At 51.0% G+C, this 143,645-nt stretch overlaps 1 protein-coding gene across 3 annotated transcripts; it reads left to right on the top strand.

Moving 5' to 3' along the window:
* The first annotated feature begins 37,480 nt into the window (after positions 1-37,480).
* Wscd2 (WSC domain containing 2) lies at positions 37,481-131,868 on the top strand. Of its 3 annotated transcripts, XM_063271546.1 has the most exons (10): positions 37,481-37,914; positions 85,933-86,008; positions 89,428-90,349; positions 97,747-97,861; positions 101,162-101,346; positions 110,167-110,288; positions 111,697-111,871; positions 115,803-115,967; positions 118,965-119,165; positions 129,996-131,868. In XM_063271546.1, exons 3-10 carry the CDS (start codon positions 89,947-89,949, stop codon positions 130,346-130,348), a joined length of 1,719 nt encoding a protein of 572 aa, XP_063127616.1. In that variant the 5' UTR covers positions 37,481-37,914; positions 85,933-86,008; positions 89,428-89,946; the 3' UTR covers positions 130,349-131,868. The 3 variants fall into 3 exon arrangements, with proteins under 3 accessions (XP_063127616.1, NP_001258107.2, XP_038945541.1); NM_001271178.2 differs by lacking the exon at positions 85,933-86,008 and having other exon boundaries at positions 37,605-37,914; XM_039089613.2 differs by lacking the exons at positions 37,481-37,914; positions 85,933-86,008; positions 89,428-90,349; positions 97,747-97,861 and having other exon boundaries at positions 101,213-101,350.
* The last annotated feature ends 11,777 nt before the right edge of the window (positions 131,869-143,645 follow it).

The raw sequence follows: 143,645 nt of genomic DNA, 5'->3' as shown, positions 1-143,645 counted from the left end.
GTAACCCCAGGTCGCAGTTCAGTTGAAAGACACTGACTCAAAACAAAACAAAACAAAAACAAGATACAATGTCACTCTCTGGCCCTCACATGCAGTCTCTGCTATGTGCACACAGGCACACCTGTAAGCACACCACATAGGAAGAACAAAGAAGCATTATTTGATATTTAAAGTGGGCTGTTTTCTCTCTCCAGCTGCAGCAACCACAGGGGGTTCTTTAGAGTGCTGCCTTTGACCCCGGCAGCCATCCAGATCCTACTCTGGCTGGTGTGGGAAACGCTAATGGAAGCTCTTAGAAAATGCCTTCAAATCAGGTTTCTTGCCCACCACTCTGCTCTCTGGGGACCAATGACAGCAGAGTGGCTGGCCAGGAGGGGTGTGTGTGTGTGTGTGTGTGTGTGTGTGTGTGTGTCTGGAACCAAGTCGCTAATGGCCACATCTAAGGTGAGCATAACACACCTTCCCTGGAGGGGTGTGGTGATTACAGACCTCACTTCCAGGCAAATGTTAGTGGAGGTGATTCTGGATTCTGAAAACCCCTCCCAGAGGGCCTGTGTGAAGAAGATGTCAGAACTGGATGGACCTGCAAAGGCTGAACTTTCCTACAGGGTGATGTTAGCCGGGTCTTTGGTGATAGGCTTAGCCCGCCACACTGCAAGCCTCAGGGAGACTTAGATGCAGGCTCTACTCACACAGATACTTTGTAGGTTAGTATCTGCCACCCACACAGACGCTGAGTCCTGCTGTCCGTCCACAGCTACTTGGGGTCCTCTCTGCCTCCTTAGCCACCCTGCTGTGCAAGCACACATTCTAGAGCCAGCTGACCTGGTTCAAATCTTGTGTCATCCACTTACCTGCTGGGTGATTTCAGGTGGGTGTCTTCCCCTCTCTGAGCTCTAGTTTGATTGTCTGTAAGGTGAAGACAAAGTGTTGCACATGATCCTTGTCAAATTTAGTGAGTTTGTATGGATGGTGTGTGTGTGTGTGTGTGTGTGTGCATGTGTGTACATATGGGATGTGTGTGTATGTAGCACACCTGTGCATGTACCTGTGGTCCACCAGTGTGCGTGTGTTCATGTACACATGTGTGGTAGTCACTTTATTATTTTTATTAATATGTCATTAATAAATTAACTATGTCAGTTAGTACTTCCTCCTTCCCCCAGCTCTATTAAGTCTGACAAACGCCATACCCTTGAGAGAACCACAGATCAGCTGTCCTTGTCCTCCCTACAGTGCTTCTTCCTCCAGAGGGGAGCACAGGTCTTCTCTGCCACATTGAACCTCTTTGACTTTTTGGGAGCCTCAGATCCATGGAATCTGGCTCGGTATAACAATGGCTTGCTTTCTCCTTTTCATTGCTAAATAGTATTCCATTGTATGTCCAACTCTATCCACCCACCAAATGTGGACATTTGGATTGTTTCCCCTACAAGACTTTTTGTCTGCTTATGTTTTCATTCATCTGGGGCAAATATTCCATAGATTCGCTGGGCAGACAGAAGCTGGTGAACAATTTTCTAAAGCGCCTGTGGCGTGCTTGTTTCTTCAATCTCTTTATAAAGATCATTCACAGAGGCCTCTGAGCACTGTGTGGAGATGCTGCATGTGAGAAGTGGCTCGGCTGTCTGTTGTCATCCTTCTCGGCCCTTGGTCTCTGGCAGGGGATTGGCTCCAGGTGACTATGCTCACAAACCCATGTCTCTGTGAAGCAGCATGGTGACCACACATGGCAGTGTGTCCTGCCTTCCTCGTGGAGCTCCTGGATGGTCTTTAAAGCCTAGCTCACTGTAGCAGCTGCATATGAATTTCTGGTGGGTTGGATCTGAGATTGCAGAACCTGGATAAGGAAGCCAATCTTGCTTCCGCTCCCAGGAAATTCAGGCCAGAGGTTGATGGGGCCGGAAAGGTGGAGGGTTTGGTCTCAAGGACACTGACATGGTACCATCACAGTGTCATGAGCCCAACATATAGACACTGAGCTGGGGTCATCCACATGGAGCTGACACTCCCCACAGACCCCAGGGCCTGTCCCTCCCTGCTCTGAGAGTCCATTCAAGTAACCATCACCCTTGCTCACCCTAAGACCAGAGAGGGCTGAAGAACAAGGTTCCCATAAAACACCCCACTTAGCCATCCCTGGCTGGCTCATCCCCCTCCCTGCCCAGCCGGACTTGGCAGGGACGGGCATTCTAAATGGATTCTGCGCCTGCTCCTGCTGATGCTGCAGTCTTCAGGATGCTGTAATTAAGACTCGGTCCACAGCCCAGATGGAAGCAACCGATTCCTAGGGAGTGGACTACGGCTGTGGCAAGACTCGGCTTTGAAGCCTGCGTGTGAGTTCTCGGTCCTGAAGCCCCTGAGCTTGGAGGCTTTGCCGGCTGGGACTTCTGGGCTAGCAGAATTCCTCCTTCTCCTCAATTCACAGAAGACCTGGCTTCACACACAGACCCTCGTTGGACTTCCAGCTCCATCAGAGTGACCTTTGACATGCTGCCATCCTTCTGAACCTCAGTATTCTCGTCTGAAAAGAGGAGAAATTATGCACATTTGGGGCATGGTCACACTGAATCCACAGTTGAACCCCTCACGATTCTTAGACACCCCCCCCCATTTCCCATCCTAAACTTGAGCTGGACCATGGCTATGTGTCCCTGTCAAATGCCTGGGAGGACGGCTTGGCTCTGTGCTTCTGCCACCTAGTTGCCTAGGTTTCCAAAGTAGCAATCCAGGTGCAGCGCTCCTTTAAGAGGTGGGGTCTCAGAGGAGGTTCTTAGGTCAGGGCTTGGACAAAGAAGGGATGCCTCGAGTCTCTCTTGGCTTCCTGTGTGGTTACTCTTGTCTTCTCTCATAGGCTCCAACTGCCATTTAGCACCAAGCACAATTTACCTTCACCACACCCCTCACAAGAACAAACCCATGTGTTTGCCTTTATCTGACCTCAGACTTTGAACTTCTATGAGCTAAATAAACCTCTTTATAGTATAAATTAAGCGGTCCCGAGTATTTTGTTAGTGTGGTGAAAACCCTACAGCCCTAGAAGAAAAGTCCAAGTCTCTCTGTCCCTTCTTCGCTCCCACTGCCTAGAATGTAGCTGTGGTCCGGGAACTCTAGTGGCTCAATGGGGCTCTGGGGAGAAAGTCATGTGCTCTGGATGGCTATGCCTGAGGACCACCTGTCCCTGAGCTCAGCTCCCCCGTTTCTGAAGCTCTTGATACATTCTTGATACATTGTCTTTGCTCCAGTGTTCCCTGCTCCCTGCTGTTACCAGGATTGAGTTCATTCCAGTAATGACTAGAGTGGGCTGCCCGGCATGTCTCTCTCCCTAGGTATTGACATTATGTTACAGGTAAGAGCAGAGGAGTTGCTGAGCTGGGGCTGTGCGATCTTCAGCTCCTCATGATCTCTAAAATGGTAGAACAGAAGGGGATTCTGAAAGGGCTGACATAGCTATGTGGTGTCTCCCAGGGACTCTGGGTTTGGGGATCTGTTCCCCCAAGAAGCTGGCCCCACATCTCCTCTGTTGAGATTCTGAGAACCACCCCAGCCTTAATCTCTATCCCCCAGTTTGGAGCCACAGCCTGGACACCTTGAGTTTTGCTTTGTCACCTGCACAGATAGCGGTGCCGATGAACTGGCCAGATGGCCCTTTCTGCCTTCTTTTATCCAGGAATTAAGGGGCAGCTGGCCCAGTGCCAGCCAGGGGCAGCTGGAGGACAAGGAGCCTGCTGGCCAACTCTGGCTCCTTCGGAGAAGAGAATTGCTTTCTGTGCCCAAGGTGCCACCAGCACAGGCGATGACAATGGTGTCATTATGGACTGCTCTGCCTGCTCTTTCCAGGCAGTCCTCCTTGGATCCTGCTGTGACTGGTCCATTTCAAGGTGTGCAAACAAGTCTACACAAAGGTCATACCTCGCTCAGGGTCACAGTCTCTGCTCCCCGCCCCCATGCGTGTGTGTCCTCTCCTGTCCCTATGGAGCTCTCTGCTGTAAACAGCACTTGGAGTGGGCGCTAATGGCCGCACCATCATTGCCCCAGGAGGCGAGCTCCTGAGCTGCTGTCCTCAGAAACCCTGACTTGTTCTTCCACAAATGTTTTCCTCCTGAAGAGAAAAGGCCCTCTGTAAGCATAAATTTTTTGCAACCTACTTTTAATAAGGGTTCGATCTCTCTAGTAGTGGAAGAGAAAAGTTATTAGGATATTGGGGAAGTGGGCCTGTTAGGTGATATTTGCATGGGAGGAGGCAAGCTCGATCTTCTTTCTCAGCAATTCAGTCCCATAGCAAACACCAAATACAACTCAGCAGCTCCAGACTAGTCCTCCAGTTCCTGCGGGCACGAACCCGCAGCTGTAGGTCAATCCCGAAGAAACCTAAAGGCTCACCAACCAGCCTGAGGCAAGGCTACAGAGGCAGCAAACTGCCCCCAGGAACCTCAGGAACAGTTCTTGGGTAAGCTTCTCTCTATGGTAGCGTTTCCGCAAGTTGAGCTCAACAACGCTGTGTAAGGCAAACCAATACATGTGTGTCATTAGCAAAGAACAGTGAGGCAGAGGCAAACCAAACAGTGGGAGTTCTCATCTCCCACTATCTGTGGAGTCGCATTTATACTCCTTCAAGTGTCCTTCCAAGTGTCTGCTATATGCAAACATCCTTTCACCTGTGTCTGATTTAGCAAGGCATCCTTTTTCACCTAGCAAAACATCGTTTTACATAACTAACTTTCCAAAGAAACTAGAAGTTTCCACTTCAGCCTGCTAGTCCCTTTGAGCGTCTCCTCTAGCAGAGGAGGTCCACACTCCTCTAGCAGAGCCGTGGCATGGAAGGCAAGCCCCCACCTGACCACACAAGGCTCATTGCTGACTGTGCAAAGAGCCATCCCATGGACCGGCCGGGCTGAGGATCCACAGATAGAGCATGGCGGATGGGGTGAACTGACAGTCCAGTCTCAGCAGCACCGAGTGAGCTCCCTGCTCATGCCTTCCCCGGGTCCTTCCATTCTTCCTTCTGTGTGCAAAATCACACATTGCCACCCTACCCCAGGAGCAGACTGAAGGCTCTGATGCATCCAGAAGCAAACAGTTTTAGGGTTGGGACAACTCAAGTTTAGGTGACCATTCCAGGCAAGCTACGTCACTTCTCCAGGACAGACACTGTCTTTCCTGCCCACATCAACCTGGCGCGGAGAGAGGAGAGACCCAGAGAGGAGTGATGCAGAAGCCCTGGACGGTGCCTGTCAGCAGGAGTGACTACACTTCCCAATCCTTCCTCTAAGGCCTTTTCATTCTCATGCTTTCATTTTTTCACTTCCCAAGATGGGCTGTGGACCTTACCTGCTCCCTCTATCCCACACTGTGACTTAGCCAGGACAGTCTCCCTGACATGTTTCTCCTGAAATGTAAGCATCTTTGTGTTTGGGGACGTAGAGGGCCTCAGCCTGTGTGGTGCATGACACTGTGCATCCCCACACGTGTCCTGGGGCTGGGGCAGGGAGATTGCTCCCAGACTGAATGATTACAGAATATGTCAACTTGGGCCAGGTTCCTCCCCAGCATACCCCGAAGTCATGCAAAAGTTAACCAGTGTCTCCTGCTCTACTTTGTCCTAGTGACCCCTGTGTCAAACCTTCTGCTGAAGCCCTTTCTGAAAAGCTAGAGGTTCGACGGTTAAGTGAACTGGTGCCCCCAGCACAGAAGCACTCTGCCTGCTCAGAGCCTCACTGTTCCTAAGATACGATGTGGGAGTACGTGGGGTTGGGGGGTTTAGCTCAGCCAAAAGACAACATCGGGAAGAGCCTCGGAGCCTGGGTTCGAATCCCAGATCTGCCCTCCAGTTCTCTGTCATCAGAAACAGGTCCCTGCTTTCTCATCTCTACGAGGACCCTGCACGTGGTGTGTCCAGGAAATTAAGAAGACCACGACTGGAAACTCAGCAGCGGCTCGCTGCCAATACACACCGATTCTTACTAGTGTGACTATGAATGTTGATGGCAGCAGCCATCAACACCACGGCAACAGCCATTCCTAAGTATCCCCATGCCTGATAGTCACAGAGCCCCACTGTCCTGGTGACATGGTTGATTGATTGGCCACCTGTTTGATTGATTGCTGTTATTTTTGCCCCTCCATTTTGACATCCCACCATTAGCAGAGCTGATGTATCAGGGTTTATAGAAAGGGAACAGGATCCCTGTATTCCCTTTAAGGACATGGGCCCGATGACCTCACTGCCCTCTGCTGGTGCCTACCTCCCAGTGAGCAAGCCCCTCCCAGCAGCAACATCATCTGGCTACCCAGCAGCCTTCAGAGGCCTTTAAATTCTAAGCCACCGCAAGAAGACAAAGGCTAGTGTGTGCTCATTCTAACCTGAGCAGCCACATGTGGGAGGGCACCTAGGGCAAACAGTTGAGTTCTTCCAACTGCAAGCCAGATATTCAAGCTCAGGTAAAGAAGGGACCTTATGGTCCTGAGTGTTATGTTAAAGCAAATGAAATTGTCATTTTAACAATACTATTGGTTACATTTGCTCTGCTTTGTGACCGACAAGTCTGAGAATGGCTTCAGGTATGGATGGATCCAGTTGTTCAGATAGTGTCGGAAATCTGTTTCTCCAGTGTTCGGATACTGTTTCTCCACACACTCCAGCCCTCCTTCAGTCTATGGGTGTGTCTGCCTCAGATAGTGTCTTCCCACAGGCTGGGGCAAGGATGACCTCTGTCTGTTCCTACCATCTGCAGCTTAGGACAGAAAGCAAGATGCTTGCCCAACCATCCCAGTGGGAGAGCTGAGCAGGGTTATCCATTCATCCATCCGTCCATCTGTCCGTCCATCCATCCATCCATCCATCCATCCATCCATTCATTCATCCATCCATTCACTCACTCATTTTGAGACAGGGTCTTACCATGTGACCAGACTAACCTGAAGCTTTCTATGTAGCCCAGGGGGGCCCTCCAACCTGTCTGACCCTGCACTAAGAATGGGTGTGTCCGGCTTTTACTGCCTAAAAGCTCACTTCCCTATGGAACAATCATGGCTACAACGCTCTGACTGGCAATTTTCCCATTGCATGCCGCAGCCCTCAATCTCAGCCAAGGGGACAAAGCAAATTCTTCCCTGGGGAGTTGGGTAGAGTCTGAGGGATCCTCAGATAACCAAAGCAAAACTACCAAGACTGCCTTCCCTTGCTGCAAGGAACAGGAAGGAAGAATACCTTGTGGAATTTCAGGGGGCTGTCACAGTTTCCTCCCTTTATTCACACACACACACACACATATAGTCATATATGTATATATATCCTTTCCATATATATACACATACTTTCCATATATATATATATATATATATATACACTTTCCACATTTATATATATCCTTTCCATATATATGTGTGTGTGTGTATAGTATATATGTCCTTTCCATATATATATATCCTTTCCACATATATGTGTTCGTATGTATATATAATTATATGTGTATATATATAATATTCTTTCCACATTTTATATATCCTTCCCACATTTTATAAATTTCTAGAATAAGCATGAGTTTTTTTAATTATTAAAAGGAAACCCAAGGGTACTGGGGATGAAACTTGGACACAGATGTGCCCTGGCTTTAACCCAGGCTGCTAATGGCTTTCTGTGTTGTCCCTTCCGCATACAGTGTGCACTTTAGCCACAGTCAAAATGCTGTGAACCTGAGGAGTGCGTGATGATGCGATTCCGGGCTCCGAGCGGCCCCTCAAGGTCCCAGCTTGTTGTTTGCCTTCTCGGGGCATTTGCTGTGACATCAGACTCCCATGAGCTTCTCTCTGGAAGCAGCGGTGCTCATCTGTCTCTGTTCGAACTGCGGTGAGGTTCATGAGACATTGCAGACGCCAAGTCCCCTCCTTAACAGACACACCACACCTTTCCCACGAGGTCCCTGTCTCTGTCTCTGTCATTTTTCCAGTGTTGTGAGGAGACTCCACAACCATCCTGCAGCACGGTCCACAGAGGATCAGCCTTCTCAGAGCAACAGCAGGAGGTTAACTAGGCAGCCTCAGTGCGTGCCCAACGAGGGGGGCTTCACAGCCCACGTTAAACCTTTGCAGTGCACTGCGCACGCTCTGGTCAATTCCCCTTCCAGGATTTATTCTAAGATAAAAGTTAATCAGATATCACACACGCACATAATACTCATCCCAAGGTCACTTATAAAGGTGAAAACTTGAAAATAACCCAAATGCGTAACCAAGGAGACGGTGTCGCAAACCACACAGCAGCCGGCAGATAGTTGTGCGGCTATTTAAATGAACAGAAAATGCCTTTGTCGTCAGAAAGATGGGGAGGGCGCTGGGAGTGGAGGTGGGCGCTGATTTGAAAACTGAAGCACAGGCCTGTAGGGATGATTCTTGGTTTATTCGCACCCCACGCTTTTGCCCTCAGGGTATTTCTGCCAGCTCGGGTTCCCAGGATTCCTTGTGGGCTCCGAGCTCTGCTGCAAACCAATGCTCTGTGCTCCAAACTGCTCTTTCCTGTTGCCTGTGGCTGGCAGCTCTCCTGGGCTTCTGGCTTGCTGAGGACTTGATCTGTCTAACCGGCCTGAGGGAGTAGGTGGATGATGGGAGCCCACCAGCTCCTCTGAGAGATGGATTTCTTCTGTGTACCACAGACCATTTCGAGACCAATTCGGACGTTCTTTATCCCACTTCTTTGGCTGGAGGATGTTGTCACACTGGCGTGGCATCCAGTCCTGGAAGCTGGGACAGAGGTGTCCAGGTGCTCGGCTGCTCTGACCCCCACCACTGCGGTGAAATTCCTACATCCAGGTTGAGGAGTCTCCTCCCAGGCTACCCAACGTGCCACCATGCTCCAGGAGGTCTGGGGGACCCAAATGTGACGTCTTGGTGTTGCTGGTGGTCCTGTCTAGACTGTGTGCCCCGGGTTCTTCGTGTTTCAAATGAAAGAATTAGAGAAGAAACAGCAAAGAACCTCTGTGGTTTTACTTAAGGAGATAGTAAAAGGGCTGGAGAGATTGCTCAGCCATTTGGAGCACAGACACCGTTCCGGATGCGTCCCAGGATGTGTTTGGCCACAAAGGGGGCGTTCCCAGGGGTTGCTAAGGGAGGAGTGACTTGCTGCATTGTTTAAAGTAGGCTGTGTGCTACTGGGCTGGAGGCAGGTGGGTTTCCTGATGGGTAACTCACCCTATCCTTGCCTGCCTCTTTGGAACAGGAGTCTGTCTATGGGCCAACATCCTATGCGTCCTCTGCCAGCCTCAGCGATCTCTGTGGTTCACAACCACCGTGATCTTATTGCCTCCATCTTGTGTGTGGCGAAGCAGGTCCAGAGAGACACCCTTGTTTGTCTGAGCTTTTTCCGGCATGCAAAGAAGTCTGAATTTAGAGCTGGTCAGTCATGAACCACATTCCAAAAATGCAAGAAGGAAGGAGTGTGAAGGAGCCTGGAGGGGAAACTAGGCAGGCAGCTGGCTCCCCGCTGGGCTGCCTGTGGTTGAGGCAGGTCATGCTGTCTGAGGGAGACGCAGGAATCAGACCTTTGAGAAATGAAGCGTGTGTCTGAAGAGTTGGAAAACCATCTGACGGTGGCACATCCAGACCACAGACCCAGGGAATCTAGTCCTCTGGAGAGACAGGCCCTGGTCCACAGTATTAATAATATTTATAGGTTGTAGTGCACCATTTTTTTAAAAGCCTTTTCTGGTTTTTGGTTGGTTGGGGATTTGAGTTTCAGCCTGTGACTAAGGTCCAGGAATGACACGTTTACAGAGGCAGTAGCGACAAGGGTTTTGAAAGTAAAGCAGCACAAATCACTCCTAGATACAAGGGCAGTAAGAAAATTCAACTCATTCTAAGCCTCTGTATCAAGGGGCCTTGGAGAGAAGCCATGAATGAGAGCTGGAGGGAGAGTGATCCAGGACTGGGGAAGGCTGGCAGAGTGGGAACACAGGCAGCAACCAAGGAACTGTCAGAACCATGAGGACACCAGAAAACCACCGAGGAAGCCTGGCAACCATTAAACACTCAGTAAAACCACACAGTTTTGCCTTATGATAAGAACATGTAAAGTGCTGTCTTTTGGTATGAGGATGTGGCTTGGGGATGCACCAGGCTATGGTTCCATCAACAACACTGCAAAATGGGGGAGGGGCTGGCTCCCTCTTGCTATACCAAAATAGAGAACACATTTTATGTTAGAGTCGCCTGGCTGAACAGTAGGCAATGGCCACTCAAATTACTGACTTCACTCTTGCTGTGCTGAGTGTGTATGTGTGCATATGTATATGGGTGCTTATGTCTACATGTATGTGTATGTGTATATATGTAGCTGTGCATAAGCATCTGTATACACATTTATGTGTGTATATATGTATGTGTGCATATGTTTATAAGCATCTGTGTATATGTGTGCATATATGAATATGCATGTTTATGTGTATATGTGTATGTGTGCATATATGTATATAAACATCTGTGTGTATGTTTGTGTATATGTGTATTGAGCATATATGTGTATAATATATACATGCATGTGCATGTGTATATGTATGTATAAACGTATATGTATGTAAGTGCATGTATATGTATGTGTATATGTTCATGTAGCATATATGTATGTGTATAAGTGTATATCTATATGTATACATGTATATATGTGTATTGAATAAGCAGCTGTGTGTATATGTGTATGTGAGCATATACGTATGTATATAAGTGTATATGTATTATGTGTGCATATATGTGTATATGTGCGTAACCATCTGTGTGGATATCTATGTGCATGCATCTATGTGTATATATATGTATATGTGTGTATGTGTACATATACTTACATATATCATATGTACACACATATGTATACATAGATGTAGCTTTTTGCAATCACAAGCAAACCTCCTGTGTTCTGACTTCCCTTTTATCCTGAGTGGAAATCTAAAGGAGATCCAGGTTCTCTCTAGGAGACAACAACCTTACGCAACCTTGCAGACTAGTGGTAAGGCCAGCACCAACCAGCTCCAGACTCCTCTCGTCCCTAGTCTGCTGCCCTAAGGCCAAGGCTGTGCCAGGCGATCCTAAGGCTGTGGCGGCTTCTGGAGGCTCTCACATCAGAACCACTGAAGACAATTTTTTACAGGAATATGGGGTAAAGTCTTGGATTCTAACTGGAGGCCAGCGTGGATACAGGCCTGGGATCTGCCAAAGCAGAGGCAGAGTTTCCCTCCTCCCCATGCCCTCTACCCTTTTCTCTGCCTCCCTCATCATCCATCCCCTCTCAGTCTAGCAGTACTATTCTCTCACCCTCTGTGTGTGTTGTGCTTGCCTGGGTCACTGGTTCTTCCCTGAATGTCTCATGTTCCCTCCACCGAACAACATAGCTAGGAGCTGAAAGTCAGGCAGAGCTCACATCCCCTGACTTCCCTGTGCCTGGCTACTCAGCTCTCCCAGACCCACAGTTAGCCTATAGTGTTTCCTCCTTTGTGTTTGGTGACCTGGAGCTTCCCACCTTCTACAAATGGCCACTGCTCAGCCTGCATCCTGTTCCTCTCAAGGCTGCAGAATGGGGCACCAAGCCCATCACTTGCAAAGCCCACCCCTCTTCCTGGACATTAAGTCATTTTGTTAGAATCGTGGCCTTTTTATGTAAAGATATCAGTTAGCTTCCAAATCCATCCTTTCTAAGTCAGATGGGAGGCTTGCAGCAGAGGCATGGCGGTGGTGTAAGTGTTTCTTCAAAGCGTCATCCTGTCCCCTTTCCTCCACGGCACAGCTGTTGATAATTGGAACTTACCCCGCAAAGGCAGCCTGGGCATGCCTGCCCTGAGTGTGACTGCCCAATATACTGGCTAATTTTCTATCAACTTAACACAGGCTAGAGTCGTCAGAGAGGAGGAAGCCTCAATGGAGGAAATTACTCCATAAAATCCAACCATACATAAGCCCGTAGAGTATTTTCTTTTCTTTTTCTTAAAAAAAAAGATTTATTTATTTAATGTATACAAGTACATATAGATAAAACATGAAAACCCTGTGTCTGTCTTCAGACACACTAGAAGAGGGCATCAGATCCCATTACAGATGGTTGTGAGCCCCCATGTGGTTGCTGGGATTTGAACTCAGGACCTCTGGAAGAGCAGTCAGTGCTCTTAACCACTAAGCCATCTCTCCAGCTCTAGAGTATTTTCTTAATTAGTGATCGATGGGGGGCAGTACATTGTAGGTGGAACCAGCCCTGGGCTGGAGGTCCTGGATTCTATAAGAAAGCAGGCTGAGCAAGCCATAGGGAAGCAAGGCAGTAAGCAGCATCCCTCCACGGCCTCTGCAGCAGCTCCTGCCTCCAGGTTCCTGCCCTGCTTGAGTTCCTGTCCTGACCTCCTTTGGTGATGAACAGGGATGTAGAAGTGTGAGCCGAATTAACCCTTTCTTCCCCACGTTGCTCTGGTCATAGTATTTCATTGCAGCAGTAGTGACCTCAACCAAGACTCACGGCTTTCTTCTAACCCTTCCACGGACTTGTCGTTCTCACTGAAGCATCATCTTGCTCACGTGACTACGGCCTTCTTTTTCTTTTTTTTTCTTTTTTCTTTTTTTCGGAGCTGGGGACCGAACCCAGGGCCTTCCGCTTGCTAGGCAAGCGCTCTACCACTGAGCTAAATCCCCAACCCCGACTACAGCCTTCTTTTGGGTTCATTGACCTCTGGGTCCTCAGTGCCTGGCACAGCAGAGTCCTAGAGATGTTCAGAAGGAGGAATGGAGAGGGGCTAAGGCTGAGAGGGTTTGCCTCTTATGCTGGCCACCCACATTAACAGAACCTGGAGTGGCTTCGGGTCATTGGTGACTGAACACCAATTAATTAGCCTTAACTCTACAAATTAAAACACACACACATGCACATACGCACACACATACACATACACACATGCACACACATACACATACACACATGCACACATATACACATACACACATGTACACACATACACATACACACATACACATACACACATGTACACACACACATACACACATGCACACGCACACACACATGCACATACATGTGCATACATACACATGCGCGCGCACGCACACACACACACACACACACACACACACACACACAGATCATTTGACCACAAGAAGCAACTCTCCCTGAAACTATCCTAGACCCAAATAAATAAATACAAAGAAGAAGAAAAAGCCTCATTAATCTTTTAAAGAGATCATCCGAGTCTGGGAAAATCCGGATTTTCAGAGAGGCTTCAGGCAGATCAGTGGCCGCCAGCCTTTAATGTCTTGAATCTCTGTTAATCCACTTGCTGTCCAGGGTGAAAACACCTCCCCACCCCACCCCCAGCCCCTGATTAAGCCTCTCCCTGCCTAGGATTATCATAACCATACCCACCATGGAGGTTCCCCCAGCAGCTTCCTCTACAACGGAGGGAGAGAAACACCCAGCCCTGGCCACAGCTGAAGCCTGAAGCTCTGGTTCTCTCCTCTGCCCACACATATTCATGGTGATATGGGAGATGTTCAGGCCACAACTCAGAGATTCATTTGTTCCCTTGAGAAGAAAAATCTCCACTGTGGTCAACTCCTGAGCTTATTCCAGCCTTGCTGGCAAGTTAGATGCCGTACAAAGAAACTCCTCATGCTACAGGCTGATAGATGGCCGAGGATTTTCATTTTGAGTTTTCCTTCCCTTCGCCAGGCACTCTGCAGAGCCACAAGCCTGCCAAAGCTGGCTTAGCACTGGATGTTGCTTTATTTTCCCCGTGAACCTGTAAAATGCAGGTGCTGTTTCAGCCATGACACCAGAAGCTGAAGCTTCCATGGGGGACCCTGCCCAAAGTCACACACACGGCCATGTTGAATATGGGTTCTGTGTCTTCTCTCTCTCTCTCTCTCTCTCTCTCTCTCTCTCTCTCTCTCACACACACACACACACACACACACACACACACTTCGGTGTGCATGTGTCCAGCCCCTCCCACACCTGATCCACACCCTTCTGTGCAAAGATGCCTAGAATTCACATAACTCCGTTAAAGTAGTACTACCTTGGACTGGTCCTTCCATCTCTGATCTCCTCCACGACAGAGGTCAGCAAGCCTGATCCAGACCCACCAGGCTGTGAATAAGGCTTTGTTTAAACAGGGTTAGCCACAGGCAAGGACACCCACTTCATAATAAGAGCCCTCTGGAGCCTCAGAGACCCAAAAGAGAGGTGATGTATCCTAAGACCGTTCAAAGCCAGGGGTTAACCTAGAATGACGGGCGTGCTGACTCAGCAGCTGAGACATCTTAAGGTGGGCCCCTCCTCCGTGCCCCTGGCTGATCCAGCGCTGTCACCCAAAGAGCAGAGCTCTCAAACAGATTGTCTGCCCCGTGTCTAGCATGCTGCCTGCTGTTCTGGAAGTAATGTGAAATGAACGAACAAGGCCTAGTCTCCAGGACTGGGAATGCAAGGGCTTATGGGAAAGTCAGGAAGTAAGACAGTCTGTTAGGTGAAACAAAGAACTCAGCCCACAGGGGTAATCCCAGCTTGGGAGGCTCAGCGGGAGGATTACCTTGAGTTTGAAGCTAACCAGGGCTGCACAGCAAGGACTCATCTCAGTAAGCCAAGGAAGGGAATGAGAGGGAAAGGAATGGGGATAGAAAGGGAAACAGAAAATCCAGACAGAAAGGGCAGGAAAGGAAGAGGGTGGGGGACATGGGATGAGAGGATATGGGGGGGGGGTTGTTAATAAGTTCAGAGGATGACTCCAGCTCCAGGATGCTGCTGAAGAGTTTTAAGAGTCAAGTATCGGACTGGAGAGATGGCTCGGCCATTAAGAGCAGCTCTTCCAGAGGTTCTGAATTCAAATCCCAGCACCTACTTGGTGGCTCACAACCATCTGTAATGGGATCTGATGCCCTCTTCTGGTGTGTCTGAAGACAGCTACAGTGTACTTATATAGAATAAATAAATCTTAAAAAAAAAAAAAAAAGAGCCAAGTGGCCCCAGGAAGTCTTTGATGAGGGCCATTCTGGAGAAGCACTGGACTTCCAGCCTGGCTCTGCTTAGCACAGCACCAATCTCAAGAGAAGAACACTGGCCCCTTGCTCCTTCCCACTGGGTGGGACTGGGTATGTTGGGGGGCAGGCTTTGGAGGCCACTCACACCCCAGCTCTGCAGGAGCTATGGAGGACCCACCCTAACTGAGGCGTCTTTGCCATGGCATGTCTCCAGCCACAGAGGGTCTCAGTGGAGGGGGGGGGTGTTGTGTTTTATTAAAAGATAAAGAGGGAAGATGTTTGGTGGAGGTGTGGTCAGGTATTGGGGGGAAGAGGGTGCCTCTGCCCGCCCATGCTGAGGCATCCCTTCCCCCTGAAGGACCAGTCACATGATGGTATTGTATAGAATAGAGTTTATTCAGGGCGTGGGGAGGGGAGTTGAGAGGGTAGGAGAGGCAGAGAGAGAGAGGGAAGGAGAGAGGGGGGAGGGGGCGGGGGAGGGAGAGAGGAGTAGAGGCTGGCCATGAGCCTGTGGAGAGAGAGGGGGAAGAGGAATGGGAGAGAGGTAGAAGGGGTGAGAAGACAGCATAGAGCAAGAAGGCAAGAGAGCGAGAGCGAAAGCGGGAGCGGGAAGAGGGAGCAAGCAGCCTCTTTTATATTGAGTCAGGCACACCTGGCTGTTGCCAGGTAACTGTGGGGGCGGAGCATAGACAAAATGCTTACAGTGGGGAAATGGCCATGGCGATGCCATCTCTTACTCCAGTGGAGTCTGGACTCACATCGCCTAGCATGAGGTCCACGGGAGCTGAGGCAGCCACACCCTGTTCCTCACCACAGCTCCAAGGAGAAAGAAATGGACCAAACTTCCATGCTGGAAGTAATCAGAAGTCATAGTGAACTGTAGCCAGTGATGGTTGCTCCTCTGACCAAACAGTTTATTCTGAGCATCTGTGATTGGTATTAATAAACAATAGTTCTAGAGCTCACCTCTAAGCCGAGAACCCTTCCTTTATCACACTATGCTCAGGAACTGCGAACAAAAATCATGGCATGTGGACACCCACCCTAACCGGAAGGAGCCGGCCACTTGAATCCAGCCCAAAACTTTCCAAAGACTTTGAATTGTTTGTTAATTTCTCGCAGCTCCACCATGGTTTGTGGCCGCATTTGATACTCAAGCTGGTGGGGGTGAGCCCTGGAGAAGGAATGGAGGGAGAGCCACCCCCCTCACCAGCTGCTGAGTGTCTTCAGTGAGTAGCCAGGGGGGGCCCAGTGTCCTAGATTTAAAATCGAGAATGGCAGGGCATTCCGTGTAAACTCCTTTAATGCACCCTTCCCAAACCCACATGGCTTCCCATCAGCCATTGCCCTGCACATCACAGGCTCAGAAATGCTGTTTCCCTCGCAATGATTGGCTGAGAACGAGCATGTGACCCAGTATAGTAGGGAAGTCACCTAGGCTCTTTTGAAAGACTAGGTCCATCATCAAGGCCACCCAAAAGCTCACACACTGGGCTGGAGACCTTGCAGAGGACCAAGTTCACTTCCCAGCACCCACATGTGGGGAGGGGAGCAAATTACCTGTGACTCCAGCTTCAGTACGTACAGGCACGCACGCACGCACGCACACGCATGCGCACAATTTTAAAAGCCTCTTAATAAGGAAGGACAGCCCCCACCACCGCCACCAAACTGCATTCCTGTAGCTTGAAGCAGATAGAACCCAGTTGAGAGGGGTCATGTTGCCAGAAGATTGGGGTGGCTAGGCAGGCAGAGTGCAGCCAGGCAGGAATGGAGTTCTTTTGTACCACCCAGTCTCCACCCAAAGGCTGCTACAGACTTCCTGCCTGGGTCACTCGGCTTCTTCCACTTGACCCCATGGCATTACAATCAAGTCAGCTCTGTTACTGTAAGACAGTAGAGGGCACAGGCACCCTGCCAGGGTGACACAATGGGATCTTCTACCATTGCCCCAGAATCCTCTGCCTCCACTTCCCTCCCCCAAACTGACACATAGTTGAGTCCTACAATGGACACCCCGACAGTCATAGTCATTGAGTAGCCATGGTGGACTGTGCTGAATACCGAGGGATGGAGACCAATCCCTGAAGAAGGAAGAGAGGGCGGTGATGAGGGGGTATGAGTGACAGGTAGGAGGGATCACAGGGACTGGCCAAGGCTTTGCCTGCTACTGTGCCTGGGATAATGGTACCATAAAAATGCATGCCCGTTTTAAATTGAGTCAGCTGCTGGTCCCTTTTACTTCCTGCTGTGGGTGGGGCATATCCTGTCATCTGTCAATCCCTTTGCTAGGGCACATAAGTAGTTGACAAGCATGCAGTGTGTCCTTGGAAGGTGCTCCATGGGGGGTGCTCCGGATGGTCGTAACAATGATAACAAAACGGCATGGAGTCACACCGCACAGTATTGTCCCCAGTCACCACCAGCTGTGTGGCCTTCCCTGTCCTCTGAAGACTGTTCACATCTCCTTTCCAAGGAATCACGGGAAATTCCTCGACTCTGATGAAAATGTCAGAAAAAAAGAGGGAGACCTCTGCCCCTAGCTACAACGTGACTGAGCTTTCTCGTTCCGCGGCTCTGGGGGTGAGGTGGGAGAAGAGAGACAACTGGGCGGGGGGAGAAGGAAGAGAGGGGAGGGAAAAGTTAGAAGAGGCGGGATAGACAGTAGCAGCTCAGAAGGCCCCAGTACAAAACTTTCTGTTACTCGGTGGCTAAAGGCACCATTTTGGAAGCCTCCCGCCGCCCAGATCTCTGAGGCAGGCAGGCAACTTCCTCTGCTGCCAGACAAGAGTGTAGCCTTTGCTCTGACCCTGGCCAGCAGGGGGCGCTCGAACCCCTTTCATTCTGACAGTCCGGGAGGGTATTTAATTTCCTGATTTCTCTTTCCTTCTTTTCCTTTTTTTTTTTTTGTTCTTTTTGCCATTTGTTACTTTCGTGTGTGTGTGTGTGTGTGTGTGTGTGTGTGTTTGTGTGTGTGTGTGTGTGTGTGTGAGAGAGAGAGAGAGAGAGAGAGAGACTGTGGATACAGTCATAAGGCTAATATGGTCATGCAATGTGGATTTCTTTTATCATACTAGTAATCCAGGCTGGCCTTGAACTTACAAAAATCCTCCTGCCTCAATATCTGAGAGTGCTGGGACTTCAGGTATGAGCTGCCATGCCCTATATAGTTCGTGGGGTGGTTTGTTTTTTGTTTTGTTTTTGTTTTAATCTCTCACTGGCTTTTGCTCTGTTTTTAATCTCATGATGAGGGCACAGACTGTACTGTCCCGGTAGATTAAACAGCTTAATTCGGGATTCCTGGTGTGTCATCAAATAGTTTATTCTGTTTTTGACAAGCTTTGAGCAGGGAGGGATGTGGTTCTGTGGTCATCTGAATGTGTGTGCATCTTTGGAGTTAGTTACAACGCTATAGCGGGGCAAAGCGATCTGTAGGAATGCCCTGTGAAGAGACACTCAGAGCCTAGAGCCTGGCCGTTCTGTGTCTCCTTGGTTGAGAAGTGGGCAGAGTGAGGGATGAACACTGAGCACTGGGCTCTGCCATAGTGAAGGCGTGTTCATCCCTGGGAGGTCCAGGCCAGTGGGAATCCTCAATGAATAAGAGCAATTAGTAAGGTAGTACTTGTGAATCATCTCAGCTGGCCAGTCCTGCCAAGAACCGGCTTGTGGCAGAACCCAGCCGCACCAAACATGAGTCTCTGGTTGCTGAGATACATCAGCATGCGGTGCTGCATTACACCAGCTTGACTTTGTACTGATTTGTAACTGTTTCTCCTTCCTAGGAGGCTGCTGTGTAACAAATAGGCCGAGAAAGGTTAGAGATAAACAGTTAGCAACAATGTGGCTGTGTAGCCAGCCACTTCACTCTGCTGGTCCTAGATGAGCTTTCTTAACCCTCTGGGCTCAGCCAACCAACAGTGGCCTCTTCTCCACCCATCATCTGGGGTCCTTGAACAAACAAACAGACTGGGCAAAGTCTCCTGGTGTGGACAAGGCCAGCAGCAGGATGGAGCCTCTCCTTGCTAAACCCTCCTCGGCCAGGGCCAGCTACATGTGGCAAAGTAGGGCAGTTCATCTTCATTGTGAGTCAGCTGGGTTTGCCTCACCTGGGAGACCTGAATGTGTCTGTGAGGATGTTTCCAGAGTGGAGGGAAAACCTGCCCTAAGTGTGGGTGGCTCCACTGACAGCTCTTGGGCCTTGGGCTAAATAAAACCACAATGAGCTGAGCGCTGGCCTTCATTACTCCTGCTTCCTGCCTGCAGATGCTAAGTGACTCATGCTCCTGCCACCAGGACCTCCTACCATCACGCCATAATGGACTGTGCACCCTCAGACTGTGAGCTAGAATCAACCCTCCCTTCCTGAAGCTGCTTTTGTCGGGTGTTCATAACAGTAACAGGGAAAGTGACTGATTCATAGGGGGAATGGTGGTACATGGGGGGGGGGTGTGCAGTTTAATCCCAAAGCCAAGGGACAACGGCCATAGACAGAGAAGGTACTGGAGGTCTTTGCTGCTGTGATCCAGTACACAGCAGTGCAGCAGATGGGCTACACAAATTCAGGCCCCACCTTTTGCTGTTTTCCCAGAACTTTCCCCCAACTCCAGGTCACACCACAGTCTTTCCTGCTTTCTCTCTCAGCTCTTTGCCAAGGGCCAAAAATCTCTGCAGTGTGGCCCTCCAGCTGCTCTGTCTGTCTCAAGAATTCATGCACCAGGACAGCCCACTAACTTCTTCCAATGATGTCCTCAGTGCCTCCAGACCTAGCCAGGCAGATGATGGTGACACGGCTCTGCGGCCCCTTTTAAGGGGACTCCACAACCACTCTGCACTGCCAGGCCCTGCCATGTGTTTTCCTGATCATTGTCAAGCACCTGGTAAGCTTTACACAGTTCGCCTTCCTCACTGTGAGCACCGTCAAGGTGTGGGTTGTTTGCGTGTCAAGACAGACGGTAGCTGGTTCATCAGGGTTCATCAGAAAAGACAGAAACTTCTGTCCCTGGATTCTTTCTAAAGGTCTGGGGGCTCAGGATCCTGCACGTGACCCACCCTGTCTATACTTGGATGGAGTCTCCTTGGCTGCTGCTGATTCAAGTGGCAATGGCAGGATGGAGTCCAAGGGAGGGAGCGGTTGACTGGAAGGTCTCAGGGCCTGTGGATGCAGTAGGGGACTCTGTGGAGTCTTGTCACCTGTGCAGGACACCCTTGCTCAAAGACAACAGAACACATGAGCGTTGCTCATCAGCTGCTTTCAAATCTGCCCTTAAGAAATGAAGGGGCCGGGGTTGGGGATTTAGCTCAGAGGTAGAGCGCTTGCCTAGCAACCGCAAGGCCCTGGGTTTGGTCCCCAGCTCCGGAAAAAAAAAAAAAGAAAAGAAAAAAAAAAAAGAGGTTTAAAAATAAAGAAAGAGGGGTTGGGGATTTAGCTCAGTGGTAGAGAGCGCTTGCCTAGGAAGCGCAAGGCCCTGGGTTCGGTCCCCAACCCCGGAAAAAATAAAGAAAGAAAGAAAGAAAGAAAGAAAGAAAGAAAGAAAGAAAAGAAAAGAAATGAAGGGGCCACTAACCTTGAATGGAAGCTCCCCAGCTCCGTGTCATCGGCAAGTGTCTGAGCCTCTCTGAGCCTTGGTCAACTTATCTATAATGTAGATTCAGTAGTCAACGTTGTCCATCAACTTGACTGGGTTAGAAATGCCCAGGGGGTTGGTAAACCCACTTCTGGGTGCCTCTGTGAGCTATTTCTGGAGACCTTAGATTGACGGTCTGACCCGACTGATGGACTTCATAGAACCATAGGCTGCCATGCCAGGAAGTCAACTGGAGGTGAGTTCTTGGGATCTCTGTCCTCTTCTTACACAGCTCCCTCCTACCCACCAAGAATTAGGGCACCAGCCTCTCCCAGGTTCCCCCAGCCCCTGCTGCCATGTTCTTCCCAAGTGCACAAGCCAAGCAAGTAGGGACTGAACCATCTGAAACCAGAAGGTGCTCACTAAACCCAGTCCTTTCCCCTTTAAGTTCTTTGGGCACCTCGTCTGTCACAGCCACAGTGAGAAATTAACTAATGCAGCAGCCCAGAGGCCCAGCTGTGAGCTCACGCACAGGAAGTTGGGCTCAGAATCCAGCCTTCCTCAAACAGTAGCACCCACCCCTTTAGATACACAGAATAGGGCTCTCTGGACAGTCTAGAGGGGGATGCTGTAGCCTCACTGGGTGTCTCCTGAAGTTATCTAAGGATAGTCAGAGCAAGGCAGATTTCTGCATCCAGGACTCTCAGACTAAGGACCACAGTTCTGAAATCTGCATTGTCATCCTAAGAGTGACAAGAAAGGCTTTCTCTGCTGAAGCAAGAGGAACAATCCCTCTCACCCTCAGTCTCTTGAAGCCCCAGAGCCATATGTGGCAAATGCAAAAATGGCTGTAGTCTTCTGCCCCTCTCAGCACATACCCTCTCCCATCATGGCTCCATCTCTTCCCACTAATACACAGAGTCCAGTCTCTAAAGTCTTTGACCCTAGGCTAGCATTGTCACTTGCGTTTGGCCAATTGAAGACGGCTGAAGCAACTCTGACAGTCCCCAGCTCTGAAGGCAATGGGATGGTGTTCTATCTTGTGTAACACTGGCCAGCCACAGGGGATAAGCCCAGGCTAGCCAGTTAAAGGAGACCAGCCAAGACTGTCCTAGATCAGCTGGTAGATGCTCTGTCCCAAAGCCGAGAGGAAAAAGCCACCTCATGCAACACCCCGACACAGAAACAGGTCCACATGGTCCTGAAGAGCGACCAGCCAACCTACAGTCAGCAACTGAAAGGATTGAGACTGTAAGTTGGGGGATGGTTGTCATGCAGCAGTAGCTAGCTGATACACTGTGTGTAACTAAGAGTGCACCCATGTACCTCCTTCCAGAGACAGTGCGTAGGACTTCACACCCCATTATGCCCCTTCTCAGTCCTCACCAAGACTTGCAGAGGGCACAGAGGCTCAGCCAAGCTTATGCCAACTGTGCCTCATGAGTGGCACTCAGTGAAGAGGCCAGGATGAGAACTCAAGCGTACCTGATACCAGAGTCACTTCTTAAATCTGAGAACCATTCTCAGAGTGGAGCCACCTCCCCAGCCTGTGACCCCTGCTTCCCAGAGGTCCTTCTGTAAACATCTGTGGACTTTTGTCCCAAGCCACTCTTCCTAGTTGGCTTGAATCTCCTTCATCTAAAGCCCCACTCAGGGAAACAACTCAGTGGAGCCCCCATAAGATTTAGAGAGGGGGGTTTGTTACACAGTTCTACCAAAGCCATTGAAGACCGAGACATACACCTCCTGGACTGCACAGTGTTTTCCTGAACGTCCGTCTCTGCAGTAATCTACAGTGAGGTCCTACTAAGTGCTTTGCTTAGATGAGTTCTTTGGTCCACTCTTATGTCAGCCAAACCTGGCACATAGTGAAGGTAGAAACCAGGAGCGACTTTCCCACTGGGGGACCAGCGCCCGAATGGTGTTAACAGTAATGAGTTTCTAGGTGCTGCAAAGTAGGAGCTTTCTTTTCCTCATTCATTTTTCAGTGTATAAAGCAATAGCCTCGTTGTGATGGTTGCACGCACATGTGTCATTTTGCTTGGTTCATAGTCACCTTCCTGCATTACTGTATGTTAGTGATCCCAACATGAAGACATCGTTTAAGGTTATTTTATTATTATTTATGTGTATGTGAGCACAGCTCTACCATGTGGAGGTCAGAGGACAGCTTCATAGAGTTGGCTTTCTCCTTCCGTTTGTCCTTTGTATGATGCCCAATCCCAGGACCTCAGTTGGCCACCAGCCTTGGGAGCCCCTTTACCCACTGAGTCATCTTGCTATCCTGAGACATTGCTTGAACAGTTACTTCCTTCCAAGCATTGTCTCGTGAACTGAGAATAAAGCTCAAACAGAAGCAGGGGCCTTGAGGTTGGGGATTTAGCTCAGTGGTAGAGCGCTTGCCTAGCAAGCGCAAGGCCCTGGGTTCGGTCCCCAGCTCCGAAAAAAAGAAAAGAAAAAAAAAAAAGCAGGGGCCTTGGGGGCTGATGTCTATGGGGTGGGGTTGCCTATGGGTAAAACATGTGAGCATGTAGCAAAGTAATGTAAGCTCAGCAAAGAATTGTAAGCTCGTAGCAAAGTAATGTAAGCTCATAGCATTGTAAGCATGTAGCAAAGAATTGTAAGCATGTAGCAAAATAATGTAACCATGTAGCAAGATATAACAGCCAATATTTTAAAAACTAGGGAATGAATCCGGGAACTTGGAGGGGTGGTGTCTGCTAGTAGGCGGTGAGGGAGGCCCTGTGGAGGGGCAACTTTGGAACCCAGCAAGGAGCCCAGAGCACAAGGCTCCCTGTCTAGTCTCTCCTACTGGGGGAGGGGGCGGTTTACAGGGAGAGTTCAGAGCAACCTTGGTGGGTGTGGAGGCAGCTCAGTTATTCTTAGCAGTGTGTTAGAGGAAGAAAAGGTCCTTTGGGCGGCCAGGGCTCCTGACAGCTCCTACAGACAGGGTCCAGACCACAGGGTCCCCTGCTGCCAAGTCTGGTTGGAAATTCTTTCCGCCTGAGGTGGTAGAGAATGTGGGGAATGTGGGGTGCGTCCTAGGGACCCTTTCGCTGGAATTCCTGGGCACTCTTGCCAGAGTGGTGGTCAGGAGTCCTGGGGGGTCTCAACCCACCAGGCCTATGGCAGGACCCCCCAGGACCACCAGGATAGTGTCTGTGGTTTGCTCACATCTCTTGATACTGCAGGAATACTTGACTCCCTCAGGCTTTGACTCCAGGGTGGATAAGAGTTGCTGAAAATGTCCTCCAGAACCAACCTTGCTGAAGTGTTAGAAGATTCTAGAATTGCTGGACACAATTAAGATTCGGCCTTTAGATCCCAGACCCAATAGCTCTTGGGGAGGCAGCATGAATGGTTAACAGTTCAGGGTCTGGAATTGGAGTCCTAGTTTCAAATCCTAGGTCTGCCTCTAATAAGCTGGGTGGGTTAACTCAATTTCCCCAACTGATCATAATCCCTACACAATGAGATCTCTGTAAGGTTGATTGAATAAATCTGTTTGGCAGATGGATCATATTCAATAAACTGTAACCATGAGCCTTGTGCATTGTGATCCAAGGGACCAGGGGACATCTTTCTGCGGTTCAGACTATTTAGAGCATTTCGGTGAAGTCAGGTGGATCCTGCCCCAGATCTTCAATCTACTCCTTATTACCCATGTGGCCAAGGACTTTGACTTTTCATCTGTGGGATGGGGGCCACAGGGCTGTCACTCTCCAAGGCTATATTTTTAAATAAGTGTGATGGCTGGGCCTGGTGTCTAGCATGAGACACACAGCACTAGTGCTGTCATGCTCCACCATCGACCTCCTGCTGTACCCCAGGCCCGAGCTCTCAGAGAGAAGCCAAACATGCTGTCTACCCTCAGAGGATCGATTCTAAGTACTTGTTTGTCCCTTTTGCAGAGGGACTTTTGTTCTCAGAAGGGAAGAAGAAAGCTGAAATAACCAGGTTCACTGTAACTCAGGCACCTAGGGTACCCATGCAGATTAGGGGACCTAGTACCTAAGATGTGTCCACCGTTCTTCCTGTTGGGAGGCTGGAATGGAGTGGTGGGTACAGACATTGCCCACTGTGCACCAGGCTGTGGGAGGTAGTGGTTCCAGCTCCACAATGCAGATAGGGCATAAGTCTCCATAAGCAATGGAGACTGGCAGTAGGCAGATGTGGGGTGCACTTGGGAGCCTGAGGTAGGAAGATCACTGCTAATTAGAGGCCAGCCTAGGCTATGTAGTGATTTTCAAGCCTGAGCAATAGGGCCAAAAACAAAACAAAAAGCAAACAAAAAGTGAAGAACACAAACCCTTTAAAATTGGGCTGCAGAGATGGCTCCATGGTTAAGAGAACTTGCTGCTCTTTTAGAGGCCCTGGGTTTGGTTCTCGTTTGACTCATGTCACCTTTAACCCTCTTTATGTCTGTCCTGGTCACTCACATCTTAAGGCTTTGGGATGTGACATGCCCATACACTGGAAAGACATAGGCCTGAGCAGCTTTCCAGTCTTGAGCAAAGGCCCCTCCCTTTCTGTGTGCCATGCGACATACACATACACACACTCACACAGACACACACATGCATACACACTCACACATACACACACGCACAAACACATACACATACAGAACACACATACACATATGAACACACATGCATGCACATACACACATACACACAAACACATGGATGGACACACACACATGCACACTCACACAGACATGCATACACACATACACATACACGTATATACACTCATAAACACATGGGCAGACACAATCATATGCACACACACTCACACAGACACACACACATATACACACATGTACACACTCACACAGACTCACACATGCACACACATATATACACACACATACACACATGCATACACATTGATACAGACACACATGCACACATAAATATACACATACTCACATGCACACACTCACACAGACACACACACATATACACACATGTACACACTCACACAGACTCACACATGCACACACATATATACACACACATACACACATGCATACACATTGATACAGACACACATGCACACATAAATATACACACACTCACATGCACACACTCACACAGACACACACATATAAACACATGGATGGACACATACATGTACACACAAATGCACATACACACTCACAAACACATGGATGGACACACTCACACACACACACACACTCACACACTCACGCACATACACACGCTGTGCTGAGAGGGCCAGACTCCCAGCCTCCGTACCTGCTTCAGCTGAGTGGAGAAGCACACACACTTTTGTATGCAACTTCCATGTGCCTTTGGGGATTGTGGAACAAGACACTTAGCAGTCATGGGAGAGAACAAAAAATAAGGAAAATAATTTGAAGGATTATTGAGTGCCAGAACCCAGAGCGATTGAACAGGATGTCTGAGAGGATTTCAAGCAGAAAGGTCAAAATCTGCAATTTAAATGTGGGGACGGGTACCTTTTCCTGGTTATGGTTGAGGCTCCAATTAGTTGACACATGGTGTGAGACAGTGTGTGTGTGTGTGTGTGTTGTATGTGTGTTGTGTCTGTCTGTGTGTGCCTCTATGTGTCTGTGTATGTATCTGTATGTCTGTGTGTCTGTGTGTCTGTCTATCTCTCTGTCTCTCTTTATATGTCTGTGTGTCTGTGTATATCTGCCTGTCTCTCTGTCTCCGTGTATGTCTGTGTGTGTGTGGAGGTCAGAAGTCAAGCTCAATGCTGGCCCTTTGGGCTCTATCACCATTTTTGTTTCTGAGAAGGATCTTTCACTGGGACCTGGGACTACAAGTTTGGCCAACTTGGCTGCCATTGAGCCCCAGGGATCCTGAGTTTCCCCCTCCCCAGCCCATGTAGGAAGACAATCTTTTTGCAGAAAATCTCAAATGTGTCATATCTTGATGATGATGCTTTATTTCGTGGAGGCTCAAGCTAAGAAGTTGCCACCGGGCATCCTGCCAAGCCTTTGGAATAAACAAGGCACAGGAAGGGGTGCACAAATTGTGCTGTGACTATTTTTATTTTTACATATACACGCATACAGTACATACATGTATAGGGTCCGGGTTCGACGTGGGCTTTAACTGGCTTTAAAGTGATTTCCAGCTAAGTTTCCCCTGGAAAAAGCAAGAACAAGTAAGGAACAGATATCCTGATGTTTTAAAGCAATGTGCCTGTCTTCCCGCCAGTGTTTTTGTGGTATTGTTGCCTATTAAAATTGTGTAAATTTAAAGTCTGCACCCTGTGACTAGAGAGTGCAGCAGCTGCAAGTGCTCACTACTCCTCAGAAGACTGGAGCTCAAATCCCAGCAACCACACGGGTGGCCCCCAAATCCTGGAACGGCAGCTCTGTATCAGTGTCCTCAGTTTCTGTGGTGTGGGCTGAGGTGAGGTGAGGCTTGCTCAGTGCTCACAAGGTCTGGGATTCCATGTCTAGCTAAGAAGGTGGTGTGACACAGTCACAACACCAAGGCCAGCTGGAACAGTGAGCAGGTGGCTCAGGGGGTAAAGGGTCACAAAACACAATGGGGGCCAGAATTTATATCCCCAAAAAGTATGAAGAAAGAAAGAAAGAAAGAAAGAAAGAAAGAAAGAAAGAAAGACAGACAGACAGAAAACAAGCAAGCAAGCAAGCCAGTCATAGTGGCACACACTTATAATCACAGCCATTAAAAGGCAGAAACAAGAGACTCCTTGGCGCTGTCCCTCTGGCCAATCAGCCTAGCAGAATCCTGAGCCCAGGTTCAGTGAGAGGCTCTGTCTCAAAAAAGATAACATGGACAGGGAATAAAGAAGCCTGGTGTCAACCTCTAGCACCTCCCTCCCTCCCTCCCTCCCTCCCTCCCTCCCTCCCTCCCTCCCTCCCTCCCTCCCTCCCTTCCTCCCTCCCTCCCTCCCTCCCTCCCTCCTCCCCTCCCTCCCTCCCTCCCTCCCTCCTTCCTTCCCTCCCTCCCTCCTCTCTCTCTCTCTCTCTCTCTCTCTCTCACACACACACACACACACACACACACATACATGTGCACATGTTCACATGTTCACACATAAGCATCGAAGGGCAGACATTTGCCTAACACAGAAGAAGGGAGGGGGAGGAGGAGGGGCAGGGGAGAGGGAGGGGGAAAGCAAGGGAGAAGAGGGAAGGAAGGAAGGAGGCCCTCTCAGCAAGCCTTAAGCTCTGAGTGCACAGTGGTGTGTTATCATTAACCACAGGCACCACATGGAAATCAACTTAGGCACTCCCCATAAAGACATAAAGACGAGTCTGTCTTCCCCTCGACCACTCCCATGTCCCACTCCCCAGCCCTGCCTGTCAGCTGGCTCTCTGCACCCACAAGCCATCGTTGTAGTGATTCCGTTCCTTCGTGAGTGTATGTGACTTGGACCTCCTGTGCCGGGCTCCCCTCATGCAATGTCCTCCAGGATCATCCACCTCAGGGCAGACCACAGGATTCCCCTCTTTTTCACAGCTGAATAATATTTCACTGCATGTGCCTCTCCTGTTTTCTGTACACACTCCCCCGCTGATGGTCACTTTGGTTGAGTCCACACCTTGGCTCTCCTCACCAATGCTGTGACAGCTGTGGAAGCCCAAATGTCCCTACAAGAGGCTGATTTAATTTTCTGGATTCTATCCACAGAGCTCTGGTTGCTGGATGCAGCTTCATAATGGCTGTATCATTTCACGTTAGCTCTGAGGTTCCCTCCTTCCAACACTCCACTTTTGCTTTCAATGACACCATTTTGGTGTGTGCGTGTGCGTGTGTGTGTGTGTGTGTGTATGTACACCTTTGTGTGCATATGTATGTGAGCATGTGTGTATGTGTGTATACACCCTTGTGTGTGTATGTGTGTGAGCATGTGTGTATGTACATGCTTGTGTGTGTATAAGTGTGTGAGCATGTGTGTGTGCACACATATGCTTGTGTCTGTGTGTACCTGTGTATGTGAGCATGTGTGTGTATGTGTCTATACATTCTTGTGTGTTATGTGTGTGAGCATGTGTGCATGTGTATGTATACACCCTTGTGTGTGTATGTGTGTGAGCATGTGTGTGTGTGCTTGCTTTTATGTGTATATGTGTGTGCACACCTGAGGCTGTGTCTGTGTGTCTATGTGTACCTGTGTGTGAGCATGTGTGTATGTGTGTATACACCCTTGTGTGTGTGTGAGCATGTGTGTGTTCACACGCTTGTATGTGTATATGTGTGTGCACACTGGTGTCTGTGTGTCTATGTGTACCTGTGTGTGTGAGCATGTGTGTGTGCCTGTATGTGCATGGGGGTGGAGGGAGGCTGTACTCTGGTGTTTACTTTCACCCTGTGCTGACTAATTCTGCCTGAACAAATTGTGTGAAGAAATTGCTTGTGTGCACATCTTTTTCAAGAATCTTAATTTCTAATTGAATGATTTGTTCTCTTGCTCCGGGTTTTAAATGCCACTTGATTTTATTTTAAATAGCCATGTGTGCCTAGTGGCTACTGTACCTGGCAGCCCAGCCCCAGTCCAAGGACTCCATACTGGCAAAGGGCCATAAGGACAGCTCCCAACAATGACCTTGTCACTCAGCAGAGAACCTGGTCCATGCTGGGGGCTCAGTAAACATTTGTAGATGACACTGTGATGTGCTGTGATTAGAGAAGGGCTTCAGCCACCAGAGAACTGTATGGCTGTAAGTCACTGAAATCTACCCTGAACTTAAGCCTACCAGACACCCACCAATCAGCTCTTTTGATCCAACTACAGACAGTGGAGGACCATCACAGGCCTCTTGGGACCTTCTAAGTCCAGCATCCCTGGGAATATACCTGCTTCCCATCAAGGGAGTCCCCCAACTGGCTAAACATGTCCTGGACTCACAGTGTGACAAGGGCTGAGGGTTCTAAAGCTGGCACAACAGGGCTCACAGGAATGGCTGTGCACTCAGGGCTGGGGCCCTGGTGTTCACCCAATGGTAACTTTGTGTTGAGCTGATGGGATGACTGTTGAGCTCCATAGCAGGGAAAGCTGCACTGGACACACTGGTTTTCTCAGATCCCCCATGTTAGTGGGAAGATGGGATTGCAAACCCCAAAGCAACATCTGAAAAGGAAGGCAAGCAGTTACATGCTGGGTAAGAAGGTCGAAGAAGGCGAGAACACGAGCGTTCCTGGCATAGGCACAGGTCAAGGTGGTAACTGCTGTGGTGCAAATGGAGACTTCAAGAGAGGGACCTGGTAGATGCAGAGTGGGAAGGAGACTTGAAGCCGGGCACGGAAGTCTCTGGATACCAGGGAAGCTTCTGGGCTCTCAGGTGTGGGTACCAAATGGTCTCTGGGAGAGCTTCTGCAGGGACAAGATGTGGCCCCATTTTTCTTCAAGGATGAGAGCCATCTCTATCTCTGGTAGACCGTGTACTCCCTCTCTGGCTCCCGCCTGCAGCTGGGCCCTGGCTGGCTTCAAGTTCCAGCCCTGTGACTGATGTGAGCAAACCGGTTTTCCTGAGCCTCGGTTTCCCCATCTGGAAAGTGAGGTGGGGACATGTGCCTTGGCCAGCAGTGGTAATGTTGCAAGGCCAAGCAGACATGATGGCTCCTGGTGAGTGAGACCTAAGACTTCCATGGGACCAGAGCCAAGAAAATATTGCCTCTACTTACCAGCAGTGGTTTGAAGCGGAAACTTCTGGTTCCTTTGGAAGTCAGTTATGTCAAATGATGGGTTGCTGGGTCACACAGGTAAAAGGATGCCTTGCTAAAGAGGGCACATGAAAGACGGTTTTCCTGAAGCAGACGCAGGTGAAAGGATGTTTGGCTATAACAAACACGTGAAAGGATCCCTGATGAAGGGGTATAAATGTGACCCCCAGACAGTGGGAGACGAGCGCTGAGCCTTGGTTTAGTTTGCTCTGCCTCGATATTCTTCGCTAACGATGCACATGTACTGGTTCACCTTACATAATGTTGCTGAGCTCAACTTGTGGTAATGCTGCCATTGAGAGGGGCTTGCCCAAGAACTTGCTGCCTCTGCGGCCTCACCTTAGGCTGGTTGGCGAGCCTGCTGGTTTCTTCAAGATTGAACTACAGCTGCCTGGTGTCTGCCTGCAGAAAGGACCGGACCGTAGCTGCCAGTTCGTGCCTGGTGCCTGACTAGAGGACCGGTCAGCAGCTGCTGAGTCATATTTGGTGTTTGCTATGGGACTGAACTGCTGCCAAGAAGATCAAGCTCACCCCCAAAGAACCGTTGCTGAACAGGTCCACTTCTGCCTTATCCTAATAACTTTTCTCTTCCACTATCTCTGCTGGGTGATGGGCTAGAGGAGAGGTTGGACCCTTATTAAAAGTAGGTTGCGGGGCTGGGGATTTAGCTCAGTGGTAGAGCGCTTACCTAGGAAGTGCAAGGCCCTGGGTTCGGTCCCCAGCTCCGAAAAAAAGAACCAAAAAAAAAAAAAAAAAAAAGTAGGTTGCAAAAAAAAAAAAAAAAATCTATGCCTACGATGGTTCCCAAGTGTATTCACACAGAGAAGGGCTGACCAGTGAGGACAGGAGGGACAGCAGTCATCCTGTAACTAGCCATTTGGACTGCTGTCGAGTCCAAGGTGAAAACCCTGCAACCTAGGGCCCACAGTTCTCTTTCCTCCTGAGAGATGGGTGCATCCAAATTAGAAGATGCCGAAGGTCGGCCCAGTGTCTCTCTGGAGAGAAAGGTGTCTCTGGGGTTGACCCATTAGCCTGGCCCACCAGCCACAAGCTCCTGTGGGAAATCCCCATGAATAATCAGGAAGTCCCAGGCCTGACACCTTCACGCTCTGCTCTACGGCTTTGGAGAAGTCACTTTACCCTCGGAGCCTCCGGCATCTCTATTTACAAGGTGCAATTAAATCAACAGATCTGAAGGCCGAGTGGCCACACAGATATTCCTGCAGCTAGGGTCCCTAACAGTCTGGAAATCCCCTAGAGGACATTGTCTGTGAAGAACAGTGAAGGTAGCTACGTCCTAGGGCAGGCCATAGCAAGGTATAGTCTCCAAGGCTGCCATTTTCTTAAACGGTGTGTGGGTGCTTCTCACTGGTCATTACTGCTGACCTCATTTAAAGCAGTTGTGTTCCCTTTTCTTCATGGGTAAACTGAGCCCAGAGTACAAGATGACTTTCCTAGGGCTGTACGGTGACTGAATCTAAAACTTGAACCTGGGTCCGACATCTGAGGCCCCGTTTGCATCATTAAACACTCCATCCAGGATGGACAGACACCGGCAGGAGATGGATGTCAGTCAACAGAGGCAGGTGGGCCAGCAGCATCTGCTACAAGCCAGACTTGCTTTGGGGGCCAGACACCCCTCCCTGATGCGGTTTAGGGACCAGTGAATAAAACAACCACACAGAATAAGTACAGCGAGTGTTCAGGAGATGCTCTGAATACCCTCTCCTACCCTCTGGATACTGGTGATGCAGGAGAATGCTATTGTGGACCTGTCCCCCTGACCCAAGGCTCTACCCACTGGGTGGTCTGCCCTGTGGCTCCTTTGGTTCAGGGATCCTCCTCAAAGCCCTCCACTATCTCCCTCTTTCATTTTCCTGCCATCCCTTTTCCCTTCCCCCTCCCTCCCCCTCCTTCCCTTCTTTCCCCTTCCCCTCCCTCATTCCTTCTTTCCTTTCTGCACCCTTCCTATCCCCTCCCAGATGCCTGACCTGACTGACAGTCTGAAGCTCCTATCTGCTCCCTCTGGGTTCTTCCCCCTTCAGCCTCCACAAACAGCGCAGGCTACTCGAGTCAGTCTCACGGTGGGGCCTGATGACAGAGGTGCCTGGGTAGAAACTGGGGAAAGTCCCTTCTTGGGGACAGAGGGTGCAGGTGTGTGAAAACCAGTTCAAAACCAACAACCTGCTGAGGACAACTCCTTTGAGCATTCCGGGCCTCAGTTTCCTCCCTTGCCTTTCCTGGGGCTGTGGAATTAGATTGGATTAAATGAGATGGTTCTGAGTGGTGCCCCGGCAGTGCCCCTTGCCAGGGCATAAAGTTCCAGTGAGAGGCAGGCAGGTTAGGGATGGCAGAGCTCTAGGCCAAGCCCACCCAGCTATTCTGTGCTCTCGAAGACTCCCATGATCCTCCTGCAGAAATCAGACCCTAGGGCCTTCTACCCACAGGGTGGCCCCAGCCAAAAGGCCTTCCTTACAGATATTCTGGCTACAGTATGTGGTGTCACGGTGGCCAGTGCCATTATCTGGGTCATTTGATCCCGGGAATCTGCCAAATCAGATAATTTGGGCGGCCAGCCTGTCTCTCAGGATCACATGTCCCAGTCCTGGCCCTCCCTCGTCCCCACCTGCCCCGGCTCCCTGAACACTATCCCCCTCTCTGGTAGCTTTAAACAAGCCTGCCTGAGGTGGGTGATTCACAGCCAGAGCCGGGAGAGGGAGGTCATTTAGCCCTTGGGCCCCTCTCTATCAGTCAGCCCATCCGGGGTGGTGACGAGGCTTGTGCAACCAAAAAAGGTTACACTGGAACCTGCAAATGCTTTACATGTTTAAAAAAAAAAAGGTTTTAGTGACATCACTAGGAATGCGGGTCTGGGTCAAGGAACACAGCCTCAAAGTCAGTCCTCAGGCCAAAGCCACAGAATTCCTTGCTTTACCTCCCAGCATCTCACAGCCTCGCACTCAAAGTACGACCCCTGCCTCAGTTCGAGAGCTTCTGAACTCTATACAGAAGTAGCAGTAGCTGTAGGAGTGGCAGTGGGTCAGCCTCCTTTTTTAAAAGATTGTATCTGTGACGTTCATCATCTGTATGCTCCTGAGAGCCACCGCTCATTAGTCTCTGCTGTATACTATTCCACCAGAGGAAGGCAGTGCTGTGTAGCTACAGTATATCCCACAGCATCCATGCATTAAAACATAACCCTGTGTGCTAAGTTTATTATTTTTCTCATCGCTGTGTCTGAATATTCAAGGAGCAGCTTGGGGGAGGAAGGCTTTATTTGAACTCACAGGTTAGAGACATATAATAGTTCATTCCTGTGGAAAAGGCTTGCCCGCGGGAAGAGGTTACATTGTATCGAGAGTCAGGAAGCAGGAAGACCAGACAGGAGGTAGAGCCCAAGACCCTCCCATTTCCTCTAGCTGTGCTTTACCTGCAGGCCAGCTGGGGACCAGGTATGCAAACATGGGAGGCACATCTAATTCACACCATTGTGTCAGAGGTGACGATGCTTTTCAGAAAAACTACAACAGAAAGGATGGCTTTGGGAGTAGGATGTGGCTCAACGGATGCTGTACTTGCCTAGCAGGGACGAGGTCCCGGATTGATCTGAATTGATCACCACTACCACATAAACTGGTGCATTCTTGTAATTTAGAACTCGAGGTGGAGGCAGGGGGATCAGAACTTCAGGGTCACCCTCAACTAACAAATTCAATGGCAGCCTGGGATAGCTACTGTATATATATATGTATGTACATATATATACTATATACATATATACACACACTATATACATATATACATAACACACACATATATGTGTATATATGTATATGTGTGTGTGCGCGCGTGCGCTTCAGAGACTCTTTCATGATAAATGAATCTTAGGCACATTAAAATGCCTAAAGGCAAGGCCAGGTGTAGTGAATTCTAGAACTGGGGAAACTGAGGCAGGAGGATGGCAAGTTCAGGGTTAGCCTGCGCTACAAGTAAGACCTTGGAACAAAAAAAAAATTTAAAAGGGTATAGGAGATGGGCCAGTGGATAAGACATGGAACCCCAGGAACCCAAGTTCTAATCCTTAGAACAGGAATAAATGCCAGCTCTGTAAACACCCCTAACAGGTGTGTCCCCTTGCCTCTAGGATGAACTCCCTGTTTGAACTTAGTATGCTGCCCAGGCTAGCCTTCAACTCTGGCTCCTCCCATCCCAGCCTCAGGAATGGCAGTTCTCTCACTCCCCTGGGCCATCAGCAGCCAACGACATCGTTCCAATCGCGGGTCACAGCTCCTGTGCCTAATGCATGCACAGTCAGCAGTGTGGCAAGCTGCTCACAGATGCCACTCAGTCTGCCCGAAACCCTTCTGCACTGGGAACCATTACCACTATTTTTAGAACACTGAAGCCCAGAGAGGTTAATTAATTTCCCCAAGGCTACCCAGCTGTCAGGTGGTAGGGCCAGGGCTCAAGCTTCATCCTGAGTGTAGCTGACCCCACAGTCCTGGGTCACCAGGATAGTCTGAAGGCCAATGCCCTCCCTCCATGAGAACAAAGCCATCAAAGGGAGTTGCTCACTTCTGGACATGGCCTTCTCCAGTCTTGCACATTCTTTCCTTTTGCCTTAGTTACTCCCAAAATTAGAGCAAATTCTATTTTTAGAGGCTGTGCCTCGAATGACAGAGACGCATGGGCTACGTCTCCTTCTGTGAACGTAGCCCAGAGGTGTGGTCTGATCTTCCACTGAGAAACTCTCTGACATCACCATTTGATCATTCTGATCCCTTTCAAAGGCGAGGCGTTGCTTGGGTCTCTTTACTGACTTTGGCCAGAAGCCCCATGCCCAGGTCACAGCAGGGACAGTCCCAGAGCACAGCCAGCTCTCAGCAGAAGGGTTCAGAGAACTGGGCTCTGTTCCTTCCTTCCCACACTGATGAGTCTGTGGTCTGCAAATCCCACAGCCCCTGCTCACTCTGCACAGCCAGTCTTGTGGGAGTCCTGGCTGCACACACACACACACACACACACACACACACACACACACACACACACACACGGAAAACAAGAATGGATTAAGGAGACCCAATAGCCTATTAGCCTTAAGCAGTCCCTTGCCTTGTCCCTGCTGTTTGCTGATGGAGCAATTGGGGCCAGACAGGGTAAGCGACTCAGCCCAAGGTGCTCAGCTGGCTCTGGGGTTGGGACTCGGTGATGGTTCATCTTCATTGTCTGTGTAGCAGGATCAGGAGTCACCTCGGATGCACGCCTGGGTATGAGGGAACTGCAGAGACTTTTAACTGAGTGTCTTTTGCTGTGATCAAACACTAGGACCAAAAGCAAGTTGGGGAGGAAAGAGCTCACACTTCCACATCCCACGCATTGGAGGAAGCCAGGACAGGAGCTCAAGCAAGGCAAGAACCTAGAGGTAGGAACTGAAGCAGACGCCATAGAGGGGTGCTGCTTACTGGCTTGCTCCCCGTGGCTTGCTCAGCCTGCTTTCTTATAGAACCCAGGACCACCAGTCAAGGTGGCCCCGCCCACAACGATCTGCCCCCACCCACAATGGACTGGCTCCACCCACAATGGGTGGGGCTCTCCCAAATGAATCACTAATTAAGAAAATGCTCTACAGACTTGCTCACAGCTGGGTCTTATGGAGGTGTTTTCTCAACTGAGGCTCCTTCTTCTCTGACGACTCTAGCGCATGTCAAGTTGACAAGAAAACTAGCCAGCACACCGAGAGAAGGGGAACGTACCCTGAATGTGGTTGGTCCCACGGGCTAGAGTCCCAGACAGAAGAAATGAGAAAGCAAGTGAGGGAGCACCTCATTTGCCTCTGCTTCCTGACTGTGGCTCTCACAGTGCTCACCCTCCCCGAAGGACTCAGGGTCAACCCAGCAGCCAAAGGAGCCTCAACCTCAGCTGCTTTTTGCCAGCTGTTTGGTCAAAGCAGCTACAAGGTAAGAATTAGCAAACGACAAATGCAGAAAGGGCAGGAGATTTGTATTTCAAGCAACACTGATGAAGAAACAGTTGGGGGAGGCTGTGAGGTTTCACACTCGTGGTACGAATGTAAGTCTGTATCTTTACACACATCTCCCTACCAGGCTCAAACTCACTCGCCGGACCAGGTGGGGAAACCGAGGCAACTTGGTCAGAGTCATACATACAGCCAGAACACAGCTAAGCAGGTGGGCACTTGAACCCAGTTCTGTTTAGTTCAACTGTTGGCATTCAAAAACACAAAAGCGGGGCTGGGGATTTAGCTCAGTGGTAGAGCGCTTACCTAGGAAGCGCAAGGCCCTGGGTTCGGTCCCCAGCTCCGGGGGGGGGGGGGGGGGGAAGAACCAAAAACACAAAAGCGAGATCTGGGGCTGGGTTAGTGGCTCAGCAGATACTTGCTGTGCAAGCTCGAGGGCCTGAGTTCAAATCCCCAGTAGCCACATAAACAATAGCTCAGCCTGTAACCCCAGTGGGTCTGCTAAGAGATGGGAGGGGGAGGGTGGGAGAATCCAGGACCATCTGCAAACACAGAAGTGGACAAGAGACCATCTCAAGAAAGGCAGAAGCTAAGGACTGACACCTGGGGTTGTTCTCTGACCTCACATAGGTACAGTGTCACACAAGTTCATACATGTGGGCTTACCCCAACAGGTAGGCGCAGGTACACGTGCACGAGCGCGCGCGCGCGCGCGCACACACACACACACACACACACACACACACACACACACACTTCATTTAAAAAAAAAAAAACATTTACACCTAAGCCAGATGTAGTGGCTCATACCTTTAATCCCAGCACTTGAGGGGCAGAGGCAGAGGCAGAGGCAGGCGGACCTTTAGGAGTTCAAAACCAGCCTATTCTACATCATGAGTTCCAGGACAGCCAGACCTACATAGAGAAGCCCTGTTTTGGTGAGAGGGGATGGGGGGTTGTAAATACATAAAATAAAATAAAAATATTTACGCCTAGATTTTTTCCAGTTGCCCTTGGACCTAACCTGGAGCCAAGCTAGATCTGCAAACCAGGAGCCCCTGTGTTCCACTCTTGTCTGATGCTTCTGAGACCCCTCAGAGAACCTCAACGGGAGTCATCCAGGGGTCACACAGCCAGAAATCCAACAAGCTCAGAGAGGGAGTGTGACAGCCAGAAGCCACACAGGCAAAACTCAGGGCCTGTTAAAACAACACGCTGAACACCCATCAACAAAACTGTCCTTTGTTGGATTTCTTTGAGCTGCCTGTCGGGCGGGCTCAGGGCCAAGACTTGCGGCGGCGGCCAGCGCGCACCACGCTCACGCCAGGCGCCGGCCCTTCGCCGGGTCTCAGCGCATTTAGCCGCAGCCCAGGAGTGGAGCTCAGCGCACTGCACAGCCAGGATCCCAGGCCTGCGGCGGGCGCGGCGGGAGGCCGGAACGCAAGGAGTTAAGCGCGGGCGGCCGGGCCGGGCTGCGGGGAGGCGGCGGGCGCGGGAGCTCGGGCTGCAGACTGCTCCAGCAGGGCCGGGAGTGCGGGCGCCCGCGCAGCCCCAGCTCATTCCCCGGCCTCAGTCTCGCTCAGCCCCAGCCCTGGCTCCGCGCTCCGGGCTTCCTGCTCCGCGCTGCGCCCTACCGGGCACGGAGAGCTCGGCGCATCCTCAGGTAAGCAGCGGCCACGGGTCCCTAGCCAGCCCCGAGCTGCAGAGAGGCGACAGGAGGCTCCGGGGAGATGACAAACTTTCCTCTAGCCGCGGACGAGTGTGGGGACACCCCTGGGGCTGCCGGAGCAGCGGGGGGCCTTGGATCACACTCCGCTGCCCGGCCAGCTTCCAGTCTAGGGAGAAGGGGCGAGTAGTGCCTGTGAGCCAGCCGGCCTTGGGGTGGTGCCCGCACTGGGGAACCAAGCAGCAGCCAGAGCCACGCAGTGTGGGCTCTGCGAAGCCCACTTTGCAGACGGGCCTCTGTGGGTCCCGAGGGACTTGTGGTGGGAGAGAGCCACTTGCCTCCGTCCAAATGCCAGCAGGCCCAAGTGCCCTTCCAGGAGACCCTCGGCTCCTTTCCAAGCCCCCTCAAGGGGCACACCCCACTCCTTGAGAGGCAGAGGGTCTGTCCCTTTAGAGAGAAAAAGAAAGCTTTAAAAAAATCAGAGAGAGCTGCCTGCATTCTTCAATGAGAGGAGCAAGCGGCAGGGAAGGGGACTGAGGGGGCCCGGGCTGCTGGTGACCCACTGACCCGTGGCTGCCCACGCGAATCCCTGAGGCTATCCCAACCTACAGTACCACCGAGTGTGGCCATAACACCTTTCTCCCTAGTGAATGCACACTTCCAAGAGGCCACCCTTGTGTCCACATGGAGGACATCACTGTCTTCCATTCCTGACTGGGGCTGGGGTCAGGAGCATGCTGGTTGGTCTTTGGTATTCTTGATGTCCCCTAGAGACACAGTGAACGCTCTCTTTTCTGGCCCGGCCTAGAGCGGTGTTTGGAAGTGATCCCTTGGCCGTGGATCAGCCTCCTACTGGAGCTGGGTATCTGTCTTTGGGGAGCAGCCTTGCTGGGGGTTCTTGAGCTCTTGAGCTGTTGGGTGAGATTTGAAAGATTTCCTGCCTAGGCTTAGGAGTCTGATCTGAGGCCCGAAGCCACTTTCCCAGGCTGCCCAAACATGCACACTCCTCCAGGGTGTCAAAGGTCTGTGGTGGATATCCTGGGGGAAAAGCAGCTCTGGTTCAGGAAGTGGCTTCAAACTGGCCTTTGACTTGCTTCTGTAACCCATATCAAACCTCTAACCCTCTCTGGGCTACAGTGGCCACTTCTCTAAGAATGAAGAGATAGCATGTATCCTCAGAGATCCCCACGGTGGCCACTTCTCTAAGAATGAAGAGATAGCATGTATCCTCAGAGATCCCCATTCAGGCCACTGTGTGGCCCTGAGCAATGTGGCAGATGGGATTTTCAAAGTCTTGGAGTGTGTGTGTGTGTGTGTGTGTGTGTGTGTGTGTGTTACACCTTAGTGTTTAGGAACTCGGGTCTTAAAGTAGATCTGAGTGGCCCCTGGCTACTCCCCCACGGTAAAGTAAGAGTTCATAGTTCCTACTTTGGAACAGTGCTGTGAGCACTCACTGAGATGATGTGGGAGTACTCCTCACAGTCTGGTAGAGCACGGGAGCAATGGGGATGCCCATGTGAAGGTGTTGTGCATGGACCTTCGGAACCTTTTCCCAAGGGAGGCTTTCCCTGAACCTGAGGATCCTCAGCTGGGGCCGGGATCTTAGGTCTCTCCAATAGTAGGATACCTGCAGTCCCGCCTCCTCTCTGCTTCCTTTTAAAACCGTTGCTGGACCAGCTGCTCCCAGTGGGGAGCCCAGGGCAGTCTGGGAGGGCTGGATGCACCCAGCTGCCGCGTTGTCATGACAACAGGAGATGGAGGTAAGCTGTCTCCATGGCTTCAACTTTGCAGCTGTCTAGGGACCCAGAGCAGGGACATTCTGTCTGTTCCGGGTCAGGCATCCAGTCTGCCTCAGGGCTGGGCATGCGAGGCTGCTGTTCCCTGGTAGAGGAAGAACAACCAATGCTGGGGAGAAGAGTGTTTTCTGGGTCTGTGGTAGGGTAGGGGCGGGGCATAGTCAGAGACTGCAGGGAGCGGGCAGTGGACACTCTTTCTGACTGGTTGTGAAGCTTGCTCTGGGTTCTTGCCGAGAGCATGGGTGGGGAGCAGCCACTGTGCACTGAGGTGGTAGATGCAGCTTAGGGATAGAGACACCACGCGCTGGTAGAATCTGAAGGGTTGACTTTCAGAACACTAATAAATGAACAGTTTGACTAGGGTGCAGGGGGCATTGCGTGTGCGATCTCTGCAGCCAAGTGCATGTGCAGTCATGACTGTACCAACCATGTATGTATACATGTATCAGAACAGCCAAGGTGGACTTGACATTTAATGAGTGTGTGCCCATGGGTTTATGAATGTGCAATGCAAACTGTATGTGTGCCTCTGAGAGAAGAGCTACCCGTGAACGTGCGTGTGTGTGTGTGTGTGTGTGTGTGTGTGTGTGTGTGTGTGTGAGTGCCTGTGCACGAAGGGATGTGAGGTGGGCTTGTGCTGTGCCATCAGGGACACTCGTATCTGTGTGCTTTCAGCACATTTCAGGTCTGTCTACGCATATTGAGAGGCACAGCCTGACACACTGGCTCATCCCTCTCTAGACGTGTGCATGCCGGCATTCAGGTGTCTGCAAGTCTCTACACGTGATTTCCGACGCTTGTGAGTGTCAAGTCTCTGTACATATGTATGTTTCTATGGGTGTATGCCTCTGTCTTGCCATGCACACTGTGTGTACACAGACACATGTGAGTGTGTGCACGCTCAGCACATTGCACACTTAGTTGTAGTGTGTGTGTGTGTGTGTGTGTGTATCCCCTAGTATGGGTGATTTTGGTGTCCATTTGAGTGTGCCTGTGTGCTCTAGAGTGTCTAACTTTCACATCTCCTGTGGGTTAGTGAGTGTGGATTAGTGAGATGCTGGATGTATGTACTGGGGCTATCAGCTTACGACAGCTTGCTTGTTATTGTAGCGTGTGCCTGTGTGTGACCATGAGACTTCTGCATGACCAGGTGTCTGTCTGTCTGTCTGTCTGTCTGTCTGTCTTCCTCTGTGTGTGTGTGTGTCTGTGTGTGTGTGTGTGTGTCTGTGTGTGTGTGTGTGTGTGTCTGAGTGACTGTGGAGGTGCAAACTTGGACAGAACAGGATGAATATGACCAGCCTGAGCTATGGTACCTCTATGGTGTGCTTCATGCTGGGCACCCTGTGAGGGCCAGTTCACCTGTACCAGCTCTAAGCTTGCCGGGATGGTGCGTGTGTCCCAGGCACTCCAGAGCACATTCCCAGCCTCCTTCATCACCCACATGCCCAAGTCTGTCTTACCAGAAGCCTCCATTTAAGACTGTCGCTGCACGCACCCACAGATGCTGGGAACACAGGTATGCATCCAGGCAGAAGGTCTGAAAGCAGGCAGCTCGGATGAGCTGAGCATCTCCACGGCGCTTCTAATTAGGAGAGACTTGTTTTCCTTAAATAAACAAATCAAGTGAGGGAAGAAATTGCCATAGATTAATGGCTCCCCGGAGCAGGTCCAGATGTTTGGAAGGTGGGGATCGGGGTGATGCAGGAGTTGGGTCTTTGGCCCCAGGGATGAAAAGGATGCCTGCTCTGGGTCTTCCCGACAAGGGGGCAGGGTGAAGGTGAGAAGCTGATGAGCAGGGAACAGGCTCTTCCCCAGCCTGGCTGCTGCAGGCTTGTGGGATACATGTGTTTCTGGCCCCTCCTCCCATGTTGGTAGCCTTGGCCCTGAGAACTCATTTTGCTTTCACTGGAGGGGGGCAGACGGTCTTCACAGTCTTGGCCCCCGTGACTGTCAAGGCCTATTAGAGGAAGTAGGAATAACAATACACATGTCCTGGCTTAGGCCTCATAGAGCCCTTGTGTGTGAGAACCTGGGCGACAGGGCTCCTCTGAGGCCACTGCTGCCTCCCAAGCCTGTGCTAGCCTCAGGGAGGATCAGAGTTCAGCCTCGTCAGACACAGGTGAGCTGGAGAAGCCACAAGGGTTTGTTTGCTGTGCACCATCATTGTGGTCCTGGACAGGTGACATGGTGGCTACTAAGTCGCTTTGATTCCTGACCCTGCCTGATCCTGGTGTTCTATGCAGAGCCACACAGTGTGCCGCTCACTGCAGCCACCCCACAGCCCCACCTGCCCTCTGCTCAGCCTAGTGTGATGACAGTTAAGAGGGCATTTGCTCAGCACACACCGAGTGCCCCGTGAGACAACTGTCATGGTCTCCTGCGGGGTCCGGAAATGTGTGTGGATTATCTGTCTCATACAGCCCAGGGAAAGGCTTTCCTAGGGACTCATGGGAGCCACCTGATGTCAGAGAGTACATTTTAAATGTGATGTCATATTGCCTTCCCAGCACCGGAAGGCAAGTTTGACATAATGGATGTCAGAGCCATAAAACCGTTTCCCATTAGCTCACCTGAAGGATATGTTGGTGGGAATGAGTCATGGCTCAGAACAAGCCTGTGTTTGTGTGAATGTGGGAGAGTTTCCCATCCATCCATCCCCCCATACCCCTACCCCTCCACCAACCCATCCACCCACCCATCCATCCTTCCATCCACCCATCCATCTACCTCTCCATCCATCCATCCATCCACCCATCCATCCACCCATACCCCTACCCCTCCACCAACCCATCCACCCACCCATCCATCCATCTGTCCATCCATCCTTCCATCCACCCACCCATCTATCCATCCACCCATCCGTCTATCTCTCCATCCATCCGTCCATCCATCCACCCATACCCCTACCCCTCCACCAACCCATTCACCCACCCACCCACCCGTCCATCCACCCATCCGTCTACCTCTCCATCTATCCATCCATCAGTCTTTCACTCACACATCCATCTGTCCATCCATCTGACATCAATACTTGTTGATCCCAGGGCTTGCTCAGGTTCCTCTGAGTGACATGTTCTGGGATGGTCACAGAAGTGACAAGGGTGAGATTCCCAGCATGTAAGGATGACAGCTCTGGAGGGACCTGAGGCAGGACTGTCCACTCTTCACCTCCCCCGGCCCCGGGAAGAACTCTGGTCCCACAACACAGGGCTGTTTAATGAAGAAAATGTTCACCAAGCCCCATTGCGAGTACCTGGCACAGTTCACGCTACAATAAACGGCAGTCCTTCCCTCCCTCCCCTTTACAGAGTGGACAACCAGATGGCACAGCACAAAGCTGTCCTAGGAGGAAGCCAGGGGCCCTGAACCCCAGACAGGATAGCCCTGTTGCCTGCTCTGAATCCAGTCTCCCTGGATCAGAACTTTCATGCTAAAGCTGGAAAAGACCCTTTGCCTCAGAACAGTCTCCTCAGCCCGGCCCCAGAGGAGGTACCAGACTCTGCCTAACAAGACCTAGAAGAACAGGGAACTGGGAAGTGGCAGGTCGGGTTTACGATCTGGTTTTTGTAAATAAAGTTTTATTGGCACATGACTATGTCCACTCATTTGCATGGCCTCTATGGGGCTCTGAACCACGCCTGGCAGGGCTGGCTGGTAGAGTATATGAGCTTCACAGCCCATATTGTGTTTACTATTTGGACCCTGCCAGAAATTATAATCACTGATCCCCAAACTCCTCCAGGTCCCCAGGCTGTGGCCGGAGAGAGGGGATGAAGCCACTATTAATGAACCTGTGGATTGGGTAGCATGTGAGGTTTCTAGCCTGTACTGTGAGGTATCCAGAGGCCAGGAAAGGCTGGCCACCCATGAGCCCATGAGCCACCAGCTTCTCAGAGGAATGGAAAGCAGAAATGGGTGGGATAGGGCTTCTCAGGGCCATGTGGACAGTAGGGGGCAGTGGCTGTGGTGCGGGTGTCTGGGAGGACATCTGTGTCCCCTCTAGCCCTGACTCCAACATGCCTCAAGAACTATGGGCAGTAGAGTACCCCAGCCAGAAGCTTCCAGATCTAACTGTCTACATTGGGAGCGCGGCTGCTGGGATACTAAATCCTTCACTGATTCCTCCCTGTGCTCTGTATGTTCCTGTGATTGTGAGGCTCGAGGGGAGTTCTCGAGTAGGGAGTGAAGGCAGGAAGCTCCATCTAGCTTTGTCCGAGCAGATATGACAACTCTACATAGACCCCCTTCCTCTGTATGAGCCTCACTTCTATTTGGAAATGGAAGAGAAGAACGTGTACCCAGGAAGGGCTTCTGCAGCCTGACTTTGAAAGTCCCCAGCTCCCTCTCTACTCAGAATAGTTCTGAAGCCTTCTTTCCTGGAAACCTTGCAGAACATCCTGATGCTTGTGTCCTAGGATGGAGACGCCCTCAGAAATCATAGTCACCATTGCATCTGAAGAAGGGGTTGACGGTGCCTGGTGCCAAGATCAGAGCTTCACCTCTACTCATGCTAGAGCTCTGTCTTCACTTTACAAATAGAACAGGAAGGCTCAGAGAACTCCGCTCCCTTGCTCAGGGTCACACAGCCAGCAAAAGACAGGTCTGAGGCTTGAGCCCAGATATGTGTGACCCCCAAAGCCTATCCCAGCCACTGTCCTTTACTGCAAAGCCCCCATTCACAGTGGACGTTCAAAGTGGAGGGATGAGTGAAGGAACTCTTAAAAGGTGTATCTCAATGACTGATGGTCGTGCACATCTCCAATTCCAGCACTTGGGAGACAGAGGCAGGTAGATCTCTGAGTTTGAGGCTAGCCTGGTCTACAGAGAGAGTTCTAGGACAGCCAGGGCTACACAGAGAAATCCTGTCTTGAAAAACCAAAAAGAATGAAGAGGAGAAGGAGGAAGAAGAGAGAGAGAGAGAGAGAGAGAGAGAGAGAGAGAGAGAGAGAGAGAGAGAGAGTGAGTGAGTGTGTATGTGTGTGTAGATCAGAGAACAACTTTTAGGAGTAAGTATTCTCCTTCCTTCATGTCTTTAATTTGTTTTTTAAATTTTCTGTCATTGCTATTACTATGGTTCCCATTCTTAGCCTCTAGAAGTGTGTGTGACTATGTGTGAGTGTGTGTATGTTTATGCGTGTATTCACATGTGTGTATGCATGTATGTGTGCATATGTGTGCTCAAGTGTGCATGTGCATGCACCCATGTGCATGAGTATATGTGCATATGCATTCATGTATGTGTCCGTGTGTGTGTGTGTGTGTGTGTGTGTGTGTGTGTGTGTGTGTTGTTTAGTTATATATAAATCGCCTGGCCTGACTTGGTTTCCTAAAGCTGTCACCAAAGCAGAAGATTGGGGAAGCATGGGTGGCCACAAAATATGGCCCAAAGACAGAAAAGAGTGGCAACAAAGGCAGTGCTGGGCTGGGCAGGGCTGGGCTGGGCTGGGCTGGGCTGGGCTGGGCTGGGCACAGCACCGCAGGCTTCACAGCACAAGGCCTTAGCACAGGGAGGTACTGCATAAGGCAGGCAAAGTCACTGGGATTCTCCAGCTGCCTCCCTATGGCTTCCATTTTGCTAAAGTGGCCTCAATGACCCGTCCAGTGTGGCTTTTTGCAAAGTGACAACCTGGGCTCTGTATTTTTAATGCTTGCCTTGAGAAGAAAATCAAAAACAACAGTAAGACACACACACAGTCACACTCACACACATTCACATACAGTCACACTCACAGACTCACTCACACTCACACACTCTCATATTCACACTCACATACACTCACACTCACTCTCATATTCACACTCACACACAATCACATACTCCCATACTAACACATACATACTCACACATACTCACGCACAATCACACACTCTCATATTCACACTCACACACAAGCACACTCTCATACTCACGCATACACACTCACACACAATCACACATTCTCATACTCACACATACTCACACTCTCATATTCACACTCAAAATCATACAATCTCGTACTCACACATACACACACTCACACCTGCACACTCACAAGCACACTCTCATATTCACACTCACAACAATCACATATTCTCATACTAACATATATACACTCACACATACTCACATACAATCATACACTCTCATAGTCACACTCACATACAACCACACACTCTCATACTCACACATACACACTCATACACACTCATACACAATCACACACTCTCATACTCTCACATACTCACACTCACACCTGCACACTCACAAGCACACTCATATTCACACACTTTCATACTCACACACTCCTCTTACACTCATGCATATGCACACACTCTCACACTCACACATAAATTCTCACACATAATCTTTTATACACACTCACACACAGTCACACACTCATACACACCTACGCACTCTAGAACAGACTCCTCTTTCCACTCTCGCATGTGTCACCATTTGTCCTCAACACTCACCCGCACCTGAAGCACAGCAGGAACCACGCCCCACGTACGTGCCAGCGCCCTGGGGGAACAGAGCCGCCGTGAGATACTCAGTGTCTGCTTCCTTTGTCTGCTGTTTCTCATAAGCTTGCTGACCTGGTTCTCAAGACGACCACTTCTAGAAGGAGTAAATGAGGACTGTGTGGGATGGAGAGGGAGACACAGCTGGATGTGACAGCCGGCAGCCCTGGGACACAACGGGTGGGTGAGGACTTTGGAAAAATAAGACGCAGGAAAATGAGGCTCAGTGCCAGGGACAGCCTCGGTGGGGAGCAAAGGACCCACTGCAGCAGTAGTTTTTTTTTTTTGTTTGTTTTTTTTTGTTGTTGTTGTTGTTCTTTTTTTCGGAGCTGGGGACCGAACCCAGGGCCTTGCGCTTCCTAGGCAAGCGCTCTACCACTGAGCTAAATCCCCAACCCCGCAGCAGTAGCTTTACAAGACAGAGCTGGTGGCCCTGGTGACAGCTCAGGACACAGTCAGCAAGGGCGAAGGGCAGAGAGTCTGCATGGAAGGAGTCAAGCCAGTGTGGGTGTCTAACACCAGGAAGACTCATCGACAGGTGACCACATTAGGTCGGGGACATCTGTCAGGCTGTTCTGAGAACAGAGGGGGGCTCATGGCCCAGTCAGGACACCAGCATCCTGTGACATTAGACATAGCTGGGCTTAGATCTCAGCTCCATCACAGGAATGATGGAGTGGCTGTCCAGCCCTCACACCCTTCTCTGGACACTGAGTGCGGCTTCAGAGCTGAGGCTCAGTGGTGAAGCACTTGGCTGATATTTGACCATGGGTTCCCATTCCAGTTGTGAAAAGAAAACAGAAGTGGGAGGGAATGAGAGAGAGAAAAGAGGAAGGGAGAACAGGGGAAGGGATCTTGATAAGTGGAATCTTAGATGGCCAGGAAAAAGATGTGAGCGAGAAGACAGACCTTCAGCTGACCGTGACCTTGGGCCTGATCAGCCTGTTGTCATGTTACAGAGAGGAAGATGACAAGGCACACTTATCTAAGTGTCCGTCGCCTCCACCTGCTGTCACACACAGCAGAGGGGTAAGGACAGACAGGAGGAAGGGTTACAAGCCCTGGGCTCAAACCTTATCACTCAGATGTGTGACCTTGGGCTACCGAAGCAACCCCACAGAGATTCAGCTTCCTCATTCGCCAAGTGGAAGGGAAATGCCAGTGCTGGTCGCCATGGACACTGTGACCACCGTTCTATGCCTCGGTTTACCCATCTGTAAAATGGGGATGGTGAGCTTATGCGGTTGGCTAGGTAGTGTCCCCTCTTCCCTGGAGGTTGTTCAGTTCAGAGAGCAAAGGGGGAAAGGTAGCCTCCCGGGACTCAGCCTTGGCTCTATGTTGTTGCAGTGAGGTTTTGCTACACTGCTTTCTGCTCACGACGCACACACACACACACCCGGGAGCTATCCTTAGATCCTCAAATGAAAGACACACACACATTAGCTTATTTTTTAAATGCCTTGGCTACCTCAAAGGCTGGGCACTCCTAAACCTTCCCCTGCCACCCGAGGACCTATCGGGGAAGTGGGCAGTGGTCACTTACCTGAAATCTCACATGGCAGTTGGCTTTATCTCCTGTGGCTCCTGTGTCCCATCCTTCTTCCCTGAGTCCTGGCAATTCTGCCCGTTCCTCTCTGTGTCCTACCTGAGTAACTCCTAAATGTCCTGCCCTGTGCCCAGCCATTGGTATCTTTATTGATTGATCAAACCCCCCTTGGGGACAAGGACCTTCAGCATCTGGACATGCAGATTCCCAATTGAATCAAAGCATCCAATGCTCTCGTTGCCTGTTAGTGACTGACAAAGCTACTCTGTGCCTCAGTTTCCTCTTCTGTAAAACAAAGGTGCTGAGCATCTAATCTACCCAGAAGGCCGAGCGAGAGCTTGGGCATTGAGAGCAGAGCCCTGCTTGTATTCATAGAGCTCAGGAAGTGTGACTTGTTACTACATCCCTGCACAGGACAGTAAAAGGTACGGGGGGCAGAGGAGGGAAGAACTGGGGACCCCTGGTTTGAGGGCTGTTCCCAGTCATCCATCCCCAGAGGCTGAGAGGGGCTGTCTTTTATTCTTTCCTGTCCCTGTCTTTCACTCCAGCTCTGCCTATCGATCCCCTACCTTGGGGACTTGACTCAGGGCTGAGCTGCAGCTTCTCCCTGAATGCCCTGGGAGTATTCAGCTACCCTCCATCCCCAACGTGCCTGGCCAGCCCTTGGTACCCACAATGCAGGCTCTGCTCTTCAGGGCTACCCTGTCTTTGAGTTTGAACTTAGGCAAAGCAGGGGGGTCAGGGCCCAGAGAGCCTCCAGGGCTCACAAGAGTGGCCATTCAGCCCTGTCATCCCCAGGCACTAGAGCACACTAGGGCTTGCTTATAGTTTTGCAATGTTGATGACAGGGCTTCTGCTAGAACCTGGGCTTTCCTAGAAGAAATGCTACTTTATGTGAGCATTTGTTTCTCCTGTAACTTTGTAACAAGTGACTGAAGGTGCACCAGCTTATGCAATACACTGTCTTAGCCTCCTACTGTACAGTGCAAAGTTACAAGCAAGCCAGGAGGCTGTGTCCTCCTAGAGTCTCAAAGCAGGGTCCACTTGCTCTTCTTTTCTAACCGGTGGAAACCACCCACCCACATCTGAGACTCCCAGCCCCGTGTAGTCCTATCTCTGTGTTCAGTCTCCAACTCAATTCCATGCCTCCTTGGTGTGAGGACACTGTGGTCTCCCCAACCCCCATGTAACCTAGGCTAACCCTGCCATCAAGGTCTTCAAGCACAGTTCCGGAACCCCTGATGCTGTGGACAGTGGATACACCAGTTCCACACGGTGCCCCTGGGGATTCCTCATCTGCCGTCTGTGATAAGGTGCCCCTCAGGCAGCTTCTGTGGGGACAAACTTGCTTACTGTGCACAGGGCATGCTTACTGAGCATCCTCTGTATGTTGAGAGCTGTCTGTGGCTGGTAGTTGGAGCAGGAGCTCTTGTGTCCTAGGCAGGATTCTGAGCTCAGGGCTGATCTAGAAGCACGCGCTAGGACTGCGTGACGACCAACAGCTCCAGCTGGATCCTCTCCATTAGGAGCCTTTCTGGATTCTAAGAACTCCACTGTCCTAGCCTGTTTGGCCTAGGCAAGGTGAACAAATCCCCACTGAGCACAGTCCAGTCAGTCAGAGCAACTGTGCTCACAGCATCCATAGGTGACTGCAAGGCTAAGCAAAGTGGGATCGTTGACAAGCTGTCACACACACAGACATGCACATGCGCACACAAACACATATTCACACAAACACACATGCACACAAACACATACAAACATGTACATGCACACACAAGCACAAATTCACACATACACATGTGCACAAGCACACACTTTCATGTATGTATGCAGGATGAAATTTTGATACAGACAGCCACAGACTGTGAATATGTGTTTAACATCCCTGAAATACATACTTAGACCCCATTGGGATGGTGTGTTACTTGGTTTTGTCGGTTGTTGCTATTGGATTTTTCTCTCTGTGTTCTGAGATGCTGAGAGGAGACCAAGGCCTGAAGCATGCTGGGAAGGTTCTTTCTGACCCAGCCATATCCCATCCTCCTGGGTATTCTTCACACACACGGAAGGCCTAGAGGCTGAGAGCTGAGAGCCAGCTCGAGACCCCAGAGGCAGAGCTGGAATTTCAACCTCGACCCACCCCTGCCCTGTGGGCTACTGCAGGGAGCTCTCACACACACTTATAGGGGGGAGTGTTTCCAGAGTCTGAAGTCGGGGCCAGGTGTTTGGGCTGCGCCCAGGAAGAGCCCACAGATCTGTGTTGCCGCGAGACCTGAAAAGGAAAACGCGCGAGTGGAGTCTAGAAACATATACTCCGAGACGGAAAGTGATCTCATCCAGGAGTACGCACCGTGGGGTAGAACACGGGCAGCTTTTCAGAGAAAAGCGAGGCCTGAGAGGCAGGGAAGCAAGCCAAGGTTGATTGCCAGATAGTAGAACCAGAAGGGGCAAAGCCGGAGGGCCCGTGACTGAACCCGGGGGGGGGGGGGGCACAGGCTGGAGGGCTGTGTGAGTGGGGAGCAGGCGATGTCCCGAAGAACACACTGGGACATCAGAGAGTGCTGCTCTGTCTTCTGGCTCCTAAAGGGTTTGATTAAGGGCTGAGATGATTTCATGACACTGCCAGGGCAGCAGGGGGCAAGTTGTCCAGTGTGAAGGGGGTCCATGGAAATCCCCCGGGAGGGAGCTGGGGTACAGCCATGGCTTCTGTCTGTGTTGAGGTAACAGGAGGGGAGAGTTGGAGGGGTTTCCTAAGCTGTTGTTAGTCCCTCAGATCCCCTTGTCAGCTGGTGGCCCGTGGGCTGTTTGAACAACTATTAATGAGGGTCTCTTTTTATTAAAGGGGACTCCCACCCTTCCGGAAAGCAACCCCCAGCTGTGTTTCGATGAAATTAAGAACAGCACTGGGGAAAATGCCACTGAGAGCTTCAGTTTTTCTCCTTATGGCACAGGAACAGATTCCAATAATAATTGTGTACCCCATTTCCGCACAGCCCCTTTGCCACCCCCCAGTGCAGCTCGAAGCCCAGTGAAGTCTGGACACACACAGTGTCTAAGGGCCCTGTGCCTCTGCTCCTCGAGGCAGGGGACAGCCCCCCAGTAGCTAAGGTTTCTAACCCAGCCGCCTCTGTGAGAAATGGGGATGGGGTGGGGGTGGGGGCGGGCAGGTCGGACTCACTGCAGACACAGCTAATGGATGGGTAGCAGCCTGCCTACCTCAGGGCCCATTCCTGAGCAACGTAGAAATAACGGTGGCGTCCACCCATGATGCATTCTTTGTGTCCTGAGAGATACAAATCTCAACTTAAATATTATTGCATCCTTTGACTCTCAGTCAGAAAGGGGAATGTATCCACTTACATAAGCATCTAGCTAGCTTCAGGCTTGGCTGGATCCAGGAGCTAGAGTGTGCCCCTCTCTCCCTCCCCCTCCCCTTCCCTCTCTCTTTTCCCCTCCCCTCTCCCTCCCCCTCCCCTTCCCTCTCTCTTTTCCCCTCCCCTCTCCCTCCCCCTCCCCCATAATTTACTTGTCCTTAAGTTCGTGTTTTCTTTAAGGACTTTCGTCTCTGCCCAGTTCTTTCCTTCTAGCACAGAATCCCATCAGCAGGCCCATAACCACATAATTGAACTACTTTTAGTGATTCTCAAATTACAGCCAAATTCTCAATCAGGGTTGTTGGTGATCAACCAAAGCCTCGGGGACTAGGAGGGGGGTTGCGGATTGCCCTCTGTGGTTTCCCAGGCCACAGACACTGGCAGATGGTCAGGGAGGGGTGAGCCTCAGGGGAGAGTCAAGGCCTCTCCAGTACCCGTCATATCAAAGTGACTGGCAGGCAAGCTGAGTGCATTTATGGATGAAAGGAGGTGCATGGACTTCCCCTGCCTCTGGCACAAGGCAGCTCCCAGCACACAAGCTGTCGCTGACATGGTGTCCCACAGGCCAGGCAGGATCTCAGCAGGACTCGGGGCAGTGAGAAGAGAGCCCTCAATCTGGGAGCTCATAGCCGGACTTCACACCCATAGACTATTAGCCTCCCCTCCCCCACACCTGCACACTCATACACTCGTGTGTGTGCATGTGCGTGTGCACGCATGTGTATACCTGGGTGCTGAGCGCTGGCCTCCATTCTCTGGGAACTCAGCTGTACCTCCTCCTGCTCCTAAGAAGGGTCTTGCTAGTGTGGGCACCAGGAGACCCCCAGTGCTGTGAAGGACCCAGAAACCCCCGCATTGTTCTGAATCAGATGGTGGCTTCAGGCACCTTTAGAAGTAGCCAGTTTTGTGGTGGAGACTCGGCTGAGTAGAAGCCGCTGGTTTTACTAAGATTATTAATGCTTTCCCTGATTTCCCAGGGTAAAACTGCGGAGGCTGAGGAGAAGGTCGGACTGCCTGCCTCCAGGGAAGGGGAGGACTCCTTCCCTGGTTGCTCCCCTTTAACTGCGCGCCCCACTTTGAACTGTGTGCCCAATGGGGCCTGTGGTGTGGGGGTGCTAGCACACAGTAGGCACTCAGTAAAGCAGGTCCTTGCACACCACAGGCCCAGCAGCCTGGAGAAAAGGCAGATCCTTTCCAGCTCTTGCTCTCTCTCGATTTCTTGATCTCCCTGTCTGTCTTACTCTTCCCCCGATTTTTCCCTACCTCCTTCCTCCCTCTCTTCCTCCTTCCCTCTTTCTCTCTCCCCCTCCCCTTCTAGCTCCTGCTCTTGCTCCTCCTCTTCTTCCTCCTCCTCCTCCTCCTCCTCCTCCGAACCCCCCACGACTCTGAACTCACAATTAGTTAGGTTTTAACCCCATCCCCCCTGAACTGAAGGCCTTTTGTGAGGAGATCCACAGGCCTCGGCCCAACCTTCTGCCCACTCGATGTATTGTGCCAGAAACAGACAGGCACGGCCGTGTTTCCATGGTGTCAGGATTTATCAACTAACAAATTCGCAAGGTTTAGTGTCTCAGTGATCACAGTTCATCATGTAATTTGCCTGCCTTGGCAGCTTGGCCCAAGCAAATGTAGGACCTTATATTACTGTCTTAATATTAGCTCTCACAGCACACAGTAAATGTGTGTGTGTATGAGTGTGTGTGTGCATGTGGGCGCATGTGCATGTGTGAATGTGTGTACCTGCGTGTGTGCATGTGTGTATGCATGTATACATGTGTGTATATGTGTATGAAATCATGTGTGTGAACACATGTGTGTGCATGTGTGTGAACACATGTGTGATGCGTATGTGTGTGTACGTATGTGTGGAGTATAAGTGCATATAAACATGTGTTGAATATGTAAGTATGTACATGTGTGTGAGAACACGTGTGTGTCTGTGTGCACATATGTGTATGAATGCATGCATGCGTGTGCATGGGGGTGCTGTTTCAGAATGCATACAAGTCCCAGAAGCTGCTGCAGAGGTTGGGAGGCTCCAGAAGGCTGAAGGAGTCTGCAGAGGCGATGACAAGAAAGCTGCTGCCGGAGTTGGGTTGAAGGCAAAACTGCAGAGCTCAGCCGTAAAGTGAGAGGTCAAACCTGAGACCACCAGTAGGAAATACCCCTTGGCAGGAAACAGTGGGGTGTCCAGGTTCTGATGGGCAGGCTGGTGGATTGGCCAGCAGACAATAGGCATCAACATTGAGGGAGAGCGTTGGGGAGTCCTGGGTCCTTGATGTACACAGCAGGAATCTGTCACAGCAGGTGACAGATTAGTGTGGCCCATGCCACTACAGGGGTAGGTGTCCATCACTTTATGGGGTCCATGTGAGGGGGTTCTACCCTTTACTTGGTGCCCCATAGGTTCTGGGCCCTGTCTCCCTATATGATTTTAACACACCCCTGTGTCCCCAGAGCCTCCACTCTCCCTAATAAATTTAGAGGCAGCTGCCTCCCTAACCCTGGGGAATATGTCATTTATTCCCTTGATGGCTGGGTGGAACATGACAGATGATGCAGTTTCTGGCTGCACCCAGGTCCTGGGAGTTGTCCTCCTCCTCCTCTTCTTCCTCCTCCTCCTCCTCCTCCTCCTCTTCCTCTTCCTCTTCCTCCTCCTCCTCCTCCCTCAGGATGGAGTCAAACCTGCTTGTAAGATGGTGTCTTCTTGGCAGTGTGCATCCTGGAAGACTGTTAGACCACATGGATACCCTGATGTCAGCTCTGTCATCTCCACTCTCTTGACCTCTCCAGACCTGTTTTCTGCGCTGCCCCAGGACCTTTGCACATGCTCTGACCTTCATTTGCCCGGTTGACTGCACTCCCCCTTTCAGGACAAAGCATTCCTTCTTGGTAGTCCTGGGTCCCTCCCTGGATCTGGTCACACCTGAAAATGTGTCAGTCTCTTAGAGACCTATGACTGACTTGTGACCTGTGTCACCTCTTGCAGACTGTCTGCCCAGGAACTAGGAACTGGCTGCCACTGGGTCTAAACCTTTTCCAGGCTTGCACTGGTGCACAGAACTCAGTAGATTGGAAGTTCACAGATGAAGCTCAGGGCACCCACATACATGTTAGGGCATGTGAATCTGCATGCATGTTTGAGAAAATGGCAGCACTGACTAATAGGGCTCAGTGAGCTCCACACCATTATCAAGATACATGTTAGAGAGAGCGTATCCCCATAACACCGACAGAAACGAAGCCATTTACACATCTGTGATCCCAGAATGCACAGGGAGCCTAAGACTTGGACTAACCAGGGAATGGTGTACGGCCACAATGGACCCTCTCCGGCTGTACACCGCCATCGGAAGCCTGTGCTAAAAATACCAATGGAGAAGGGCCCAATTAGCAAAAGGCACATGCTGCAAAACTGAGTGTAAGAAGCTCGAAATGGGAACTAAACTATAGTTAGGTGCGTGTGTGCTCAGGTGAAGAGAGTCTCCATCAAAGGGTGAAGAAAGGTGGCCCTCTGCTCGCACGGACAGGGTCAAGGAGGGTGAGGGTGGGAAGAGCAGTTCAGAAGGGCGTTTCCTGGCAACACTATTTGACATGGGACTGGTAGCTGCACGGATGTGTTCATGGTACTTGTCCGGTTCTCCGCACTGGTTTTTTTTTTGTTTGTATATGTGGGTCTTGGTTTTCACAGAGATGACCCCCATATTCCCAGATAGTTCTGTCTGTCTGGGGCCAACTGGCCAGGAAACCCTTAGGCCCCAGGCAAAGACAATGCCTCGTTGCTGCACTACCGCAGGGGGTTAGGGAGCAGGGCATCTTTTGCCACAAGGTCCCAATATGTAACCTAGATTGGCCCTAACCTGGCTATTCTCCTGTCTCAGTATCTGCAGAGTTGGAATGAGAGGTGTACAGACAGATGCCACACCCGGCTCTGGGTCCTGCTTCAAACCAAGTCACTCTCAGCTGCAGAAAATCCCCAAGGGTCCCACTGTGCGAACAAAAGCTCTTTAGCAACTCCTGCCTTGGCTCAAAGGCCACCAGGCAACCCTCCCTCCTGTCCAGCCGCTCTCCCAAAGCATGATAAGGCGGAGGCGGGGAGGGGGAGCTGCCCCAGGAAAAAAAAACCACAAAAGAAAGAGGACAAAAAAATAAAACTCAAGATTCACTGTGACGTCCCTGCCTTTGTAGGACACCGCCACGGGCAAGGAGATAACCATCCTGTGTGGTTCCAGTGACAGGGTGACAGCCTCTGCAGGGTTGGGTAGGGACAAGGTGCTCCAAGGTGAGGTGGCAGAGGCCAGCCCACGGTAACAGGACCCAGATGAGGAGCTGGCATCCAGACTCAGTGGGTCAGGCCTCCGTAATCACTGCTCATCTGGGGAATCTCCTCCTTCTGCCTGGACAGGAGGGTGTGGCTGGAGACTGTCCTCCCTCTACCGGAAGTAAGGGAGTGGAGATGACCTCTGCAGGTGAACCCGGGGCTCAGCTGGAAAGCAACACCCCTGAGGTTCTCACAGACCCTTGATGTTCAAACAGGGCAGGATGGGGCTGGATTCTTCCAGAGTAGCTGTCAGGTCCTGCATCCCAACTCTTCCATTAGGTGTGATAGAGTCAGCAAAGCTCAGAGAGAAACATTGTTGCCAGTCTGGGGATTGCCCGTGAACTCAATCCTCCTGATACCGTGGTCCCTGGCAGCCCTGGGAACGCTGAGGAGGGCTCTGCTGTCCAGCCCCACAGGACGGACATGGAAGCATGTTCCCGGCACTAACTAGAAGGAGAAGGTGGGAAGCCTCTCCTCACTGGGATCTCTGGTTGGGCTTCCTTGAGGAGGTGGCATCCCAGATGGAGTCTTTGGAAAGAGGGGTTGAGCGAGGTCATAGTGTGGACTGGAGAGTGCCACAGCAGGTCTTTCGCACTCAGCACCGGGCTCTGTGGAGAGGTTGAGAAGTGACAGGAACGTGTTATTGAATGACAGTGCTGGGGTATGATGGGGTGGTGCTACACACCTCTAATCCCTGCACCGAGCATGCAGGAAGCTGAGGCAGGAAGATCGTGGTGAGTTCCAGGCCAGCCTGGGCTACAGTGATCACTTAACTGCCGTGTCTGTGACTCCATCGTGGTGGCAGAGTGGCTCCGTTAGATTTGGTGGCAATGGCGTGCGCCGAATGTTTGCTGAGAGACTTAAGTGACCAGGGTGCTCGGAGGTGGTGTCTGAGGGGGAGTAATGGTGGCAGCTGGAGCTGGAGCAAGGTTGGGGCAACACTCACGTGACAGAACCAGTTAGACAGAGCATGTTTCTGCGGGAGCATAACACACAGCCACCTCCTCATCCTCTCCACGACTCTCGTTAATCCCTTCTGGGCAGAGGGTCACAGAGGTCACAGTGGCCAGAGAACTAACGAGGATTAAGGGCAGACACAACCAGGGTCCTCTGCTTTAGAGATGGAGCCTCAGGTTCCACCCTTCTCTGGATAGTGTGGACGGTCTCTGGAGCTGAGTGTCCCCAGGTAAGCCAGACCATGGGAAGCCATGGGCAAAGGCACCTGCTTAGAGCAGCTGCTGGAAAGGTTCAGAGTGACCAGGCCCTCTTCCTGCTTCACCATCCCAGGGCCCGGCTGCTGCTGGCACCTGCCACAATCACAAGCACCCAGAGTCCATCTGCCCAGCCCCCGATGCTGCCCACCTGCCAGGCTCCTCACCACCCTGACCCTGTTAGGAGCTGCTGAGGTCACTCAATCACCTTTCAGCACCCCCACCCCCACCCTGGGATGCGGCACCAGAGCCAGGCCCTTGGTTGCCAGAGAGAGAGAGAGAGAGAGAGAGAGAGAGAGAGAGAGAGAGAGAGAGAGAGAGAAACGAACACACAGATGCAGAATGGTCAGCTCTGTGTTTCTTCTCATCTGTGCAGCAGAGGTGGGTGAGCTGAGAACACCGTGAACCCCACCACCACCACCGCACCCCTCGTCGCTTTACACTTGGGGAAACTGAGGCCAGGAGAAAAGGAGAGTCATCCAAGGTGTGAAGCTACTTGGGATGAAAGTCTGGATGCAGCCTTCCCAAGATGCCTTGCACACCGCAGAGCTACCCTCGTGAGGCTCAGTGGGTCGTGAGGCTCAGTGGGTCGTGAGGCTCAGTGGGTCGTGAGGCTCAGTGGGTCGTGAGGCTCAGTGGGTCGTGAGGCTCAGTGGGTCGTGAGGCTCAGTGGGTCGGCTCCCTGGAAGCTCCTGCTCTCTCTCCGAGAGCTTTTAGATGTGAAAAGCTCCTCCACAGGGGAATGGCTAATTAATTGTTCTCTTTGGTGAGATAACACTCCTCTTTTTCTGAGACTGTGTTTGCCTCCCTTGAGGTCCTACCAGCTCTTTCCAGCAAGTCTCTCCCCGCCCTCCCCCCCCCCCCCCGTCCCCCTTGCCTGGACCAGAAGGAGAATTGAACTTGATAAGAGGGCCACAGATCCCTGCCCCGACGTCACTGCCCTCCTGGGTCTGTCTCGAGGCAGCGGGGACGCTTTGGTTCTTCACAATGAGGGCATTTAGCAGAACCCTTGTCCCCTGGGACCTTGGAGAAAACTGATGAAGAAGAGAAAGGAGAAAGGCAGAAATCAGACCCAGAAACCTCCCCATCGAGGGAGACAGGCTGGCAGCCTAGACCCAGCCAGCTCCGATTTCAGAGAATTTCAGCAAATGCCCTCCGTGACTCGGTTTCCCCATGGGCAGCCGATAGGAGCATGGCCAAGGAATGACAAAGTTGGATCCCTGTTCAGCTCCAGGCAAGGCTCCAAGATGAGCAGGGGAGGGTGGAGAGGCAGGAGAACAAGGGCCCAGTGTGCACCTGGCTTGGGGATGCGAACACCGGAGTGCCAAGCTCCACAGGGTGATGGGAGGAAAGCCACCAAGTGACCAGAAGCTGAAGCCTGGAGGCCACCGAGACTGCAGAGCCAGCCTGGGGCAGAGCGTGTGTGGGACAGGCCAATGAGCAAGAGGGATGTGCCCTGTGGCTGATGGAGTCAGACTCGGGGCAAAGAGGACAGCCAAGAGTTATCCAGGTATCTGTGGAAACCCAAAGGTAGGGACTTGAGCTTCCTTTCCCTGGGCTGTGACAGTGAGTGGCCCTGGGAACAGCTGGAGTGTAAGACACAGGAGTCTGGAAGTACGAGACCGGGAGCATGCATTGGTGTAAGGTCAGCGGTGCCGCATCTGTGAGAGCTGGGTTCCTGACAGATCTTAGCAGTGCCATAGCCTGAGGCACACTGGAGGGTTTGCTAGCTGAGTGCCTCTGATAGGCGACTTAATTCCTGGGCCTTGACTTCCCCATATTGCAAAGGGGAACCCGTGCAAGCGCTCTGCCCCACAGGACGGAGGTGACTCTGCTATGGTTCAAGAGAGGCCTTTGTTTTTGAGAAGCTCCATCTTGGTGTCTGTGCATCAGTGAGGACCTGTGCTGTGCCCTGTGTGACCACAGCCTGAGTCCCTGGGCTCCTCTCACAAAATGACCCAGGTGGGACAGATGTAGCAACGCTTCTGCCCCCTTCCTCTTCTTGACCTCACGCAAGCAACTGGGAGTTCTGGGACATGTTTGGATGACTTGTTTCCAGGGGGAAAACCATAGCAGCTTGCTCAGAGGGTAGAGAGACTGCAAGGACTGTCCCAGTGTCCCAGAGTCAACCACACACACACACACACACACACACACACACACACACACACACACACTGCTTTTTCCATTCCTGGCTTGCCAAGTCAAAGGGCAAAGGACCCTGTGCCTCGGTAGAGGGGCTTGGCCGAGTCTGGTGGGTGGCCCTGCAGAGAGTGGATCTAAGGAAGAAATGCAAGTCCTGAGCTTCCTCAAGCCACCCTGGGGAGCACTGGAAATGCCAGGAGCATTGGAGATGTGGGGGAGCACCGGAGATGTGGGGAGCACCGGAGCCATGGAGAGTAGGGAACATGCTACTATGGTCCCCACAGGCCACCCCAGGCAGACAGCGGGGCAGAGGACAAGAGGGAGTCCAGGGAGACTGGCAGAGTTACAGGTCTGAGCAAGGATGCGAGGGCTCCCTTCGGTCTGCACCCTGCCGGGGTTTTCCTCATCCAGGTACAGCCAGGACATGGACAGCAGGGGGGCCGGAGACCTAGAAGTACCAAGTGTTCCCCAGAGTGCTGAGGGTGTCTCTCTCAATAGTGATTTCCGGTTCTGCCTTAGAACCGTCACACGGACAAACGCGCCCCAAGGCCAAAATGGATCCTGCTCCGCTAATGTCAAGATCTGGGTCACGCCCACACGCTGGAGAACTGAAATAATCGGATGTTCTCCTGCCTCACGAAGCTGCCCACATCCCTGGGCCTGCTGCCCCTTCCTTGTCCGGAGCTGGCACCCGCCACACTCAGGTCCTTGCCTGCCTCTCTCCTTTGTGCGGCCACTGTGTCCCCACGGCCACTGTGTCCCCACGTGACCAGCCTCTCCTCTCAAGGCCTACTAATCACATCACAGTCCTGGGACCGAGGACGAGGGCGTGTATGGGGGCAGAAGAGGCTCTGGGATGCTCCCTGAGGGAGAAGTCTTCCAGCGCGCATTCCTCCTGGGTGAAGAATCATGGGAAATATGGATGTGGTGTTCACTTGGGACGTTTCTAAGAATCCCCATCCCTCCTGCGACAACTGCCACTAACACAAGGAAAGTGGGTTTGACATTCTCTGCTTGGCCTGTGGGGAATGCTGTGGCTATGCAGAGAAAACGCACCCTGCCGCAGGGGGAGGGAGGCCCTGTAGGGGTCCTGAAGGCGGAGAGAGCTGTTTGATGCCCGTCCCCTGACTCACCTGCTCAGCCTCAGTTTCCCCGTTCGCATAAGGACAGTTCTAGCATCCTTTCTGGTGCAGATGTGATGTGACTTCGCTGGTAGCTTGTTAGCAGCCGGCTCAGGTGGTGTTGGCAGCCTTGGAAGAGAGCCAACGTGCAGGGCGTGCCTCACCCGCTAACCAGAGCTACTCCACAGTAGCAGTATCGAAGCTCCTTATACACACATACCTTGGCCCTCAGGAGGGAGCTGGCTTTTATTCAGGGTTTTACTCAGCCTTGTAGCCACAAGCCAATCCTACGACAAAGACTTAGTTACAATCTGGTTGTTGAATGACTGCTTGACCGGGCAAAGAAAGGGCAGTATGATTCCCACATGACCCAGGAGGTTGATGTTCAGCAAAACGCCGGCCTCCATCACCCTGGATATCTCAGTGAACTTGGGAGCCAGATAGAACTGGATTAGAATCTCAGCCCTACCGTTTATGAGCTGTGTGACCTTGAACAGGTTACTTCACGTCTCTGAGCTTTAGGTGTCTTATGTGTACGCTGGAGATGACAAAACTACTGACTTTAGGAATGTTTCCGTTCTGTTTAAATGAGATGATATATAGGGAGTGTTTGGTCGGGTTAAAATGAGATGATGCATGCAAAGACCAGCACCTGGCACAGGGCTGCACAAATATTCAGTTAGAAGTGCTTTTATTGTTAATATTGGCCCATCACCCCCAATTGCTGAGGAGGCCATTCTGTCGGGGATGCCTGTATGAAGTGGTTCCCACACTCGGGCCCTGTTCTGTCCCAGCCGAATTTCTGTAGCAGCTCAACTGCTCAGACGCCGTGTGTTGAAAGTGTTTTCCCGAAGGCTCGCCAAAACTAAAAATTTCATGCGAGCAGAAAATAGTCTTTTTTAATTTGGTTTTGCGTCGTATGGGAGTCAGATGGAGAGAAAATGAAAATGGAGCCAGACGTGCTGGTTTGTCACGGAGAGGAGGGGGCTGGGAAGTCTGGAAGACGGGCACTTCCCCTCCCACGTGCCTCTTGACCACTGGTCAACACATGGAGAGGTTCTCTTCCGGGTGACAGAAAACCCCAGCTTAGCCAATGGCGGTAGCATGGCCGAGAGCCGCTGCAGCAGTTCTGAAGAGGCTTGGGGACACAGGGACAGTCCCATCTCCTATGCACTTGCTTCCCTGTGAGCTGGACCCCGTACTTTCAGGAATGGCGAGTGGCGGCTGGGTTTCAGAGGAGCCTTTTGAAGAACGGGTTGGACTGTGGCCCGGTCTTTGTAATGAAGGAGCCAGCACTCTGAAGAATGGGGTTAGACAGGCTGCGGGACTGCGCAGGGGCAGACGGGCGTGGGTGTGTGTAAGGTGTGTGGAATCCATCCCAAACCCCAGATGCAGCTGTCCCACAGACCCCGAGTTTTCTGAACCCCCCCCCTCAACTCAAACCCAACATGGAATCCCCGCAGAAGATGCTCAATCCTCTCCCCCGTGGGTGTGGAGAGGCGTCCCTAAGGACACACCTGTCCACAGGGCGCTCAGTACCCTCCCTCTGCCTTGGCAGCGAAACCCCGTCACCATGCGGCAGGGAACCTTCTGTGAAGCTGGTGTTGGGGGCACAAAGAGTCCTTCCAGACGCTGAGGGGGTTTGAACAATCATGTCTTCCCCTTGCCACCTGAAATTTCCTCCCAGAGATTGGGTTAGCAAGTGGAGAAGAGGCCTGGTTGTTTTTTGTCAGCTTGGAACCAACTAGGGTCATCAGGGGAGAGGACCCTCAATAGAGAAAATATCGGATTGGCCTGTGCAGAAGTCTGTAGGGTATTTCCTTGATTGATGATTGATGGTTGATGTAGGTGGGCCCCGCCCATTGTGGTGCCCCCGCCCACTGTGGGTGGAGCCATCCCTGGGCTGGTGGTCCGGATTCTATAAGAAAACAGGATGAGCAAACAGCGGGGGGGCGGGGCCGGGGCGGGGCGAGGCGAGGCAAGGCAAGGCAGTAAATAGTTCCTCTCCCTGGCCTCTGCATCAGCTCCTGTCTCCAGGTTCCCGCCCTGACTTCCCTAAGTGACTGGGTCGCCTAAGCCACACAAAACCCCTCCTCCCTGTTTGCTTTTGGTCGTGGTGTTTATCACAGCAATGGACAGAGTGTGGCTTCGCTGTGAAGGCTCCCTTCTACTCACTCGGGCTAGACTTGATTTTGGGGAAAGCTTTCTGTCTAGAAAAAAAAAAAAAGTTAGCAGGAAGTAGAGCGTTCCTGCTGGCCTCCAGATCCCCCAGCATCCTATCACAGCTCTCTTGTCCAGTCTTCGATGGTGACAACTGTATCATGACCCATCACCAGGCACAATAAAGAACTCACTCCATTTCTCAGACTCCCTCTCCCCATTCCCTTGCTGTCTGAGCCCTGCCACGGAGATTTCTCCCATCTCTATAGTGTGCCTTTTCTCGATTTTTAAACAATTAGCTTGGGCATATTCCTGGAATGTCTTCACTCCAGAAACAGATGCAGGAGGATCACCAGTTTCAGGCCAGCCTGGGCTACCCAGCAACACATATCTCAAAAAAGATCAAAACTTTTAGAGTTAATTTTGTTTCTAAGATTTAAAAACGGAACCATGTCAGAAACAGACTCAGAGATGTGGGGTGAGGCCACAACCCCAGCAAGGTGGTGGCTCTCTCTCTCCTCTCTTTCTGCCCACCCATTTGTTGACCCTCTCCCTCCCCTGAAGAAATTTGAGTCTGAGGCTGGCTTTGCCCCCTGTGACCACAGCAGTCCTTGTTCGGAGGCCATTCTTGTATCTGCCCAAATGTCAGTCTGGCCACCTGCTTGAAATTATAAAGAGTGACAGATACAGGGGCATCAGAGGAGTGAATCCTCTGGAATTCAGGGGCAACTCGTGTGAGGTCATTCAACCACCTGGCCATGGTGCTATCCTGGGCTCCCCTGTCTTCTCTGATCAGCTGTACTCTGGCTTCCTAGGTTGCCCAGCCCCACAAACCCCTCCTGCGGCTGCTGTGCTCTGGGTCAATAATTTATACTAACACCGTACCTCACCCCACTGACCCCCCTTCCTAGAGTAAGGCAGAGAACTGGACACCCAGAGATTAAATTGCACGCCTTTGGGGACTAGTGCCTCAGGGGAGGGAGCAGCACGCTCCAGGCCAGAGCACAAAGGCAGTAGCCCTTCTACGGAGCTGCTCAGTCATTGTACTCAGTCCTTCGTCTGCCTTGACTGACACAGTTTTTTTAACCCACATAGTTACTGAATATCTGTGAGCCAAGAGCTGGAGCCACACCTAGGAAGGAGACAGCACCCATCCTGCCTGTGGACACACCAGGCAGTGACTTTCCTTCCTTGCACTTTTGGGTGGGTCTTAGATGCCCGGTCCCTCACCGGCCAGCTGCCCTGACCCTCAGCCAGCCTCTGCTCTGTGTTCTCTGCACTGCAGCCAGTCTTCCTCCCGAGGCTCCCAGCGTGAAATCACACCTCCCCAGGCTGTGCAGTAGGACGACAAAGCCCTCTTGGCTTAATGTTGTCCCTAGTCTTACACCATTTGGGGTAGTTTTCCCACTAGGCTCTCTTCTCTAGACCTCTCCAGCCAGCCCTTCTGCATTTCTGGCTCTCTGTGTACCTGGCTCCGTGCTGATCCTGGGTCATATTAACTCCTTTGGACCTCACACTCTGTTGGGAAAGAGCCTCTGCTTGCCTTGAAGAAACTACATTCAGATGGGAGTGGCTAAGCTCAACCTCCCTGGACCTGAAGCTGCCTCTGCCCAGTGCAGCCCCATGTACAGTCTCTGCTCCCCGCCTCCACCAACCCACAAGAGAGTGAGCAAACACTGAGCCACAGTGCTGCTGCTCCTCGGGTCACGTGAACAGGAGGACTTGGTCTCCAGGCCCAGAGGGTCCCTGAAGTATCTCTCACTGGGCAGGAAGCTGTGGGAGGTGGGCTGTTGATAATACGGGCTTTTGTCCCTGGTGACATTATTTTCCAGCATAAAACTACCTCAGGCTAGGAACACAGTCCAAGGGCTTGGCATCACTGGGCCTGTTATTGACAGCACGGGCCTCTGGGGTTCCTCGTGTGCTCAGATAGAGACATTTGCCCAGCCAGACCCAGCCAGCTGTGTGAGAGCTGTAAGGCCTGTTCCTTGCAGCCTCAGGTTTCACATTAGTGGCTCTGCTGGCCTGGATGAAGACTTATGATTGGGGGTAACCTCTGAACGTGAGCTGCCGCTAGGACCCAAAATGACAGTAAGTCATGATGGTGTGGGGGGATGGGAGCAGTGTTGCTGGGCTGGGCTGGGCTGGCCCTAGGATTTCGTATCCCAGTGGCTAGACAGGCAGAGCTACTTCTGGATCCCAGCCCTCTGGGGCTATGCGTGACATAGCATAAGACATACGTGTGACACATGATCTGATATATATGATGTGGTTTGATTGGTGTCCCGTGAGCAGTGTTGACGTGCATGTGACGTGCGATTTGATCCACAATGCAAGGCAGTTCTAACCCTCCTCAGCTTCTGATGGGACTGTATCCCCGTTAACCCCAGTATGAGTGAACCCAAAACAGGACTGAGACGATGCTTTGAACGCCTGATTTTACAGGACACACCAGCTCAGATGCACGCCTCCGTGTAGCCCGTGGGTCTCCCTTCAACATCATGGGGCAGGCTGAACTTACAGCTCGACAACACTGCCCAGTAGACACCTGAGCTACATAGCCACAGCCTGGGGGGGGAGGGGTTCCCCACGGAGGACGTGTGGTTTCCATGCAGGCCCTCCACACTTTGGTAAATTTGATTATCTAAAGTCAGATCACCATAAAACTATAACCCTCCAGAGACTGCTGCGTGTGGCTCTGCCCACCATAATATGCCTGCTGGTTTCCCCAGTGAAGACTGGCAGACCTGAGAGATAGCGCAGACCTGGGGGCTCCCCAGTTCAGTCCCAGCAGCAGTATGGCCTCACTGTCATTGTTCAAGGAAGCTTCAGTTTTCTCACTTACAAGGTGGGGGTGTAACCCAGAAAGGTAAGGGGCAGCGCCCCCATCGGGCAGGTTGATAATCCAGTCTTGGTGCAACCACGAGGCATACCTGGGTCAGTGGCTTCGGATCAAGGCTTCCCCTCCCTTGAAGATCAGTTTCTTTGCCTGCCAAGTAGCATTAATTCCAACGTGCTTCATCGGGCCACCATAAACAAGACACCACAGTGCACTTAGGGATTGTGACAATTTGGATCAGGTGTGTCCCTGTCCCTTAAGGCTTATGTGCCCAGGCTTGGTCCCCAGTGTGCCAGCGTTCAAACTGACTGGATCACAAGGGTTCTGACTTGGCTGTCAGATCATTTGCCGATGGACTCATAGCTGAGTGGATGGCTGGGAGATGGTAGGTCCTGGAGGAATAGCCTAGCAGGGAGAAGTGAGTCACTGGAGGTGAAGCCTCAGCTCTTCCTGCCTTCCTTCCTTCCTCTTCCCTCCTTCCTTAGCTCCCCCCTTTCCTCCTTTTCCTGGTCACCATGAAGTGAGTACCTTTCCTCCACCTTGGGTTTCTACCACGCTGTCCTGCTCACCACAGCCCAGAAATGATGGGACCGAGTAGACATGAACTATAGCTTCTGAGCCAAAGCAAACCTCTACGTTGCCAAGGCAACAGGAAGCTGACTAACACTGGTGCAGCTCTGGGACTCACGTCCTAAGCCCAGGACCTCAGAACTCAGCCTGGTTTGCAAGCAGACTGTTGGAGAGATCACTGCTGTGAGACACAGTGGAGTGGATCCAACGCCAAAGGACAGTGGCCTTTAGAGAGAATAAGGGGCCCAAGAAATGGTTCAGCAGGTGAAGGTACCTGTACCCCCGACCCTCATGGTGGAAGGAGAAGACAGAGCTGACTCCCACAGTTGTTCTCCAACCATCACATGTCCATGATGGATGGATGGATGGATGGACAGATGGATGGACGGTTGGACGGACAGACAGACAGACAGATGGATGGATGGATGGATAGGTAGGTAGATAAGTGAATAGAAGGACGGACGGATGGATGGATGGATGGATGGATGGATGGATGGATGGGCAGACAGATAGATGAATGGATAGGTAGGTATATAGATAAGTAAATGGATGGATGATGGATAGATAGACAATAGGTAGGTAGGTAGGTAAGTAGATAGATGAGAGAGAGAGAGAGAGAGAGAGAGGATGATGAATGGATGTGTAGGTAGATAATAGGTGGATGATGATGGATAGATGGATGGGTGGGTGGATGGATAGAAAATAGATGGATAGATAGATAGACAGACAGACAGATAGATATAACCTTTTTTAAAAAAGATTTATTCATTTATTATATATGAGTACACTGTAGCTGTCTTCAGACACACCAGAAGAGGGGATCGGATCTCTTTACAGATGGTTGTGAGCCACCATGTGGTTGCTGGGAATTGAACTCAGGACCTCTGGAAGAGTAGTCGGGTGCTCTTAACCGCTGAGCCATCTCTCCAGCCCTAGATGTAACCTTTTAAAGGCACCCATTCTTCAGCCCCAGCTCCCGTCACCATCTGAGGTTAGCGCCATGTCCACCTTTATCGAGCAGCTTCTTGCTGTAGCTGGTGAGTGGGGGATTACAGTGAACGTTATTGGAAAAACCCAAATCTAGCCGGGATGCCAAGAATAAGAGATGGCAGAGTGCTCAGCCTTAAATGTGGCAGCAACATCCCTCCCTCCATGCCTGAGGGAAAAGCAGAGGAAGGAGCTGTAGGAGCCAGACTTGGGGAAGCTGTGCAGCAAACCACCTCCGCCCTCACACAGGCAAGCAGCCCGGGCTATCAGTGGGTCTCACCCAAAACGGAGGCACGAGTAGGATGGACGTGTGGTGAAGGATGTGAGAGAGGGAGGAGGGGTGAGAGAGGGGAACGGGACCTGAGAGACACTCGAGTTGATTATGTAAATGATGAAACTGTCAAGCAATTGTAAAAATAATTTAAGACCGAGAGTAAGTAGTCAGAGGAGGCTGGTGTGCAGGGATGAAGGCAGGCGCGAGGGGAGTAGGTGTGGCTACCAGTCCTCTGGGACTGCAGCAAAGTCGGGGCAAGCCTCGGGCCCTCAGACTGCAGGGGTTCTCGCCTTCCTAACACTGAGACCCTTTAACACAGTTCCCCGTGCTGTGGTCACCCCCAACCAGAAGACTGTATTTGTTGCTACTACATAACTATAGTGGATAACATAGATATCTGATATGTGACCCCTGGGAAAGACATTTGACCCCCCAAAAGGCATTGTGACCCACAGGTTGGAAACCACTGCCTCAGAGGGACCCAACCCTACTCACAGGTCAACGAGTGTAGACTCCCGCTGTAAGTTTGTTGTCGGTTTGTAGTATCTTGCTGTCAGCCGTAGTAAACAGGTATGGTTCAGACCTTAACACAGAGCCTGGGACAGACTGGGGGAGGAGGGGGAAACTTCCTGATGCACTGGCTCCTTTATCTCCATGTTGGACCCTCTGTTGCTGAGTTGATGAGACCTCAGTTTAGGGTTCAGCTGGGCATGGAATGGGGACCCTTCCCAGATGATCCCCGTGAGCACGCCACCTCATGGTGTCTCCCACAGTTGCTCATTTCTCTGTCCGTTGATTTACAATTCTACCAAAAAATTGTTTGTTCGGAAGTTAACGTACTTGAAAATATAAAACCAGTGTCCCTTCCCCTTAAGAGGCTGATCACCATTTATAGTCAAAGGCAGCAGGGTACAGCTCCAGCAGCCTCTGGGGGTTCGAGCCTGAGGCTAGACCCATAGGCAATAACCAGGGCTCTCTTCCTGATAGAGGAGGAGACTCAAAGTGAATGCTTTCCTGCGTCTGTGAACTGAGGTTTATTACACTGGAATCAGCTCCTACAAGGTGGCCTGCCCACCTTCTATTGTCCTGTCGAAATCTTCGATTCTGTGTAGGGTCTGTAACTTGCATGTACTTCACCACATTGGACAGGCAGATTTACCTCTCTGAACCCTGTCCCACCCCCCACTTCTACAACAGGGTCATCCTGGTACCTGCCTCGAAGACACACAAGAAGTGGTTCTGCCTTGACATATTCGTGAGGTGCCAGCTCATGAATCGGGGGTCCAGGTGGATGCAGGAGTCAGGCTGAACTCTTGAGCAGGCCACACAGGCTGTGGCTCTGTCAGTCAAGGCTCCTCCCAGGAGAGCTTCAGCAGAAGCCGTTCTCGGGAATGTGTATTGCCAGGGTTAAATGTGAGACCAGTCCTGGTGACACTCGCTTGCTTGCAGACAAGACTGTTAAAACCTGAGGTGACTCACAAAACATGATGACCACGTAGGTGACAGCCGAAATAGTATATGACCGTCTCTTTTGAGGAAGCCCCAAGTGAGAAGACCTAATTCCCTGTGCATCTAACTGACGTCACCTCTTAGGTTGGGTGTGCGACTGTCCTAAGTCTTTGACTCAGAATACCCACATCTGTCCTCAAAGTCCACATGCTGGGTGCTACTCACAGCCCAGATCTAGAATGTTCAGAAGCCTCACGGCCATCTGCAGTACCTCTCACTCAGGATTCCATCGACTGACGGTGGGCTGAGTGGGGCTTTCTGAAAAGAGAATCGCACAGTTTGACTCAAGGACACCACGATCCACCAGGCTCTTGCTTCAGTTATGGCTTGATGCAGGCCCAAACGAAGTCCATCAATTCTCAGTCTCTCATATCACAGCTACTTCCCCTAGCCTCCAGCTGGCTGCAGGGAGCCCAGGCTCACCTCTCCCAGGTACCCAAAGCCACAAGATGTTGGAAAACCCAGTCTCCCAGCTCAAGTCTGTGATCTCTGTGGTAGGAAAGTGAGATGACCTGTGATTGGCTCTGGCCAGGCAGAACACTTTTCTTGAACTCAGTGTGAAATCAACTCTGCTTAAGCGCCACTGGCTGGAGATGCTGGGAAGTGTATGTATATATGTGTGTATATATGTGTATATGTGTGTATGTATATATATGTGTGTGTTTATGTGTGTATATGTGTATATATGTGTGTATATGTGTATATACGTGTATGTTTTGTGTATATGTGTATATATGTATGTGTATTGTGTATATGTGTTTATGTATATACATGTGTATATGTGTGTGTGTTGGTGTGTATAGGGAGTTCAATCTGAGGTTCCCAAGGTTCCTGCATCTTTTCAGAAAAAGAAATGAGTTGTTGCAGAAACCCAGCAATACACTTATACACACACTTTCATATACATATAAACACACATGTACACACAAATACACATACTTACTCACAAATGTGCATATAACACACACACATGCACACTCAACACATGCACACACACCCAGCACATCCATGCATACACACTCACACACAGACAGAGAGAGAGAGAGAGAGAGAGAGAGAGAGAGACAGAGAGAGAGAGAGAGAGAGAGAGCGCCCTCATCCTCTCATCCCCAGTGCCATGTTGCCTGGAAATAACAAGGTAGAAGTCAGCTTGATGAATGGGACAGTGTTCTTCTGCACTGATTTCACCTGGAAGCCGTAGCTATTTTGGGTTCTGGTGGAGCCCTGGTTAAGCTTGGCTGGCGACAGCACCCCAGGCACCTGAGGTAAAGGGGATGAGGGAGAAGCAGAGAGAAGTGGAGCCATGGCCCTAGAGGCATCACCCCTGACTGAGACCTCACTCCATGTTGTGGACCTAGATCCTGTGACATTAAAGTCCCCTCAGAGTCACCACCCCTGCATCTGCTCCTACTCAGTCTTGACCTGCCCCACCCCTGCCAGGTGTCTCTGTGCACCTCTTTGGTCTCAGCCTGACTTCCCATGCCCAGACTGGCCGGGAACACCCTCTAAGTGGTTCCACATCCTCAGACACTGGAGCCCTCTGGATTCTGTGTGTGCTCCTGGGCAGTTACTCTTCACTGAGCCTCTCTTTCCTTGTCTGTCCAATGGGATAGCTAGAACTCTTTTGGGGACGTTTGCATCAAATAATCATGACATTGATTGACATGGGGCAAGGCTAGCTTAAATGGAATCCAAGCGGAGCAGTGAGCAGGGAAGCCAGGCTTCTGCTCCTCACCATGTGGGAAAGATGGGCTGCCAGTATGGTGGTGAATGCCGGTAACCCCTGAGCTGGGAGCTGGATTACAGAGCAAAACCCATTATTAGAAGTCACAACAGCGACTAGAGCTAGAGTTTCACCTACCATCTCCTTTAGCTCAGCACCCAGCCTAATACAACTAGTTGACTAAGGCTCCAGAAGCACACACCAGTGTCCCCAGCGCCACTGAGCACAGACCACACCATTTAGCTTGCCGGGGGCCTCACCAGAAGGTCAAGTTTGATAGACCAGTGTGAACTGGGAGGAAGCAGTTCTCTGAGCTCTTGACTCCAGCTGATTCCAAGGCATCCCATTCTGTTCTCTCCAATTCTCCCAGCCCCAAGCCTTGGGGTGCAGGCTGATCCCTCACATACAAACATCTATGCAGGAATCCCCATTGCCAGCATCCTGTTGCTAGCTTAAGGAGCGTTATTGTGTCCTGAGGGAACAGGACAAGGTGAGGGACTGATGAAGTCATGGAGAGGTGGCCTCCCTGTAAGACTGGACAGGGAGCCAGACCGCACACCTGCAGCTCTGCCCAGAACTTGCTTCACAGAGACGATTGTAAATGCTATCAGAATCGCTAGAGCACCACAAACAAGATGCCTTCTGTAGGGGCGCATTCCAGACCCAAGAGAGGTTATTTTAGTTGAAAACATATCCAGAGGGAGGCCAAGAAGCTAAGGACACAGCCTCCCTGTGCTGGGAAGGGAAACCTAAACTCCACAGCGCTGGCGTGGCAACGTGTTTCCCTTCCCCAGGGCATTCTCTATGCTGTGTGCTGACTGTATTCTCCATCCAAAGAAAACATCCTGGATAGAGAGGGGTGTGTGTGTGTGTGTGCGCGCGCGCGCGCGTGTGACTTCCACACAAGAACCGTCTTTGTGCCTGGCCTTCATTCCGTGAGTATTAGTGATGGAGTCGGACACAATGTATTGCTTAGTGCTCCGTGGTCACCACACACTAAGAGGCAGGGGAAGATGGTGATGACAAGGACAGTAGACAGGGTAACGGGTGATGTAAATGTTGGCATCAGTTAACAATGATTACAACAACCATGATGTTGACAATGACAGCAATAGTAACAGTTGGCAATGACTATGATGGCATAGACAATGATTGTGATGGTGCAGGCAGTGACTAAGATGATGTATAGATAATGATGATGTAGATGATGATGATGACAGTGACAGTTGACAATGATTACGATGATGTAGATGATAATGATGTTGACGACTATGCTGATGTAGATTATGATGGTATTGATAACTATGATTAGATGATGATGAAGTTGACATTGATGATAATGATGTTGACAGTGACTGTAATAACATAGAGGATGATGATGTTGACAGTGACCGTTGACAATAACAGTTGATAATGACTATGATGGAGTAGACAATGATTGTGATGATGTTGACATTGATGTAGATAATGATGAAGTTGACATTGATGGTGTTGACAGTGACAGCTGACAATGACTATGATGATGTAGATGGTGATGAAGTTGCTATGACTACAATGATGTAGGTGATGATGTTGACAGTGACAGTTGACAATGACTATGATGATGTTGATTACTACGATGATGTAGATGATGATGTTGACACTGATGATGTTGGCAGTGACAGCTGACAATGACTATGATGATGTAGATGATGATGATGTTGCTATGACTATGATGATGTAGATGATGATGTTGCTATGACTACGATGATGTAGATGATATTGACACTGATGATGTTGACAGTGACAGCTGACTATGATGTCAACATTGATGTTGTGTTGACCACGATTATTATGATGTAGATGATGAAGTTGACAATGACACTGAAATGTCTATGATGCTGTAGACACTGATGATGTTGACAGTGACTATAATGATGTAGATGATGATATTCACAGTGACAATGACAGTGACTATGATAATGTAGATGGTGATGAAGTTGACATTGATGGTATTGACAGTGATTACAATGATGTAGCTAATGATGGAGTTGACAATGACTATGTTGGAGTAGACAATGATTGTGATGGTGTTGACATTGATGATAGAGTTGACAATGATGATGATGTAGAAAATGATGAAGTTGACATTGACGATGTTGACAGTGACTGTAAAATATAGATGATGAGGAGGACAGTGGTGATGACAGTGACAGTTGATAGTGACAGTGATGATGTAGATAATGATGAGGCTGACAGTGACAGTTGACATTGACTAAGATGATGTAGATTATGATGATGACATCGCCATTGATGATGGTGCTGACAGTGACAGTTGACAATGACTATGATGGCACACACAGATGAGGACGATGATGGTGTTGACAGAGGTGATGATGTTGTCAGTGATGACAGTGGTGATGATGATGTTGACAGAGACGACAGTGATGATGTTAACAATGATGGTGACAGGGGCTGGGGATTTAGCTCAGTGGTAGAGCGCTTACCTAGGAAGCGCAAGGCCCTGGGTTCGGTCCCCAGCTCCAAAAAAAAGAACCAAAAAAAAAAAAAAACAAAAAAAAAACAAAAAAACAAAAACAAAAACAAAAACAATGATGGTGACAGTGATGAGATGATGCCAGTGACAGTGAAATGATGGACGACCACAGTAATGATGGTGGCCACGATGATGATGTAAACAATGATGTTGATGATGAGAACAGTATCAGTGGTGGTAGTAATGATGATGTCATGATGGAGTCAGTGACAGTGACGCTGGTGGTTGACGGTGGTGGTGGTAACGATGATGTTGGCTGTGACAAGGAAAAACATCTACTGCCATGCATTGCTCTGTGTGTTTTGATTTTCAATGACCACTTTGTCTCTGCAAGAACTTGTGAACCAGGTCTGTGGTCACTGAGTTCATCCCTTGCTGCTTGCAAGGTACTGAACAAGGTGTTTTGGCTCAGTGTTCCTGTCTGTGAGGTGGAGATAAAACATCAGCTTTGGGCTGCACGCTTAGTATCTGACTGTGCAGGTGTTCAGGAGACATGTTGGCTCTTACAGACCCTGCTTTGATATTCCTGTCCACCCCATGAAAAGGGAGGCTTCATGATTTCACAGAGAGGAGGTCAGTCCTGAACATCTCTCTGGGGCTGTTTCTGACCCACAGGGCTCTCTGAGCTCAGGCTGGGCTCACAGGAAGCTTCATCAAAGTAAAACTGGGTTCAGTGAGCCCAGCCAAGCCCTCAGCCAGGTCAGCTAGAACCACCACAGGGAGGGCAAGCAAGGGCAAGTTGTGAGGACTTGTATGCTTGTGCTATCCGGGGCCAGTGCTAGTCTGCCCAGCATACACAAGTATGGACACCAATGAGCTGTATCCATGATGCTTCTAGACTTGGACACTGAAGAGTCTAGATATCTCCCAGGTCTGCCTCTCCACACACAGCCCCATCTCTCAGGGAGCAGAGAGATGAGTGCTGCTGCTTGGTTGGATTTTTTTCTTTTTATGTGACCTAGACCCCATGGCGATGGGGGGTGGGGGGTTCCCACCTCCATCAACACAATCTAGAAACTCCTCACAACTGTGCCCAGATGGTTCCATCCAAGAGATGCAGATCCTGTCTGTTAACGATTGACACCACAGGGTTGGGGGATTTAGCTCAGTGATAGAGCGCTTGCAGGGTTGGGGGATTTAGCTCAGTGATAGAGCGCTTGCCTAGCAAGCGCAAGCTAGCAGATATGAAGCCAGGTGCTCCTTGGTACAGCTGATAGTTGTCCTAGGGTGGAGAGGACACTGAAGCTGAGCTGAGCTGAGCTAGGCTTACAGAAGCCTCCTGGTGAGAGCCAGTAAATCATAACGGAGACTGTCATGGAGAAGACACTCGATTATATCTATTGAGGCTCTTAGACCTCCTGACTGGGGGAAGGGGGGAAGATGGGGGGGAGAGGCTCTTCAAAGGCAGAGGACAAATGGCTTGCAGAACGCCCTGGAAACAAGGTATAGGACATCTAGCAAAGAGCTTGGGTTTCCCAATGTCTTGTCAGGGCTGAGAAATGCCTGTGGATGAGCACACACCACCACCAGCTCTTCTGCCCTCTACATAGAAACCATGGTCCCTGACCTGCAGGGAAGAGCTTACCTGGGCTGCCCCACACCAGCAGCCTTCTATCAGCTGCTTCCAGAGGGATAATCAGACTGCCCCAGCTTTCATAGGATGCTGGCTGCTCAGGCAAAGGTAGGAAAACAAACCCCGGTGCAAATGTGTTTTCATGTAAACACGGCGGGGGGTGGCGGCTGCCTGCCGCGAAACAGCTCAGCGGCTAGTGCAGCTCGGGGCAAAGTAAGCCTGAGTGTTGCAGCTCCTGGAAAAGAGGGGGCAGGAGCTGGAGGCACGTGGGAATCCAGGTGCTCCCTGGAGCACCCCAGCCCTCCAGTTGAACATCCCAGGGGCCCAGATAAGTGAGCAGGCAGGTGTTAACCCTGTTTTCCTCAGTGAGGCAGCTGGCCAAGTGGGAAACTTGGGCACAGTTGCGTTGGGGTTTTTAGTAAGTGCAGTTTGCCTATAGTAACATCAACCAGGTTTAGTTTGCAGTTCTGCGAGGTTTGACAAATAACTCGGCACCCTGCGTCAAAATCAAGAAACGCTCTACATGCTGGACCCTGGCAACCACTGCTCTTTGCCTTTTCCCAGAAATGGGATCCTACGGTCCTCGCTCAGACTCCAGCTTCTTTCGTTCTGGGCCATGTTAACTTGTTTGGCTCATCAGGGTTGCGCTGGTCTGAGTAGCCGCAGTTTCTTCAAGGCTCAGTATTCCACCCCGAGACAGGGCTCACCACCTCAGCCTCCCTTGCCTGGTATGGGAGGGTGGCGGAAGCAAGTTGAATTGCTCTCTGCATCTGCGTTCAGGTTTGGCTGTGAGCGTGGCTATCCTTTCTCTCAAGTTAGCAACCGAAGATGGAGGTCCTTAGATACCCCAGTAAGCAGACATTTCTAAATGTGGTAAGGAACGACCTTGCTTCCTTCCAGAGGGCTCCTGTTCCCTTCCAGAGCGCTCCTTTTCCCTTCCACCACGACTGGTGGGTGGAACTCCCACGTGACTGAAAGTCCCACCCACTCGAAGTCCCACCCACTCTACACCTCCCTCACAGAGCTTGCTTTCTGTCTCAGCTGCTGCTACATCCTGCCACCTGGGTCTCACTTGGCAGAGGACAGTGGTCAAGGGCATGTGCCCTGGAGCAACCAGGTTCCGTCTCAGCCCTGGTCCTTGATGGTCCCAGACCTAAAGGCATGTCTCCTATGTCTCGCCTGTTCCCATAGGGATGTGTTGCTTCCCACAAAGCACGAGATTGCAACAGGTTTCTAGGCTTGCGATAATTTAACAGTCGGGAAACTTCATTGTAGGGTTAGCTCAGAAGACTACATTAAAGCCAGATGTGTTGACTGCCCAGTAATCCCAGCACTTAGAAGACTGAGGAAGCAGGGTGAAGGGTTCAAGGCCGGCCTGGGTTACATAGTGAGACCTCTTTAAAAAACAAACAACAAAACAACATTATGTAAACTCACAAATGGAATCAAACACTTAGCTGTAGTGTCTTCTTCCTCTGACTGAGGAGGCTTTAGGGACCCTCTTGTTGTGTTAGGCTCCCACTTAGTCTTAGGGACTAGAACTGGCATCAGGCTTCCTTTAAGAATGGTTTGCTCACAGAACCCACCAGGATGTCCTGGAGATGTGGCTTCCTGAATAAGAGTCCCCCATAGAGACAAGGGGGAGACTTATCTCCAAGGTACCTGTTCCTATGGAAACAGGAGATTAGGTGTCAGGAGAGGGAGCACACACACACACACACACACACACACACACACACACAGAGAGAGAGAGAGAGAGAGAGAGAGAGAGAGCGCGAGCGCAAGCACACAGACCCAGCACCGATGAGCTGCATGACCTTAAACAAGTCTCTTGACCTTTGGGAGTCTTGGTTTCTCACCCATGTGATGGGGTGGGGGCAGAACCTGCCTTGCAGATTCATGTTGAATGCTGGAAGTTGTGTGTTTTAAGGATCTGAAAGCTGAAGCAAGGTGAGACTTGCTTACCCTAAGTCTGAAACTATAAAGCCACCAGCTTCCTGGTACCAGAGGTCACATCCTCTTGAGCTCTGGGTCCACAACCTGATGTACAGCAGGCACTCCCTCGGGGCTGAGAAAACAAGACACAGTGTGCTGCCCTGACCCAGAGTGGGCCTGGGAAGGATCAGGAGACATCTCTGAGTGGAAAAGAAACTCTCCTCAGATGTGAAACAGGTAGGTCTTCATGGGGATGAGCCCTCCCTGCTAGGATAGCCTCCAGTTCAGGCTGGTCCCCTATGGCCAACTTTAGGCTGCAGATGAGGCGGGTACTAAGGGACATTTGTTGATTGAATGAATGAGTGAACTGTAGTTTGACTATTGGAAAACATATGTGTATATATAATATGTATATAAACATGTATACATATGTATGTAAACATATATACATCATATGTATATATACATACACACATATACACATACATATACACATACACACATATACACATACATATACATACATACATACATATATGTATATGTGATGTATATGTTTGATCCAGAAGAGCAGAGAGTGCTATCTACCTGACCAAGGCCACACAGCCATAGAATGATCTTGAAGGTAGAGCGAGAAGGAAAGAGAGAGCTGCCACAGCTTGAGGTGCCCTGCACAGAACCTCCACCTGCCCTCACCACTACTTGTGGGCAGCTGATGTTGCTCAGAAGACCGTGTGAAGTGATAGCACCCACCTCTTCTTGTAACAGAATGACTCTTCCAGCAATTTACAAGAAGCCTCAGCAGCACACTGACCCCGGGCAAGGCTTTTCTGGGTGCAAGCCATGCCGACTCTGGGTCGTGGGCAAACTTATAGAAGTAGGTGTGAGACCACTTCCTTTGTAGACAGGAAATGACTCCCAGAGGCTCGCAGCATCGGAGACAGGAAGTCAGTTCCACTCACTAGCTTGGCCTTTCCCTCAGTTGGCCCAGTCCTGCAGGGCAGACTCCCTGTACAGTGCTCCTGGCAGGAGTGTCTAATGCCACCATCCAAGGCACAGAGGCACTTTCCATGTCCCCAGGTGACTCCTGCACACTCCAGCTCTCACCCCCGGGATGCAACCACACAGACATCTCCCCTTCACTGGGTGGATTTATTCTTGGGGGTGTGTGGGCGATGAGTGTTTGTATGGGGGAACGTTTGTCTAAATTTAAATTTAAAAACGTGTTCAACAGCGGCTTATTAATGCTTGGGTTGGGAATGGATGGCTTTTTCTTTTCCTTTTCAAATAAACTGATAAGTAGGAGCCTCCCCCAGCCCTCCCTTCCGACCCAGCCTTACCTCTCTCAATGGCCTTGGGCTATCTGGCCATGGGGTAGCCTTGGGTTATCAAGCTTGAAAAATGGAAGCTTAGAGAGAGAGAAGGTTCCCTGCCTCATCCTGCCTTCCTGCCCTGGCTATCTGGGCTATTCCCTGCAATCCAGGCAAGGTGTCCAGCTGCCCCCACCCCCCACCGTAATGCACCTGACCCCTGCCATGTCAGCTAGCCCCCTCAACAACCAGGGAGATGGGAGGTGAGATTGGCACTCTCACCTCGTGTTACACATAAGACATGTGCCTTAAATGACCCCGGGTTCTTTGTCCCATCTTGTGTAAGCACCAAAGTCCAAACTCCAGTCTAACTGGTAACAAAGCTCACAAAATGGCTGACGAGATGGGTTAGCCAATAAGGGAACTTTATGCCAAACCTGGCAGATCTGACTTTGATTCCCCAGAAAGCACATAACAGAAGGAGAGAACCCATTTGGCCCAAGGTGTTCTGTGGCATCCATGTGTGTGCTGTGACACAGAACATAAAATCATTTTAAAGGGGGCTGGAGAGATGGCTGAGTGGTTAAGAGCACTGACTGCTCTTCCAGAGGTCCTGAGTTCAAATCCCAGCAACCACATGGTGGCTCACAACCATCTGTAATGAGATCTGATGCCCTCTGATGGTGTGTCTGAAGACAGCTACAGTGTATAATAAATAAATCTTTTTTTTTTTAAAAATCATTTTAAAGAACCCTCATGTGCTTCCTTGTATTTTTCCAAAGCACAGCTCGGTGAGGGAGAGGGGGAAAAAAAAACCATAAACTCACTTCTAACCCATCCCCTGGCTGGCAAGTTCCTTTCTGCCCAGCTATGTCTCAGCCCACAGGGAGGCTCCTGCCTCCGGTGGCTACTGTGGTGTTCTGTAATTGCTGAGCAATTTGGAGATGGCTGGAAATATATAATTCATGGGTGTGTCTTTCTCCCCAGTCCCCTAGAAGGCACTGAGGCATGACTGTCTCCCTGGGAGCTTTGACCTCGACACAGAAAGACGCAGAGTCTAATTGTCCCAGTCAGAGAATCCACTGCCAGTCGGTAGACCCCTGGCAACCCTACGTCAAGGTCCTGCAAGTGGGAACCCCAATATTGAACCAGTAGAGCCAGTGATGGAAAGCTAGGGTAAAATCTGGGTGTGTTGAATGGTGAGGCCGAGAGCTGTGACTTTGCCTAGGCGTGTTCCCTGGGGCAGGTCGGAAACTCTGCCTACAGCCATATCCCTCCCTGCGGCTGACCATCCTGTGATGCGGGTCAGCACCAGCCACGGAGGAGCTAGAACGTGGCCTGGGGGCTGCAGGCTGCAGCTGGTGGTTCACTTTGAGTTCCCAAGAGCTGGAGAATCTAGTTCGCAGCTTCCAGCACTAACCGGGTTTCTGGGGCAAATGGTAGCAGCTGTCGTTCCTCATTTTGAGTGGGGTTCAGGACCCCAGTCTGTGCTAGGACTGAGGAGAGGATGCTGGAGGGAATGCTACATGTCTGTGCTGGGTTGGGAGAAGAGCCGCCATGAGTGTGCCAGGAAGGGCTAGGGCTTTGTCTCCTATGATGTCCAGATGGTTGACAGAGGAGCTGGAGGACACTCCCTTTCTGCCTGAGGGTGTCCTCGTAGGAGGACATTGAGAAGACAGTTTCCCACTAGGTACCACAGAACTCTTCCGGCCACTGAAGGCCATGCTGAAGATGCTAAGGACCAAGGACCTCTGCCCTTCTGAGAAGTCCTCATCCCCCTCCCTACAAGGGCTCTGAACACACAAAGGAGAAAGGTTCCCAGAGTCTGAGGGATTCCCATCACCATTCTGTCTCCCTCGGACTGGGGGTCAGCAGTGGGAAGAAGGTTGGAGACTGGCACCAACCCGAGTTCTGAGGTGTATCTTGCTGCTTATTAGCTTTCTCTTCCATCATTAGATTGCCTCTCTCACCTGTCAACGGAGCATAAAACCACTGTGGAGTCCCCTGGAGCGGCCATGATGGGAGAGGTGAAGGCCCAAGCTGCGGCAGGTCTGCCATGGCCTTTGAGGGAGCTCCTCGGGGTAGGACAGAGGTTCCTCCCCCAGTACGTACAGTCTGGTTGGGACTCAAGACTGGGCCAGAGATGTTCCCGAGTGGAAAATTCCTCCCTGGGGAAGAGTTTCTAATGGAAGCCATCACTGTTCCCAAATTAGTCCAACCGGGTGTGCCAACAGTTGGCTTTTGATTGTGGCTAGAAGGAGCTGAACAAGAGCAGTGTGAGCACGGGGTGGCAGTTTCTGGAGCTAGCTCGGTCCGACTTGGCTGGGTTGACCCTGGGTTGCTCCGTTGGTTTTTCTGAGTCCTGCACATATAAATCATCCAGCCTGTCCTGGCTGGCTGCTAAGAAGGCCTTGCCCTCTGGGACAACAGTGTCGAGAGCTGGTCCCACTGAACACGGACGGCCTCTTAGTCTCTGTGCCTTGGTTTCCCCTTCTGTTACAGAACACCGTTTTGCTGGGTGGTACATCTCACCCTCTGGCTCTGTGCTCCCTACTCTAGAGAAGATGCAGCTGATGGGAGGGTGGTGTGAGCTCTGAAAGCTTGGAGATGTTCCTTGGTGGCCCTCAAGCCCCTCCTCAGAGTGTCCCTGTCTGTCAGTCACCTTTGCTGGCACAGGTCAGTGGATGTGTTCTTTGAAAGGCCACCCTGAATGACTCTGGCTTTGAGCCCCACCAAGAAAGGAATGTACATCCTGGCTTTGTGCACAACAGCTAAGGCACAACTCAGACCTGCTCCAGAAGGGACCTTAGGTCTTCCTTCCTACACCCTGTGTGGTCTACCTTAAGAAGCACGGGCAGAGTTGCCTGTGGGTTCTGTGGGCAGCTGGAGGTGCAGCCTCTGCTATATGGCTCCTGTCCCAGTATCCAGTCAGTACAGGCTGTATGGTGTCCTCCTGCTGGGGACCTTCTCTGGAGTTCTCAGCTCCTAGATCTCTCCAGAGGGCCCATATGGCTCCACCTTGCTACTTGGCACTTTCCAGTTATTTTAATAGAGCAGACTGGAGAAGCACCCTTCAGCACAGGGATGCTCAGACTCCACACAAAGCTGCTGGCTCAGCACCGCAGAGTTGGCTCCATCTTTCCCTCCTGGGCCTCCTCTGGACTCCAGGTCCCCTCCTTTCCCTTCCTCTCGGCTCTGCCACCCCTATGGGTCTGTCCCCCTGGATAAACATTCTGCCCGTGAATACAACCATCCATTATCCCCCCTGACAATTAGCAGCCTATTAAGGGTGTCTATGCAAATGAGCGCTAATTGACCCGTGACACAGCGGAGCCTGCAGGAGAGCGATGGTTCCAGATGGCTTAATGATAGGGGCCCCCGGGCCCTGCTCTACACAGCTCTCTCCTGGGGAGGAAGGGAGTGCTGCTGCGGGCGGGCCGCTGCAGAAGGCAGCCAGCTGCCTGATAGGAACACAGATGGGGACTGGGTCTCAGTTGGGTCATCAGAACCACTGGATAGGAGATAACTTCCGCCTTGTCTGTCGGTTGGTCCCTCCCTTCCTAAGGCTTCTTACCTTCCCAGGCCTGCACTGGCAACTGTGTAACCATCCTGTCCTAGGGGTGGGGAAATATCAAACAAACTGTTGCAAACACTTTGAATTGCAGCTAAAAAACAAAAGACCAAAAAACACAAAAAGGAACTGTTGCAAACACTTTCCATCGCAGTTTAAAAAAAAGAAAAATCAAAGGAACTGTTGCAAACACTTTCCATTGCAGTTAAAATAATGGTGTTATGGGACACAGGGCGATGTTTCAATCCACCCTTGCATGCTGTGGAGACCAAAGGAACCAGCTCATATGTTGCCTGGGACATTTGTCCAGTCTTTGGGTTAGAACATCCAAAACCCTCTCGCCTAGCTGTTTGAAGTGTGTGATGAATCGGCGCCAACCACGGTTAGGTTAATGTGCAAACGGTCATATTTGTTGAAGCAGCAGGTAGTCAGGAGGCACAGAGCTATCCCCTGTTCCCCCTGCCCACGCTGTCAGCACCAGTGGGGTTCAGACCTGGTTGGACCTGTGGTCATTCGTATATGCTTCCTTTCATCTTGTTCCAGACTTCAGGACTGTACTCAGTGTCATGTATGCTTTGGTTCTGGACATAACTCCACATGTATGTGCCATTACAGTATCAGCTAGACTGAGCCATCACCCCCAAAGTCCTGGGCTCCACCAGTCCTCCTCCCCATACCTCACCCCAGCGGCAGGTAACACCCACGCCATTGCTGTCTCCGTGATGCCGTCTTTCCCAGAACTCATGGTTGGAATCACACATGAGTTCTTTTTCAGTGCTGAATCATAGTCCCCTGTCTGGAGGTCCATCTGAGTTCAGCTGCTGTGGGCGAGTCCTGAAGAGGACCACAGTGTTAGGTGGTGAGTGGGCTAGGAGGCCATTGGGAATGTACCCCTCTCCCGTGGACTTTGAGTCATACAAGGGAAGAATAATTATTCACTAATGACATTATGTACTCTCCCGTGGGGGCGGGAAATGCTTGCAGATGCTAGCACCCAGGGCACTCTAACTCAGAAAAGTGGAACTTTTTGTTTTCTCTCTCTCTCTTTCCTTTCAGACACTGGTCAAAGCCAGACACAGGTTTTCTCACTCCTTCCCTGAAACTGTCCCCACCTCTCATCTGCCAAGCCCATTACTGGACCTGCCAGCCAGCTTTCTTGTACCCTAACTTTAAAGGACATAGCTATCTCTGTCTCTCTGTCTCTCTCTCTGTCTCTGTCTCTCTCTCTCTCTGTCTCTCCCTCTCTCCCCTCCTTACCCTCCCTCTCCTCCCTCCCTTCTCCCTTCCTCCCTCTCTCATCTCCCTCCTCCAGGCAGCATGTTTGGGTTTCCTTTTGGGTCTGTTTTAAAATTCTTTTATTAATAAAACTAAGAATCCAGAGGGCCTCAGTTCCCCCAGTAATATGGCCCTCAAATGGAGACTTCTCCAGTAACAGTGGCTGGGTCAGATGGAGGAGAGAATGTTGGATTTAGGCTGCTGCTCTCCGGGGACCCTGAGCCCTTGCACTATGCGCAGTGCTGTGTGCCGAGGACAGTGTCTGAGTACCTGGAAGCATCCAGGTCCAAGGCTTGGCTCCTGACTCAGTGTCCCCTTCGGCTCATCTGTTTTCTCCCTCGCTCTTCTCACGGGGACTGACATTTGCTCTGTCTTCAGACAGCCAGGCCCTTACGAGGCTCTTGAATGCCCTGCCTCAGTTTCCCTGCATTTAAAGGTGTGTGGAGCAGAAACTGGAAAGCGGGATGTAATTATTTGTTGTCCCGGCTGAGAGTGGCGAGAACTAAGACTCTTTTTTCTGCGTCTCCATCTTGGTGTCTCATGTTTTAAGGATGTATTAAGGGCGGCACAAAGCTGAGCTTACCTGGAATCTAGCACCCTGGAGGTGGGAGCCGGAGGATCAGGACTCCAAGGCCATCCTCGGGTCCACAGGGAGTTTGAAGCTAGCTTAGGCTACGTAAGACCTCACCTCAAAACAAAACCCAGGGCAAGCCGCATGGCTCTGCACTTTCTGCACAGCCCAAGCCTGGTCCCTGGAGCAATCTGTGGAAGGGAGAAAACCGAGAGAGTTGCCCTCTGACCCCGCCACACATGTTGTGGCGCTTATGTGTGAGCGTGCATGCACACATACACGATAATAACAGATTAAATTAAACTCTAAAAGTAATATGAGATGAAGCCAGTGGATGCACACAGGGTAGGCCTATGAGACAAGCTGTCCAGGGTGGACAGAAACTCCTCCTGGGAGGCACACTCCTCCTTCAGCCAAGGGCTCCTGCCTTTCATCTCCTCAGTGGGCTGTGCTGTCAGGAGGTAGGAGATGACCCAGATGGACTCCTCCCTGGCACCGAGAAGACATTGTCTTTCATCAACCATGTTTCCCAGCAGCTCTTTTTTGGGCAAACTTTGGTCGTAGGTTTAGTTGGTCCCTGGATTTGTCTAATCCCCCAACTGCCTCTGACCCCAGGTCAGGCCCTGACATGTGGAAGGAAAGCCCAGCCTCTTCCCAGCCTAAAAATTTCCCTCCAGTTACCCTCAAGAATCTGGGGGGAGACTCTTTACTCCTAAAGGAAGGAGCTACAGGGTGAGGAGCCTCATTATTTCCCTTCTTGCCGGGCAGGTAGCCCCTACCCCAACCAGTGCCCATCTCTTACTTGGCAGCTCAACCCCTAAGTTGTTTCTAGTATTAAAAAAAAAAATCTGCATTCAGTCACTCAGGGGCTGCTGTTGGACACACTGACCCAAGTCCTGGGCATGCCCAATAAGGGAGGGACACACTTTACAGATGGGGACACTGAGACTCCAGAGATCCCCTGCAAGGAAGAGCAGGGAGCATGTGGGCCATCCTCGCCTCAGTGAGTGCTAACCTCACCCGACCCTGACCTTTCACCCCCCACCAACCCCCACCCCCACCCGTGCTTCATGTCTCTGTGACTGATTTCACCTCATAAAGAAACAATGCTGCCCAGGGAGGTTAAGACTTGGAGGTGCCAAGGGAGGGAGGACATTAATGTGCTGGAGTCCCCAGAAAGAGGAAAGGGTTTCCTGCAGGAAACATCCATGGAACTGTGGGTGTATCCGTGGGCCTGGGAAGATTTCAGTCCTGCCTCAAAGGTTGTGAGGAGAGAGGAAAATGTGGGGCGCAAATATAAGTCCTTTAAACATGGCACCCAGAGTGAAGTAGATGTTCATTTGGCGGCTAATTCTCCTGTCCGCTTTGGGGGTGGAGTTTCTGTCTGTGAGAGGGAGGAAGAGGTCTTGGGGAGAGATGTGGGGGAGTCTTGGCAGCTCCAGGAGGCAGAGAGGTGGTTCCTCTGAGGACAAGGTACTGCAGCCTGGGAGGTTTCTCTACCCAGACCCACCCAGTGACAAATAATACAGCATTGCTGCCCCCTCAAAACCCCAAACTTCCACCCCCAAGGCTGCCTCCACCTGAGCACAGTGGTCCTTGGTACAAAGACTTGATTTTAAGTTGAGCGCTGGGGCGAGGGACAGCCCCATCTTTCTTCACCCCTCCACTGCAAACAGCCAGGGCCAGGGGTGGGGTTTACACTATACCAGGTGGTAGGGCTAAGACTCTAGGATACTTTTCCTCTTAGCCCTAACATGAGGGTGTGGGTAGGAAGTTTGCATCTGTACCATCCTCCAGAAGGTGGGGTGGCACGGCCCCTGCTCTGTGTCCCTCTTCCCTGAGTCTCCTACCCCCACCCCCATGTCTGTCTCCTGTCAGCTGCTGATGAGTTCAGTGTGCCCAGATGCCCACTTGGCAACCACTTAAGGGAAAGATGTGTGGTAACATAAAGAACATAGAGGGGGACCCAAAGAGCCAGATCTAGAAACATCACCGGCGAGGTAAGGGCTGCGGGGATCGATGGTGTGTTCCTTGATAATGTGGGAAAACAGCTTCCTGGTTGCTCACATGAGGCGGGGGTGGGGTGGGGGGTGGCAGCCTGGAGTGTAAGCGAGGAGTGGAGGGGAGTCAGAAGCTTGAAGCCGGTGGAAACAGGTGTCTCTCGCCACTCAAGCGAACCCAGGTGGGCTGCTGGCCAGGGCCACACTCTGCCCTAAAGATCTGTGATCTGTGAGGGGGATCCCTCAGAGTGCCAGAGCGACTCCTGGCTTCCTCTCTTCGTGGCACATAGGGGTGAAGTACATGGGCTCCCATGAGGCACCTGCTTCAAGGTGATCTTCCTACAGTGCGGAGTGCGCTGGAGATATGACTTGATTGGAGGGGTGGCTCCCAGCGAGCAGGCAGTCCTGGGTTCGTCTCCAGCGCTCCTTAAACCAGGTGTTGTGCATACCTGTAAAGCAGCATTTGAGAAGAGGACACAGGAAGATCGGGGGTTCGAGGTCATCTCTGGCTACACAGTGAGATTGAGGCAGCCCAGGTTGCATGAGACACTTCCTCAAAAGGGGGGAGGGAGGGGCTAAACTGTGATCATGAAACTCACACATACACACTCAAACATACACACTCACATGCATGCATATTCACACTCACATGCACATTCATACACACACATACATACACACACATGCACACGCACACTCATATATATATGCATGTTCACACTCACATGCACATTCATACACACACATACATGCACATACACACTCACACACATACACATGTATTCACACTCAGACATGCATGCTCACACTCACATGCACATTTATATAAACACATACTTGCACATTCATACACACACATACATGCACATGCACACTCACACACATACACATGTATTCACACTCAGACATGCATGCTCACACTCACATGCACATTTATATAAACACATACTTACACATGCACACTCACACACATGCACACGTGTTCTCTGCCCCTAGCAGGACCAAGGCAGGAAGGACTGCTGTGTCTGGCCCCACCCCACTGTTCTCTGCCTCCTGACCTGGCTCTTTCTCAGCTCTCCCCTACCTAGAGAATATCTGCTTTTCCTAGGCCTGCTAGGTCAAGGGCTGCTACCTAGGGAAGCCCTCTTTGATCTCTGTCCCCAGGCAGCTGGAGATCGTTCAGTGCTACAGAGCCCCATACTTCCCAGGACTCAGCAGGGTCCTCAGATCTCCTGATATGGTAAGTCCAAATCTGGGACCTCGTTGCAAGGGCTCAAGGGCTCCTCTCTATCATGTGCTTGACTTATGGTCCCTAAGCAAGAGGCAGATGCTGGGTAGGAATATGTCTGAAGTCCTGGGGTCCACACAGCCTCCTACCATTTACCAGCTGTGTGTCTCAGAACGAGTCCATCAATCCCTCTGACACTAAATTCCCAGCTCTGTAAGAGATGCAGAACCTTGCAGAATCGTTGTGAGAATTAAATCAGAGTGTATGTGAGTGAGTGTGCATGTGTGAGAGTGTGTATTGTGTGAGTGTAGGAGTATGCATGTATGTGTGTGAATGTGTATATGAATGTGCATGTGATTGTGAACACGCATGTGTTTGAGTGTGCATGTATGTGAGTATGCATGTGTGTACGTGTATGCATGCATGTGTGAGTATATGAGTGTGTGTGTATAAGTGTGCATGTGAATATCAACATGCATGTGTATGAGTGTGTATGTGGGCGTGCATGTGTGTGAGCGTGTGCATGTTTGTGTATATATGTGAGTGTGAACATGCATGTGTATGAGCATGCATAAGTGTGCATAAGATCATGCCACAGTGCGCATTAGGAGGTCAGAGAATAACTCTCATGAGTCAATTCTCTCTTTCCATCATCTGGGTTCCTGGGGATTAAACTTGAATCAGTGAGCTTGGAGGCCACCACCTTTCCCTGCTGAGCCATCTTCCTGGCCCTGTTCTATTTAACTGGAAGGACAGATGGTGCCTGGCTGATTGGAGAGATGGATGGATGGATGGATGGATGGATGGATGGATGGATGGATGGATGGACGAACAGGCACAGTTATGGAAGGATGGGTGCGGGATGGATGGGTAGGTGTCCTGAAGGAAGATGACAGACAGATGGATAAAAGGGTAGATGGCTGGGTGGATAAACTAATGGATGTGTAGAGGTTGAAGGTGTCAGATGGGCAGACGGATGTTTTGTGGCAGACGTGTGTGGACTTTGTGCCATGCTCAGTTATCAATTCCACATACCTCGGTTGGTGTAGTAAGTGCTGGGTCTCAAGGAATATGGTGGCAAGATACCACCCAGAACCTCAGTGAAACTCCTGAGCTGCAGTGTGGCTTGAGAGGCCTTCCCAGAGCCTCACTTCCACTGGTGAGGGACAACTGGGTGCCCCTTGCATCGGCTGAGAGCATCCTGTCGCCCCCTGCTGGTGGCAATATGAAACGGCATTGCCCAACAGTTTACCCAGTTTATCGGATCCAAGGCCACCTTGTGACAGACAGCAAAGATGTAGTTGGAAAGTCAGAACTTTTCAACACCTCCCATGGAAATTTGAGTTTCTAACCATCAGACCCTCCTTGGAAAGCCCTGACCAGGGGAGGCGGCCGCAGTCGCTGGAAAGAGATGGGCTGCTCTTGCTTTGAGGCTTTCTCTGAATTGTCAGGCAGTGTTCAGAGTGTGTGTGGAGAGACAGTGTCGAAAAGGTTAAGAGCTGTGGTTTGGCCAAGCAAGATGGCACTCACCTGTAATCCCAGCACTTGGGAAGTTAAAGCAGAAAGAACAGGAGTTCAGGGATAGCCTCAGCTACAGGGCAAGTTTGAATCTAGCCTGGGCTACATCTCTTAAAAAAAAAAAAGAAGCCCTGGTTTTAAATTGCAGTGCTACCCTACTCCTCCTGGAAGCCCTCCCCTCCCTCACCTGTAAGACAGGAGAGGATAAATGAAACTATATTCTAGAGGGGACACTTAGCCCGGAGCTGGCCACCTGGAAGCCTACAGCCAATGCAGATCGCATGGATGTGTGGCTTACTAAGCCTGCTTCCCTGCCTTCCCATCTCCCGCTCAGGCAGAGACGACACCCGTAGATTTGATTTCTGCCTTAGAATGCAAGCCCTTGGGAGGTATGTTTTATCTCCGCACCTCAGCTGTAGCTGGAACACAGCCCAGCCTCCTTGAAGGAGCCATAGGAATGAATTTAGGCTCAGCATAGTCTCTGAGGTTTTCTTTGGACTTATGGGAACCCACACATCCATGCAGGTTTGATAAATATATGCAACACTTGTGTAGAATAGGGGAGCAAAGTGACTTGGACCTCTGCCCTGCTGGTGGCTTCTGCATACAGATTGAACCAGCCATGGGTGGGAAACAGGGGAGGGGGCAAGCCTGGGGCTAGGGACATGGCTCACTTGGTAAAGAATTGGTAAACATGGGGACCTGAACTCAGATCCTCAGCAGTGGGATGGTGGAGGCAGGAGTATACATGGATCTCGATCGCCAGGCAGTGTCTGCCAAACTAGCTTCCAGTTTTATAGAAAAGACCCTGTCTCAAAACACAACAGAGGGGATTGGGGATTTAGCTCAGTGGTAGAGCGCTTGCCTAGCAAGCACAAGGCCCTGGGTTCGGTCCCCAGCTCCGGAAAAAAAAAAGGAAAAAAAAACAAAAACACAACAGAGAGTGACTGAAGAAGTTACTCAACATCAACCTCTGACCTCTATACACACACACATACACAGAGACATAAGCAGGCACACACTCATAACACACATACGTACACACACAGACAGAGACACATACACACATGCATACATACACACACACATACACAGAGACATAAGCAGGCACACACTCATAACACACATACGTACACACACAGACAGAGACACATACACACATGCATACATACACACACACATACACAGAGACATAAGCAGGCACACACTCATAACACACATACGTACACACACACAGACAGAGACACATACACACATGCATACATACACACCAACTCATACATGCATATACATACATACATACATACACATGTAAACATACATATACATACATACCAGAGACATACGAATACATATACACAGACACATATATACAGACACACACATATATCAAAGATACACAGGCACACACTCATAACACACACAGAGACATACAAATGCATACATAAATATACACGTACACATACACCAACTCATACATACACACACATACATACCAGAGACACACAAGTACATACACACAGACACATGCATGCCACAGACACACAGAGACACACAAATACGTACACACGAACACACACATGCACCCTCTGGGTCCATACTGAATGTACAGAAAAGTCCTTTTTTGCCATTATTTTTTAAGTACTTTGTAACAACAACCCTGAGCACTGACACTGTATCAGGTATTCTAGGCCATGTGAGAGGTGTGTGCAGATCTGAAAAGCCCCAATCCCACTGAGGCCTGCTGAGAGTAAAGGCAGGGTTGTGCACTCCTGGAGCCCACGTGGGGCCTGCTCTCAAGACACTTCCAGCCCCTCTCTGGGCCTCTGCATACCCCCTTGAGGTTGCTTAGGACCTCGTTCCATTTCGGACTTCAGAGGGGAGCCATCATGAGTGTGTCTGATGTTTTACAGGTGGTAGCCCGGTGGCTTGAATCTTGACCAGATGGAGTCCTTCCAGCACGCGTCCCCAGAAGGTGGCACACAGCTTGGTCACCCATTGGAGATAGAGAAGAGGCCAGCATTTAAGCTCTCAGTGAACTAATCAAGATCAACAGCAACCCAAGAGGCTGAGAAGGGGTCAGAATAACATCGCAGACGCGGGGCTCCCTCCCCCATCCCTGTCACCAGAGTTCCTTAGCCAAACTCTGGGTGAGGAACAAGATGTAAGGAATGGAGACCACATCCTGTAAGTCCCCTCTCTTGGCCCCAGGCAGCGCGCCTTGACTTTGGGATTCCAGCAACCGTTGTCCGTGTCACCCCTGGACTCAGCTGGGCGCTGGCTTCCTTTCCTGCTACATTATCTCTGTGGAGGGATCAGCGCACCAAGCCTTTGCGGTTTCATTCCTGAGGAGTCCCCAGAAGCCACGCCCTCCGCGCCCCTTCCCAGCCATCCACCCAGCCTGCCCCGAGCCAGTCCGTAATGATCCTGCTATGGCCAAGCTCTGGTTCAAGTTCCAGCGGTGTTTCCGGTATTTCCGCAGGAAGCCCGTGCGCTTCTTTACACTGCTGGCTATCTACCTGACCGCCGGGAGCCTTGTCTTCCTGCACTCCGGCTTCGTGGGCCAGCCTTCGGTGCCCCAGAGCCAGGCCAGCCCCGCAGCGGGGAGCCCGGCGGAAGGAGGAGCCGAGCTGCCTTTCCTGGGTGACTTGCACCTGGGCAGAGGTTTCCGAGACACCGTGGAGGCCTCCAGCATCGCACGGAGGTTCGGACCCACATTCAAGGGCAAGGACACCAGTGAGAGAGCCAAATTGGGCGACTACGGAGGAGCCTGGAGCCGAGCCCTCAAGGGGAGGGTTGTTCGGGAGAAGGAGAAGGAAAAGGAGGAGGAGAGAGGTAAGAGCCTAGGGGGCTTCGGGGTTGCGGGGGGGGGGGGACACAAATGTAGAAATAGCATCCACCAACTGGTCTCAGAGCTCCGGAGCACTCGTGAATGTAGGGAATTGGTCCTGTCATCCGTAAGGAGTGAGTCACATAGATACTCCTTAATTGGCGAGTTCCACTTGAACCCCACACTTGCCTTGGTTTAGAATCCCACTGCTTGTTAAACACACAGAAACTCCAGAATCGGCGTTCCAGGGCACAGAATGTCCCAGGATCCCTTGTGAGCACTTGACATGTGCAGAATCAGCTCTATGTTGTAAGATAGGGAGGCAGCTGGGCAGGGTGGTGAATACAGACATTTCTGCCCTGGGGAGGCTAAGCTGGGAGGAGTCAGAGGCTAGCCTGCGCTTTATAAAGAGACTGTCTCAGAGCGGGTAGGGGGACACCGGGAGCCCAGACTTAATGGTAGCTACTTAGCAAAGTGAAACTAAGGCCATGCTAAAGACTTCTCCTCCTGTTGATGATACACTAACACTGCCCTGGGGAGGGGAGGAGTCAGAGGCTAGCCTGGGCTAATTAACAAGCCAATGCTCCAGGTACTAATACCGCCCTGGGTAAATTCCATTGCCTTGCATTTTCTCAGCCTTCTCCACCCAAAAGGGTTCTGATTACCTGTACATACCACAGGCTAGACCTGGATACAGGTGAGCCCATGCCTGTTAAACAGATGTGGAGGACTGGGGGTGGGGGTGCCTTAATTAACAGAGCACTTCCCCAGCATGCACAACCCCCAGGCAGGGTAGTGCACATCTGTAACCCCAGCAGTACTGAGGTAGGAATGAGACTCAGAAGTACAAGGTCATTCTTAGCTACATAGAGAATTGGAGGTCAGACAAGGCTAGGAGACCCTGTCTCACAAACAAGCAAATGGGACTGGACAGGTGGTCCAGGAGGTCAGAGATCAGATGTGTACTGTTCTTACAGAGGACCTGAGTTCCATTCCCAGCACCCCTGTCAGGTGGCTTATACCTGCTGTAACCCCAGGTCCAGGGGGATAGGGTGCCTCCGGCACGTAGCCATCACCACACGAACAGATAACTTAAAATAAAATCAAGGACCAGATGTGGATATGGGGGATCTCAAGAGGTAAAGATGCCAGTCCAGGGCTTCACAGCCCTTGTCAATACCACCTGGGGTTTAAGTACCATCTGCCCAGATGCCTGGTCCTCTCTGAAGGTCTCCTCATGCCACTGGCAGCTACCACGAGACCAAGCAGGCTGGAGAAAACCGCCATAGCTACAGGAAACCCAGTGAGCATGGGGTGAGAGGATTGGTCCCACAGCCTTTGTGTGCCACTGTAGGAAGCCCTTCTCCACCCCGGGAAGGCACAGGATTCACAAAGGGACCCATCCTAGCTGCCCACAAGACTCATACCATCTTCTCCTGCGAGAGAGCCCAGAGCTTACAGAGATAAGAAGACAGAACAGGCTGGGGACGTTGGCCTAGGATTCCAGCCCCACCTTAGCCATCTGTGTGGCCCAGACGATGGCTTGACCACGCCTGAATTTCCACACCTATCTCACAGGCCTAACAATGGCTCCCTTTCAGGCAGACCTGAGAGCCCAGTGAGATGTGGATCCAGCAAGGACCTGGCAATGTGTCTGGGACAGAACTGACAGTTAGCAATGTTCAGGAAGAACCCCCCGGGATCTACTCAGGGAGCTGCCATCTCTTAGCAATGAGAGGCTGCTCTTTCCGTGTTAACCACTCAGATTCCACCCCTGGCCACTCCAAACGCTACCCGGTTCTTTCAAAGTTCCCCACGTCCCTGCCAGCCTGCTCCTTAAGCTCTCAGATTCCCTCCCATGCTGCCCCCTTCTGTCCCAGCTGTGGGGCTGTGCAGCTGTGCACTGAGCTTCTTCCTGCTCTCTCTATCCCAGGAGCTCAGTCTTTTGCCCTATTTACTCCCCCACCCCCACCCCATCTCTCTGCACAGCTCCTATTTTGGAGCCTCCGCCTCCCATAGCCACTCTCCAGAGTGACCTAACCAGTTCCACCCCGTGCACGGTCACAGCCACACTCTGTATCTTTACACCACAGCCATGCACACACCACAATCCAAAGACGTTTTGGTTGCACAGCTGGGTCTCCGCACGCTGTGCTCCAGAGGGCGGGGGTATTTTCCAGTCTTTGCCAGCTCAACCTGTCAGCACCTGGGACAGCGCCAGGTGCCTGCTCTGGCTGCACCCAACGGATGCCGAGTGGCAGAATTAGGTAAATGAATGTGGGGCTCTCCCTCTGCCAGGGGACCTCTAGATTTCAGCTTTGTCCCGCTCCAGTGCTCTGCTGCTTCCGAGTCTGGTTCAATGTGTGTCACAGGTCATGCAGTGGCTCCTGTGACAGTGGATCTGTGTGATGATGTATGTCCTTGTGGGTTGTGAGAATCAAATGCACCGGTCAGTTCTCCATTAGCTGAGGGTTCATACCCTGGGATTCAGCCCACCACGGACAAACAAACCAACAAACAAAAAAACCAGAAAAATGCATTTGTAAGGGACACACATTGCCTTTCCCCTTGTATTTCCAGGGTTCACACTGCATTGGGGCGGTGGGGGGTGGGGAACTAAAGTCATTTAGAGAGAGAACTGCTGAACATGAGAGGGAGGAGAGGTCTGAGTTCTATGTAAATGCTGTGCTTTGTTGGGGATGCTGGACCCCATCACAATGGGAAACTGAGAGACCATAGCATGGTCTCTGTGGCTGTCAACAGTAACATTGCTGTTTACTGAATGCCCGCACTCCATGCTGGTGGCTGTTTATTTCCTGCTCGAGGCTTAGAACAGAGCGGTCCATGCATGTGCCTGGCTCACCTTCTGGTTCCCGATGTCACTTAGTAGCTGCCCCTCTGTTAGTACTGGTGCTAACCATGGAATGGCCGCTGCAGGCTGGACCATGTAGGGTTGATTCATTGCTTTATTTAACTATTGCCATTCCATGGATTCGAGGCTGTTTCGGTCCATATCGAACATGGTAAGACTGAATCCAGAGAGCAGTGGCTTGCCCTGGTTACAGAGATCTCTGGACAAATGAAGTCAGTGATTTCCAAAGCACGTGTGCCGCCTCAATCCTGGGCACAGCCCAACAGTTGACCTTATATGTGTGCTATGAACTGAAAAAAGAAAAAAACACATAGGAAAGCAGCTCCAAGCTCCGGGCTCTTGGCAGGCAGCCCCAGAAGCAGGCGGCATCATTAGGAAAACGCATCCTGTCTGTTGATCGATTTATTTGAGGTTCAGCACCTTAGATCGGCACTACCAAAAATCAAAATGGATTTCTGACCGGACACGGAAGCCTGGCTCCCTCCCAAGCTCACAGTGCCCTGCTGGATGTAAGCTGTGGGACCAAGAGCCTGGCACTGCCTGTAGCTATGCACACGCATCGCTTCCAACAACCCCACAACAGCCAGTGAGTGACTTCACGACTCTGCCTAACCAGGAAGGGAAGAACGTAGAAGCAGAACCCTAAGAGACAACGCCTGATGCTAGCTGCCATGTGCACACACGTGTGGAAGTATTCACCCCATACAGGTGTGTGCGTGCACACATACATGAGCACTTCGATTTACACACAAACATACACACATGTTTACACACAGGAACATCTATGCATGTGCACATATACTGTGAACATGCATACACTCAATACATATGTGTATATATTCTGTATGTAAATGTATATGCACACATCTCTGCCCTTCACTTTCTTATCTATTCCATCCGTATGTGCCAAACACTCTCCCGTGTCCTCCTTTCATTTGGTCACATGGTCATCTTCTTGGCCACATAGACATCTTTTTTTTTTTTTCTTTAAGATTTTATTTTATGTGTGTGAGTACACTGTCACTGTCTTCAGGCACACCAGAAGAGGGCATCAGATCCCATTACAGATGGCTGTGAGCCACCATGTGGTTGCTGGGAATTGAACTCAGGACCTCTGGAAGAGCAGTCGGTGATCTTAACTACTGAGCCATCTCTCCAGTCCCAACATGGTCATCGTCTCACAAGGCCCTCATCCCTGTTGGTTTGGGGCTACCTTCCTCAGGTTGACCTCATCACCTCCTGACGGTCACAAGGCCCATATTCTGAAGCATTGGGCTTAAGAATCTGGTGTCTCTTCTTGGGCAGGGGCTGTGAGTGAGACAGAACTCACCTGGAGTAACCCAGAGCAGAATTTTTGATCCTGCTTGTCGGAGGAGGGAATGACGTCTCCAGGAGCCCAGCTCTGTGCCTACGTGCTACAACCCCAGACCTGGCTAACCTTAGCACCGTGGGATACCTCAGAATCCTTCCACAGCCGTACAGAGAAGAACACGCAGACCTGCGTGTGCCCAGCCACTCTCTTAGCAAATGGCCTCCATCAGAGAGAGGGAACTTCTGTGAAAAGATTAACGAGAGCAGAAGGAAAAGTACGAAGAGAGAAGAATTCGGTGCAGGGGAAGAGATCCTCCCGTGCTGGGTTCTGGGCTGGAGATAAAGTCAGAGCTACTTCCTGGGGTCCTGGAGATGTCAATGGATTGTGTGAACTCAGCCATAAATCCCCCCATTGTGTGGCCTGTACCAAGGTTCCTGACTTTACATACCTGACCTGACCTGCTTCTGAGAGATTCTGCCTGGGAAGGAGGCCGGGAAGGACCCAGTGGTCAACAGTCACAAGGCTGGGCTTAAACTTGGCAATGCTGTGACATTCCAAGGTTAGAAACCAGATAGGCTGGCAGGGAGGAGCCAGCAGGCCCTGCCTTGATGTTGGCTTCACTGGGCAATGTATATGACATGTCAATGTTCAGTGTCTCCAAAGGACCTTGTGTCTCCCTTCTTTTGACAGATAAGGGTGTAGGCACTCAGGCGTCCCTTCAACAGATGTCTTAGTTCGGGTTTTATTACTGTGAACAGACACCATGACCATTGCAAGTTTTATAAAGGACAACATTTAATTGGGGCTGACTTACAGGTTCAGAGGTTCAGTCCATTATCATCAAGGCGGGAGCATGGCAGCATCCCGGCAGGCATGGTGCAGGAGGAGCTGAGAGTTCTACATCTTCACCCAAAGGAAGGCAGGAACAGACTGAGCATCCTCAGGCAGCTAGGGGGAGGTCTCCAAGCCCACCCCCACAGTGACACACTTCCTCCAACAAAGCCACACCTTCTAATAGTGCCACTCCCTGGGCCAAGCATAGGCAAACCATCACAGATGTGTATACAAGCTGTGTGGGACATCTCAGTTTAATACTCGCTTGGGGAGGGCCAGATGGAGTCACACAGCATTCAGTACTTCAGATAGACCCCTGGGCTCCCAAATCTCTGAGTTCCATTACCCCCCACCCCTACCACCATACTGTACAAACAGAAAAAGGAGCATTTTCCATAGTGAATGTGTCCTTTCAAACTAAAAGTTCAGGTTTGAGGGAGAAAGATGTGTGATCCAACCCTGACAGTCACCATAGGAATGCTCTTGGGGGCGCTCTCTCTCTCTCTCTCTCTCTCTCTCTCTCTCTCTCTCTCTCTGTGTGTGTGTGTGTGTGTGTGTGTGTGTGTGTCTATCTCTGTCTCTGTCTCTCTCTGTCTCTCTCTCTCTCGCTCTCGTCCTCTGTCCTGGTGTTTGAGCAGAATGGAGAAACCCCCAAGGTCCTGCCTCAAAAGTGGTAGCTTTGGAGATGGAGCTGGGCTTGAGTTTGGTCTGAGACCCTCCTTATGAGTGAATTCAGCAAATCTATGGGCCCTAGTCAAGTGATAACTGTGTATGTGTCAGGCCCTGGGTTTTACCCAAAACAGAAATAAACAAAGACTTAGATGCTCGGTCCTTTAGCAAAGACCCAAATGAAGCGTGTGGGTGATCCCGCTCTGTGCCCTGCAGCACCCTAGCAGCTGAGATTCTGTCTGAGGCAGGAGGTGTTTAGGATGTTCAGGAAGAACAAAGGCCAGCAGGACCCTCCAGAGCCATCACCAGTGACAGACTTGTGGGACCAGGGCAGCAGTGTTCCCTTTGAAGTCCAGGCTGTTTTCTGAAGAGCTATTACCGCTGTTGTGTGAAGGAAGTCCAAGTTGCCAGGATGAAGACTGGCGTCCAGCAGAGTAGACAACAACTGTGCATGGTGGGGAGGATCCTCCTGCAAGCTCTGCTCCCCAGCACAAGGACAGGAGTTCTCCTCTCACTTAACCCCGGCAGCCTCCTAGGCAGAGGAAGTGCAACTGTCATTGAGGTTTTCCTGGTTACTCCCTGGGAAGGCCATTTAATCCCAGGACCTGACTGGATCCATCTCTTCAAGGGAAGGGCAGAAATAGCCAGTATGGGTCCCCTAGACCTGCATTCAAATCTTCATTCAGCTTTTAGCTCCAAGCCTCTCCTCTCTAGGCCTCTGTAAGAGCAGGAGAAGGCCAGGTCTTTCCAGTGCACAGGCAACATCTCAAACATCCAGAAGAGGGATCTAGAGCCCGGCTGCATGCATCTAGCTCTGTCTTTGTTTATGCACGCGATGTTACCCTGGACACCCAGAAGTCCCCATCTCCTTAGACTACAGAGTAGAGATAATATCTTCGCAGAGTCTTGGTGAGGATTCGGTGAGTGATGTGTATGAAGCACTTACCATAACTCACATCTCGATGTTGGGAAAGGGTTAAGAAAAAGCTAAGAGGTTTTGCACAAACTGTAAGGTGCTGTCTTTGTGTATGAGTTCCTGCCAGGCACCAAGGGGAGTGTTCACAGTATCAACACTTAGATATCGTTTGAAGTGCCTCTTGGAAGGAAGCAAACACCGGAGTCCCCCGGAGAGACAAACTTCAAAGTGTGTAGCCCAACCCAGAGAATAGCCACCGTCTTGTTCTGCTATCCAGACCCTTGTACCTTCCTGAGACATTCCACTCTGGCCATTGATTGGTGATTTCATCCCCAGTGTAAGGAAAACACAGTCAAGCCATCCAAGCCCCAGAGACCAGAGCTGGGGAGTAACCACCATGTGAAGTGAGGCCAGAACCTTGAACCGCCCAAGTGCAGTGAGACCCTTGAGGCAGGCCATAAAGGAATGGAAGGTTCCAGACTTTCCACAGCCACTAAAACGGGCCTTGTAACCCGAGTGTCCGAGTGTTCAGTGTCACCAGGAGACCCTGAATGTGGTGTGGTCCAGGGAAAGGAATCCTTCCTGTGCCCTAGTGTCTTCAAGGTCTGCAGCCTCACCCCAGTAGTCCCCACTGCCCTGACTGTCCAACACCCAGAAGTCCCCATCTCTTGCTTGTGCACCGAGGACAGAATTGGTACTTCACACTTAGTAAAGTCACACAGCCAGGGGCACACATGCCGCCTCCTGCAGCCCTCTGGCTTCATCCTCAAGTTACCTGACTCTTCCTCTTTCCCTACAGCCAAGTACATCGGCTGCTACCTGGACGACACCCAGAGCCGGGCCCTGCGAGGTGTGTCCTTTTTCGACTACAAAAAGATGACAGTCTTCCGTTGCCAGGACAACTGTGCTGAACGGTAGTGCCCCATACCCCAACACTATCACCATATCCCCAGACGTGTCCCTTCCAACCCTTTCTGCCTGGTGTTCCTTCAATAATGTCATTTGCCTTGGCTTGTCAGAGGATGAACAGGGGAATGTAGAAGGAAATGGTCATGAGAATGATTGACTAGTGTGTATGCATGTGTGTACACATGTATGTAAATGTATACATGCATGTTTTTGCACGTGTGTATCTGCATATGTGTGCACATGCATGTATGCACATAAGCATGTGTGCACACAAATGTATATGTACATGTTTGTGTATAAGTGTCTGCATGTGTGTGCACATGCATGTGTGTTCACATAAGCATGTGTGTACACATATATAAATGCATATATATGCATGCATGTTTGTGTACATGTATGTCTGCATATGGATGAACATACGCACATGTGCAGATAAGCATGTGTGTACACACATGTAATCACATACATGTATGTTTGTGCACATGGGTCTACATATGTGTGCACATGCATGCATATACACAAAGATTCATGTGATGGGAGTATGACCACACAACTGTATGGAGTATGCCAAGGAGCAGGCTTGTAACATATGGTGTGCGTGGTCAGCTGGTTACATGGTTGAGCTTAATCTGGACAACTGATTGTCTCTGAGATGTGGTGGTTGTGTGATCACAAGTCTTCGCAGTCCTCTTGCCTCGAGCTCTGGAGTCACGGGGGTTACAGGCCTGCGCCATCACACCTGGTTTTAAACTCTACCTCTTTTTTTTTCTTCTTTTTTCTTTTTTTCGGAGCTGGGGACCAAACCCAGGGCCTTCCGCTTGCTAGGCAAGCGCTCTACCACTGAGCTAAATCCCCAACCCCTAAACTCTACCTCTTAAAGAACGCTGTTTACAAACACCCTGTGGACTTCCAGCTCTCCCAAGCCAGGAGGACAGCTGGCATACGAGCCCCTTCCCTTGTTCTAAGGCCTCTCTAGAACAGCGTTCCTCCTCCTCAGCCTTCACCCCTTCTGGCTCTGAGGTACAGGCTGTCTCCAGTTTCAGAACTGACAGCATGGCACTGCTGCTTCTGTCAGTGGGTTCCGTGGTAGGAGAGGGTCTAGAGGAATGTCTGAGAAGCAGGAGTCTGGGGACAGGGACATGGCGGCAGGTCTTAAGTGATCTTCCAAGATGCCCAGTCATGTCAGCTGCTCTTGCGTCATCTTCTAGGGGGAGCAGGTGGATGGGGCAGGGCTAATGTCACCAAGTCACTGGGGTGTGTACAGCCATAAACCTGGTGGTTCTGCCTGTCTCCCCAACACCACATCAGGATCTGGGAGACAGCCATTGCCACCAGCATTTTCTCTGTCTGTCAGGCTGCTCTCTGAGGAGCCCTCATGGCTCTGGGAGCACGGTGGGCAGAAGGCTGGCAAGGCTCCCCCTTCCCCGAATTCTCAGCCAGAGCCCGCAGCCTCCTTCTGTGTGTTTAGACCGGTGTCCACCAAGTGCCCTTTTTAGGAAAAGATTCCACAGCCAGGAAAAAATAGCACATCTTTACAGCCCCCGGAATTTTGTTTGGCTTTGTTTGGAGGAAGAAATTTTCTTCTTGGCTGGGTATGCGAGCTTGGTCCTGCAGCCAAAGATCTACAAGTGCCCCCGCCCCTCCCCCTTCGCCAGGGGCCTGGCAGTGAGGTGATGGGTTCCTGGAAGGCAGGGGTTGGGTTCACTCAGAGGTGGACAAGGAGGAAGGGGGAGGGGCAGGGTGGTGGTGGTGGTGGTAGAGCATGCGCGCACGCGCGTGTGTGTGTGTGTGTGTGTGTGTGTGTGTGTGTGTGTGTACTCAGGATCTGGTGTGTGTGGGTGTGGGTATGTGGTGTATGTGTGTAGCTGTGTGTGTATGTGTATGTATGTGTGAATGTTTATATGAATGAATTGTGTTGAGTGAATGTGTATATGAGCGTATGTGTGTAAATGAGTATTTTGAATGTATGAACATGTAAGAGTATGTATGAATGTGTGTATGGCTGTGTATGTGTGTAGCTGTATGGGTGTATGTGTGTGTATGTGTGTGTGTGTGTATCTGTGAATGTGTGACTATGTAAGAGTATGTGTGAGTGAATGTGTGTATGGCTGTGTCTGTGTGTATCTGTGAATGCGTGAGTGAATCGTGTGAGTGAATGTGTGTGTATGTGTATAGCTGTATGGGTATGTGTATGTGTATGAATGAATGTGTATGTGTATATGTGTGAATTGTGTGAGTGAATGTGTGTGTATGTGTGTAGCTGTATGGGTGGGTGTGTGTATGAATGAATGTGTGTGTGTATGAGTGAATCGTGTGAGTGAATGTGTGTGTGTGTATGTGTGTAGCTGTATGGGTATGTGTGTGTATGAATGAATGTATATGTGTATATGTGTGAATTGTGTGAGTGAATGTGTGTGTATGTGTGTAGCTGTATGGGTGGGTGTGTGTATGAATGAATGTGTGTGTGTATGAGTGAATCGTGTGAGTGAATGTGTGTGTGTGTATGTGTGTAGCTGTATGGGTATGTGTGTGTATGAATGAATGTGTATGTGTATATGTGTGAATTGTTGAGTGAATGTGTGTGTGTATGTGTGTAGCTGTATGGGTGGGTGTGTGTATGAATGAATGTGTGTGTGTGTGTGTATGTGTGTAGCTGTATGGGTATGTGTGTGTATGAATGAATGTGTATGTGTATATGTGTGAATTGTTGAGTGAATGTGTGTGTATGTGTGTAACTGTATGGGTGCGTGTGTATATATGAATGAATGTGTGTGTGTATGAGTGAATCGTGTGAGTGAATGTATATGTGCACGTGTGTATCTGACTGCGTGACTGTGTGAGAGCATGTGTGTGTGAATGTGTTCATATGTGTGTGTGAGTTAGTGTGTGTACATGACTGAGAGCGTGAATGTGTATCTATGAATGTATAAGCGTGTGTTATGTGTGACTGTGAGCGTCAGTATGGACGTGGAGGATACACACATCAGGCAGTGATGAGGGCTGACAGGTGTCTCCAGGATGTTCTCCATGTCCCCAGGGGTCCTCACCCTCCCTGCCTCCCAGCAGGGTGTCCTGCCTATGGAGTAGGCATGACCCCCGTCCCTCCCCCACCCTGCCCTCCACCCCACTGTCCCTGTTCTGAAATCTCGCGTGTTCATTCCTTGGCCTCCGTCCCTCCTGGAGACTGTCCAGTCCCCCAGAGTCTCCCCGGCCCTGGGATGGGGGGGAGGTTTTCTCCCTCCGAGTCTCCTGTCCCCTGGGGTCTCCCTGGTACTGTTGCCTGCCTGACAGCAGCCTCCCCCCAGGGGTTACCTGTACGCTGGGCTGGAGTTCGGCGCTGAGTGCTACTGTGGTCACAAGATCCAGGCGGCCAACGTGAGTGAAGCGGACTGTGATATGGACTGCAAAGGAGAAAGGGGCAGCGTGTGTGGTGGCATCAACCGCCTCTCCGTCTACCGGCTGCAGCTGGCCCAGGAGTCTGCCCGACGGTGTACGTGAGTCCGCCCCAGCCCACTGCTGCAGCGTCCACTGCCCAGTCTGAGGGGCCCTGATGGTCTCACCCTCAGTGTCTGCCCTGAACCTTCTGTGAAGCCCCATCACTCCAAGATCACAGGAGCCTTTGCCTCCCACCCCAGCAACCACTCCAGCCCCTCAACCTCCCTGTGTCCCTGCTCTCCTCTGCCCCAACACAGTCTGGACCTGATCTTAGCCTGTCTCTTTCTGAGATGAAATTGTCTGTGATACCTAGGGCAAGGTAGTAGCCAAGACCGTAAGGGCACAAACCCCTTGTCCCTTTCTGAGCGCTGGGTATGGACTAGCTCATGTCATCTTCATGGTGACCCCTGAAACAGGCAGGAGGAGTGCTAAGCTTAGTGACATGGGCCTGGCAGTCCTGCTACTGGGGAGGCTTGTGGGGGATTCTTCCAAGTCAAGGGCAGCCTAGGCAACAGTGAGAACCAGTCACAGAACAAGTTTCAGGGTTTGGGAGGGTGTTGGGATTATAGCTCAGTGGTAGAGTACCTGCCTCTCATGCACGAGGTCCCCGGGTCAGTCTCCAGCACCACAAGATAAAAAGGAAGGGAGGGAGGGAAAGAGGGAGGGAAGAAAGCACAAGACCGTGCTTTTAGATGCTCCCATCTGAGGTAAGTAACCTTAGTCACAAAGCCCATGAGCAGTGGGGGGAACTTCTCCAGTTCAGACCTTCCTGCTCTTTAGAAAGATCCCCAGGGCCCATCAGTGTTCCCAGCTGGAGCCTTGCTGGGAAAACTCTGCAGTTTTCAAACCAAGGAGAGGATGTGGGGGGAGAGGCAGGAGATATCTCTTCTGTGGTCGTTGTCCCACAGTCCTTCCCAAAGCCTCAGCCTCCAGGGTAGCCGGGATGACAGGCCTGAGGCATAGCTGGGTTCTACACCCCTAAGATGCCCACAGGCCGTTCCAGGCTGTCTCTCCGTAGCTCCCACCCTCTGTCCAGGGAGACGAGAACACACGGGTGTGTTTGGCTGCAGCTTCGCACTTGGCTGTAGGGGTGGGGCACTTCCTCCGTGGGTGTCTCTATCACAGTCGATGGCTTGAGATCCTGGACCTTGGTAGTAGCATCGTGCAAGCTTGGCCCTGCTGCAGACAGGGGAGAGCGTGCCACCGATTTGCAGATGTGCCGCCTGCACCTCTGTTCAGGTCTGAAGGTTGAGCTGGCAAAGCGCAGAGGTGGGAAACCCCAGCTGGAGGAAGCCAGTGCAGCGGGTTTGGGCCTGACCGTCCTTGAGACTAGGTTCTAACTAAAGGGCAGATTGCCCGTCCTCAGGATTGGCCTCATTTGTACTGATAATCAAGTTCTGATAATGGTGGCGCTTCAGCCACCTGAAGAGACAGCCTCAAGCATTGCAGGCACTGACAGGATGCGGCTGCCAACGGTGGATGCAGCCAGGATGGTGGGAGAGTTGTAGGTGTTGTGCCTTGCTAACTGGATCATCCGAGAGGCCCCCTTCTGGTTCTCTGGTGTTGCACTTGGATCAAAGGCTTCTCAGCAGGATGTGGTGTGTGACAGGCACAGGTGGTGGGATCTCCTGTGCAAGATGGGCTCTACACTTGTAGGGAGGACTGAGTGGGAGGACTGAGTGGTGGGGATGCACCCTCCTGCCCAGTCTGCCTATCTCTGTGGAAGTAAAGGTCCCCTGGGTGGAGCACTGTACCAGCCAAGGAAAGCTTCTTTCTGTTGTGCTGTGTCCAGAAGGAGATGGGGCTGTTTCTACTGAGGAACTGTGCATCTTCTAGGTCAGTGGTTCTCAACCTTCCTTATGCTGTGGCCCTTTTTTTTTTAAACATTTATTTATTATGTATACATCATACAGCTTTCTGCCTGCATGTACACCTGCAGGCAAGAAGAGGGCGCCAGACCTGATTACAGATGGTTGTGAGCCACCACGTGGTTGCTAGGAATTGAACTCAGGACCTCTGGAAGAGCAGACAGTGCTCTTAACCTCTGAGCCGTCTCTCCAGCTCTATGCTGTGGCCCTTTAACACAGTCAGTCCCTCATGTTGTGGTGACCTCCAACCATAACATTTTCATTGCTACTTTGTAACTGTAATTTTGCCACTGTTATACATCATAATGGGAATGTCTGATATGCATGATATCTGATATATGACTCCCCTGGGAAAGGGCCATTACGCCCCTAAAGGGGTCGTGACCCACAGGTTGAGAACCACTGCTCTAAGGACTCCCCCTCCCCCGAGAGATGTTTCCAGTGTGGTGTGCAAGTTGTGAAGCCTCCCACTGGATGACTAAAGGAAAGGCCAACCTTTATTATGAACCTCAAGGCTGCTTCCCCTGAGACTGGAATGGAGGTGGCGTGGGTAAGAAGGCAGACAGTTGACCAGATGTCCAGCCAAGATGCCTGCTGGCTCCCAGTCAGCAGAGTGGCGTGTGGAGACTCTGAAGTAGGACACTGCGTACTCTCGTGTAGACTCGATGCGAGATGTGCAGCCGCTCTTCCAAGGCGGCCACAGTCCTGGGGTAACGGTCGGATGCCAGCTGGGTTGATTCAATCTTGGAGGAGAGCCAAGGAAAGGGGACACTCAAGTGGAATCCTCTTCTCAGGAGGGTTGAGGGGAACAAGAGAGCATCACTCAGCCAGAAGCAACTTCTAGATTCAGCAGAGGCCTTGCTGGAAACGGCTTCCTCGTGTCTCCATTATAAACTTGTGGAAACAGAGGTGCAGAGAGCAGAAGTAGCTCTGTGGAACACCCTGGGAGACACCGAAGAAGAGAGTGCATTTGGTGGGGTCCTCAGACCGTGGATTAAGCTTTGCCTGGTAGAGACAGAAGGACACCCAGACCTGAGACACACTACTGAGGAACCCAGGGAAATCTAGGCAAGAGGGGCTGCACATTAAAAAGCCCGGGTGCAGATCAGACACAACAGACACAGCTTCCTGATGTCCTGGTGCCTTCTGGGAACTGCAAGTGGCTGGAAACCGGTTTTGACACCCAGCTGGAACGTCTCTGCAAGGACTCAGCTTCAGCCTGACTCCTCTTCCCCAGCCCCTGACCCCTGACTCCCTTTTCTGTCTCCTGGCTCTAAGATTTTTGTCATCTCTGCTGCCTTTGCCTTGACTCCAAAGTACCTTTGACTCCCATACCTGGGATCTCCATTAGCCATAAACAACTCAGAAAGGTGTCTTCTAAGTCTCGGACTCTTGGCAAACTTGGCAGGGGTGACATAGCTAGTAACATGAGCACCCTTTCCAGGAAATGAAAAGAGCAGAGACAAGACTCCATCCTTGAGAACTCACAGAGAATATTTCCAAGCAGAAGGTCCTACGGGGGCATTTATTTCCTAGGTGCCACCCTGGTGGGGCCTGTAAGGAGATTAGTTGCTTCTGCAGTAATGAAGACATTCAGAGGTGGGCTGGGCCAGTCCCTGCAGGTGCCCTGCCTTCCTGTCTTGACACAGACTCCAGGGCACAGGGATTCACTCTTGGTACATACAAAAGAAGCAAGAAATGGGCTATCTTCTTGGTGAGATTACATTTGTCACAACAGTTTGCTAAATGTGCCGTTGAGTTTCGCTTTCTTCCCCCAAGGGACAGACCAGCTGGTGGTGGAGAACATTGTGATTTTATAGGAGGTCACAAAAGAGTGTGTCTGCCTGAGGATGCTTGCAGGATTCCTGGTGGAGAGGATTCAGAGGGCTGTGCAGAGAGATCTGAGTCTCCTTGGGTGGCTGTCCACGGTGCTGATTGCCCTTGGGTGCAATTCAAATCTCAGGACTGCCACCCAGCAATCCCTGGGCTGATCTCATTTTCCCTCCTTCAGCTCCTTCCTCTCTCCTTTTCTTAGGGCTCCTTCTTCACCCTCCCCCTGCTACTCTGACCTTTGCCCTCTCTTCTACCTTGATGAGGCATTATAAAATTCACAGCAAAACCAAAGCTCTCAATACCCAGTGAATACATCCCAGTCTGGATAGTGAGTTCTGCCCATGACTGTTAGCTCTGTAGATTCCCATCTCTGAGAGTTGGAAGGAAGATTCTGAGCCTTTTGTTGTTTATCGCTTACTGGTACTTCCTTCCATGCCTACCTCCAGCTTGTCCAGGAATCTCATGTCTCTTTGGATGTAGCTTCTCAGCTCCTTCTCTGCTAAAACGCTAACATAGGGCACTGGGGAATCTCACAGCCCTGGGAGACAGGACCAGTTTTAACAGGTGGGCTCAGCTTGCGTCTACACTGACTCTGGCCAAGCTGCAGGTCCATTCCGAGTCTCTGACCATTGTCTGTAAACTGGGGACAGCTCCAGACATCACTGAGGCCACCAAGCAAGTGACAGCCTAGACAGCATCATCATGGTGCACGGTGCTCCTGACGGAGTCTCTGAGTTTGCTCTGAGAGCTCCGCAGTTCAAGCTGCTTGGATATCCAACATCCACAGGACCTTCTGATGATGTCTAAAAATAGCCGCCTCGAACCCCCTCCTGGTCAGGGAGGCTCTTTGTGTAATTCAGTGTGTCTCTGACTGTAGGTAATTCATTGGCTGAGAATAGCTCCAGCTAGCGGTATCCCCCAGCCAGCATCTTCAATGCAGTGGAACTTGGCCTGATTACCCAGGGGGTGGTGTCCTCTTTCAGACCAAGGAAGACTCCTCCGTGTCTGCCTCTGAGCTGATTCTCGGAGATATTTACAGAACAATGAAGTGACAGGGCCTCCGACTCTTGCAGCTGCCCCCCAGCAAACGAGTGTCAGCACACCATTGCCTGCTCAAGTCTTCCTAGAACAAGTTCAAGCTACTGGGTCACGCACGCCCCTGCTAGACTGCCAGTACAAGCCGACATTGTCAAAATGTGGGGCACAGGCTTCGGGGGCACAGGCTTCGGCGGCCCTCCCGGTATCCTGCTGCGGAGCCCAAGGAGAATTCTGGGAAATAAGTGTGGCTGGCATGGAGTCTCCGGTGCCCCACCTTAGAACTGAGCATAGGCTCACCTCACTCGGAGAAGCAGAGGAGGCTTCTTGATGTACAAGAAGACCAGAGGCAACGGCTAGCTCTGCTCCCTGTGGCTGTGGGAACTGGAGATGGGGTCCTTCGACGTCTTGGGCTCTCCGCATGTAAAACAGGGTAACAGTACTGATGCCCTCACAGTGAAGGAGAATGGAATATGCCCAACATGATGCACACAGCAAGCCCCTGTCGCGGCCACCATTGCAACGTGACTAGGAAGTGTCACAATCTGCAATAGTGTCCGGTCACCCTCATCCTGTCCTGGGATGGGCTGTATATTAAAGGGGCACTGACAGTTGCTGTACTGAGTCTCTTAAGTACTCATGTGAAGGAGAGGGAGACCCCATTCACAGATGAGGAAAACTGAGGCTCTATGAAAACTGAAGATGGCCATCTCGATCTGCTAAATCGGATACATCAAGCATCTGCACCCAGTCCATCTGGCTCAAGGTTGATCCCTTTTGCGCTGGGCTCCAGAGGTCTTTTTTTTTTTTTTTTTCGCAACAAGAAAACATCATCCTAGTGCTGTGGAAATCCAGATATTTTTACACCACAGGAAGGCCAAGGGAGCCGGGGGTCAACTCACTTTTATTTTCAAATGTAAGAGGCACTAGGCAGACAGTCATGTGACCCCATATCAAAGATCAGGGAAGGAGGGCAGTGGAAAGACCCAAGATCTCAGCCACCATTGGCATGTTTAGTGTCCAGCTGACTAAGCTAAAAAGGACAGCCACTTAAAGAGAGAAATGGCCTCTGCCAGGCTCCTGAGAGTCAGCTAGCCCCTCTCCTTGCTGACTTAGAAGGCTTGCCTATCTTCACTGGTCATGAGGAGCTCCGCTGTGGCTCCACTCTTACCCAGGGGCTCAGAGCAGGAAGATCCTATATCCTGGTGACTGGCTGCTCTGAGAGCCAACTCCCAGCCTGCGGCCCCCTGCACCTGCTCCCCAGATGCTGTCTCTGGCTCCTTCAGACTCTGCAGACCTCGATTTCAGAATCAGGGCTCCCTGTTCAGCCCTCCTCCCTGGGCTCCATTCATGGGCAGCTGGTAAACATCAAAGAAGATTTCCTCTCTGAGCACTGGGCTACAAAGCCCTCATGCTCTCTCCCTACCCTTGGCCGTCTGGACTCCTCATGTCCAGGCTGGGACTCTTTCCCCTTGTTCTCAGTCTCAGTACAGCAGGCAAGGAGGCAGAGCTGCCACAGCTCACAGCTTCTTCACAACGACGCTCCCGGTACAGACATAAGAACATTGGGGCCTCCAACCCCTCCCCTACCAAAAAGGACCAAAGACAGGGAGATATGAGACAGCATATGCCCCGGCATGATGTAAGAACCATCCTGCAAGCCAAACACGTGTCTTTGCTGTGGGCCAATGCCAGTGTAAACAGCTCAGAGACCTAAAACTCACACGTGTTATTCTTGAACATCCCACTCGCTGTGTGGAAGTAACTCTTCATCCTTTTCCACCCCGTAAACCTGAGCAGGTGTGTCCTGTGCACGCCCAGGAACATGGGTCTGCACTGTAACACTCCCAGATCCGCAGAGCTGGAGGCCTGCAGCCTTCATACCTCCCTTTTGCTTTCCTGAGGCCAGACTGTTTCTGAAAACAGCTGGGAGAGAATGCCGGCATCCCTGTCCACAGACCAGGTTTAGTTTACCGTAAGGAGTTCGCCTCTTGTGGGCTTTGGTGTGTGTGTGTGTGTAAGAGGGGTGGGGTCGTGGGGTTGTGAGAGGGCTGGGGTTGCTTTGTTCTATAGCTGCTCTCAGATTTACTGTACAGCCAAGGATGGCCTTGAACTTCTGATCTTGCTGCCTCTGCCTCCCAAGTACTGGATTGCAATCTTCGGTCCCCATGTCTGGTTTATTCGGCGCTGGAGATGGAACTGGGTTTCGTGCATCCAGCCAAGCCACATCGCTAGACCCCCTTGCAGAGAGTTTTTATTAAGTGGGACATGTTGGCATCTCTGTGTAGTACTCATCAGGGTGCAGGCACATAGTAGGGACTGTGTTAGGGACACATAGTAGGGCCTGTGCAAGCACCACCTGCCCCTGTTTCTGTGCTCAAGATTTAGGTTCTTTGTTGTGACTGTGTCTCTGGGAAGATACATTGTATTCAAGATCTGAGCAATGAAGGGCTAGGGGTATAGCTCAGGGGTAGAGTGCTTGCCGGCTCTAAGCAAGCCTCGGCTGAGTTTAGTTCCCAACAGTGCAAGGAAGCAGAGATCTGAGTTTTAAAACATGCTTCAGGAACCTTGGGACAGATCCCAGGGGCCGCGTACCACTTTTCCTAGCTACATAAAATGCATATTCATTGTGGGGAGGATTAAAGAAAACATTGTAAGTAGGCTTATACGTTTGCCTCGGACACAGTTCCAGGTGTTCTCTTTTGGGGGTGATTTCTCTTGGGGACCCAGCAGTGGGACCTAGGCTTTCTACTAAACAATTGCACTTCCAGGTTAAGGATCTTAAAGAGAGTCCCCTCCCCATCCCCTGCCAAAATATCAGCTCTTGCAGCCCGTAGGTGTCTACTTGGATTGGCAGAGATTTCTGAGGTCTAGGAACTGTCCCCTAAAGCCCCGCATGGGGATGTAAGGGAACTCTGGGAATGGAAGGACAGTATACTAGAACTGCTGGGAGCTTTGCTTCCAAGATCCTATAACCCTGTCCTTCTGATACAAGTGTAGAAACCCCTGTACGCCATGTTTCATGAATGAGGCACAGGGAGGCTAAGAGAAAAGGGGGTTATGGTGGCCCACAGAGAACCCATCTCAGTCACCTGTTGACATAGACGCTGGGACAGAGGAGACTCCCTTGAAATACTGAGCTCACTCACTGGGAACCGGCCCATTCTTTTCCTCTCTGCTTTGGCGTGCTATGTGACCTCGGGCAAATTCTGCCTTCTTTGGGCTTCTAGGTCTTCCTTCCAGAAGGGGATTTATTAGAGTGCCTTAGTGATCTCCTGGCTGTGGTCTGAGTAGTTCAACAATGGCCACCTCCTGACAGAAGAGCTAAGGATAGGGTAGTTGTTCGATCCATGAGGCTGGGTGTCAACAGTCCCAGTCCAGCTCTGTAGTCCTAGAGAATTCTGGAGAGCTTCGGTCTACATTGAGATTCCGAAGAAGTAGATTCTAGTAACGGTGAGAGAATGCCTCAGCAGCAGGGTGGATGAGCTTGCCAGGGAGAGCAGGGGTGTGGGGGGACAAGCAGGGAAAAGCTTTCCTCTTCCACATTTCTTTTATGAGGGCTGATACCAGAGGTGTGGCCCAGGGTCTTAGTCAGGGTTTGTATTCCTGCACAAAACATCATGACCAAGGAGCAAGCTGGAGGGCAATTTGGCTTACACTTCCACATTGCTGTTCATCACCAAAGGAAGTCAGGACTGGAACTCACACAGGGCAGGAACTTGGAGGCAGGAGCTGATGCACAGGCTGTGGAGGGGTGCTGCTTACTGGCTTGCTCCCCATGACTTGCTCAACCTGCTTTCTCATAGAACCCAGGACAAGCCTAGGGATGGCTCCACCCACAGTGGGACTGGCCCACCCTTGATCACTAGTTGAGAAAATGCCTTACAGCTGGATCTCATGGAGATATTTCCTCAAGGGAGGCTCCTTTCTGATAACTCCAGCCTGTGTCAAGTTGACACACAATACCAGCCAGCGCACTCAGATTTTGGGTGGATCTTCCCACCTCAAGTGATCCAATCAGGAAAACCCCTTGTATGCTCGCCCAGCTACTGGAATTTAATTGGTTCCAGATGCAGTCAGGTTGATGCTCGAGAGAGCCGTAGCTGGGTCTGACAGTTCGGTTTCCCCTGGCTCCTCAGATGGTAGTGCCGTGTTCAGAGGCTGCTTCCGGCGACCCAACAACCTTTCCCTGGCCTTGCCCGTGACAGTCGCCATGCCGAACATGTCTGTGGACAAGTGCGTGGACCTCTGCACAGAAAAGGTAAGCTGGGGCTGCTCACTGCTCTTGGGGTGCAAGGGCAGGGTGGCCGGGGCCACTAAGGAGCATTAGTGCCTCCCTCAGAACAGACAGGGTCACAGGTCGTGACCGATGATGAGGTCATAGTATGTCATGGGACCTAGACCTATGACATAGTAATCTGTTGGTTCGTGAGTTCAAGGCAGTAGAGCTGCAGAGCGGAAGGAGTGTGTCTCACGGTGAGGGAGTAGGAGGCTGAGGATAGCTGAGGGAGGAATATAAGCTCTCCTGGTTAAGCAACATCATTAGCAGTAGCCCAGGGTGGCCCAGTGGGACTCCACTATGTGCTACCTTTCTCTCTGAAGCCCCTGTAGAGTGTCTTAGAAGGAAGAGAGACCTGTGGGTAGAACTCACTGGGTGGGATGTATGATTTTCTCTCTTGAATCTTCCTGGACCCAGGGAGATGTCCTGGCTGTGTCTTGTTTAGAAGCCAACGGGACAGAGGCATATCCCAAGGCAGCTCTTATATGCCCAAGCATACATCTCTGTCCTTTTGGATTTAAAGGCACAGGTTTGGGCCAGCAAGATGGCTCAGTGGGTAAGGCGGCTTGCCACCAAGCCTGAAGACCTGAGTTTGATTCCCAAACATGGTAGGAGGAGAAAACCGGTTTCTGCAAGTTGTGCACTGTGGCATGCATACAGGTGCCCAGTCAGCTGATAATTTACAGGGCAGATTTTGACAGAGCTTCCCAGGACGTGCACTATGTGGCATTGTCACAGGAAAGACAGAGCCAAGATGGACAGGGGCACACGCTCCAGGGGAAAAGCATCAGCACAGTCTGACACTCTCTACCAGGGCCCTCGATGAATCCCTTTTGCTGGAGAAGGTGGCACTGACCGAATTTACCGCACTAGCCACCTAGTACCACTGGGGTTGGGCTCCAGCACAACCTGTGGATACCTGGATCTCAGGACACTCAGGGGTCTTCCTGGGCCAGCAAGGCTCTGCACGTCCTGACTCCTTTACAGCAGCTCTGGGTGGCTTCTAACCCCCAATTTGGTACTGATGCTGTGTGAGGGGTTGCTATGGTGACCGCTGAGGGAAAGCAAAGGGTCCAGATGTTCAATCCCCACATAGTACTTTCCTGCAATGTTTTTGACCTCACCGTGGAGCCCGGGCAGATGGGAAGAGCTGGCACTTTCTGTGGGTCTCCCTTTGTCACCTGGGAATGTGCTGTGCAGGCACCTGCTTCTTCCCTGCCCTTCCTGGTTATGAATACCAAGTCTCTCCTGAAGTCTTATTTCTGGTAAGGGATCAGATAAACAAGCAGCACAAGAACCAGGAGGGAGTCTAGCCGCCAGGTCTGGGGAAGAGGATGCTTGGGCTGCACCAGGACTGACTGGGTGACTCTCGCTGTGCTCTCCTGCCCAGGAGTTCCCCCTGGCAGCCCTCGCGGGCACCGCCTGCCACTGCGGCTTTCCCACCACACGGTTCCCTCTTCATGACCGGGAGGATGAGCAACTGTGCGCCCAGAAGTGCAGCGCGGAGGAGTTCGAGAGCTGTGGGACCCCCAGCTACTTCATCGTGTACCAGACACAGGTCCAAGGTAAGGAGAGCAGCTCCACTGATGTGTCCTGGCCAGGGGGTCCCTGAGCGGGCAGTGAGGCTGAGGGCTGCTGGAATGAGACAGGAAGTGCCTGGAGGGAGGTTCTAACAAGCCAGAGTCTGTCCCTCCAAGGCAGCTCTTTGCTGATAGCAGAAGCTGTGATGTTGGGTAGAGAGGCAGCCCAGGGTCTCTTCTCCAGCACAGACCCAGTGTGTGATCCCACACAGGCCTCGGTTTCTTCTTGTGAAAAATGAAGCTATAGATGGTTGACCTCCAAGGTCCTTTTTGGTCTCAAGAGTTCTGTCAGTGTGCCTAAAGCTGCTGCTGCTTCTCCTCCTCCTCTTCTTCCTCCTCCTCCTCGTTCCTCCTTCCCCCCCAACTCCATCTCCCTTTTCGCCTCTTCCCTTTGCCAGTGGAGCCCTCACTGACCTTTTATCTCTACTGCCCACATGGACGCCAGGGATGGCAATGGCTGGGGTGGTGAGGATGAAGACAGTGAATATGGGAATAGAGGGGACCATGAGGTGATGGCCACAGCTGTGTTGTTAGTTCGGTCACAAGCTTAGATGTGTCTGGGAGGAGGGGATCTCAGTTGAGGGGCGTCCCCATCAGATTGCACATAGGTGCTGTCTTTACTAATGATTGAGGTGAGAGGTTCTAGCCCACTGTGGGTGGTGCCATCCCTAAGCAGATGATCTTGGGTTGTGTAGGAAACAGGCTGAGCAAACCAGAAAACAGTTTCCTCTGTGGTTCCGGCTTCTGCTCCTGCTGGAGTGCCCACCTTCACCTCCCTCGGTTGTTGACAGTAATTGGGATGTGTTAGCCAAAGAGACATTTCACTGGCCAGTGTTTTATCACAGCACCAGAGAAGAAAACTGGGACAATGGTGGTGATGGTGATGGTGGTGGTTGTGGTGATAATGGTGATGTAGATGGGCAGGTGCACACTGCATAGATGTGTCAACAGCAAAAGTGCACACAAGGCAGCCCCCACTCTTGTTTGACACAACCGAGGGGGTAAGCAGCAGACACCTGTTTACAATTTGCATATGCATCCTATCCCTAGCAGGCAGTCCCACCGATCTGATGTTACATACAGGGTCCTGGTGAGCAAACACCACTCATTTATAGTCCAGGGAGGAGGGAGGAGGGTGCACTGGTGTCTTACTCAGAGTTTCTATTCCTGCACAAAACATCATGACCAAGAAGCAAGCTGGGAGGAAAGAGTTTATTCAGCTCACACTTGCACATTGCTGTTCATTCACCAAAGGAAGTCAGGACAGGAACTCAAGTAGGGCAGGAACTTGCAGGCAGGAGCTAATGCAGAGGCCATGGAGGGGTGCTGCTTACTGGCTTGCTCCCCATGGCTTGCTCACCCTACTTTCTTATAGAATCCAGGACTACCAGCCTAGGGACAGCACCATCCACAGTGGGCTGGGGGTCCTCCCCCATTGATCACTAGTTGAGAAAATGCCTTACAGCTGGGTCTCATGGAAGCATTTCCTCAAGGGAGACTCCTTTCTCTGTGATAACTCCAGCTTGTATCACATTGACACACAAAACCAGCCAGTACAGCTGGTTTTCTGGGATCATCCAGTGCCTGGGCAGAGCTGCCTGGCTCCGGCCTGGAGGAGAGTCATACACAGATTAATTGCACTGTGGTCACGAGGGGCTTTGCTGAGACCCCGCTGGAAGCTGATGTCCTCTCCACAGCAGATAGCTTCTCCGTGCTCATTCTCAGCACCCTGTCCCCAACCTGCCCAAGCCATGCTAGCAGATCCTACACCCTGAGAAGAATTGTATGCCATGGATTCAGCAAACTGCCCAGACCTTGCTCCACAGAGGCTGTCCTTTATTAAGCCTTGTGACACTCCTGGTGGGGACTGAACCGTTAACAAGCTGTGTGCTTGAGGCACTTTATCAGACTTAAGCCATCTAACCCTCCCGTGGCACGATGGCACGCATGCTGCAGTGTGACCAGTTTACAAAGGGGTGACTAAACACAGAGAGGCTGATCAGTATGGCCAGAGCCACACAGCAAAATAAGACAGAGTTGGGATCCAGGACCTGACTTCTCACTGCAGCTTCTCAGCAGGATTTCAGACACTCAACTCTGAGTGGCCTGTTCACTTCTGTTCCCTACAGGGAGGAGACTGCAGTCCAAGGAGGTAAAGACACCCAGTGTTAAGCAGTCAGGGTGTAGGTAAGGCAGTCGAGACTGTTAGTTCTACAGCCTAGAAAATGCGACCTCTAGCTCCTGCCTTGGTTTATGAGGCTTCGGAACTAAATAGACTGTTACGGTGCTGAGAACCAGGACCTAGCCTGAGATGTTACAAGGTAAAAAAAAAAAAATCATTTTTATGGCTAGGCCAAACTTACAGTCTCCTTGAGGGTAGGAGAAGGAAGCAGCTCAGACCAAAAGCAAAGGAATCTCTTCATTGCAAGCAAACGATTGCAAGAGTGGAACTTTGCAGTTATTTCTATAATCACAAGAAAGGTGCATATTACAGGTTTATGGTCAGCCGGTGTCTCACTTAGGGTTTTACCGCTGTGAGCAGACACCATGACCAAGGCAACTCTTATAAGGACATTTAGTTGGGGCTGGCTTACAGGTTCAGAGGTTCAGTCCATTATCATCAAGGCAGGAGCCTGGCAGCATCCAGGCAGGCATGGTGCAGGAGGAGCTGAGAGTTCTACATCTTCATCTGAAGGCTGCTAGCAGAAGACTGGCTTCCGGGCAGCTAGGAATAGGGTCTTAAAGCCCACACCCACAGTGACACACCTCCTCCAACAAGACCACGCCTCCTCAAACAAGACCACACCCGCTCTAATGAGACCACACCCCCTCCAACAGGGCCGCACCTCCTAATAGTACCACTCCCCCGGGCCAAGCATAAACAAACCATCACAGTTACTGGAACACACTGTGAAACATTTCATGGTCAATCAGTTCTCAGAACATACCATGAAACAATGGGAACTATTCATGATGTGCAAGTCTTAAGATTATTAAGAATGAACAAATAAAAAAATAAAAAAACCAAGTTGACCCTTAGCTGAGGACATGACTGGGGAGGAGAAAAACACCATAAAGAACAACATAGAAATAAATCAAAGTCTAGCATTGTTTAACTTAAAAAAAAAAAAAAGGAAAAGGAAAAATGGAGTTGGCTGGCCCTTAACATAGACGAAATAAAATTTAGTTCAGAGGACAACAGCTTTTATCGTAGAGATGACCTGTGGCTTCCCAGAAAGGTTTGAGTGGAGAATTCTTTGCCAGGGAGGGGGAGATGAAGGAGTGGGTTCTGTGCCCCACCCCCCAAATAAACCTGTCAAACCTCAGAGAAGAGAAATGTTATGCCAAGTCTGCTCAGAGGCTTCTGTTTGCCTCTTCTGCTATTTTACTGAGGCACAGATCTCACCACCCCTTGTCCTCAGGGCCCCCTTATTTCCTGCCTTCCTGAAAGATGTGTGGTCCTCAGCGAGAGTCATTAATTACATTGTAACATTCTCTCCGGACTTTCTTTTTTTTTTTAAGTCTCCTTTCTGTAGAGGGAGAGGCAACTTTTTAAGTGTGGTGTGGTCCATGACCACTTAACGGCCCCTAACCCTTGTTTTCTGACACCAAAAGGCACCAGAGAGCTTTCTGGCTCAGGTAGGGGCTGCAGTGGGTGGGGCTTCAGTCTCCAGTAGGCGGGCTCTCGGTCCCATCGACTTACCAGTCCAGTTGAACCATTGCAACCACCGATTGTGAGAGACTTGCTGTGCTGGAGACAACTGAGACTGGACAGGAGGCTTGTCCTCCTACTGGACTAATGCTGGTCCCTACTGTGCGCTCCACACAGCACAGTGCCTCTCCTCCTCCTACTATGACCTTGTCTCCAGGGCACACCGTGCTGACCCTTCTGCCGCCCTCCCCCCACCCCCCGCAGACAACCGCTGTATGGACAGAAGGTTCCTCCCAGCCAAGTCGAAGAAGCTCATCGCTCTAGCCAGCTTCCCGGGCGCCGGCAACACGTGGGCTCGCCACCTCATCGAGCTGGCTACCGGCTTTTACACTGGCAGCTACTACTTCGATGGCTCTCTGTACAACAAAGGTGAGGGGGGAGGGGGAGGGAAACACACGTCACTCAGCATGCCTGGCCTTATGGGTCATGTGCCTCATGTCCTCCTCCCTCTTATGTTGGACAAACACACCATGTGTCTCCTATCTTGGTACCTCCCCTGAGCTTGCAGACTGACAGACATCTATCAAGCACCTAGTGTGTGCTGGGCACCTCACCCCGGATACTGACAGACCAACAGTGCTATGCTATCAATAGAGGTATAATAGCCGATTCTTTTGAGGCATTTATTGAGTATCGACTGTTTACCAGGCATCTCACCTACAGTATTTGAGGTGCACCCTGCTTTATTTTGACGCTGTTCTCACACATTCACCAGGCACAGTTATGTCGGAAATATGCTTCCCACGTGTGGTTTTCAAGATGCATTTATGGAGCACCGACTGTTTGCCCCGTATCTCAGGGACGTTCAGCCAGCCCCAGATACCATGTTGAGCTATGGTGCTGCCTCCAGTCTTGAAAAGTGGGGCTGAATGAGGGGAACTAACTGGCCCCAGAGTCACAGTTTTCATGCGTCTGGTTAGAGAGCGTGGCTCAACTGTTTCCTAGCTCACCCTCACACCCTTACTCCTCTTGGGCTTCTTACTAGGGAGCTAGAAATCAGGCTGGCTCAGACAGGAAGCGCTCTCCTTGGTATGGGTTTTACATCTATGTGTGGACAACCCTTGTTTGTGGCTATGGCTGCCTTTTAGTGGAGGAACGCTTCCTGGCTGTGTGACCTTGGGCACACTACTGTACTTCTCTGGTCCTGCAATCACACACCTACTAAACCTAACGGGGTGGGTCTCATGAGGCTGATATAACAGCAGATGGATGGGTTGGCTCACAGGACGAGTTCAGCAGGTGGGAAATGAACCCCGCGGCCGTTATGGCTCAGCTAAGGAGAAGCTGGTCAGCAACCGATCTCAGGATGGAAATCAGGTGGGAGGCAGAGATTGAAAGACAGGGTGGGAGGGGAAGAGGGTGGGATGAAAGGTTGAAGCTTACAGGGGTGTGGGAGCAGGGCAGGGGTGTAGGAGCAGGAGTGGGGAGGAGCAGGGCATGGGGGTAGAAGCAGACTTCCTAGTTTGCTTTCACTTGCAAACACTGACCAAACTCAACTCAGACAGGAAAGGGGCAGGAGCTGATACAGAACCCATGCAGGGGTGCTGCTTACTGGCTTGCTCCCTAAGGCTTGCTCAGCCTGCTTTCTTATAGACCCCAAAACAAACTAGAGACACCCATGGAGAAGGAAGCTCAACTCAGATCCCCTCTGTCAGATTGGTCTGTTGGGTATTGATTTATAATTAACATAGGAGGACCCTGTTCACTGTGGGTGGAGCCATCCCTGGGCACTATAAGACCTACTATGTGTGAGGTAGCACCTACTATGTGTAAGGCTCCTATCAGGATTTTGAGCCCAGACCCTCAGCAGAACTCGGGCTGTGCTGTCCTTTTGAGTTGGTGACAGGAACAGATCAGACATTGTGGGTCGGCCCATTTTCACTGCCCTGCCTACACAGGCTCCACCCTCAGAGGCCCAGGATCTAAAGGATTTTCACCTCCTGTGTCAAGTTCGGTGAACCCTGCTTTGCAAAGACCTGTTGAGAGAGTTCTGAGGTCCTGCTCTCCCTCAGTGGCTTGGAAGAGAGGAGGCAAAGCAGCCACCTAGACACCTGGTTCTGGCCCTCCCACCAGCTCCCCCCTGGCTTCAGAAAGCGATGGATGGAACTGTCAGTCCGAATGTTCATGGTACTTTGCAGATGGGGCCTGGGCTCGGTTTCTCCCCCTCCCAAGCCTTGGCCTCTTTATCTAGAACAGGAGGAGTCAGAGCAGCAAACAGAGGGGAAACAACCAGAGAATGGCAGGAGGGGACCTGGGGACACTGATCCAAGGCACACCTAACCTAGAATAATGGCGCTGTGAGATGAGAGACAAGGGAAAACATTCTTCTGCAGCTCTGAGGCCAGGGCTTGGAACAATTATTGGGGGGGGGGGGCTCCTCAGTGCCTGAGGGTCACATGCTCCCCAGATAAGTAGATAACTTGTGTAGTGGTGACTCTGAAGAATGATATTTAAATTTGCCACGTTTGTGTAGCGGAGCTGCTGGGTCCATTAGAAAACAGGGGTGGGGGGGGAGGGGGGCGCAGGGCTCTGGTGGTGGAATTCAGCAACATTCCTCAGGGAAGCTCAGCCCATGGTCCCTCCTCAGGGACATAATAAAATTCTTCTGGTGACATGTTCTGCTGAGTAGCACCACGCCTGTCTACTGAACGTTTAGACTCTGGAGTAGGTATTTCTAGATCAGCGTGGTTTATTTTCAATCTACACAGTATTACACTAGGTTGACACTATGGTGGCCTCCAAGACACAGCATGTCAGGTCTCCTGAGACTGGGAAGTGACTTTCCAGACCGTCACAGTTGATGACGTCATGGATGCTTTCCTTCCGGCGTAGGGGAAGTTTTCGTTACCTTTTTTGTTGGTTTTGGTTTCTGGAGATTGGGAGTCCCACGCTATAACCGGGATGGCTTCGAACTGAGGGCCACCTGCAGCATGGGGAGGTCAGGTGTGGGCCGACACAGCTAGACCCGAGGCTGCGATTCTGGGGACCTGTTTTTTTCTCAGAGTGTTGGGTTCTTACACGCCACCTCTTATCTCTCCATTACTGGGCCTGTGAGAGAATGGGTTTCAGCATAGACCAAATGAAGGCCTCAGGTGGAAAGTCCTTGTCTGAGGGAAGTGTAGCAACGGGGCTCCACACCCCATCCTCAGCACCCTCAGGGCAATGGGTCTCTGTGAGCCTCAGGGCAGTTGATAAAGCCCCGCCCTCTGGTGCTCAGACTACAGACAGGAAGGAGTGGCTAAGTGAAGAAGGTGGGGAAGCCTGAGGTTGGGGGGGGCGTTGGGGGAGAAAGGGGATGGGGAAGATGCTTTTTACCCCACCCCCACCTCCCCAGTTTCTAACTTCTCGGCTGGGGTTTGGGCCCAGGATTCAAAGGTGAACGCGACCACTGGCGAAGCGGGCGGACCATCTGCATCAAGACCCACGAGAGCGGCCAGAAGGAGATCGAGGCCTTCGACTCGGCTATCTTGCTCATCCGCAACCCCTACAAGGCCCTCATGGCAGAGTTCAACCGCAAATATGGAGGCCACATAGGCTTTGCCGCCCACGCCCACTGGAAAGGCAAAGGTACAGGAGGGAGCGCCTGGGGCCGCGTGGGTGTGCCGGGCGGCCAGCAAGGAGCTCTTAAGAGCCACACAGAGCTTGTGCAAAGCTGCAGCTCTTAGCTGTGGAGCCGTGGCACCAAGGGCCACACCCAAAAGCACCAGGAGCTAAGGATTCCAACTTTACAGTGAATCTTGATAACCGCACTCGCATCCCTTCCCCTTCCTTGAACAACTCTTAACTTTCAAGACTTGGGAGTTGTGATAAAACTGGGGTTCAAAAGGCTGGGAGGTGCGCTCTCTCCTCAGCAGCTGCGGTTCTCAATACAGGGACGGAGGCACTGCTAGTCAAACCCAGATGGTGTCGATTGCCACATTTGTGGGTCCTCTCTTAGGTATCACATATACACACATACACACCCCACAGCATACATACACCAAAGCACACTCCCCCCAGAATACATATACCACACATTGAACACACACCACATCATAACACACACCTTGCACACCAAACACACATAGCACAGCACACACACCATGCACATGTGTGTGTGTGTATATACACATATATATACATATATACACACATATATATACATATATATAACTTATACCATACACACACAAACCACATCATACCATACACACAGAGACACATACCACACATGCACCACCTACCTCACATGCACTGCATACCTCCCACACACACCACACACCAGCCTATGTGGTGGTGTGAGCCTACAGCGGTGTGACCAGGATTATTGTAGTAAACCTGCCTAACTGTTCAGAGAGACCAGTGATCCCCTGGTGTCCCAGCAAGCAGGGCCCCATGCTCTTCCCTTTCTAGATGAAGAGGTTTGAGCCAATGAGCAGACAGTGGCTGGAACACGGAATTCAAACCCAGCTGGGTCTGAGCTGAGAACCCTGGTTCTCTCTTTACAAATGAGTAAGCAGGCCTAGAGGGGCAAAGACCAGGAAGGTCACTGGGAAACACCATGGCCAAGCTAGGCGGCTCTCCTCTTCCCAGGCTTCCTGGGGTCTGAGAGAAGGGGAAGTGTGGTTATCAACTCACTAAACAGCCCCTCTCTCAAACCCTCCAGGAACTAGGCAGACACGGTTCCTGTGGAGGGGTATATGGGGCTTGGTATGCACCCGGGTCTCCTGAGCTGTGATCCCAACCCCCCCCTACCAGCTTCCACATCCAGAGACACTCCCACACCAACCTCCATGTCCAGAGACATACACTCCTCCAGCAGCCACCTTGCCGACCTTTTTGCTTATTTAAAGACACCTGAACCCCTGGACCAACACCAAGTCAGAGCATTGAGCCAATTCAAAACCAACAGAGGGCGTGTGGAGGATGGGTCTACGCTCATCTCATACTGGGGCTACATTAGCCCCAGAAACCACTCTCAGGTCAAGAGCACTCTCTCCAGAGAACAGAGCCCCCATTCTCCACCCCAGCCAGCCACCCATTCCTCTCCTTGAACACCCTAGACAACACCAGGACAACAGGGAGCTCATTGACAATGCAAATCACTAGGCTCTACTCCAGACCTGCCTGATCAGAAAGGCTCCATTTTCACAAGCCTTTGGGGACCTTACACACACACACACACACACCCCTCTTAAGTTTCACTGCCTTAAAACCCTTACTGCTCATGTGTGACTGGGGACTGACTGCAGCAGTGTCACCTGGGAAATTTGAGGGTCTGTGTCCAAGCAGATTTCACCACAGGGGTTGCGATGCTCTCACCTGCTTCAAAACACCCTTGATAGACAGTGGAAGGGGACCTGGGAGAAGCAGAAGCCACGTAGCCATCCAGTCCTTGTAGTCCTGTTCCTCTCCGATTAGAGCCGAGATAAGCCTCCCCACCCCCAACTTTCGTTCTATAACGTTAATTTTACGGCCCCTCTGGAGCAGGACGGAGGCGAAATTTTATGTGATATGATTACACAAGGTGAATTGTCCTGGATCTGTTTAATGAAACAGATCCTGCGTTTAATGATTCCGTGGGGAACTGGCACGGAGAAAACATTAATCAGGGCCTGGTTCCTCCTGACGACAAGAAGCTGGCGTGAAGACCGCCAGGCTGTGCGCAGAGACAGCCGCACCCTGCGGCTCCTTGGGGTGCCTTTGCTTCCAGGTTTGTGGGTGCTGATCGATTACCAAGAGCCCTGAGCCAGCTGGCGGAGGACTTTTGTTCCCGTTTCTGTGCTCCTTTGCAAGGAAGTCATTTAGCAGCTTTGAGGGGTGGGGGTTTGGGATAGTGTGGCTGCACGTCTTGGAAGGGAGAGCTCAGAACAGCTCAGGGAGCTGCTAGGTGTTTGGGAGGGGGTGGATGGACTCAGACCAGTAGGAAGGGACACGTGGGGAGCTTTGGGGAGTCTCAGGAAAAGGTGGGGGCCGCCATCGCAGGAATTGCCACAAGCAGCCGTTGCTCTTCTGCACCTGGTACTCCCATCAAGATCTTCTCAGAGATTAATATTATCCTAACACTGAAACACCCAAGGGGAGCAAAGAGATCACCCAGTGCCGGTGGAGAAGAGCGGGGTTTCCAGCCCTAGGCTCCGGGCTGCAGAGTCATCTAGACAGCCCCTGTGACTCTGCCAGCACCCAGAGGTAAAGAACACCACCGCGGGTAGGCAGAGAAGCAGCTTCCCCAGAACAAGCGCAGCAGGCGATGGGAACAGAACGCAAGCTCATCTGGACAGACCAGGCAAGAGGGTCGCACTTGGCCACACCTGAAGTCTACACCTGTGGGTGTTAGGTGACAAGAGCCAGCCTCACCTGGGCTTCTCCTGGGATGGTGGTCGCTGTCCTGAAATCACCGAGACCGGGAGGTGACTCAGAAGTAGGGACAGGCTGACAGAGGGAAGGAGCCCCTGTGTATGCTTAAAGTTTCCTAATCTCCCGAATACATCTGGTCCTAACCCATTATAACAGTACGGGCCCAATTAGTCAGCTGCCATGTGAATAGTCTATTTGAAGAATAAAAAATAACCTGTCGTCAGCATAAATATTTCTCAAGTAGCCGTGGGGTTCCAGGAGGGGACTGGGAGGAGCATCTAAGGACAGCTCCGATGTGTTCTGTCAAGAACAGCGGCCCTCCATCACGGTGCAATTTAGCCGTTGGAAATTTCAATTTAGTTCAGCAGCGACTCCCCCCAGCTCCTGCTGGGTATCAGGCTGTGTGTGGGAGCAAGTGGGGATAAGGCTGGTGGAGGCAGGAGAGGATCTGGGCCACAGGGTAAGACAGGGTGGCCAGGATGATGTTTCCCTGCTATGTGACTAGGTCACTTTACCGGTCTGGGCCTCAGTCTCCCTCCTGGTGATGAGCACAGGGCAGTTTCAATGAGCTAGTTGGTAAGGATCTGTCACCCAGCGAGGGGTTAGGATTGAGGAGGATTGCAAGGTCCCTAACCAAGCTTGAGAGACCCGCCGGTCTCTAGAGGGAGGGGCCTGAGGAGGGCCACACCCTCCGCAGTTGAGCCCTCAGTGTGCCCCTTGGGATTCTCCAGCTCTCGTGTGTTGGAGGCTGTTTGCAGTATCCCAGTGCCCACCTTGGCCGTGCCCCAGCTTCTCTCCCGCCTGAGCCTCAGCAGCTCTCCCTGAGATCTGCTCTATAACTACCCCTAAGATCGCTCCATGTAACTTCTCTCTCCGGTCAGGCAACCCTAAAGGCACCCTCCCGGTCACGTGACTTTCCATCACATGGCAAGATGGCTCACCAGCCCCCAAGAGGACACAGTCTGTAATGGTTTGAATAGAGGAGAGACCACAAGAAGAAGCTTAACAATCCTAACCCGAACCCCAGGGGCTCAGGCTGCTTCGGAGACAAGAGGCGTAAGCAGGATGACCACACTGTAATGGCTCGCTGTGTGGTCAGGAGGAAGAATGAGACTTGTAGAGCCCAAAGGAGGCCTGTGTGAGCCCTGGGGTCCCAGGGACCATGACGTCATACCTGTGAAAGATCAATCAGTGAGGACAGCAACCATGCTTATTGAACAACTGCAGGGCTCAGGCCCGCGTGAGCTCTGGCCACACCCTGTATACCGCCCACCAGTGAGCAGGCTGTGATTCTTTACAACTCCTTGGTAGGAAAAAGCCCAAGCAGTGCCGCGTGCAGCTCAGCCAGATCCTGCTTCAACTCTCATTCTAAGTGACCTTAAACAGCCCCATCTCTGCTTCGGTTTCCCCTTCTGTTAAATGATGACCATTAGAGATGGATACCGAGTAAGTTATTTCCTGCCCGCATCTATGTAGTGAGAATACAACCACGATCCAGCAATCCACCTTCATAATTAATGGAAATCACAGACCTATAGTATGAATAAGTTACATAAATTATACATACTAGAAATCTATTTTATAAGGCCAGCACTCAGACGGCAGAGGTAGGCAGATCTGAGTCTGAGGCCAGCCTGGTCTACAGAGTGAGTTCCAGGCTAGCCTGTCCTGAAAAACAAACAAGAAAATTATTTTCTATAAATTTTATAAAATTTTCATAGCATAGTCTGGGAGTACATTGGAAGTACTTAGATACCGGCCTGATCTTTTAATCAGAATAGAGTCTTTGATGTGATGGGGTTTTGGGTTTTTTTTTTTTTTTCTTTCAGTTGATGAAATCACCTAGTTTATCCTCAGAGGAGGGCACTGTAACTAACTCTGAATTTAGTTATCCTATTTGAAAGTCTTTTACAATACTATGTGTTATTCATTAACTAATAGTCCAAACTGGATAAACAGAGGTAAATATTCGATCATCGAAAAGCCTTATGACCATTATGGAATTTATGGGGGCATTTCAGATAGACATAATAACTCTCTCACGATTTTTAAGGGATTAAAGCGATGACTGACTCTTCAAACCACAGAGGTGCTGTTCAACTGGGGAACATTTAAACACAGGTTTAAATGTCCATTTAGTCAAAGGATAAACAAAGGTTTGTGGTTGCTGTCTTTTTTTTTTTTTAAAGATTTATTTATTTATTATATATAAGTACACTGTAGCTGTCTTCAGATACACCAGAAGAGGGCATTGGAACTCTTTACAGATGGTTGTGAGCCACCATGTGGTTGCTGGGAATTGAACTCATAACCTCTGGAAGAGCAGTCGGGTGCTCTTAACCGCTGAGCCATCTCTCCAGCCCCTGTGGTTGCTGTCTTAAGTGATCAAATCAGTACTTAAAATATAGAGAATTAAGCATCAGTATTATCTCAGGGCATTGAATTGACCTTAAACGTTGTAACTTCAGTGTCATTTTAACCTTGCTATAACCATATCCGTTTGTTAAACAATCCTTTTGGGGCATACTTGGATCTTATCATGGTGGTGTTAGAAAACAGTTTTAATGAGGTAATTTTAAAAGGAAGTTCAGGAGGCTGTAAGGTAAACCACAGGAAATATAGTATCTTCAATATCCAGTAGTTACAAACCCAGGTAAAGAACACGGACCAAATTTAAATTAAATATCTGTTAGAGATTTAAGCCACTCTGACAGGTACCTTGAAGTGTTTTGCTTTTGTTCTGGTTTTGGTTGTCACTGATAGATAAAAGCACTTCCTTTCATTGCTCTTTACCAGACATCAAAAGAATAGGTCGGCTGGAGCGGTTAGGAGCACTGACTGCTCTTCCAGAGCTCCTGAGTTCAATTCCCAGCAACCACACGGTGGCTCACAACCATCTGCAATGGGATCTGGCGCCCTCTTCTGGCCTTCAGGGATACATGCAAGCAGAACGCTGTATACATAATAAATCTTAAAAAACATTACTGATTTTAAAAAAAAAACCTGAAACTTTTTTTAAAAAAAAGTATAAGGCGTCCAGAATAGAAAGAGCTTAGCAATTTGTGACTTTAGTCTTTTAATTAAAAGCAGTCAAATCATTCCTTTAAATATCTAATTACGGTGTAACACATTAAGAAGACCTGGGGTTGGGGTTGGGGATTTAGCTCAGAGGTAGAGCGCTTGCCTAGCGAGCACAAGGCCCTGGGTTCGGTCCCCAGCTCCGAAAAAAGAAAAAAAAAAAAAAAAAGAAGACCTGGGGTTGAGGATTTAGCTCATTGGTAGAGTGCTTGCCTAGCAAGCGCAAGGTCCTGGGTTCGGTCCCCAGCTCCGGAAAAAAAAAAAAAGATCTGTAAACTCTAAGATGTCTATGCAAACCCCAAAGTAGGTTTTTAAAATGACAATTCAAATGCACACATTTAGGGTTTTCTTGCACATTGGCCTTGCCAAGATATAGATCTTGAACACACACACCCCTTTTTTGTTCCTTTACTTTTAAAGAGACCGTGGTGCTCAAAACCATTCTTCAAATGTTGGTATGCATATAAATGCTCACATATAAACAAGATATATCTAAGGCACAGATATGAGCCACCTTTTTAATCTCTGAGATAAAGAGCTCAGTGTCTGGCTCGGGGTAAGGCAGGGCGGGGCGGAGGGCAGGGGCTGAGGGGAGGGCAGCAACTGTCACTAGGAAAAATGTATGCTATCGTGTCATAATTACTTCATACCCTCCGCTGAATAAGGACCAAGGAGGTGACAAATTGATCAGAACCGTCTCTTGTTATTAAAGTTTTATCCATGTTTTTAAAATGTTTAAATTTGAAAACATGGTAACTGTCCCAAAGAAAGATTTAGGACCATTGAAAGAGCCATTATAAGGAGAAGAAGGAGATTTAGTAGATGGGGTCACACTGGGAAGGGGGACAATGAGATCTGTCAGACCCCTCAAGTCTGCCTTTAGGAACCTGAAGTAAAGTCTGAGAGAGGCAAGCAGTCTGGTCACTGGTCCTTGTCTGGGCTTCAGGCTTGTCTATAAGGTGTCAGAACATTGCCATGACCCTCTGAAATCCCTCTCAGGGAGACAAGGTCCCCTCCAGCTGGCCACCCTTCCTTCTCCCAGCTGCGAGTCCCGGGAGAGTCTATTTGCCATTAGGGTGCATTGCTTCACAGTCTGTTAGTCGGACCGAGACACACAGGTATCTCTTGAGAATATCTTCATTTGTGCCAGACTGGTCCCTCAGGGGATCAAGTTCTATGACAATGCCCAGAAAAGCCATGTTTTACCACAGATGACCCAGGACCAGAGCTAAGCGGGTCTGAGAAATGTCTGTGTTGATGTCAGGGCCACTCAGACATCGGGAGAGTTTGTTAGACCCGCGGAAGCAGAGGAACGCAGGACCTCCCAGTCAGGAAAGCAGACAGGAAACTCCCCTTGAAGCTGGGCCTCAGTGTAAGTCCCCAGGAGTGCTGGAGAGGGGGCGCAGGCATTTGGTTATCTTTAATAGCCTGAAGAGTCCCCCAAGCTCAGGCCAAGCTGAGATTTGGGGCTTTAAGGCTGAAAGTGTTGGGGTTTAAATCTCGGCTCACTTCCGGGACAGAGCACACCAAGCCACCATGGAGGGGTTTAATGAGAGAAGAAGAGTAGAAGAGAGGAAAGGCCGGCCATGGGCACGTGGAGGGCAGGAGAGCAGAGAAGAGTAAGGGCGAGAGACAGCAAGAGAAAATGAGGAGGGGGCAAGCAGCCCCCTTTATAGTCAGGCACAGCGGGCTGTTGCCAGGCAACTGTGGGGCGGAGCATACCTGGCTGTTGCCAAGTAGCTGTGGGGGTGGAGCTTAGAATACCAACAGAAAGGATGCTGGGTTAACCTGTTAAGCATGAGAGTTAAAGGGAAATCAAGTTGCTCAAAGAAGCCTTAAAAGAGGCAACAAAGACCCAAACCAGGGAAAGGAAGGTCAGAGTTTGCCTTTGTTTTGTTATAAAACCCTCTAAAAAGGTTTTTATTGTTGTAGTTGTTTTGGGTTTTGGTTTCTTGGGAGATTTTTGGTTGGTTGGTTGGTTTGATTTTGGCGTGGTTTGGTTTGGGGGATTTTTTTTGTTTTATTTATTTATTTATTTATTTATTTATTTTTGCATTTACTTTAACTCCCTTTAGCTCTAAGGTCTCTTTACTATGTTGAATTACGGATTTGATCAAGTTTTGGAGAGCGTTTTATGTTTTAGTTAAAGCCGCTGCCGGTCTGTGATTCTTTTAAAGACTTTCCTAGGACTTTGTTAAACGCAGAACCTAAACCTGAAGGAGGGAAGTGTCTTGGTTGTCTTTAGTCTGCTTTGTTTTTTTTCCCCAAACGCTCGCACGTTAGTCAGCAATTATCACTCACAGAGCCACAGAGCCGGCTAGAGGACCAGATGGCTGTCCGCAGGCGCAGGCGCTTCCTCCTTTCTGGAGGCCTTGTTTCCCATAGCTCTCTGTCCCCTCGCTCTCTCCCCCTCCCCTCTGCCCCCTCCTCCTCACTCCCTCCCATTTTCTCCTGAAAAGTCTCCTGCCTATGCTAACTAGGGAGTGTATGTTTTGGGTCCCTTATTTTAGCATCTTCTCCCACTGGTCTGTGGATATCCTACATGTTTACACAAACACGAAGGACCCCAAGACAGGGCTGAACTTCCTGTGTGTTATCCCAGTACTCGGGAGGCAGAGGCAGGCTGCTCTCTTAGTTTGAAGCCAACCCCGTCTACAGAGCAAGTTTCAGGACAGCCATGGCTACACAGAGAAACCCCGTCTCAAAATAAACCAAAACCTAAACAAACCCTAACAGAATGGAGCATGTTTGTTGAGTTCCTCCCACTGCAGGTACTGAGGTGTTGTTCCCCCTGATGCCAGCACACTTTGGGGTGGGGTGGGGTGAGAGGGAACACGTGCCTCTTGTCTCCAGGAGATGATCATAAAACTCCTAAGGTCACAGGAGAAGGGGGGAGGGGCAGAATTAACCATTTGAGGCCAGAAGTTAACAAATGGAAACATTTCAAAGACAAGAAAAACTGAGACAAAACCAGAAACCAAAATCCCCTCAGAGTTCCAAAAGCAAGCAAAATATACCGAAAGCAAGCTAAACGGCTGAATCTAAAATGTCTTTAGCGTTCCGAGCGCAAGCAACCCAAACCAAAGGTTAGACAGAAAGGCTTTCAAACAAGGCACTCAAAGCAGAGACCTTAAAACAAATACTGTGGAAGCAGGCAAAAAGAGATGTCTCAAAACTCGGTCTGTTAACCAGCTCAGAACAGATAGGCTGTCCACAAAACCGAGGGAGCCCCAGACAGAACTCACCAACCACCCAACCAAAGAAAGGACACCAGGTGCCTGGCTCCCGTTCAAGCAATTCCTCTGGTGAAAAGTGGACCTTTTTTTTGGAACCTCACACGTCACCCTATCGGATAGCACAAAACCATAGTTCTCATCGTAAAGGGAACATGAGAGAGTTTGTTCTGGAGCCAGTGAGTGACCGTGACCCAGAAACACCGATGTAGGTTACTCCAGATCCTGTGTTCCAATGTGGAAGCTGTTTCTTTTATGAAGTTTTTGTAGTTTTACAAAGCAAAGAAAGTCGTAAGCCAAGGCCGTTTAAAATACATCAGTGGGCACAGTAGAGAGGCGGGTACCACAGACAGGAGAAGCCTTTCTTTTCTATAGTCCGAGATGCTGCCTGATGCGTTTCTTAACCTTGGGGTTGGTAGAAGCTAGCTGTCTGTTAAGATTCCAAAAGGTTTCTATTAGTCAGGGGGTGTTAGTTCCAACACAGAGGTACGCAAGATGGAGCTGTGTGGCTGCTGGTCTTTGCTACTTTGTGGGTTCTTTGTTTCCCTTCTACCCTTTGTTAGCTCCAGCACAGCTGCAAGAGCAAACTGTGCCGTCTTTGCTACTTTGTAGGTTCTTTGTTTTTTTCTTCTACCCTTTTAACCCCTAATACCAGATAGGAGAGAGAAAAGGACCGAGAGGAAAGAAAAAGGGATGGTATTACTGTTGGGGTAGAAATCTCAGCCTGGGTCGAACAAACCACAACAGGCCAACATGGTTCCACACGGAAAGGTTTAATGAGAGAAGAGGAGAGGAGTAAAGGCTGTCCATGAGCACGTGGAGGGAAGAAGGGAGGAGAATGGAGAGGGAAGGGACAAAGGGAAAGAGGGCCAGAGCAAGAGGCAATAGAATGAGAAGGGAGCAAGCAGCCCCCTTTACAGTACCAGTCAAACCTGGCTGTTGCCAGGTAACTGGGGCGGAGCCTACTTGGCTGTTGCCAGGTAACTGGAGGCGGGGCTTAGAATGCTAACAACTATGCTTAGACTAGTTAGCGCTGATTAGGGCACCAAGTTTCTTGGGGCGAGTTTGATCTTTGCCATCAGGATATCTAATTTCTTCTTCTTTCTCCGTTTTTATGCACAATGACTTAACAAACCACAACCAACAACCCTCCTCTGGCCAAGGCCCTAGCCTAGCATTTATCTACCCTCTGAAAAGTCCCCAGAAGTCCCAGTGTCACACAATCACAGAAACTATCTGCAGCTGGCAAAATGGTTTGCCCGCTAGGGCACGAGGCAAATCCTAGTGGACAGCCTGAAGCAACTCCCTTCCTGTACCCGGGGTCATAATAGAAGCATATTCTTATATTTCTGTGTTTTTAAAAGAAACCAGAATTATCACTACCAAGCTGTTCCAGAGGTCTAGAACTAACCCAAGGTAAGGTCATTTAGGCCCCCTGGATCTGCAACATTTCAACCTCCCCACACAGAACGGCAGTTCTGATCATCAGTCTCTGCTGAGGACACAGCTTCCTCCCACTTCTAGCCTCCAGCACACTAGACAAGCAAGCGCCCTCTGCTCCCCAGCCATTCCTATAGGATTCTGCATCTCTGCATCTCCACAGTGCTGTGCTCTATCTGTGCATAAGGCTATGCCTGCAGGCACCAGCCAGGGGTGTGTTACCCAAGAAAGTACAAGTAGGTTTCAGGCATCTGGGAGGTTTGTCATCTGCCCATCTGGTGGCGTGCTGACCCTCTGCTCTCTCCCGCAGAATGGCCCGAGTTTGTGAGGAACTATGCCCCGTGGTGGGCCACGCACACGCTGGACTGGCTCAAGTTTGGCAAGACCGTACTGGTGGTGCACTTCGAGGATCTGAAGCAGGACTTGTTTACGCAGCTGGGTCGCATGGTCAGCCTGCTGGGCGTGGCGGTCAGGGAGGATCGGCTGCTGTGTGTGGAGAGCCAGAAGGATGGCAACTTCAAGCGCTCGGGGCTGCGCAAGCTGGAGTATGACCCTTACACAGCCGAGATGCGCAGGACCATCGCCGCCTACATCAGGATGGTGGACACAGCGCTGCGCAGCCGCAACCTCACTGGGGTGCCTGAGGCCTATGGCCCAAGATGATGGGCAGACAGGGAGGGACCCAGCACGCCGTGCCCCTTGGCTTCAAAGAGCTGGTTTCCCTCTGGCACAAAGACAGCCCCAGGCTTCTGCCTGCCTTCAGAAAGGCCCCTCGGAGGGCCTTGGGGGGAGATGTCTAGACACCGTCCCTGGAGAGTAGGCTGCCTGTTTTGGGGTATCCCTGTCCCCCGGCCATTGGTGGGAGAAGGGAGGTGATAATCTGGCAGAGGTTGGGAGGCTCTGGATGTGGCAGCTGGACAGTTGTAAGCAGTGACCCTGCTCAGACTGTGTGGGTCCCGAGCAAGCACCGGCTTTCTGATCTCTCTCAGGCCACCTCTGTGTGACAGACAGCCGGGACCTGTCTTTGTGGCCTTGGGTATCTGACTCCTGAGGTACTCGAGACTGGTGCTTTGGTATTACAGTGGGGAGCTGCCCCCAGGCTAAAACACATGAGACCCAAGCTGGGTGTTGTTCCACCCCCAGGACTGCAACCCTGTCCTGTCTGCTCATGCTATGTCTTTGGGGTGAGGGTGATGTTGGGGTTCTTGATCCTTCTTCCAAAGTCCCTTAGGTACCAAAAACCAACCTAACAGGTTGACCATGTGCCACATACAAAGCCCTGAGGACCCACCTTTGCAGGGTGGAGCCTGAAATAGCTGTCTCACACTGCCTGATGGATCCCTTAACCAGGAAGTCCTTTACTACCCAAGGCAGGGAATAAAAATGCTCCAACTCAGAGGGATCCATACCCAAAACTGTCCCCCACCCTCCAAGCCATCAGCTTCCCTGCCCTTGCTTGTAGACCAACAGGGCCAGCCCCCACTGGGGACTCCTCAGAAATGGGGTGAAGAACGGCTCTCCACCCCCATCGTACCGCTGCTCTATGATGCTGAGACACCAAAGGATTTCCGATTCGAGTTACTGATCATGTTTTGGGAAGCACGCATCCAGGATCCCGTCTCCCCACCTTGAATCCCTCTGGCTTCCCCTCCCTTCACAATCCCCATTACATAAACGCAAAAGCCATAGTCACAGCCCCTCGCTCTTCTGTCCAGAGCAGCCCCTGCAGCCTTGGGGGCAAACAAAACGCTCGTTCCCACCTAGCCGAGGAACCGTGGAGAAGGTTCGTGAAAAAAAAAAAAAAGATATATTTTTTTAAGAGGAATGTGACCAAGACATTCTGCCCCTTGGACACTGGCCACACAAAAGGAAGGGCCGGAGACTGGACCTGCTTCCCTTCTCCAACGCTCTCATCCGAGGGTTTGGACTACCCCAGGGCTCGGCCAAGGGGGCTCTGAATGTATTTTGTATGGTGTTTCCCCACCCCAGACTAATTTCTAGTTTTCTTTCACTGGGTAGCAGAGGGCCTGGCCTCCCCTCCTACTTGGAGGTCAGCTCTCTCTGAGAGACTCTGGGTCCAGAACCTGGGCCAGTTCCTTGCTAGTGGCCCCGTCTGGTCACAAACTTTCTGTTTGAAGATTCCTCAGGTTAACACTATCATTAAAAGAAAGTTTTGTTGCTAATTTATTGCGCTGTTATATATGGTGTGTTCACACATGGACATGTGTGTACGATGGGGTTGGGGGTGGGAGGGCCTGGGACGTGGAATTCTCTGGGTTGTTTATGCACAGATGTGGATGAGAGATGTCTCTTCTGTGTTCGTGAGTGACAGAAACCCTGTGTGGCTGCTGTATGTTGTCCCTGCAGTAGGGGAGCCAATGATAATACAGAGAGGACCAGGGACCCTGTGGTTCCCCATCTCCATCAACAAACCTCCACCTGGCTTCTGTTGCCAGCCAGACTGGACCTTCTGTGGGGATGGCTGTGACCAAAGACTTACCCATTCCAAAGGAGGAGGGGCTTTTAATGTTGTCTTGTGGGTGCTGAGGGCAGCTGAGATGGTAGGGAGAAGGCAGTGAGGGGCTTCTCCCCACTCAGAGTCCTGGGCCACCAGTGCAGGAGGAACAAGGACTTCAGTGTCAGAGTCCCTGGGGAAGGGAATGCTGCTCATGGAAGCCATGATTCCATGGTGAATGAGCTCCTCTGGCCCCAGGCCAACTCAGGTGTCAGTATTAAACCAAGTCTGACCTGTCAGAGGCACCCCTCCATCCTAGACCCTTGAACCTGGGCTGACCAGTCCTAGACTCTTGCTTTGAACTGAAGTCCCATCTGTGTCCCTGAACCCACCCATCCCCAGTGAAGGAAGACGTGACCTCAAGCTGGCCTGGATTCTTGTCTCAGGATCATAAGGGATCTGCCTCCCACTCCTTCCTGATGTCCCATAGCCAGGGGTGAAGCGGGGTTGTCACAACCACCGATGTCTGCCCTTCCTGCCGCCATCTGGGATCAAGGCTTTATATTTCAGACTTGGGAGGGACTAAAGTTTGTTTGTTTGTTTGTTTGTTTGTTTGTTTTCCACTCACACATACTTCCTGAGCACAGATCACCAGTCTGCCACAGGCCCTGCATCCTGTTTCAGAGACTAAAAAATAAAAGGACTTTAAGAACTCATCCCTGCAGAGTTCACAGAAAGCGTTTGGGGAAGAGGCTAGTGAGGCCCCTGGTGGCCCCTAGGAACTGCAGAGGCGGCTGAGCCCCAACAAGGAGATTGATTTCAGAGCTAAGACTCTCTGTGGAAAACAGTGTGAACAATAGCTGGGGGTTGGAGCATCCAGGCTGGATCCTGCTGTCTCCCCACAGTGACTCCCAGACTCAAGTAGAAGGAGGCTGATGGTTGGAATCAATTCCAGGTTTCCCCAGGCATCCTGGAGGTGGCTGCATCCAGTGTGGGAGGGGAGAGGAACAGCAAGGGGATGCAGGCAGCTCCTCCCAGGACTATCCTCCTGGCAGAGGCCCAGCCCCTCTTCCCTTGCTTGCATCTCCTTGTTTTCTTTCTCCTCATCCCACCTCCTGTTTGTCTAAGAGCCCTGGTTTCCCTCTTTGAAGTCTGATTTCCTCCAGCTGCCCTGGTGACCCTTTCCTTTCTGCCTGTACCCAACTGTCCCTTTGCCTTTCTCCGTCCTCACCGTCCTCTTCACCATCCACTCTGTCCTCTCCATCCTCCTCTCTGTCCTCCTCTCTGTCCTCCACATTGATGCTGCAAGTGTCTCCCCACCTCTACCCTTGATCTTTGCACTCTCCACTCACTCCTCTCTCCTTCTCTTCCTCCCCTTCTCCCACCCTCATCTCCTCATCCTGCAGAGTGGGGGTGGCTCTGTGGGATCCAGGCCTGGTGAGACAAATGCACCCAGCCTGGTAACCAAGGAAGTGGTTTCCTTAGCAACAGAATCTGCACAACCAGGGCTCTGCTCTGTCCCATGCTTAGCTCTGCTATTATTGTAATAGGAAGAGAGAGAGGGAGGAAGTGAGAGAGAGACTGGGGTGGGGGGCGGAGAAAGAGAATGAATATCAGACAGTACCTGCCTCAGTGTGATGCTGCTAGAGGAGACAACACCCCTCACACAGTACGACGCTGCTGGGGTCCTTGATCATGGGAAATGATACCCCTCACTCAGTATGACGTTGCTGGGGTCCCTGACCATGGGGGATGACACTCTCACTATGATGCTGCTGGGGTCCCTGATCATGGGGAACGACACCCCTCACTCAGTATGATGCTGCTGGGGTCCTTGATCATGGGGGACGACACCCCTCACTCAGTATGACGCTGCTGGGGTCCCTGACCATGGGGGACGACAACCCTCACTATGATGCTGCTGGGGTCCCTGCTCATGGGGGAACGAAATGACACCCCAGCATCAGCTCACTGTCTGATATTTTAGGAATACTCAAAATTCAAGGCAAAGGGGTTAGAGAGAGGACTCAATGGCTAATGGCTGCTCTTCCAGAGGTCCTGAGTTCAATTCCCAGCAACCACATGGTGGCTCACCACCATCTGTCATGGGATCTGACGCCCTCTTCTGGTGTGTCTGAAGATAGCAACACTTTACTCTTATGCATAAAATAAATATTTTTTTAATCAAGGCACAGAGGGGGTGAGGGCAGAGAGAGGCAAAGTGGAGGGTGCTGGGGTAAGCACACAGAGGACCAGACCACACGTTGGGTGTGTAGAAAAGAAGACAAAAATGGCCAGCAGGACCTGTAGCTCCGGGCCTCAGTAGTGCTCACCCCAGGGGCATCCTACTCAGATTCCTCCCGAGAACACCATGCGGGCATCGGTGAGGATCAAGAGAGCCCTGTAGTCTCCTATCCCTCGGAGTTCTGCCTGGCAGGGATGGAGGTGGAAGGGTATAGAGAAGGAGGCAGATGTCTCCAATCATATCCTCCCTTCTGAACTATAGAGGAGAGACCTGGAGGTGGGGGTCACCCAGGGCGTGGCAGAGGCATGAAAGGCCCAAAGATGTTAACTAATTCCCTTTGGGACACAGACACTGGTGACAATGCTTGGGTGGGAACCAGAAACCATCAGAGCCTGTTTGGAAGGTAGAAGAGGCAGAGGGTATGCTGGGAGAGAAGAGGGAGAAGGGAGACAGACAGACAGACAACAGACTGACTGACTGACTGACTTAAATCATTGCCCTGGCATTATTTTATACCCTGACTGCACGAGACTGTAAATGACTATCTCCAAGAAAATAAATCTGGGTGCATTCCTTCCCTCCTAGAGGGGGCCCCGCTTCTAGGCTGATACCCGAGATTCAGAGGGGCACGGCAAGTATGATGGTGAGCGGCAGAGAGATGCTCATGGTTGACACGGAAACACGTCCCACCTCTCTCCAGAAAGCACCGATGCAGGGCGGTGAGGTGCCCTCAGCCATACGTCTATTCATTTGTCTACAGTGGTTTTATATCTCGGTCAGATTTACAGCCTGCAATCTGCCAGCATTCAGGAGAGACGTCTGTAAAGGAGCACATACCTCAGAACACGGAGGAGGAGGGAAGGATGGGGTGTTTCTGCCCCACCCCTGCCTCGCCTCTCAGCACAATAGAGGTTATATTCCAGCAGCCGCCTACCACCCCCAGCCCTGTTGCTGATTGAAATGTGCGGGCCTTGAGGGAGGCGGCTCCTTGATGCAAATGACTTTGTGGTGTTCCCTGATGGCTACTAGACTACAGGGAGTGAACAGTCAGAAGAACGGCAGGGCAGAGCGGAGCGCTCGCTCACTCGCTTGCTTGCTTGCTGGCTGGCTCACTGGTGACCTTCATGAGTACCAAAGGAAAGGGCTCAGGGAGGAGACTTTGGTGAGGCCTGGGGTAGGCACTCAGCCATTTCAATGGCTGTCAGGCCTCCTAAACACACAGCAGTGTGTGTGTGTGTGTGTGTGTGTGCATGTGTAGACAGGTGATCCAGAGAGCTTGCCAATGTCATGTAGGAAAGAGCACATAGAAGCTAAGACCACTGAGGCATCATCCCAAAGGTGCGGCACTGACAGCTATGGCCACCACCCAATCCCTTAACTACATCTCTCGAACACACTTGGCATCCAGCACATAGTAGGTGCTGGGAGTCCCTGAAGCAGTCATGTCCCAATAAACCTCCTAAGAGGAACCACAGTCAGCAGCCAGGGCAGACCTTAGTTAGCCCTTGGCAGACTGGGATCTGCACCCCAGGAACAGAAATGTCTCTTTCTCTCACACCCACTTGAGCCCCGGTGAATATTCTTGGCCCAAGGAGTGGCACTATTAGATGTGGCCTCGTTGGAGTGGGTGTGGCCTTGTTGGAGTGGGTGTGGCCCTGTGGGAGTGTTTGGCCTCATTGGAGTGGGTGTGGCCTCGTTGGAGTGGGTGTGGCCTCGTTGGAGTGGGTGTGGCCCTGTGGGAGTGGGTGTGGCCTCATTGGAGTGGGTGTGTCACTGTGGGTGTGGGCTTTAAGACCCTCATCCTAGTTATCTGGAAGTCAGTATTCTGCTAGCAGCCTTCAGATGAAGATGTAGAACTCTTAGCTCCTCCTGCACCATGCCTGCCTGAACGCTGCCATGTTCCCACCTTGACGATAATGGACTGAACCTCTGAACCTGTAAGCCAGCCCTAACTAAATGCTGTCCTTATAAGACTTGCCTCGGTCATGGTGTCTGCTCACAGCAATAGAGCAGTGACTAAGACATCTGGTTTGAGAACCTACTTATGTAATCTGTACAGGATAGTCAGCATGGGGCAGATATGACGTCTGGATGAATAAGGGAGGTGTGGATCTGACAAGACACATGGGAGGATGCTGAGGGCGATTTTCTACTGAGGAGGAGAACGAGAAATGAGGAAGGAGACTCACCGCTGGGCTTCCTGGGTTTGTCTAGACCTCTAGGTTTAGATTGTGAAACAGCCACTCCAAGCCGTGCTTTCCAGATTCACACAATGGAACCCCAACTTCCTAAACAGGGGTGTTTGGTAACGTCTGGAGGCGTTGTTGGGTTTTTCCACAGCTGGAGGGGTGTTGCTGGCTTTTTGATGGGTAGAGACAAGGACAACGCACACAACACATACAACTAAAGTGACCAGGAGACAAGGCGCTCTGAGTGTAGTGGGCTCAGAGGTGGCCACACTGATGCCTTCCTGTTCTCCTGTTCTTAGCTGCAAGGATACCTTACAGGTTCCCATGACAACTGCCAAGCAAAGAAGGACCTTGGATTCTGGGTAGCTCACCTCCTGCTTTCTGCAATTCTGTCCTGGAACCAAAGGCACCCCTCCCCCACAGTCCTACAGAAGAATGTGCTAAAGAGAAAGGTGTGGTCCCAGACCTTTTCCTGACGATAATGAGGGCACTGCCCTAACTCGGGGTGGGGCATTAAAAACAAAAAGAGGGGAAAAGACTGTAAAACCGCAAACACCAAACTAGCATGTGTGGGAGAGACTGGAAAGGGAGGTGCTGAGCCAAAGACAGTTTGGAAACGGCTGTGCGTAGTTTTCCAATCCACCGAGGGACTGAGGTTGTGGCTCAGTAGTTAGGGTCTCCTCCCCAACCTCATGAACCCCATTCCCTCCTCAGTGACACATAAACCAGTGTGTATACCTGTAATTCCAGCCTTCAAAAGGTGGGGGCAGGAGGATCAGCAGTTAAGGCCATCCTGGGCTGTTGTGACTTCAAGGCTAGCCTGAGCTACATGAGACCCTGTCTCAAGAAACCCAAAGATGAAGAAGAAGGAAGAGGAGGAGGAGGGGAAGGAGGAGGGGGGAGGAGGAGGAGGAGAAGGAGGAGGAGGAGGAGGAGGAGGAGGAGGAGGAGGAGGAGGAGGAGGTGGAGGAGGAGGAGGAGGAGGAGAAGAGGAAGAAGAAGAAGAAGAAGAAGAAGAAGAAGAAGAAGAAGAAGAAGAAGAAGAAGAAGAAGAAGAAGAAGAAGAAGAAGAAGAAGAAATAATAATCCATCTCTTGGGGTTTCAGTTTAAAAAAACAAAAAACGAAAAAGAAAAGAAAAAAAAAAAACGGTGGTATTCTGTTTTCAGTGTTGATGGTGACCTTTACTACAGAGCTCCCCACCCTGGGTGCACCCAGGAAATGTTTAAGGAAGCAGAGGTAGGGGAGGAGCGTCTGACTTCTAGTGGGTGGAGGCCAAGGCAATGTACCTAGGGGTGCCCCACGACAGAGGATGGTCTCACCCACAAGGGAGTGGTGTCAAGACACCGACAGTGCCACAGTGCCGGGTGTGACCTGAGGAAGGGAGGTGAGGACCGGCTCAGAGCACAGCTGGCGGGAATTTCAATCACTCTAATTGACCTGGGCTAGCTGCTGGGCACCTCTGAATCTCGCTGTCAATATGGAATTTAAGTCTCGGGATTGTTGCACCAGCGAGTACTGCATAGGACCAGGGTGGGCTGGAGGAGCAGCTGCTACCTGGGCAGTCGTGGCTAACGCCCCCGCGTTTGCCAACGTCTACCTGGAGGGATGGAAGCCGCGAGGGAGCCAAGCAGGCTCCCTCCGCCCGGTGCACCCTCCAAACGCTCGCTCCCCAGCCCTGTATGGGTTACTTTTTCTGTTGCTCCGGTAGAGCCCCAAGCCCAAGAGACTACAGGTGAGCTTATTTGGGCAGAAGGTTCCAGAGGGGGTAATAGTCTACTGCTGCAGGAAAACGTCGCAGCCGGAGCAGGGAGCTGAGACCTCACATCCTCAACGGCAAACCACGCAACAGGGAAAGCAAGCTGGAAACAACACAAGGTCTTTCATTTCAAAGCACACCGTCTTAGCCGGACTTTCTACTGCTGTTATGAAACCCTGAGACCAAAAAACAACTAGGCAAAGAAAGGGTTAATTTAGCTTACACTTCTGCATCACTGTTCATCCCAACAGGAACTCAAGCAAGGCAGGAACCTGGAGGCAGGAGCTGGTGCAGAGGCTATGGAGGGGTGCTGCTTACTGGCTTGCTCCCCGTGGCTTGCTCAGCCTGCTTTCTTATAGAACCCAGGACCACCTGCCCAGGGATAGCTCCACCCACAGTGGGCGGTGTTACCCAAATGGGCGGGGCTCTCCCCATCACTCACTAATTGGGAAAAGGCCTTACGGCTGTATCTTGTGAAAACATTTTCTCCATTAAGATTCTATCTTCCCATCTTGTCTAGGTTTGTATCAAGTTGACAAAAAAAAAAAAAAAAAAAAAAAAAAAAAAAAAAAAAAACCAACCAGCACACCCTCCCCCGTGACCACTTCCTCCAGTAAGATTGCACCACCTAAAACTCCGCGAAGAGCACCACAAACCGGGGACCTAGGCCGCAAACGCCTGAGATTATGGGGACCTTTTCTCATTCCACCAGAAGGCCTCTGCTGAGATCCAGCTGCCCTGTGAGTGCCATGCGAGCCTGCATCTCTCTGGCTGTTCACCCATCATCTTTAAGTTGCTTGGCCTGTTCTCTCAGGAGCGCTGTGTTTCAGAAATATCACAGCTAAACTGGGCCCTGCTGTCTCTAGAGCTCAGGATGTCTCTCTGTAAATCCAGGATGTTAAACTATGTGGGCCCCTAAGGATTCGGTGTAATTACAGACAAAGAAGGGGTCAATCCCAGGCCTGGGGTCACAATAGCAACACAGGAAAGGACAAAGGCCCAGAGACTGGCAAAGCCTGCCACACCTACTTCCCCTAAACCACCCACTTTCTCCTCACATCCAAGGACTAAAAGAACTGAAGCGGGAGAAACCTGACCCAGGGAAAGCCACGCCCACTTCCTGGCCTCCCTAGGTTGCCCGGGAGCGATGACCCGCCCATCCCTTGCCTCCCTAGGCTGTAGAAAGTGTTTAATTAACAAACAAGCACCTAATGCAAGTTGATGTTGAAGAGCGACGTTTAAATGCTAATTATTGTTATCAGGGGCTGTTTTCTGCCTAATTAAATGCATGGATTCTGTAATTATTAGCTAATTCCCAAAGGGAAGCCAGGCCCTCAGGTGTTACAACTTTCTCTCCTTAGCCATTGACCCGATTCTAACATCCTAGGCAAGTCTAAAAGTCTGGTCTTGAAAGGCGGGTGAACTGGGGTCCTGTGGAAAGAAAATGGGCTCTGTTGTCACTTTATGCCTTTAAAAAAAAAAAATCAATCACAGGGGCTAGAAGGATGGCTCACTAGTTAAGAGCACTTGCTGCTCTTGCAGAGGCCCAAATTCAGTTGCCAGAACCCACCTGGTGGCTCACAGTCGTCTGTAATTCAGTCTTAGGGGATGCAACATCCTCTTCTTACATCATGGCACATGCACATAGGGTGCACATAAATGAAATGGACCTCCTACCTGTGCACTTGCAGCCTGGTTTGGGTCATGACTCTTCCTTTCTTTACAAAAAGAAATTGTTCTGTTGGGTTTCTTTCACTTTGTTTCCCCACTGTGTGAGTGTGTGTGTGTGTGTGTGTGTGTGTGTGTGTGTGTGTGGGTTATGATATAGTATGTGTATATGTGCGTGTTGTGGTGTTGTTTGTGTGTATATGTGTGGAGTGGTATTTAGTATGTGATATATGGAAGGTATGTTGTGTATGTGTATTGTATGTGGAATATGTGTGGTGTGTGTGTGTGTGTCTGTGTGTGGTATGATGTAGTTTGTGTGTGAAGAATGTATGTGTGTGTGTATATGGTATGAGTTATGTATGTATATGTGTGGTGTGAGTATGGTGTGTGTATATGTGAGTGAGTGTGTGTGGTATGTATCTGTGCTATGGTGTGTGTGTGTGTGATGTGTATGTACGTTATGGAGTGTGTGCTGTGGTGTGTGTGTGTGGTGTGCATGGTATGTGTGTGTGTCTGTGCTATGATGTGGTGTGTGTTCAATGTGTGGTATGTGTATGCTGTGGAGTGTGTATGCTTTGGTGTATGTGTACTATGGTGTGTGTGTGTGTGTGTGTGTGTGTGTGTGTGCTGTGGGGTGTGTATGTGTGCTTTGGTGTATGGTGTGTGTGAACTGTGTGATGTGTGTGTGGTATGATGTGGTATGTGTGTGGAGTGTGTTGTTCACAGGCAGTTGTGAAACACCAGCCATGAGTGCTGGGAACTGAACTCAGATCCTCTGCAAGAGCAGCTGGTGCTTTGAGGGGTGGGTCCGTGGCTCTCTTAGGGGTGAGCTGGGTGTTCTTTGTCTATCCCCAGGGCAAGTGCACTGTTGGTGGTAACACATCTTGGCCTCAAGAGCTTCCCTGTCCACCACCTTTGGAAGAATAGAAATCGCTCATTACAGTGATGTTCACTGTGTTGGGCTACTGTGTTAGGTTGTGTCTCGGTTTTATCTGTCAGACATCTCTGTTCTTGTGAACCCAGGCACACGGAGGCCTCTTCCTCCTCCTGTGGATGTTGATATAAGATTAACTCCTAAACTCTCTGGCATCCAACCTACAACAGAAGGCAAGTGTCTTAGGGTTTTACTGCTGTGAACAGACACCATGACCAAGACAACCCTTATAAGGACAACATTTAATTGGGGCTGGCTTACAGGTTCAGAGGTTCAGTCCATTATGGTCAAGGTGGGAACATGGCAGCGTTCAGGCAGGCATGGTGTAGGAGGAGCTGAGAGTTCTACATCTTCATCTGAAGGCTGCTAGCAGAATACTGGCTTCCAGGCAGCTAGGAGGAGGGACTTAAAGCCCACACCCACAGGGCCACACCTCCTCCAACAAAGGCCACACCCACTACAAGGCCACACCTCCTAATAGTGCCACTCCGTGGGCCAAGCATATTCAAAGCACCACCGAGCAAAGGATCCTCCATCTCAACCATTAAAACTGAGCCAGGGCTTGCAGGATATAGCACAATGGTTGAGAGCACTCTTCCTTATTGCTGAGGATCTGGTTTTGGTTCTCACCATCCACGTGGTAGCTCACAACTATCCCTAACTCCAATTTCAGTGGATCCAATGCCCTCTTCTGGCCTCTGCAGACACTACACAGGCACGGTAGATGATATAGACAACACACTCATGCACATTTAAAGTGCATGATTCACAGCCTTGCTCAGGGAAAAGCAGGCAAAGAAATTACTTGTGCTTTGCAGATAAATCTGTCCCAGTTGCCCAGCTAATCTTTGCAACAGTGTAGCAGTCATCTGAATTGATGGGATTATCTGCACGCCCATCAAACCCGTGCTTGCAAAAACAGTCAACAGTTCCATAGCAAAAGTTTGCAAACCTCTGGACCACTTCAACATCTCTCAGACCAGAGGCAGTGAACAGAGGTCACCTGAGGCTCATGATCTGAGGGGATGCCATACATCGTGGTGGGTAAGGTGCGGTGACAGATGGCTCTGCGTATTATGAATGTGCAACTGGTCCTTACTTCCTCAGACAGGACAGGAAGCTGGGCCAGGCTATAAACTTCAAGGTATATCCCTTCAGCCTGCCCCCAGTGACCCATTTCCTCCAGCTAGGCTCTATCTGAAGGGTCCATAACATCGCCGAACAGCGCCTCTGGTAGCTAAATGTTCAAACGCCTGAGCCTGTGGGGGGCTGTGGTGGTTTGAATAGGTTTGACCTCCATAGACTCCTGGGTGTGAATCATTGGCTATAGGGAGCGGCACTATTAGGTGGTATGGCCTTGTTTGGAGCAGGTGTGGCCTTGGAGTGGGTGTGGCTTGTTGGAGGTGTGGCCTTGTTGGAGTGGGTGTGGCCTTGTTGGAGTGGGTGTGGCTATCTATTGTTTCATGAAAACCATGGGCAAAGCACTTAGATTTCCCCCAACTATAACGCTTAAATTGCAATACGCACAACCACATGCTTGTGGGAATTTAAAATGGGAAGGTATTGTGCTCAGGGCTGGGGATGTAGCCTGCTCTTTGTTTGGCCACAGAACCAGGTTGGTTGTTTCCATCTGCCCAACCGTAATCCACCACACCAGTAAGCATTGCGGGAGACATTAAATACAGGTCTTTTCTATCAAATACCATAAAACCTGTGTTTGTGAGAAGGAATATTCAACCCTTTTTGTCTTCCTCCACCTTGTAAGACTTTTATGCAAATATTCCAATTCCTGATAGCAAAATCGTTGTTTACAAACGGGCTATACTCTCAGACTACAGCAGCTGACCTCTTCCCTGACCAAGGTTGGGCCTCTGCCAATGGGTAAAGGCACACACAGCGTCCACTTGCCTTAGAATAGAATCCAAGTGTGCTTCCTGTCCCACGTGCTCACTTCCACAGCCCACGGTGAGCCTTGTCTTCCTCACATCCAATGTGGGCCTCCCAAACCTTGCGGTAAGGGGAGGCAGCCATTGTACACAAACAACAAAGTTTGCTGTAATTCATTTGGCCATGATGATTCGAGTCCATGGGGTCTTTCTCCTCCCATCGACTCTGAGGATCCATCCTGGTCCTTCACGCTGGAGGGTGGGTTGTTGATCCCAATGTATGAGAGTGTAAGTCACACCCGTTGGGCTCAGCCCCAGCTAGCATTCGCCATACGCCCTCCCTCCTCTGTCCTAAGGCCATGACCAACTATCAAATGGAGGGCGGTTTACCAGCAGGTGTTCCCGCACTAAACATACAAGGAGGAAGTCGAGGTCACCTCTGACCACCCTAGAGGACACTGTAGTCCAGGGGCTGAATCAAGATTCTTGGGAGCTGGAAGGAGGTGAGGCCAAAACACAGACCTTTAATCTGAGCCCAAAGCCAATAGGTTGACCCGTTTATCAAGTGGCACAGAACGGAGCAACTGGGGAAGGAGATGCTCTGGGGAAAGTGTCAGCTCAGAGCCTTCCAAGACTCTGAGGGACTCTGAGGGCACACAGCGTGTGATGTCTTCCTCCGGAAGCTGGTGCTTGGTGCAGGAGGCTGTGGGGTACTCTCAGAAAGACTGAAATTTCCAAGCGCCCTTTCCTCTTCTGCTCCTCTGTGGTTTAAAGTCCACAACCCGAGCCTGCACAACCCGAGCCTGCCCATAATTCAATTAAGAT

Source organism: Rattus norvegicus, chromosome 12, assembly GCF_036323735.1.
Source record: "Rattus norvegicus strain BN/NHsdMcwi chromosome 12, GRCr8, whole genome shotgun sequence".
Lineage (NCBI taxonomy): Eukaryota > Metazoa > Chordata > Mammalia > Rodentia > Muridae > Rattus > Rattus norvegicus.
The sequence above is the reverse complement of the archived record's forward strand: the minus strand, read 5'-3'. Positions and strand labels throughout refer to the sequence as shown.

Bases quoted from the DNA above. Each gene is read 5' to 3' on its own strand.
- Wscd2 (XM_063271546.1), top strand. From the start codon at position 89,947: ATGGCCAAGCTCTGGTTCAAGTTCCAGCGGTGTTTCCGGTATTTCCGC. The intron at 101,347-110,166 runs GTACGTGAGTCC...CTGGCTCCTCAG, and splicing joins CCAGGAGTCTGCCCGACGGT to ATGGTAGTGCCGTGTTCAGA. The intron at 111,872-115,802 runs GTAAGGAGAGCA...CACCCCCCGCAG, and splicing joins GTACCAGACACAGGTCCAAG to ACAACCGCTGTATGGACAGA.